The 121896-nt window shown below is 46.2% G+C and overlaps 2 protein-coding genes across 4 annotated transcripts; one reads left to right on the forward strand and one right to left on the reverse strand.

Annotated features, from left to right (window-relative positions):
- Nucleotides 1-15496: 15496 nt before the first annotated feature.
- YWHAE (tyrosine 3-monooxygenase/tryptophan 5-monooxygenase activation protein epsilon) lies at nt 15497-46445 on the forward strand. The gene is made up of 6 exons (XM_073565647.1): nt 15497-15803; nt 38184-38383; nt 39087-39193; nt 39358-39564; nt 40928-41064; nt 45416-46445. The coding sequence occupies exons 1-6, from the start codon at nt 15740-15742 to the stop codon at nt 45466-45468; spliced, it is 768 nt and encodes a 255-aa protein (XP_073421748.1). The 5' UTR covers nt 15497-15739; the 3' UTR covers nt 45469-46445.
- Nucleotides 46111-121338, reverse strand: LOC141080434 (uncharacterized). Of its 3 annotated transcripts, XR_012228906.1 has the most exons (9): nt 121265-121338; nt 74569-74626; nt 72672-72804; nt 71456-71539; nt 59807-59891; nt 57446-57564; nt 52207-52364; nt 49737-50095; nt 49007-49500 (listed from the first exon to the last, which is right to left on the reverse strand). XR_012228906.1 is itself a non-coding variant. In XM_073565645.1 (8 exons), the coding sequence occupies exons 2-8, from the start codon at nt 74616-74618 to the stop codon at nt 48706-48708; spliced, it is 777 nt and encodes a 258-aa protein (XP_073421746.1). In that variant the 5' UTR covers nt 74619-74626; nt 121265-121338; the 3' UTR covers nt 46111-48705. The 3 variants fall into 3 exon arrangements, 2 of the variants coding, with proteins under 2 accessions (XP_073421746.1, XP_073421747.1); XM_073565645.1 differs by lacking the exons at nt 49007-49500; nt 49737-50095 and adding an exon at nt 46111-48853; XM_073565646.1 differs by having other exon boundaries at nt 49007-50095.
- Nucleotides 121339-121896: the final 558 nt, after the last annotated feature.

Here is a 121896-nt window from a genome sequence, read left to right on the forward strand (position 1 = left end):
AGGACCATGACCCTTCCAATCCACCAAGTAAAACTTTTTACCTTGCATCCCACGATGGCATTGATCTCAAACTCGTCAGACGACAGGTCTGATGTCCCGGCAGATGGCTCAGAAAACCGGGACATGTGAACCGGCTTAAGGAGAGACACATGAAACGTGTCCGAGATAGCCAAGTGTGGTGGAAGGGCCAGACGGTAGACCACAGGGTTAATCTGCTCGAGGACCTTGAAAGGGCCAATATAGTGCGGTGCGAACTTAGCAGATTCCGCCCGCAGCCTGATGTTTCGAGCGGAGAGCTAAACCAAGTCGCCAGGGGCGAAGTTCAGAGCAGGGCGCCGGCGAGTATCAGCGGAGGACCTCATTCTCTCCTTGAAGGCCCGGATAGCATTCTGCGTGCGATCCCAAATGTCACGTGCCTCCACCGCCCAGTCTGCCACTCTAGGGTCGGTGGACGACACTGGCATGGGCACGGGGACGCGAGGATGCTGACCGTAATTTAGGAGGAATGGGGTCTGACCGGTGGAGTCGGCCACAGCATTGTTCGAGGCGAACTCCGCCCACGGCAGCAAAGATGCCCAATCATCCTGCCTGGCCGAGACAGAATGTCGCAGGTATGTCACCAGGGTCTGGTTGGCTCTCTCAACCAACCCATTCGTCTCGGGATGATAGGCCGAGGAGAGATTTAGCTCAATGCTGAGCAGAGAACAGAGCTCTCTCCAGAACTGAGACGCAAACTGAGGACCCCGGTCGCTGACAATCTTATCCAGCATGCCGTGTAGGCGGAAAACATGCTTAATAAACAACGCTGCCAGGCCCCGTGCCGAAGGTAGCCGAGAAAGTGGTACCACATGTACCATCTTGGAGAAATGATCGGTGACCACCCAAATGACGGTGCTGCCACTGGACTTGGGCAGACCCACCACAAACTCCATACCGACCATCTCCCAGGGCCTGTCCGCAACCGACAGGGGATAGAGTAACCCAGCGGGCCGCTGCCGACAGGACCGATTCTGGGTGCAAGAGACGCACGCCTGAATATAGTCCCTGACGCCATGAGCCATATACGGCCACCAGTACGTCCACGCCAGGAGATCAGAGGTTCGTTTGGTCCCAAAATGTCCCCCCACCCTGAACGAATGAGCCCAAGAGAGGACCTTCGGTCGCAGATGGGCAGGGACAAAAGTCTTGCCTGGAGGTACCGACTTGAGAGCAACCGGAGCCACGGTCCTCAGACTCTCCGATGGAACTATCAGCCGAGGCTCCTCCTCCTCTGATGACACCACGGAGCAAGAAAGAGCGTCGGCCCGGATGTTCTTCTCCCCGGAGAGAAAATGCAGGGTGAAATGGAATCGGGAGAAGAACAAGGACCATCTGGCCTGGCGAGAATTCAGCCGCTGGGCAGTCTGTAGATAGACCAAATTTTTGTGGTCGGTGAACACCTGGAAAGGATGGCGAGCCCCCTCCAAGGACGTGTCTCCACTCTGAGAAGGCCAGCTTCATTGCTAGCAACTCCCTGTCCCCGATGGAATAATTCCTCTCCGCCGGTGTGAAGGTCTTAGAGAAGAAGCATGGGTGCTTCCGACCTTGCGAGTCCTTCTGGAACAGGACCGCTCCAGCACCGACGGAAGAGGCATCCACCTCCAGAATGAAGGGCTTATTTACATCGGGGCAATGTAGAATGGGAGCGCTAGCGAAGTGGGATTTAATAGCGGCGAAGGCCTTGGAGACAGTCTCTGACCACAGTTTGGGAATTGCTCCCTTCTTGGTGAGGGCTACCAAGGGCGCTACCAAAGTTGAGAAATGGGGGATGAATTGGCGATAGTAATTTTGAACCCCATAAAGCGCTGCACCACTTTGAGAGAATGGGGCTCCTGCCAATCCATCACCGCTTGTAGTTTGGCAGGATCCATGGCCAACCCCTGGGCCGAGATTATATAGCCCAGGAAAGGCAAGGACTCCTGCTCAAACACACATTTCTCCAACTTGGCATAAAGGGAGTTTGCCCGCAGGAGATCGAAAACTTTGCGAACATCTCTCTGGTGGGAGTCAATATCTGGAGAGTAAATGAGAATATTGTCCAGATAGACTACTACCGAGGTGGTAAACATATCCCGGAAGATATCATTCACAAAGTCTTGGAAGACGGCTGGTGCATTACATAGCGCGAAGGACATCACCAGGTATTCATAGTGCCCATCTCTGGTGTTAAATGCCGTCTTCCATTCGTCCCCCTCACGGATGCGAATCAGGTTGTAGGCTCCTCGCAGATCAAGCTTAGTAAACACTCTCGCTCCCCGTAGCCTATCGAACAGTTTCGATATCAGGGGTAGAGAATACTTGTTCTTAACGGTTATGGCGTTAAGACCCCTGTAATCGATGCACGGATGTAAATCTCCATTCTTCTTTTGGACAAAGAAGAATCCCGCTCCCGCCGGAGACACCGACTTCCTAATGAATCCTCTTGCCAGATTCTCCCTGATATACTGAGACATGACTTCTGTCTCTGGGAGAGATAGGGGGTAGACTCGACCCCGGGGAGGCTCAGCACCGGGCAAGAGGTCAATAGGACAGTCGTAAGGGCGGTGCGGCGGAAGGGTCTCCGCCGCCTTCTTGGAGAAAACGTCTGCATACTGCTGGTAAGGCTTGGGAAGCGAGGAGCGATCTGCGGGAACCTCAGAGGTAGCAACCTGTACGCAGTCCCTCAAACACCTACCCTCGCAGGACTTGCTCCAACCTAAGATTTTTCCCGAGGACCACTCTATGTGAGGAGAGTGAGCTCATAACCAGGGAACTCCTAGGAGGACCTGGTCGATACCTTCGGGCATGACCAGAAGAGACAGCATCTCCTGATGGGAAGGAGACAGTGAGAGTCTCAGTGGAGCCGTCTGGTGGGTGATTTGGGACGGAAGTGTCGCACCATTCACCACTCTGTATAATAAACAGGTAAAAGACATAATATATGTGGGGGCAAGAAGTAACTAGCCTAAATAAGTACAAAAAATCATATTCCCACATACATATAAATATATTAGGACTAAACAGGAAAACTGCAGAATTTTGAAATAGCACCAATGAAAAAAAGCAGTAAAAAATCCATAAAATAAACCATTTTATTGAAATCACATATATAAAATAGGACACTACAGTACATGGAATGGGGAGGGGAAATATTTAAACGTGCACAGTGGTGCAAAGGATCAAACACACCGTATCTACCATCCCAGGATTAACCTAGAGTATACAAATGATCAATATATGTCCCTGATAAGGGGTTAAAGGCAGCTTGTCATGGGCACACCAGTGTATGGAATGTACAAATAATCAATATCTATCCCTAGTGAGGGGTTAAGGCAGCTCATCATAGACACACCAGTATGTAGGCAAAAAGCTCAACCATTGCTGTTGCCCCTAAATCCCTAGCAAGGCATAATAAAGAAAATTACAGAGCAAATGCTCAAAACAAGCGCCCTGTCAGCATCATCAATATTAGGGCAGCGTCAGTTGCCCAAGTCCATAATAAAGGACTCCTATAGAGCAGGTGCTAGAAATAAGCATCACAGCAACAACTCAGATGCTGCAATGGCGTCATTACCTGGGTGCAGTAAAGGCGATGTGGTAGATCCGATCCCCAACGCGCGTTTCGGAGCCGCAGCTCCTTCCTCAGGGGGCGTGGTAAGTGGGCGCAACCACCCAGTTTAAGTAGCGCGCCCACAGGAAGTCCCACCAGCGTGTACGCTGCCCGCCAATCAGAGGTCGAATCGTCACCACGGCGACGCTGAATACACTTGGGCCCACGTGATCAGACGCCGCCGGGTGGGAGGAGTCAACCAGCCGATCAACAGACAGCGCACACGCGCAATGGATATGACTGTAAAACCACCATTTTGAATGAGGACAAATTGAAGGGCAGGAATCAAAAAATATAGCACAACAAGATAAAAGCCATATGGAATATTGAAATAAAGCCGCATAGTGCCTAAGAGAGGAAACACAATATAGCTATTATACAGAGCAAGGATTGAAACAGAAAAAAAGACGCATACACAATTGGGTATAGACAATATTAAATCTACATTAAAAGGACATATAAGAATTTGAAAATACTAGAACCCATATATAATGGTACATGCAATCATATAATGCATACAAAAATTGTATTGGCAACAGAATTGTAAACAGATGCAACGTACATATGCCAGATATATACACCTATATACATATTAGTATACTAGAATGGTCTAGCATACAGAATATGCAGTAGCTATTACAGTAGCATGTTAAGGCAGAATATATATATATATATATATATATATATATATGTAGCTCCTCTTATACACACAGCAAGAAATATATAACACAAACAAAACAAACAATAATGATGCAGAATAAACATATATTGACATCAAACTATATCAGCAAAATATGTGGGTCAATTCAAGCCGATTATCTTCAATATCTTCGAACCAACTCCGGACTTCATCCACAGTCTCCAAGAAAATAGATGATGTATATAAGTTATTACAAAAATAAAAAGATAAAATAAATAAAACAACAGAAAACCACAGTGATCACGTGGACGTTCAACAGGACATGACTACAGGAATGGGACATATGAAATATTTTCGTTCAATCCATATGGTTGGATAGTACCTAATGTCCAGATCCACCTAGTTTCGGACCTGGCTAAGCGATTGAACAATTTTCCTCCCCTTATATTAATGTTAAGGGCATCAATGCCCCGAACACTAAGTAACGTGGCATTACACTCATGATATTCCTTAAAATGTCTAGGCAGAGTTTTCAAACTCGAGTTATCAGTGCAGGCAGAGGCGGCCTGTATACCCAAGACATGTTCTCTTGTGCGGACCTTCAATTGCCGTGTAGTCATAACCACATAGATTAAACCGCAGGGACAAGTAGCATAGTATATCACGTACCGAGTGGTACATGATATACGATGCTTAATATTAAATGTCTTAGTACCATCATAGTAAGTAAATGAGGTACTCCGTGCAATATTGGGGCAGGCCACACATTTGCCGCATGGAGCACATCCCTGCCTAGCCGGAATATCACCCAGAAAGGTGTGTGCTCGATGGTCAACATAGTGACTGGCTACCAATTGATCCCTCAAGTTTCTAGCCCTCCTAAAGGTGATGGATGGATATTCTGGGAGAAATTTACTTAAAACTGGATCAACCTTAAGGATGAGCCAAGCTCTTGCCATAGCATCACGCATCAACCCATGTTGCGAGTGAAAGGAAGTGACAAAGCGAACCGTGGCATTCCCTTCAAATCTGTTATGATTCCTGTAGAGCAGGTCATTGCGAACTGCATGTTTCGCACGTTGATAGGCCCTTTTGACACTCCGTCTACTATAGCCGTGCGTCAAGAAACGTGTTTTCAATTCGTTAGTTCTAAATTCGAAATCCGCATCGGTGGAACAAATGCGGCGGAGTTGCAAGAACTGCCCCACCGGAATGGCCTTAATGAGATGATGCGGATGGCAAGAGGAGGCGTGGAGTAGGGTATTAGTAGATGTTTCCTTACGGTAAATATCCGTTTGGATTATACCTCCCACATCCTTTCGAATAGACACATCCAAAAAGTTGATTTTAGTCGGATCCCATACCAGCGTAAGTTTGATATTGAGATCATTACTGTTCAAAGTGGACACAAATTGCTGAAGGTCGATGGAGCTGCCCTGAAAGATAAAGAACATATCGTCAATGTAGCGTGCCCATAACTGGACACGTTCAATCAACCCCTCTCCATCAGACAGGAAGAGGTCCCTCTCCCACAGCCCCAGGAAGAGGTTGGCATAGGACGGCGCAAAGGCCGCACCCATGGCAGTCCCCTGGAGCTGTAGGTAGAATGACCCCTTGAACACAAAAAAGTTGTGTGTGAGAGTGAACTCCAAAAGCTCCAGGATGAGGTCTCTAAGTCCTGTTGAAAGGGTAGATGTTGTAATAAAAAACCGGACGGCACTCAAACCATCCACGTACTTAATGCTGGTGTATAGAGACTCAACATCAACTGAAGCAAAAAGAGAATCACTCTCCATACAGAGTCCATCGACCTTCCTCAATAGATCTTCAGTGTCCTTAAGGAAAGAGGGGAGACTGGATAATAGCGGCTGAAGATGATGATCTATCCATTTGTTGATATTTTCAAGAAAATTCCCTCGTCCAGATATAATAGGTCTACCTGGTGGTGACCTGATGTCCTTATGGACTTTAGGCAAAAGATACAATGTTGCTATAGTGGGCTCTTTAACGATAAGTGCCGAAGCCAGCTGTCTGGTGACAATGCCATTGATCACGGCCTTATTTACAATCCGGTCTAACTTATCAGCAAATGCAGAGAGGGGGTTATATGTCAATTTTTTTATAACATTCCAAGTTGTTTAACTGGCGGAACGCTTCCCTCTCATACATTGCTGTAGGCCAGACCACCACATTGCCACCCTTGTCAGCTGGCTTCAATACCACATCTGGAAGATTTTGTAAGTATCTCAGCCTCATTCTCTCATTTTTGGTCAAATTATCCACCTTACTGAATCTCGGGATTTTCATAAATTCATCGGTCACCACATGCACAAATAGATCTGTATTCGGACATAAGGTAAAGGGAGGGAACTTCATTGACCGTGGACGGATAGACGGGGGAATCTTACCTCCCTCTTCATCATGTTCAGCCGCCAGTTCCTCCAGAGTTCTTATAGCCTCCTGTTCCTCCTCTGTGGGAAAAAGATGTTGGAGATCACTGTTGAAAAAATATCGTTTGAACAGTAATGATCTAGCAAACAAATTGAGATCCTGCACAGCAGTGAAGGTATCAAAACTGGAAGTGGGTGAAAAAGTAAGGCCTCTTCCCAATAAAGACAGGTCCACCTCGGTGAGGTTGTGGCTACTTAGATTAATCACCTTTTTATCTCTCTGATTCATGTCAGACTGGTTTATTAGATGTCTTTTATAAGGATGGAACGAGTGATCACGTAGCCTATGAGACCCGCCATTACCATGGGATGAGGCCGAAGTTTGAGATATATCCGACTGTCCACTCATGGAGGTAACTGAGGCACTGGAGATCGTACGGTGCAGATTGGAAGCATTCCTCCATAAATAGACCTTCTTGGTTTGATAATCTTTAAGATCCCTATTGAATTTGGTCAGCTGGTTGTTCTGTATTTTTTTAACCACCATGTCCATAGTTTTATCTAATTCAACTTCAAAGGATTGAATTCTGGTGGGTGGACATCCTTTACGCAGTTCATCTTGAACCAAATCAATAAACTTATCTAGTGTCTCAATGTTTGTAGAATAAAAGTTCACAAGGAGCTGTAGGAACGTTAAAGAGCATTGGTTAGATGCTTCCTCCCACTTTGAAATAAACGTATCATCCTCAATCAGCAATGTGGGGATGACTCTCACTCTCAGCTCCCTGGGAATCATTTTATTAGATATATATTTCTCCAGGAATAGCCTGTTCCACCATACTCTGGATCTTTTAAGGAGTAATGTTTTAATATGTTGTAGCTTCATATCCCAACTAGAGTCACCCGTCTGCGGAACATCACTCCCCCCGAACCAAAAACCTGGTCCACTTGATCGAGCCAAACTTTATCTTTGTGGGTATGAATACACGGCAATTGAAGGTCCGCACAAGAGAACATGTCTTGGGTATAGAGGCCGCCTCTGCCTGCACTGATAACTCGAGTTTGAAAACTCTGCCTAGACATTTTAAGGAATATCATGAGTGTAATGCCACGTTACTTAGTGTTCGGGGCATTGATGCCCTTACCATTAATATAAGGGGAGGAAAATTGTTCAATCGCTTAGCCAGGTCCGAAACTAGGTGGATCTGGACATTAGGTACTATCCAACCATATGGATTGAACGAAAATATTTCATATGTCCCATTCCTGTAGTCATGTCCTGTTGAACGTCCACGTGATCACTGTGGTTTTCTGTTGTTTTATTTATTTTATCTTTTTATTTTTGTAGTAACTTATATACATCATCTATTTTCTTGGAGATTGTGGATGAAGTCCGGAGTTGGTTCGAAGATATTGAAGATAATCGGCTTGAATTGACCCACATATTTTGCTGATATAGTTTGATGTCAATATATGTTTATTCTGCATCATTATTGTCTGTTGATCGGCTGGTTGACTCCTCCCACCCGGCGGCGTCTGATCACGTGGGCCCGCGTGTATTCAGCGTCGCCGTGGTGACGATTCGACCTCTGATTGGCGGGCAGCGTACACGCTGGTGGGACTTCCTGTGGGCGCGCTACTTAAACTGGGTGGTTGCGCCCACTTACCACGCCCCCTGAGGAAGGAGCTACGGCTCCGAAACGGGCGTTGGGAATCGGATCTACCACATCGCCTTTACTGCACCCAGGTAATGACGCCATTGCAGCATCTGAGGTGTTGCTGTGATGCTTATTTTTAGCACCTGCTCTATAGGAGTCCTTTATTATGGACTTGGGCAACTGACGCTGCCCTAATATTGATGATGCTGACAGGGCGCTTGTTTTGAGCATTTGCTCTGTAATTTTCTTTATTATGCCTTGCTAGGGATTTAGGGGCAACAGCAATGGTTGAGCTTTTTGCCTACATACTGGTGTGTCTATGATGAGCTGCCTTAACCCCTCACTAGGGATAGATATTGATTATTTGTACATTCCATACACTGGTGTGCCCATGACAAGCTGCCTTTAACCCCTTATCTGGGACATATATTGATAATTTGTATATTCTAGGTTAATCCTGGGATGGTAGATACGGTGTGTTTGATCCTTTGCACCACTGTGCATGTTTAAATATTTCCCCTCCCCATTCCATGTACTGTAGTGTCCTATTTTATATATGTGATTTCAATAAAATGGTTTATTTTATGGATTTTTGACTGTTTTTTTTCATTGGTGCTATTTAATTCACCACTCTGATAGTGACTGGCTGAGGTAGCAGGACCAGGGGGATTGCGTGTTGTAAGGCGAAGGCAGATGACATGAAATTGCCCTCCGCTCCATCCAGAGTCCACACAAACCTCCACCACCAGAGTGGAAGAATTAAATTCTAACTCCCCTTTAAACAGGAGCTTGGAGGAGAAAGTCGCTGTGTCTAGTAGGCCCCCTCCGATCACCACTAGACAGGAGCGTTTCCCGGGCGCTGTGGGCACTGGTTAGCTAGGTGCCCAGTCTGCCGACAACGGAAGCAAACTGAAGGTACCCGTGCGGACCGGGCCCTGGACCCCGTGCGAGACACCTCCATGGCCTCTGGAGGCTCAGGCGGCTGACTGAGGGGTTCCAGCGGCCTAACAAAGTTTGGAGCCAATCTATATTGTTGGCGGGACTTGGAGCGCTCCAGCCCTCGCTCAGTGAAGCGAATATTAATCCGGGTGGAGACCATAATGAGATCCTCCAAGGTGGTGGGCACCTCACTGGTGGCCAGGGTGTCTTTGACATGATCAGCCAGGCCTCTCCAGAAAATGGGTATGAGAACCTTATCCGGCCACTCAAGCTCTGAGGCCAGAGTTCTGAAGAGGATGGCATACTGACTGACCAGAGACGAACCCTGGGTTAGGGCCAGCAACTGCAGTGCGGTGTTGTGCGTGACCCGAGGCCCCAGGAACACCTGCTTCAAAGTGACCAGAAAATGGGTGTCACTCTGTCCCATCGGATCCCCACACTCCCACAGCGGGGTAGCCCACTCCAAGGCCCTGCCCGACAGAAGGGAGATGATAGATCCCAGCTTGGCCCGCTCAGAGGGAAATCGTTTTGCCAGCAACTCCAGGTGAATGGAGCACTGACTCACGAAACCCCTGCATGAAGCACTATCACCCGCAAACTTTTCGGGCAGCGGGAGGCGAGACAAGGTCGGGGCAGGACTAGCTGTGGAGACACGGGCGACAGCCTCTGTAGCTGCTTGAACAGCGACCGAAGTAACATCCACAGTTGAGGTGGAACGCTCTAGCGCTGCCAACCTACCCTCCAGCTGCTGGCTGTATCTATGCAGTCGTTGTTCGTCCGCCATTATTAGCCAGACCCTGGCGCTAGGATAATGTTAGGGCTGGCGGAACGTACCAAATTATAAAATAATAGGTGCAATCGCAGCCCGGGGTCCACAGTGCAGAGGTGATACACTGCTGCTAAGTAATGGCGGAAGAATTAAGCGGTGTGAAACCAGTCACACGTGGGTTACGTCACCCAATGTGAACAGGTGCGAACTCTTAATGCACAGTCGCACAACCGCTGAACGTAGATGCCGGAGCCTGTTAAGCTCACAGAGCCCTGCCAAAAGAGCGCAGTGTACGGCCACAGAACTCTACTCCAAGGACACGGGGTTAGAGTCCTTCTAGGCCCTCTGAACGCGAGGCGTCACTGCCGCGAACGCCGCTATAGACGCTGGCTATGGATCACGTGCACTGAGGCATGCCGAATCCCTGGTGAGGACAGATGCCTGACTCAATCTCTGTCCTACCTACGCCTAAGCCTGGGCGCTAGCAGGCTAGGCTGCACAACACATGCGTACCAAGGGTAGGGGTTTCTTAATGAGTCATTCACCAGAGACATTCATGCGGCGTACGTACATCACTCACTCCACATAGTCTGTAAATACAGTCTTATCCTAGCGCATGGCCGAGCGGCCATGCGAACCTTTAATAGCCGCGAGCGTCCGGGACCTTCCTGGCTTCTCGGATGGGCCAATCCGAACAGGAGCAGGACCTGAGCACGTGACCTTCGATCTCCAATGGGAGATCACTCCACGGGCATGCTCAGTGGCCTGACATGGGGACTTAGTCCCTGGAGAATCTCGCTGCTGAGCAGCATGTATTGTCATAGCTGCGCCAGCGGTGGCAGCAGCAATCAAACCCACGGAGCTGGTCTGGGCAGAGCGCCTGGACCGACGAGTTTGCTGAGCAACCTCCTCTGCGGCTGGAGAGGAATGGAAGACCGCTGGAAGGCTTGGGATTCTCACTGTGCAGCGACAGAAATCCGACGCCTAACACCTGGGTGTGGGAACACCGGCATTGGTTGCAGATGCTGGACAAAGATTCCAGGAGATGAGCCATCCTGATGTGACCCTGGTGCAGGAGGCACCATTACAATTCGGAGATCGAGTTTTGATATTGAGTTCTGATACGGGCAAAGCCCGTAGGGGTGAGTTGGATTACAGATGGGAGGCGACTCCTAACCGAATGATGAAGAAAGAACACTCAGAGAATCCAGTATATGAGGACTGAAATGAGGGAGATTATGCACCAGGAAGAGTGCTACACCACAATATGCTTCATTCTTGTGTGTCTGATGGGGAGAGAGTAATGGTGTCTCCACAAGAAAAGAGGAACCCTGCACCACCAGTACTTGCGGATGATGAAGGACAGAGGTGGGTAATACCTGCTGTGCCATAAAGGGTGACACTACCACCTAACAACCGCAAAACATGTAGCTGCAGGGATTTGAACATATTATTCGAGCCCACCCAAGATACTCCTATAACATCTGAGCATACGGGATACCACGTTATCTGAGCACGTTTGCTCACTACTCCCTGCCTTCATTTCCGGGGCTCTATGTCCTCCTGCTCTGCAGCCAGTCTGCATAGATTGATATGTAGATCACAGTAATCAATGGCTGCTCTGCACATGAAGGCTCATATACCCGAATTTCAACCGATTTAGCTCAGTGCCATTTTCTACGACATTGTGCCCTGCGAATAGTACCCGCAGCCTCATTCAGTATGGTTTACAGTCCTCACTCTTAGCCCAAATCCATCAGGCGTGCACCTCTTCACGAATTTAGAACATCTTACAGCTGCCGTATTCCTCCAAATGTTACTCCTTTCAGGGGCTAGCGTACATTTCTGGCATAAAATATGATGAATTTGTCGGGAGGGCTTTGCCTCTCACTTCTGTGTAGCTGGCCAGTACTGATGTACAAATGTTGCAACGATTCAAGGTGTTTTACACCAGAATTCTGTCCAGATGATGTTGCGGCACAGAAGCAAGATATCCCGGGGTTAGGGGTCTCCTTCCCTATCCCTAAAGCTCAGGAGCACAATGACGACACTGTGTGGATGATGTACGATGTGGCATCCACATGAAACAGGGAAGGAGGACAGCGATCGCAAGTAGTAAGGGACAGGCCCTAGTTCTGACACAGGAAGCTGGCGGACATGCCCTTCTCCTGCCGCGTCTGTTGCCAGATGAAAATTACAGACGCCCATCGGACCAGACTGCGCCGTCGTAAGGATAATAAAAGTTTTTTGGGGGGGATCTGCAGACCAGATTGAGGACTATTATTTAAAGCATCCCAGTATGTTGTAAAAGAGGCCCTAATGGTGGTGGCCGCACTTTACATGGAAAAAACCTGGTGACAGCTACTTTCACACTTGCGTTAGGAGGCGCAGCGTCAAAAGGGTGCATGTGCAGGCAAAAGCATACCAGCGCACGGCCTGCGTACCCAGTGGCGTATCTGGGGGGGGCAGCCGGGGCAGTTGCCCCGGGCGCAGCCAGCAGGGGGGCGCAGTCGGGCCGCCTAATGCAGCGGTCCGCAGTGTCCTCCCTGGCGGCTGCGTTCTGCCGCCCCCCGGCCTGAGAGTCGGCGGTTCTCTGTGTCAGCTGTCAAGCTAACAGCCGGCGCAGAGGAGGCCGCGCCTGCTCCCAGGGAACAATTGTACTGGCGTCTATACAGACGCCAGTACAATTGAAGCTCTGACCGCCGGGCCAGAGCGACGTCAGCAGCGTGATCAGGTCATGTGATCACGCTGCTGACGTCACTCCCCGGCGCCCAGAGCAAACGCTGGTGGTAAGTGTGCTCCACTGTGGAGCTGAAGAACCACCTAAGATGGGAGATGGGGGGTGTTAATGAGTGGAGATGGGGGGGATTTGTAGAGGGGATGGCGGTTAATGTGTGGGGGTATTTAGAGTGGGGATGGGGGTTAATGTGTGTGGGGGTTAATGAGTGGGGATGCCATGGGGTTAATGTGTGGGGGGATTTGGAGTGGAGATGGGGGTTATTTAATGTGATGGGGGTTAATGAGTGGGGATTGGGTTAATGTGTGTGGGGGTTAATGAATGGGGATGGGGGTTAATGTGTGTGGGGGTTAATGAATGGGAATGGGGGTTAATGTGTGGGGGGTATTTGGAGTGCAGATGGTTATTTAATGTGTGGGGGGATTTGTAGAGGGGATGGCGGTTAATGTGTGGGGGGTTAATGAGTGGGGATGCAATGGGGTTAATGTGTGGGGGAATTTGTAGAGGGGATGGCGGTTAATGTGTGGGGGTATTTAGAGTGGGGATGGGGGTTAATGTGTGGGGGGTTAATGAGTGGGGTTGGGGTTAATGTGTGGGGGTATTTGGAGTGCTGATGGGGGTTAAGGAGTGGGGATTGGGTTAATGTGTGGGGGGATTTGGAATGGGGATGGGGGTACTTAATGTATGTGGGGGATTGGGGATGGGGGGATTTAATGTGTGGGGAGATTTGAGGACACAAAATAAAGACTATGTATGAGGAAACAGTATGGGGGATTGGTGCAGACAGTATGGGGAGCGAATGCGTTAATGTATGTGGATGGACACAGTATGGGGAGTCAGGGATATGTGTGAGCAGACAGTACAGAGAGTGAGGGGGTAAATATATGAGGAGACAGTATGGTGAACAGGTGGGATGCTAGAGGGGAATAGTGTGAGGCGACAGTATATTGCAGATATTTTTATTCAGGAGCATTATAATGACACTTCTATCTTTAAGGACGTCGTGTGGAGATTTGCTGCAGAAGACCGGAGAAGATGGACGTCTACAGAGACGAGATGTGGATGAGAAAACTCATCATGGGGTCTAGAAGAAAAGGTGACTGACTGCAGAGACGACGTCATCTATAAGGTACCTGGATGTAAAGGTTATTTGTGATACTGACTTGTTCTCATGTTTTTATTTGTTAGGAACATTAAAGGGGTTGTCCAGGTTTGTGCTGAGTCTGCTGTCATTCTATGTGACTGCAGACGTCTGAATTCTCACAGTGCTCACTGAACGCTGTCAGGATTCTCTCGTGCCGGTAATTTACATACATGCGGTCACATGCTGACTAGACGTGTGTGGCCTCACTCAATGAAAATGAACAGAGCGAGGCCGGGCACGTCTAGTCGGAATGTGGCCAGAAGTATATAAATCACATACTTGTGCTGACATGACTGTACATCAGCAAGGGAGAATCCTAAAAGTGTGCAGTGCATTCGTTGTGAGAATTCAGAAGCTGCAATGTCAGGATTCAGCTCTGCAGGTTCCAGTAGTCATCACACGGACACTTCACTCATATGAGATTTTCATACTTATAGTCCTGTGAGAACGAGCTTCTCTTCCTGCTTCTCTCAGTTTTTTACTGAACATTGAGAGCATTAGGAGGTGCAGCTCGCAGGTACATGACTAAGTGTGCAAGTCGCATATGTACTTGGGCGGGGGGGGGGGCGCCGAACCGAATTCTTGCCCCGGGTGCCAGAAAGCCTAGATACGCCTCTGTGCGTACCCAACGCTAACGATAGGGTGCGCAGGTCGCATGCATCATGCACCCATAGGAGGAGCTGACCGGAGGGGGCGGAGCTGCACAGCGGCCGTGAGCTGCGCCTCCTAACGCAAGTGTGAAAGTAGCCTTACTGGAGCAGAGGCCACAGAGGTGAAATGGAGGTATATTTGCCCTGCCGCCATTCGTTTTCAGTCATTGGGACGACATAGAAGCGGCTAGTCACTGCTCGGTGAACGCACTGTCACTCCCTGGCACTGTGATTGGCAGGCTGCTCCGCACACACACGTGGGGTGATTAAATACTAGATCTCTGCAGGGTAATAGCGATAGGAGACATGGCAGGTCCCTTCCTACACTCAGTCCTCTTTGTACTGAGGAAATAAGTCATCTGATGTGAGGGACAGCTTTCACTTTTTGCCCAATGAAAATACATGAGCGGTCGGCTGAGCGGGGTCTTAATATGTAAGGCGGACGCGGCCAACTGCGGCTTCATGTGTATGAGGACTTAGCCTCTTCCCATCACTCCTGTTACAGAAGTGGAGATCATATTAGAGGGACTCCCACAATAAGAAGCTATCCCCACAGCCCGTCCTGTATGGACGGAGGAGCACATGCTGGTCCTCTGCTCCATTCATGGTCCATGGGAAGGAGGGAACAGCAGGTCCGACAGTGCCATAGAGAATGAATGGACTGGAGGGCGAGCATGCGCACTTCCGCCAGACTCTGGTTCATGACTGTGGGGTCTCAGAGGTCAGACCCCCGCGACCAGCACACGATCCCCTCTCCTGTGACAACAGAACATCATGCTGATCGGTGTCAGCTCATTAGCCCACAACCCTCACACACCGCAGCCTTCGCTGTGCGCGCCGCCATCTTTCTCACACAGCTCACTACTCCCAGTTTTAACGGAGGCACAGGCCCCGCCCCTCTGCTGCCTTATAAGGAGCGTCATTTAAAGACCACGCCCTTATCTTGCTGACGCAGGAAGCTAGCGGGCACGCCCTTCTCCTGCCGCGCCTGCTGCTGTTGCTAGGGAGCCGTTACTATAGTGCCGAGCGATTGTCCGCGTGCGCAGGCGGAAGTTCCCGGATCAAGGAGCCGCCATCTTTCCCGGGCTCGGCTGCAGAGAGACAGAAGCGCTGGGAGACGGAGAGAGACACAATCGGCTTCCATCCGCCCAGTAGATCACCTCTAATCCCCGCTAGCTACAGCCATGGGAGAGCGAGAGGATCTAGTGTACCAGGCTAAGCTGGCCGAGCAAGCTGAGCGATATGACGGTGAGAGGAATGTGCGGCTTTTCCCATACGTCGGCGGGCGGAGAGAATGGAGACGCGACAAAATGGCGGCTGGGCTGGAGACGAGAGGACGGGACAAAGGCGAGGCGCCCAGGGCTCCGGGGTGCGGGAGCGGGGCTGACACTGCGGAGGCGCCCGTGGTCGGAGGAGCGGGGGCTGGGGCCGGAGGGAGATGGGCGAGGTGGGAGGGCGGCGGGCAGGAAGGGAGACGACTGCAAAATGGCGACCGCCGAGCAGGGCGAGCCCCGGAAGGCGGAGGGGCGGGTGGCGGGCTCCCGTCACCGGGGGCGGCAGGTCGTGCTGGCGGGGGCTCCGCGCACACACCCCGGGCACCGGCGCCCGCACTGCCGCGGCCCGCACGGCTCCTGCCCGGGACTCTCATTCATTGTCGGGGCGGCGCTCACGTCGTACTGCGGGCCGCGGCCATTACTGGGAGTTGTCAGACCGGCCGTGATGGCGCCGGACGTGTCCCGGGCACAGGGCGCGGCCTCCATTGTTGGGCGGAGGCGCCGGGAGCCGTCATCACCGGATCGGTCTACACTGCCGCCGTTCCCGGTTATCAGGAGTCCCTGTGACCACAGCGCCGGGAGGAGACGGCCAGAGGATGGCGCTGCAGATGTGGGCGTCCTGGTCTGTCATCATGGCTTCCAGTGCAGACTGATCATTCATAGCCTGGGCCACGCGCAATGGAGGAGGAGAGGGCTGTATGGCACCAGTCACCCTGAGGACTCTGGCTGTGCCCCTGGAGGGGGTAGCGGGAAGCTGGGGGTGATCACTATATTGGCACACACCTTGTTGGGGGAGGGTGGCCTGAATATGCTGGCTGCCACACCTTGTTAGGGGTAGTGGGGTGAACCCTGGGTCACTAGCTGACACCCATTGGTGGAGGGTGGGTAGAATGAGCCCGTGGAAGGAGAAGGGGCGAGCCCCCCCCTGGGGACGCTGGCTGCCGCCTCTTGTGGGGCGAGCCCCCCCCTGGGGACGCTGGCTGCCGCTTCTTGTGGGGCGAGCCCCCCCTGGGGACGCTGGCTGCCGCTTCTTGTGGGGCGAGCCCCCCCTGGGGACGCTGGCTGCCGCTTCTTGTGGGGCGAGCCCCCCCTGGGGACGCTGGCTGCCGCTTCTTGTGGGGCGAGCCCCCCCTGGGGACGCTGGCTGCCGCTTCTTGTGGGGCGAGCCCCCCCTGGGGACGCTGGCTGCCGCTTCTTGTGGGGCGAGCCCCCCCTGGGGACGCTGGCTGCCGCTTCTTGTGGGGCGAGCCCCCCCTGGGGACGCTGGCTGCCGCTTCTTGTGGGGCGAGCCCCCCCTGGGGACGCTGGCTGCCGCTTCTTGTGGGGCGAGCCCCCCCCGGGGACGCTGGCTGCCGCTTCTTGTGGGGCGAGCCCCCCCCCCCCCCCGGGGACGCTGGCTGCCGCTTCTTGTGGGGCGAGCCCCCCCCCCCCCCGGGGACGCTGGCTGCCGCTTCTTGTGGGGCGAGCCCCCCCCCCCCCCCGGGGACGCTGGCTGCCGCTTCTTGTGGGGCGAGCCCCCCCCCCCCCCGGGGACGCTGGCTGCCGCTTCTTGTGGGGCGAGCCCCCCCCCCCCGGGGACGCTGGCTGCCGCTTCTTGTGGGGCGAGCCCCCCCCCCCCCCCCGGGGACGCTGGCTGCCGCTTCTTGTGGGGCGAGCCCCCCCCCCGGGACGCTGGCTGCCGCTTCTTGTGGGGCGAGCCCCCCCCCCGGGACGCTGGCTGCCGCTTCTTGTGGGGCGAGCCCCCCCCCCGGGACGCTGGCTGCCGCTTCTTGTGGGGCGAGCCCCCCCCCGGGGACGCTGGCTGCCGCTTCTTGTGGGGCGAGCCCCCCCCCCGGGGACGCTGGCTGCCGCTTCTTGTGGGGCGAGCCCCCCCCCCCGGGGACGCTGGCTGCCGCTTCTTGTGGGGCGAGCCCCCCCCCCGGGGACGCTGGCTGCCGCTTCTTGTGGGGCGAGCCCCCCCCCCCGGGGACGCTGGCTGCCGCTTCTTGTGGGGCGAGCCCCCCCGGGGACGCTGGCTGCCGCTTCTTGTGGGGCGAGCCCCCCCGGGGACGCTGGCTGCCGCTTCTTGTGGGGCGAGCCCCCCCGGGGACGCTGGCTGCCGCTTCTTGTGGGGCGAGCCCCCCCGGGGACGCTGGCTGCCGCTTCTTGTGGGGCGAGCCCCCCCCCCCCCGGGGGCGCTGGCTGCCGCCTCTTGTGGGGCAAGCCCCAGCATTTCCTGTTTATTTTTTTAGAAACCTTTTTTTGTCAGTTTTCTGTACAGCTATTCGTACTTGGTGATTGTTTCTGTAGAGCAGGGTTCCCCAACTCCAGAGCCCCCAATGATTCATGTTGTCAGGGTTTCCTTAGTATGGCCCAGCTGATTGCAGTACCTGCACAGGCAGTAATTCCATCGGCTGGGCCATACTAGGGAAACCCTGAACCGTTGGTGTCTCCTGGGGACTGGAGTTGGGGACCCTGCTGTAGAGCATCGTGGTGTCAACCTGCACATGGACGGGGGGTTGTCACAATTGGTCAAGAGAACCGAGGGTCCTGTGCCCCCCCCCCCCCCATCTCACAGGTTCTGCAGTCAGTCATGACGCTGCTGCTTCATTCTCTGGGACTGAGGGGATAGTGGACCACTGCACATAGAGCAGCACTGTGACCACCTTGCCATTCCAATGGCTGACATGGGGACCCTTCTATTATGGTCAGTGGGGACTCTGCGATCAGCTACTCGTCACATATTCCATGGATGACTAATGAACACACTGTAGACTTTAAAAGGTAATCCTATAGACATTGAATGTGTTGTCCACTACTGCGATAACCTCTTCTTGATCAAAATGTTTGGCCCCCATAAAACAATAAAGCTTATACTCGGCTCCCACATTGGCGCCATTCGTGTGGTGTCGGCAGTCGCTCTCCCTGGTGCTCTTCTGTGGTGACACATGGAGCCTGGCGTCCGTCTCCTCCTTCAGGCTAATGATCATGAAGCAGTCCGGGCTGCAGCTGATGGATGTGGGAAAAGCTCTTTAAATAGACCGATCAGGAGGCGCGGCGCAGATCAGTATACACTGCTGTAGGAAAGTTTCTATAAAACTTGTATTTTACTCATTGAATTCCCTGCAGTCTATTAAAGTCTTGGGTCCAGTGGGTGAGCCTAGTCTTCCCTGTATGACTGCATGCAGTGATAGCTGTCAATCACCAGCAGCACCGCCCACTGGACTCATGTAACTACAAACACCAGGGTTTTCAATGGACACAATAAAAATCCTGCCATTTCCCCCTCATCTATTTATTATCCTGCTTTGCTTCCCTGTCTTACTGGAACTTGGCAGGTTCCCTATAAAGTGTTTTTTTTTTTTTTTTTTTTTTTTTTTTTTTTTTACAAATGACACCATTGATCTGATTAGATTGTGGTGAATCTGTTTAGAGGCCTCGCTAATTATTCAGACGGTCCCGGATTCTGTTTTATGTGCACATATGGAGCGGCCAGGTCTTGTACATTGCCTCTTCATTGGTGGTGGAGGTGGCCTGGTCAGCCCATGGATGGTCCCTGCAGCTGGATCATGCGCATATTACCATCCTGCTCCATTCATTCTCCAGTGAGGAAGAATGGGGTGGTGGGATTTTTGAGCTTTTGATGTTCCCGTGATGACTGGGCGGCCCACAGACCAGACATGTGCCTATCTTGTAGCGAAATGCCTTCAAGTGGCCCCATTCTAGAGCATCAGTGGCCTGACAACTGGAAATGCAATGGATAAACTTACAATGGTTTGTAATGTCGGCTTGCACAGTATGCTGGTATTTGTTGTCCTCGCTGAGCTGCCTCCGTCCTCCTCCGGAGACCAGGCAACACTCCGCCCCGGGGGGGGCATAGATCAGTTGTTTGAGCCCCGGAGGTATTTGTCTTTTCATTTGTTTTTTGCTCCCCTTCTTCCCAGAGCCATAACTTTAATTTTCCGTCAGTATGGCCATGTGAGGGCTTGTTTTTTGCAGGATTGGTTGTACTTTCGAACTACATTATTGGTTTTGCCATGTCGTGTAACAGAAAACGGAAAAAAATTCCAAGTGCCATGAAATTGCTAAAAGTGCAATCCCACACTTGTGTTTTGTGTTGGCTTTTTTAACTGTTTATTAAATGCTAAAACTGACCTGCCATTATGATTCTCCAGGTCATTACAAGTTCATAGACCCCAAACATGTCTAGGTTCTCTTTTATCTAAGTGGTGAAAAAAATTCAAAACTTTGTTTAAAAAAAAAAAAAAAAAAAAAGCGCCACTTTCCAATACCTGTACCATCTCCATTTTCCATGATTTCGGGTTCGGTTGAGCTTATTTTTTGCGTGCCGAGCTGTTGTCTTTAATACCGTTTTGGTGCAGATATAAGCTTTTGATCGCCCGTTATTGCATTTTAATGCAATGCTGTGGTGACCAAAAAAAGTTATTCTGGCTTTTTTCGCGCTACGCAGTCTAGCAATCGGGCTAATCCGTTTTTTAATGGATAGGGCAATTCTGAACACGGTGATACCAAATGTGTGATCAATTTTTAATTTTTTTTAAACTTTTGGCTTACTTCAATAGTCTCCATGGCAGACTAGTAGCTGCCGTAACTAGAGTTGAGCGACTTTGGTCGGATCGGGTTTCGTGAAACCCGAATGAAACAAAATTTGAGTCTGATGAAACTGGTCCGACTAGGGCAAAAAGTCTGCGTTTCGTCCAAAACCCGACCCCATTGCAAGTCGATGGGAAATAAAAGTCGGCATTGAGCGGATGACATCCACTCAATGCCGACTTTTATTCCCCATTGACTTGCATTGGGGTTGGGTTTCGGACGAAACTCCGACTTTTTTTTGCCCTAGTCGGACCAGTTTCATTCGGGTTTCACGAAACCCGATCTGACCAAAGTCGCTCAACTCTAGCCGTAACCTAGTTGGCTCTGCTACATACAGGCGATGATCAGATCACCTGTATGTAACTGAACTACTCACTTGCTATGAGCGCTGACCACTGGGTGGTACTCGCTGCAAGCCAGCGGTGACAGCCATAGAGGTCTCCAGGAGATCTGATTGTCATGCCAACCCGCCGGTGAAATGGATCACGACAGGGGTCACTACCAATGGGTGGATTTGCGGCACGATTGCTGGAAGCACATTTTTAAATGCTGATGTCAGCATTTGACAGTGGCATTTAACAGGTTAATAGCCGCAGGTGAATCGCGATTCCACGCCTGATGTCGGATAGGGGTTAAATACTAGAAGCCACTTGGTTACAGTAGGAGGAATCTCGATGTCAGCAGAGCTGTTGGTGAAAGCCACTATCGAGACACTATTCTCAGGGTGGGTTCACGGTCTGTGCTGTCTCTTGTTATTTGTAGTGGGGTGTTTTTGTTTTTATAATTTTCTGGACTTGCAGGGAAAGACTGCATGTTTGTAATGATTTAAAATAAAAGTGGCAGTAACTGCACATGTTCTTATCATGTGACACGGGGGTATTTCATAAATAGCAATTTTGTAAAACTTTGTAGAAAATTTGCTTTGTGCTGCTCCTTGTTACGTTAATTCTCCATGGGAATGTATCGGGATTTGACACCTAGTAATTACCGGGGGAGAGGTGCTGACAGTATCACTAAAGTACATGGCCACTAACCAAGAGAATGGTGACACCCAATTGCCAATTTATTCATACACTTCTAATAAGGGCAATGGGTACAGCAGTTGAGATGTTCCATAGGAATAGTTTTGAGGGATACAAGTATTTACTAGAACAAGGGAGCCGACAGGTCATCTATTTTGTATAAAAAGCCACCCTCGCTCCTTCCCAACTACCATAAGTCCTTCATGTGATTGCTGCCATCAATCACTGACTGTAGTGGGTATTGTTTGTCCCCTAGGAATTGGGGGAAGCTATTAAGGGGTTCAGTTTTGGCTTACAAATAAATACTGACCAAATGGTGAACGTGGCCGAAGTGTCCAGAAATCGGGCTGTTAGGTGGGGTCTTCTGTAGGGGCGGCCATCTGGTTCTGCACTTCTCCTGGCTTCATGTGGGTGTTCCATCTTTGCATTACAGATGTGCAGAGATCATTGTAGGAGGAACAGTGGTAGTGAGTTTGTTTTATGGACACTGATCACTTGATGAATAACAATTCACTTATTATTCTCCTCTTAGTAATTAGCATAAAGAGCGTTTCTGCTTTCTTGGATGGTGCCGGATGGCTCATCACTCTGACCCTGTTATAAGTCAGCGGGAGCCTTCAGGTGCTGTTAGTACCGGACACGTGACGGATCAGCACGTCATCGGTCTCGTATCTCTGATCCTGTTGGAAATGCTGATGTGATCCTTACATTGGGTACAGGCATGGAGGATGATGAGCAGATCGCCAGGTCTGACTGCTAAATAAGACGAGTGCTCGCTTCACATCCTCATCACTGTTCCCCATCGACACTGAAGCAGCAGTGCTCCGCCAGATCCGCCGTGTGTGATGGACCTTATTGACTTGCAGTGCTGTCTGTTGGGGTTTCATTCTTAATAGCCTGAGTTCTGTGACATGCTGCATCTTTTTTTTTTTTTTTTTTTTATTTTTATTTTGCTATCAGATTAACTCCAAAAAGTCTCCCAAGTACTGTGAACATAGTCTAAGCAGTAACCTCAGTCTCGCTTGAGGCCTCATACTGTTTGGGTCTGAATTTCCCTCTACATTTCTACCAGTTCTTGAAGGCAAAATATGGCGTAACCTGCAGAGCTTCACTTGGTGTTATGAGTCAGTGGGGCTCTGCATTGTGCCGAGGCTCCAGCTATGAGCCATGCCTCGCACCCACCTTTTAACCATATGGCCCGCCGTAGATCTCAGTGACAGTCCTGCTATTGTAGCACACTAGAAGGAAGTGCTTCCCCCCCCCCCCCCCCCCCCCACCACCACCTTGGTGGACCCAGATGGAGTTGGTCTGACTCAACTGCTCCACAGTGGTTTCCTGTAGCCCCCTACAGGGGTCGGTCTGCTTCCTAAATAAATAGTACATCTACCCACACAGTGATTGTTTGCTGGTTTGGGTTTTTTCTTGAGTATCTTCAAAGAATTTTTCTTTGATTCAGTCATAATTTTCTAAATCGGTCATAAAACAACCGGCTACATTTGGTTTTTACATGGCAACTAAGGCTAAAAGTTGTCAACTGCAGGAAGACCTCATCTGCACTGGTTTCTGGATATGCTTTATATTACATTTTAATGATTTGTTTTTTTTCTTTATACAAAAGTGTACTTTTTCCAGTTTTACCCCTTAGACGTCAGTCAAAGCATTTCTAGGGGTATTTCCTGGAAATGTTTGTTTTAAAAGGGCTGTTTCCATACTATGATCTGATCAGTTGGCTCAATCATTGGGACCCCAGAAATGAGGTGCCTGGTGAATGAACACAGTCTGGAATACTGGTGGGGTCTAGCATGTTAGCTCACCGATCAGTAACTGTTGCATGTCCTTGGCTTCACAAATACATTAGTACACATTGGTAATATAGATTTGCATTATGGTGCATTTACACATGCTGATCATGGCTGCTAAACCACCACCAATCGGCTATATACAAAGCGGTCATTTAATGGCCTTTTTACACAGCGTAACCAGAAATCTACAATTAGTCTTTTCATACTGTCTTTATATCCCTGATATTGCCAAACTTTCCTGCATGTACCTTTCTGTGGTCGTGATGGTATTTGTGGTGAACACCGCCTTTCTAGGGTTCTGGGGGATCGAGATACTTGATAGATTTACTACATTCTTGAAGTGGTTGTTCCATTTTATAATTTGTCCCTAGCTGCACTTTCAAAGCAAACACAGAACTACGCTGTCCTTGCCCTCCCCAGGCTCGCTACCCCCAGTATATAGCATTGCTTGCGTCACCCCGACAGCCAGGGCAGTCTAGGGTGGACGGAACTCCTGGCTCCGAGCCGCTGATCTAACGCCAGTCAGTGCCGGACACCAGGGAGGGGGAATACTGATCAGTGTGTTTCTTTAACAAAATGCAGCAAGGGCTGAATATTATATGAAGGGGAACTGAGGGGTAACATTTCTCTGTGGGAAGTTACACACCTAGCATGCCAGTGTGCGGAGGCTTGTAAGCCCTGCAATGCTCTTATGGGAAATTAAATATGCAAATTGCCTCTTCAGGGAAAGAGGACTTAAAGTCTAGTGCCACCGATATTGACTTTTTTGTAATTTAAATAATCAAAAAACATTTATTGAGCAAATTTTACAACTTGTAAAATTGATAAAAGATTTTATAAAATCACAAGAAATTCCAAGACCTGTATCAGTGTTCATGACAAGAAAACAATGCCCAATCTTTCCCTCCAACCTATCTGAGCTCGCATCTTGCTATATTAAGTACAATAATTTAAACAGGAGGGTCATACATACAGTAAGGTGTTTCATATCTGAAATGGTGGGTCACTATTTGACATGTTTTGTCAGTACCTCCGATACCTCGCTGAACATTCAATCCAATCCCCCCACTGTGAACCAAGTTTCACCATAGTCGCCCCCTTTTTGATGTTTACTGAGCAAAAATATAAATAAATGCATAGTGTAAAGAACTCTAAAAGTGCTCCATAGGATGGGCCTCAGGTCAAATGACTGTTGCCCATGTTGTAGGGCAGGTGGTGCAGACTTGGTCCATATGTTCATCAACTATATCACCCATTGTCTGTGCGGCGGGCAGCATTTCTGGTGTCAGGTAAATCTCTCCCTATTCCATTTTTTGGGGCATGTTTATTTACAGCCTGTATCCATTGGGGGTTTACTCCTGTCACTATGTAGGCACACTTGCTTTATAGGGGAAATTGGTTGGACCAAAAACTGGTACTGCATATTTTGCAAAAATAACTATGGTTTTAGGTTAAGTGCACATGTACCGGAACTCTTGCGGAAATTACCGCGAGAATTCCGGAATTCCAGTCCGCTGGAAAATAGCATTTTAAATTCCTGCGATTTTCCCGCGGAAAAACTAGCATTTTGCAAGCGTATTTAGCTTGCAAAATGCTAGCGATCTGTAGCATCGCTTGGAGAACTGATTGACAGGTTGGTCACACTCGTCAAACATAGTGTTTGACAAGTGTGACCAACTTTTTACTACTGAGGCCGCCTATGCGGCATCAATAGTAAAAGATAGAATGTAAAAAAAAAATAATGGTGTTATTCTTACCCTCCGACGTCCCGCGCATCCGTTCCCAGTAATCCTTTGCGAAAATGCCCGCGATGACGTCAGTTCTCGCGGGATCGCGACGTCTCGCGGTGATTCGCGATGACCGCGAGACTTCGCGATCCCGCGAGAACGGACGCCATCGCGGGCATTTTCGCAAAGGACTACTGGGAAAGAGAGCGTGAAGAGAAGCAGGAAGACTGCGCGGGACGTCGGAGGGTGAGAATAACAATATTTTTTTATTTTTAAATTCTATTTTTTTACAGGGATATGGTACCCAAAGCCCGGAGGACAGTCTCCTCCGGACCGTGGGTACCATCCGCAAATGTTCTGCTTACTTTCCGCATGGTGTGCACAGCCACATGCGGAAAGTAAGCAGAACACTGCATTCCTATGGGTGCGGGATCGCCGCGATTCCGCAAATTAATGAGCATGCTGCGGTTTTTACCGCAAAGCGATTCCGCCGCGGTAAAAACCGCAGCATTAGTACAGCATTGCGGAATCCCATAGGAATGCATGGGATGCTTATTTTTCGCGGCAAAATCGCGCGGTTAAAACCGCCGCGGAAACGCGAAAAAAACACCTAAACCTTGTCCTTTTGCATAGCCTTTATGGTATTTGGTATGTGCTTTTGATATAGTTATGCTGTCCCCATATTAGTTTTAGCACAGCTTGGATTGTTGGGTCCCTCTTTTTAAATGCATCCCTCTTTGTGTATATTGTAATTATTGGTTAATAATTATATATTTTATATAAATTATGAGATGCTTCTTGGTGTTTCCATGTCAACATCATGGGTGACGTAGTTGATGAATTATCGTTTTGAGAAGTAACACATTGTTTATCGTTAGACGAATTTTGGGTAATTAAATTGGTCCATATGTTATGGTCTTGCTTGTTCAAGTTTCTACCAGTATTGAGCAATTTTGCAAAGCCATTGAAAAGTGAGTGGACCAGCACCCCACAGGCCGCCATCAACAAACTGATTAATTCTGCAAAGGAGATGTTACACTGCGTGAGGCAACTGGTGGTCACTAGTGGTAAGTGAGCGTTCTTGGATAACGTCTTACTTGAGCATGTTTGGGTGTTATCCATGCTTCTGGGAGTGCTTGTATATTCGAATCCTTGCGTGGCTGCATGATTTGCGTCTGTTAGGGAATCGCCCACATGTGTTCAGGCTCTTAACAGCCGCAAATCATGCAGCCGCAGGGGCTCAAACATGCTATACGAGCACGCCCAAGATACTCGGATAACATTGAAGCATGCTCGAGTAAAGGCCCTTTTACATTTAGCGATGCACGAGCGATCCGACCCAGTCAGGATCGCTGGTGCATCGCTAAAGGATCGCTGGTGCATCGCTAAATGATCGCTAGTGAGCTTTCATACAGAAAGATGTCACAGCGATGCAGCAGCGACGCAGCGGACGATACTTACCTTTCACACACAGCGATGAAGATGTCCTCCTGCCCGCCTCCACGCGTCGCTCGTCTCACACAGCAGGAAGCAGACGACGAGAAATGGAGCAACCCGATCTCGCGCGATCAGCGATGGACAGCGGGGGAGCCGGTCGGAGGCAAGTATCACACATAGCGATATCGCTATAACGTCACAAAATTAGTGACGTTATAGCGATATCGCTATGTGTAAAACCCCCTTAAGACATTCATCAATAGTGGTCACACAAGGCACATACTGGTTTTCTGACCCAACCATTCCCACCCGGACCCTATCAAATACTGTAACAGCACATTTTAGAGTGGCCTTTTATTGTGACCACCTTAAGGCTCATCTGTGCAATAATCCTGCTGTCTAATGGGCATCTGGATATACCGAAACACTGAGGTGGATGGATTAGCTCAGCAAAGTGTTCACTAATGCTAGTTTCACACTAGCGTATGGAGGAGCTGACTTCCTCAGTGAAGCTTTGCCCACTGCCATGCCTCCTCCGTGAAGCTCCGCCTCCATCGGCACACTGCCTGTGTACCCTATCTTTAGCATTGGGTATGCAGGCCGTGCTGATGTATGCGGATGCCTCCACATGTGTCGTTTTGACGGTGTGGCGACCTGCGCTGAACGTAATGCATTGCATTTTGGTGCGGTTGCCGCACCGTCAAAAAGACTGCATACATCGGCACGGCCTGCATACCCAATGCTAAAGAGAGGGTACGCAGGCCGCGTTCCGACGGAGGCGAAGCTTCACGGTGGAGGCGCGACAATGGGCGGAGCTTCACTGAGGAAGTCCGCAGCTCCTCCATACGCTAGTGTGAAACTAGCTTAACACAGATTTGGACTTATTATTTATTTATGTAGCACCATTGATTCCATGGTGCTGTACATGAGAAGGGGTTACATACAAATTACAGACATCACTTACAGTAAACAAACTAACAATCACAGACTGATACAGAGGGGAGAGAGGACCCTGCCCTTTCGGGCTTACATTCTACAGGATGGTGGGGAAGGAGACTGTAGGTTGGTGGGTTGCAGCAGTTCCGGTGTTGGTTGAGGTGATATCACCGGTAGTGGTGAGAGAGGAGGTGGTAGCGGGGTCATTGCAGGCTGTATGCTTTCCTGACGAGGTGGGTTTTCAGGTTCCATCTGAAGGATCCAAATGTGGTTGATAGTTGGATTTGTTGGGGCAAAGAATTCCATAGAATAGGGGCTATTCGGGAGAAGTCTTGGAGGCGGTTGGGTGAGGAGAAAAGGAGGTCTTTGGAGGATCGGAGATTACGTGAGGGAAGGTATCGGGAGATTAGTTCAGAGACATATGGAGGAGACAGGTTATAGATGGGCTTGTAGGTCAGTATTAGTAATATGAATAGGATACACTGAGGGAATGGGAGCCAGTGAAGAAATTTGCGGAGGAGTAGCGAGGAGAGAGATGAATTAGTCGGGCGACAGAGTTAAGGATGGACTGGAGAGGTGCGAGGGTGTTGGCAGGGATTCGAATAGTATTTGAACTAAAAAGGCCTTTTGTGTACATGGGAAAAGTCCTAGATCTTTGAGTTCAGCTCATGAAAATTGGGAGTAAAAACAAATGGTGTTCTACATTTTTGTTCAGTATAACTTGTGTTTTTTATTACTTAAACCTCTGGAATTCTAGGACCACCTACTGGACCAATCAGTGATTGACAGCTATGTCAGTATGCATACTTATACTATGCAAGCTGTCAGTCACTGATGGGACGGCCTACTGGACCCCAAATCCCATAAAGAGCCGAGGGTTAAATGATTTAAACACAAATGATGCTTAATCTGTTCTCGCCACAATATATCAATGTGCTCTATAACATGGTGCCTGCAGGTTGGTCTGCATTTTCAGTGACAGGTTCTCTTTAAGCTGCTCACAGCCTCTTCACTGACGGAGCAGTTCTTGCCAACCAGTATTTAGCTAAGGACTCAGGTTAAATACAGTATTTTAGCTATAGCCAGTTGTAGTGGGGATGATTTTCCAATGTCTCCCACATAGCCCTAAAGGGTATGTTGGGCTAAGAGAAATTTGAATCTTTAAAGACCTCAAAAATCAATCTACCCTCCTTCTTCCACAGCCCAACCAAATGGGAGCAGGACCAGAACATATGGACCAAGTCAGCACCATCTTCCTTACAACATGGGCAACAATCGCTTGTCCTGAGGCCCATCCTCTTTTGGAGCTCTTTATACTGTGTATGAGAAATATTTGGGATCTTTGAGCTGTATATATCGATGCGTTCCCTGGTGAATCTAAAATGTCATCCCATATCCCTCTGCCCATCTGGATTTGGCTGCAGCCATGGTGTCTCCAAGGAATTATACATGGAGGATATAAGACCTTAAGGGTGTGTGCACGTTGCAGTTTTCGCTATGAATCCGCAGCGGTTTTGGTCCTGCGGATACGCAGCAGTTTCCATGCGGCTTACAGTATCATGTAAACCTATGGAAAACCAAATCCGCTGTGCACATGCTGCGGAAAATTCCACGCAGATTCGCTGCGGTTTATTTTCTGCAGCATGTCACTACTTTTTTTGCTGCACCGCAGCTGCATTCCGGTCCGGGACAAACAAAAAATATCTCTATTCTATCTCTATCGTCCAATACATGTTGGAATTCCCTAACAAACAGGCATTCCTCACATGTATTCAGCTGTCTGGCAGCCACAAATCATGCAGCTACGGCGACAAACACTAAATCTCCGAGCACGCCAAAATACTCGGGACACTCGAGCATGTTTGGAAATCTTGAGTAATGAGTATACTCGCTCATCACTAGTTCCTAGCACAATCTATAGCTGTGTATATTTTTTGTTTTCATTTAGCAATTGGCCTGTAGAGTTAATATAAAATGGACCGGATCATCAAATGCATAATACACTGGGTACAAGTGGTACAATGCAGAATGTGCTGTTTTTGTAATTTGGGATAGTTCTGACATGTCCGTCTGTTTTGTTCCTGATCTAAAGATCTCCGCTTTTAGCTGAGATGAATCTGTGCTGCACTTGGTCCATGCTCAGTAGTGACCAGTGCTGTGGAGTCATAGATGAGATGAATCTGTGCTGCACTTTATGTACATGCTCAGCAGTGACCAATGCTGTGGGGTCATAGATGAGATGAATCTGTGCTGCACTTTATGTACAGGCTCAGTAGTGACCAGTGCTGTGGAGTCGTAGATGAGATGAATCTGTGCTGCACTATACAGTCATATGTAAAAGTTTGGGCACCCCTATTAATGTTAACCTTTTTTCTTTATAACAATTTTGGTTTTTGCAACAGGTATTTCAGTTTCATATATCTAATAACTGATGGACTCAGTTATATTTCTGGATTCAAATGAGGTTTATTGTACTAACAGAAAATGTGCAATCTGCAGTTAAACAAAATTTGACCGGTGCAAAAGTATGGGCACCCTTATCATTTTCTTGATTTGAACACTCCTAACTACTTTTTACTGACTTCCTGAAGCACTAAATTGGTTTTGTAACCTCATTGAGCTTTGAACTTCATAGCCAGGTGTATCAAATCATGAGAAAAGGTATTTAAAGTGGCCACTTGCAAGTAGTTCTCCTATTTGATTCTCCTATGAAGAGTGGCATCATGGGCTCCTCAAAACAACTCTCAAATGATCTGAAAACAAAGATTATTCAACATAGCTTTTCAGGGGAAGGATACAAAAAGTTGTCTCAGAGATTTAACCAGTCAGTTTCCACTGTGAGGAACATAGTAAGGAAATGGAAGAACACAGGTACAGTTCTTGTTAAGCCCAGAAGCGGCAGGCCAAGAAAAATATCAGAAAGGCAGAGAAGAAGAATGGTGAGAACAGTCAAGGACAATCCACAGACCACCTCCAAAGACCTGCAGCATCATCTTGCTGCAGATGGTGTCACTGTGCATCGGTCAACAATACAGCGCATGCATAACGCCTTTTTGTATGACCAAACAACTCAATCTTTGTTTCATCAGTTCACAGGACCTTCTTCCAAAATGTAACTGGCTTGTCCAAATGTGCTTTTGCATACCTCAGGCGACTGTTTGTGGCGTGCTTGCAGAAACGGCTTCTTTCGCATCACTCTCCCATACAGCTTCTCCTTGTGCAAAGTGCGCTGTATTGTTGACCGATGCACAGTGACACCATCTGCAGCAAGATGATGCTGCAGGTCTTTGGAGGTGGTCTGTGGATTGTCCTTGACTGTTCTCACCATTCTTCTCTGCCTTTCTGATATTTTTCTTGGCCTGCCACTTCTGGGCTTAACAAGAACTGTACCTGTGTTCTTCCATTTCCTTACTATGTTCCTCACAGTGGAAACTGACTGGTTAAATCTCTGAGACAACTTTTTGTATCCTTCCCCTGAAAAGCCATGTTGAATAATCTTTGTTTTCAGATCATTTGAGAGTTGTTTTGAGGAGCCCATGATGCCACTCTTCATAGGAGAATCAAATAGGAGAACTACTTGCAAGTGGCCACTTTAAATACCTTTTCTCATGATTTGATACACCTGGCTATGAAGTTCAAAGCTCAATGAGGTTACAAAACCAATTTAGTGCTTCAGGAAGTCAGTAAAAAGTAGTTAGGAGTGTTCAAATCAAGAAAATGATAAGGGTGCCCATACTTTTGCACCGGTCAAATATTGTTTAAATGCAGATTGCACATTTTCTGTTAGTACAATAAACCTCATTTGAATCCAGAAATATAACTGAGTCCATCAGTTATTAGATATATGAAACTGAAATACCTGTTGCAAAAACCAAAATTGTTATAAAGAAAAAAGGTTAACATTAATAGGGGTGCCCAAACTTTTACATATGACTGTATGTCCATGCTCAGTAGTGATCAGTGCTGTGGGGTCATAGATGAGATGAATCTGTGCTGCACTTTATGTACATGCTCAGTAGTGACCAGTGCTGTGGGGTCATAGATGAGATGAATCTGTGCTGCACTTTATGTCCATGCTCAGTAGTGACCAGTGCTGTGGGGTCATAGATGAGATGAATCTGTGCTGCACTTTATGTACATGCTCGGTAGTGACCAGTGCTGTGGAGTCTGGGAGTTGGGGAAGATGAGGAGTTGGAGGTTTGACTTACTGACTCCACTCCCTGGTTTAAACAGGCTGACATGTCTCCTGTCCACTTTTTTTTTTTTTTTTTTTTTTTTTTCTCTCCCAAACCGTTTTTGTCATAGGTAAGAGTCCAATGACGGGTAACATCGCTAACATAGGATCCACCAATCACAATAGGTGATGTCACAGCCGCCCCTCCCCACATGCTGCATAGTTAAAGGTTCAGTCTGTTCATTGGCGCTAATGTGCATAGTTTTTCTGATACTGGAAATTAGTCTAAAAAAAAAAAGCCCCAATGGCCAGTGTGCATTTTTAATGCAGATTGTGATGTGGGGTCAAAATGTCACCAACATTTTTAAAATGTACCAAACAATTTTAAACAGTTAATTTTCTGTTGACACATTCCCTTTAATTTTGTTGAGACCGCAACAATGCAGACAGTCATCTTCTACACAGAAGTAATTGTTTGCCTCTCAGAGGGCATTACAGGAGATGTCTCGCCCATTGCCTGCATTAGTGGGATTGCGCTGCTCATCCCATAACATTAGTTCTGCGCTGCTGACAATTTCTACATTGTATTTTACCCTGCAATATTGAGGATTTGTAGCTAGAAATATACATTCAGGGAACGCCTCGTGCTATAATGTGTGCTGGTGGCTGCTGGCTTCTAATGTTTTGTTCTTGCCCCTCGTGAAATTTTAAAGTGAATATCAAGTTTTGTTTTGCTATAATCTCCTTTTGTCACACATGAGCTGCTCTTCCCCATCACTCCAACTCCTCCATGCTGTGGAATATGGTGGTGCTATAGAAGTAGGCATAATAAAATCCATCTTTCTTTCAGGGCTTGGCCACTACCTGGACACCCTTTATATATGTAGTCCCCCTTGTAAAATAAGATGTTCCTCTCCAGCTGTGGCCTCATAGAGGCTGATGAGCATAAGCTTCCATGTGAACCCTGGCACCGACATCACCAGAACGGCCCTGGATTGGGAGGGCGGTATAGGGTATTAGCTGCCTCCTAAAGTGTATGGAGGGAGGAGATGAGTGAGAAGTGCAGAGAAGGTGCAGCTGCTTATTTACCTTCCTGGCGTCTTGTTGCGCACAGTGCTGGATTCACAGCTACAGACCTCAGTTCTGATGTATAATGTCCTCCATGTGGCTGCCGCTTCTAAACGTGTGCTAGAGGCAGGAGAGGAGCAGGAATCCCTCATGTTTGTGTCTGGGAGATGGGAAATTGGTTAAAAATGTACTGTTTTGTATAGGCCAGAAATGTTGCTGCCAAGGCTAGTTTCACACTAGCGTATTTTACATGCAGCTTACGGCGCCTCTAAGCCCCGCTCCATTCCTGCCCCGTCCGGTCATCTCCTCCTACTATCGCACACGGCCGCATGCGATCTGTGCACCCTATCTTTAGCATAGGGTGCGCAGACCGTCCGCTAGTAGGATTTTTGCGTGCGCTGCGCACTCTTGAAGGTGCACCAGTGTGCGCCGAACGCACCATGTTGCATTTTGGCGCGCTCGGCGCACCTTCAAAAGTGCGCAGCACACACAAAAATCCTACTAGCGCACGGTCTGCGCACCCTATGCTAAAGATAGGGTGCGCAGATCACATGCGGCCGTGTGCGATAGTAGGAGGAGATGATGGAGAGGGACTTAGCGGCGCCGTGCGCTGCATGTAAAATACGCTAGTGTGAAACTAGCCTTAGATGGGGCAATTCTGTCTGACAAGTGTACTTTTAAAGGGTTGGCCACTTTATCCTGTAGGTGCAGCTTTCCTCACAAATTGACAAGAAAAAGTGACAAATCAAGAGATGTCCTTATTGTATGTATCACTCAATGTAAATCCTTTGGCTATGTTTTCCTGTAGATCAGAGCTGTATTCATAATTCTGCTGGATGCTTATGGAAACCAGACCGATCAGTTTGGCTATTGATGTCCAATAGTGTATTAAAGGGAGTCTGTCATCAGGTTTTTGGCACCTAATTCTAGAGCTGCATAATGTAGTGACAAGACTATCAGATGTGTCACTTACTAGGCTGCTTCCTGTAGTTTTTTTTTTTTTTAATTATAAAATCTGTTTTATCAGCAGATTATCACTAGAGGACTAGTAAACCTGCTGCCATGTAGTTCTCCCTAATGAGCTATATATAACCCTGTCCCCACCACCACAGCCAGCTTTCTGCCTATGCACACTGTACACTTAAAGCTGTCAATCACTGGTGTGCAGGATCATACAGAGCTCTGCAGCAGAAAAGTGATTTATCAAAACTGCAGCAAGCAGCCCAGTAAGTGACACATGACTGGATTCATGGTCTCTGTTCCTACATCGTGTTGCACCGATGGAGTAGCAGAACCCTGGTCAGATTACTTTTTAAAGGATTATTCCTAACTAAGCAAAGTTTCTGTCCTTGGAACCCCCCAATAATCCAGAGAATGGGGCTCTAAAAAGCACTGTTAGACTGGAGCTGTACTTGGCAATCTCTGCCAGTCCTATAATCAGTGATTGGAGCTGTAGTACACATACAATGCTGTGTTGTGAGTATTGCCCAGCCTCCTTTTTGGAATAGTGGGGTCCAGCAAATTGAGCCCTAACTTGTGGAGATGAGAATGACCCTTTAACCTAGCCTTACGCAACCGCGTACATGGTGCCCCACCAGCCTTCTTATTGCACTGCCTGTATATTTAAAAGGGCATCCTAGAATCCAGTTAGGAGGAGGAAGACATCACAACATGTACTGCGTGTGCTTGGCAGGACTTCAGGCTGTCGCAGACGTCTGAGTGCCTACACTAATGGAATATTAGAGCGCTGTCACTGGCATTCAGCCGGCCGGTTTCCCAAGAGATTGAGATGTAATGTGAGATTAAGTCCCTGAAATATCAACGTCTTCACCAAGTGGTTACTTGAGAGATTCACACCATTTTTGATCAGTACTTGTATGCCAAAACCAAGAGTGGTGAACAGGTTGCAGTTTTTTCATTATCGTTTTTCTCCGCTTCTGGTTTTGACATATAAACACTGTTGCAAAATAGTCAGTATTTGTTGTGCCCACCATGCAAGTGGACCTAGAAGAATTGTTGCTGCTCTGAAGACCAGCTTTTGAAGAAACTCTGTGTGGAAAGGGAGGATTATTCTAAACCTCTTTCAGAACTAACCACGGATCTGTGGATGGAGTCTGCACAAATACGTTTCTCCTTGTAATCCCTGACCAGGGTCAAATAATTTCTTGAACGTGATGTTCTTCACTCTAAAAGTGGTTCTTAATGACTTTGGTTGTATTTTTTGAGTCCTTGTTCTGTTGCCAATAAATTTGGTGCTAATCCGTTGCCTCCCTGATGGTATTGTATGATGGGATACCTTTCTGCCTGTATTTCTCGACATTGGGAGCATTAATAACCGCCCACTCATTTTGCTGAAATACTGCCCTAAACTTGTAAGGAACTTCAGCTATGCATTACTGTTCCCTGCAGACTCTCATTGCCGTTTATTGAGCCAATTCCCTTCTGTTACAGCCAGTTATTTCATATTTTGACTCCTGCTGCCATTTTTTATTGTATCCTAGTTTTCGTGCATAATTGAGTCACTTGGCATGGTTTCCATGGCTGTTTTGGCTGTCTGGCTCTCGTCATGTCAGTAATGACTAACATTATTTCTTCCGTGGAGACTACTTGCCATACTTCTCTTAATGGTAGCGTAGAGCTGGGTCCCACTGGTTACTGCCTGTTCTGAACTGCTGGTCATCTTTCAAATTCAAAGGAAAATAATCATGATGGTGTCCATCTGCAGAACCGAACTTCCTCGACTGCATCTCCCATTCTCAACGTTGTCCATTTCTTGGTTCTTCTTGGACAGCACTACAGTAATTGAAACCCTGTCTGCTTTGAGATCTTTTCCTTGGAGAGAACTGGTCTTACGACTTTGTTTTGCCATGATGAATGACTTGGAAAATGAAACTTGTCTTCCACAACCTGACCTTCATAGCAGAGTTGGGATGTTCCTCACCCAGTTTTAAGCCTTCTGCACAACTGTTAATAACTTTAAGCCTACGTATGAAAATGGCGATCACGATCTTGTGCTTGATGTAATGGATTGCTCATACACCCAGCTATAATCCTACAAAATCCCTGACTTTGTACAAGTGTACCTAGAAAAATTGATGCTGTTTTGAACGCTAAGGCTTTGTGCCCACGTAGCGATTCTCATGCAGAATTGCACACCCTGCTCCCGGGAAAACGCATGCGGTTTTTGACGTTCCTTTTTTCAAGTGTTTGTCAAGCGTTTTTGCATGCGTTTTCCCATGCGGTTTTGCCCATATAATTGATGGTATGCGGAATCGCGGGCGATTCCGCAAAATTAATGAACATGCTGCGTTTTTTACCGCTAAGTGATTCCGCAGCGGTAAAAAACGCACCATTGGCACAACACGTGCGTTTTCTATTAAAAATGCATGGAATGCTTTTTTTAAGCGTTTCTGCGGCAGAATCACGTGTTTAAAAGCTAATGTGGGCACACCGCCTAAAGGTGGTCACACCAAATATTGATGTGGTTTAGATTTCTTCGTTCACTTTACATTTTGTTGATATTACTGCTTCTGTTTTTGAAAGCATTCTTATTACGCAGCATCTTCTTCTTTTTTTTTTTTTTTTTTTTTTTCCATCTTTATGTAATTTTTTTTACATACTACTGCACATTGTGTAAATGTGATGGGTTTTGGATATAATGGGACAGATTTTGCTAAAAATGTCTAACTTTTATACAGGGGTTTTTCCCAACTTTATTAAAACCATGGCTGCACTTTGTATTTGTGTTTTTTTTTTTTGTTTTTTTTTTTGTTTTTTTTTTTGTTTAAATCTATTTTGTTCAGTCCCCTGAGTCCAGCACTGACATGGTGGGGGCGAGGCACAAATTTCAACAATGTCGCTTAATGAAGTTTTATCACCAGGACATTATTACTGGCAGGACTGATGCTCTTGTGAGCAGTTGTCTGACCGTGCCCCTGCCACTATTTAGCCCATTACTGTCAATAGACAATGTATGTAGAAAGCTACGCGTGGGCTACATCTAAAGCCACTGTAACTGCTGCACCCTGCAAACTAAGTGATTGCTGGAATCGGGGTCTCTCTCCCAACATTATGCTGCACTCGGATGCGGTAGCAAAAACCTGGTGACACATTCCCTTTAAACAACCGCCAGATGGCTTGCATGTGGCAAATTGGTGGAAAGTTTGGCTGATGTTTACACCAGGCCTGTGGAGACTGTAAGTCAAACCTCCGACTCCTCAATTTCCATGACACCAACTCCACCAAAATGGGCTCCGACTCCACATCCCTGGTTTGCACCATTTATTATTCGTTGTCATATCTTTGTCCACAAAGTTCAGGCAATCTTTGCACGCAAGACGGGCCATACCCCTACCCCTCCTGCTTTCTGGTAGACCATGACCCTCGTTTAGCATGGCTATAAAGCGCAACGTGGCTCAAACATAGCACAGATCACACGTAAATCGCCCCCAATGCTCTTGATTGGTCACTGTCACACGTGTCGGCTGCTGGCCGAGTTGCGGCACCTTGCCTCATCATGTGCTGTTTCTAAAGTGTTTTCCAGGTGACATAATCGGTGTATAAAGTTTTATATAAAGTCGTGTAAATGTGGGTACTGACCTACTGTTAAACTGCAATTTAGCTCAATCTTCAGATTCATGTTGGTGCCCATGTACGGTACTTAATCTGTGAAGAATATGTACCAACTTCTAACAATTATTTGCGTACTGCTGCATTATGCGGCACTGGCCGCTCGCTGCAGGGATCAGTATGTTGGAAAGCTGTATACCTAAGAGTGCTTGTTGCCTGTGGGATCCGTTTCAGCCATGCTGCGAGCTGCTCATCTCCAGCTTGCTCGTTCTTTGTGTGCGAGTATAGAGAAGCCGCCATTCATTATTTGTGCTACAAGTGTAGATAATCTGTTTCTGAATGGGAGATGCTAAACTGAAAGCCGGTTCATGGCCCACAATGATGCCCCATCTGTCAAGTGCGCAGGAGCGGACAGTCCTTTTTAAGGTGGAGTTCACATGTTCGGTAAAGATGGATCCGTTTAGAATCTATTCATTTACATTGGCAACGATGCTTTAACATAAAGCAGTAATTAGATTTTTTTTTTTTTTTTCGGTTATGTAGACCTTGCTGTTCAGTCAGAGCTATAGTCACCGTGGATCAGTACTATAGATCCACCCAATATACATTTGAATAGGCGGCTGGATCTGTGGTACCCGGCCACTAGAAGACTGCGCTGCTATCTATCTTCTTACAGTATTAGAGACATTTCAGCTGCCGCCAGTAACAGCTGATCGACGAGAGTGATGGCGATCGCACCACCACCGATCAGATGAGCGCCTAGCCTAAGGAAATGTTACCAAAGTTGTGGCCAACACCTTTTAGTCACTCAAGTCAATGTAAACTAATGAATTTACAAATGATTCAGTTTTCTTTATTCGGTCAGTTTCATACTAGTGATTACTGGGCATGTGAGCGTGGCCTAAGATTGTGTTGGTAAGAAAATGTAGAGTTTTCTATGTGTGCAGGTCATCTGAATACACACACACTATAAGACTGAATGTTAAGCTGCTGATTCTTAATGAAATCTTGTTCCTGCCCTTCTAGAAATGGTTGAGTCAATGAAGAAAGTGGCCGGGATGGACGTGGAATTGACGGTAGAAGAAAGGAACTTGCTGTCTGTTGCATATAAGAATGTGATTGGAGCTAGAAGAGCGTCCTGGAGGATAATCAGCAGCATTGAACAGAAGGAAGAGAACAAAGGTGGCGAAGATAAACTTAAAATGATCAAGGATTATCGGACAACGGTAAGACGTCTCCTAATTGTGAAATCTGTGCTTGCTGCAGAATCGTATTTGCATGCATAGAGAAGATTTTCAGAGGTTCACAGATGCAGAAACTTAGTAGATTGTGAAAGATTCGCTGTGAAGCTCCTTCCTGCAGGGATCCCCGGTGCCTTTGCTGATAGACCCAACCAGACGCCATGTGTCACATCTCTGATTAAGGCACGCTGAGCCTAAAAGGGTATTCTGCCCTGGCCCAGAAGAGTCTTGGGGTCCCGTGAATCTTTTTGCTTCTACTGTAAATACACCCTTCTGACTTCTGTAAGACCCTCCTTCCTACCTGGCAGCACACCGTGAATCTTAATCTGACTTTAGTCTTTATTACTTTATCCTGCTTGCCGTCCCTAGATTACTTACAAGGATTATGTATGTTTGTCCCTTTCTGGCTGCAGCCCTTGCTCTAGGTTCTGGTGTATGCTACTGTTTTTGAGAGGGGGTGTCCCATCATGAATGACTAAGCATGGAAGGAATGGGGTACCGAAAAGGGAATAGTCTTACAGGAAATGAATGACAGATGTGCCTGTAGTCGTGCACACAGAATCTGGCGTTCAGCAGTAACTCTCCAGCGTTTTCAGCAGTTAATCACCTGTTATGTGAATGGATGCGGCAGGAAAGTGGCCCCTGTTTCGTGATGGCTGACGCGTTATGTGAATATTTTGTCTTGTAGGTTGAGACAGAACTGAAATCTATCTGTAATGACATTCTGGATGTACTGGACAAGCACCTCATTCCAGCTGCAAGCAGTGGAGAGTCTAAGGTTTTTTATTATAAAATGTAAGTAACTGCAGTGTTGGCAGGTATTGAGCCCCCTGCTCCTGCTAATAGAGAATGGCTAAGTTATACCCCTGATGGGGAAGGGCCTAAACCGTTGAGTACAATAACTCGTCTGGGGATGGTCTTTACATATAAAACAATAACCTGTTTGTTTTTTTGTTTAGGAAAGGAGACTACCACCGATATCTGGCAGAGTTTGCCATAGGCAATGACCGAAAAGAGGCTGCAGAGAACAGCTTGGTAGCCTATAAAGCTGCAAGCGATATCGCAATGACAGAACTTCCTCCAACACATCCCATTCGTTTAGGTCTCGCTCTCAATTTCTCTGTGTTCTATTATGAAATTCTTAATTCCCCTGATCGTGCATGCAGGTACGTTATAGGGAAATTCTTTGCGTCAAAGGTGGATATTTTAATGAGTTAATGGCTATAGGTATATTTTGACATTTATAATAAAAATACATGTTGGTGGTTTACCTATTTAATTACTATTTTGGTATGCACTTTTTATTCATTCACTTTAAAACTCCCTTATATTATAGGCAGTTTACAGCCTCATACAGATTTGAGATTTTCCTTATGGGAGTGTCCCTCTCTGTAATACAGGCTGAATGTAAAGTCTGTGTATCCAGCCTACCGCTGTCCCTATTAGCTCCTACATCAGCTCAGCTTCTATCCTGCACTTATTTTCTGTTCATGCACATTCCTCTTGATCTGTATCTTTTCTACCCTGTATTGGATACATCTCTGCCCTCCACGCTGTGGGGGAAAAAAACCCTCCCTGCGTCTGTCACATACCAAATGGAGTGGGAGAGCGGAGAAAATGGTCGGATGCGTGAGCTCTGATGGAGTTGTAATTTATGTAAAGGCGCTCGGCTAGATAAAGGACGGCCATATATTCTGCAGCAGGGAAGTGTTTGAACATTTCTAATGAAGGCTGCAGTAATTTGATTAACATTACATTTTGGGCTCCTGTGATTTTATCTGTCTTGGTTGAGAAGGGTCATAGTTGCTTATTGCTTCCCCTAAAGCAGGGGTCCCCAACCACCGAGCCGTTGGGTTTCTTGCGGCGGTGGCGGCGGCGACCAGCACTATACACACACATTGTTCTCTGCGGTGGCTCACGCCCTGCGGTGGCTCACTGCAGGTGCCTATCACCAGGGCAGGGCGTGCGTACACACAGCGTTCATCATCTGAATGCTACGACGCATGTGTGGCTGCAGCCGGGAACGCGCTAACCCCATTATAACGGCGTTGTCAGCTCTGTCTGTGGGCAGAGAGCGTGCACTCTGTTCTCCCACCCGTGGCCCTAGTAACACTGCAGCCGCAGCCCAACTGGAGCAGCAGTGGATGAAGAGAGGTATTTTTGTGGGGCCATCATACTTTATATGGGGATTACATGTTTGGGGCGCATTATATTTATTTTACACACACACACCTACAACCCCTTCCATAGCTCTGCCACTTATGACTAAAGCCCCGCCCTACCGGGCCATGGAAGAATGGTCTTGCTTGAAGCTGGTCCCTGGTGCAAAAAAGGTTGGGGACCACTGCCCTACAGGATAGCTTTGCATCTTAATGCTTGTGGTATACCGGAAGAAAGTTGTCTAGAACTATGCCATAAACCCAGTGTCAAGTAGAAGAAACTGTTTAGGACCTCTTATAATTGATAAAATGGCTATTGTAATGTAGCCTAATGGCAACCTCCTGGATGACGACGGTCTGCTTCTTTCAGGTTGGCAAAAGCAGCATTCGATGATGCTATTGCAGAACTGGATACACTGAGCGAAGAAAGTTACAAGGACTCCACGCTTATCATGCAATTGTTACGTGATAATCTGACACTATGGACATCAGATATGCAAGGTGATGGTAAGTAGAAGCTTTCAGGACCCTTTACTGCAAGTGTAGCCTATTAGATTCCCACCTCAAGTGGACTATTTCTACAAGTAGCTGTAGGCAATGGACGGTCCTTTTATCCTTAACCTTGCAACGGTTGCCACTCTGGCTGATACTTTAGCAAGGGCTGTGGGCCCCATGTACTTGAGTTATATAAAACTTCAGATTTATTTTTATTTAAAGCAGTGTCTACTACATTAATCACTTGGCGGATTCCTCCCCCTCATGCTTTTAACATCACTCTCACTTCATTATCCTGTTCTCCCCTTTCTTGTGTAGATTCCTAAAGGAAACCAAAGTGTCCCTATCCTAAATATTCTTTGTAAGTTGCTGTCATGATTGCCTGACCTAGCAGGCTGGTGTTTGATTCATCATAACCCTTACAACTGATTGCTCAGTGTGGCATTAGATGGTTTTTCAACTCGTGTGGACCCCGCAGTAGCAGATCTCAATTGTACTAATATTTTGGCATGGTCTCGCCTCTAATGTTGTGTTAATGCTGTTTCTTGTACATGCTAAGAAATATGATGTCCAAAAGTTGCTTTGATTGGGCTAACTCTCCATCAGCATTATAGGACGTGAGCATGCACTTATCTGATGTGGAACCCACTTAGCCAACATTGCCACAACTTTAAGGACCCAAACTGTTTGAGAGCAGCTCCATCCATATGTCCAAGAATATGCAGCAGAAATCGGTCATAAAGGTGGAAGCTGGGTTTTTAACTAGAGCAGGAAAAATGTCTGTGCTGTCAATGTCAGACAAACTTGCAGAACCAGCTGACCATCTAATATATATTGGGGTACCCACATCTATGAACTTCACGGCAGTTGGAGGAAGGAGTGATCAGCCTGTTGGATAATGGACCGGGCACATTCAGGAGCACTTTTTATTACTTTTGGCAATTGGGTATCATTAAAAATTGTGTACAGATTTTTACCTTTTATTGCCTCTTTTTGCAAAATTTTGATTGAAACCCATCTGCAAAATTTATTTTTAACTAAAATGCATGCATTTAAAGAGTACAATTTAATTTTTTTAAATCTCTGGTACAAAAAGTGAAGTGATCATTAGAAAATCACCTACTTAAATCAGATTGAATGAATATTATATATAAAATAATCAAACTGTCCACTTAAAAAGCAGCACTGACAATCCGTTTCACATGCTGTTGTGTAAATGGAATAGACAACAGAAATTATTGCCAATTATCAAGACACCCTCAATAAAGGAGCGGTTCTGCAGGTGGGGACAACAGACCACATCTCAGTATCAATGCTTTCTGGCTGATGTTTTGGTCACTTTTGAATGTTGGTTGTGCTTTCACACTCGTGGAAGCATGAGAAGGACTCTACAACCCAAACAAGTGGCTCAGGTAGTGCAGCTTATGCAGGATGGCACATCAATGCGAGCTGTGGCAAGGTTTGCTGTGTCTGTCCATGTAGTGTCCAGAGGCTGGAGGCCTCTCCACTCCTTTATTGAGCGTGTCTTGATAATTGCCAATAACTTCCATCTGTTTGTTCCATTTTCACAACGGCATGTGAAATTGATTACTTCCTAAGTGGACAGTTTGATTTCACAGAAGTTTGATTAACTTGGAGATATATTCAGTTGTTTAAGTGTTCCCTTTATTTTTTTTTAAACAATCACTGACCTCAGGGAGACCAGTCAAAGAAAACACTGTGGCAGCCGGCAAAGGCGCTCAATCAGTGAAATCCTAGGTGCAATGCTCCCTGGGAAATACAAATATGCAAATAAAGTCCGTGGAGCCTCATTTAAGAGTCTCAAACACGGGACTAGCCAGATCTTCGTCCAGGGAAGGACCCAGCCAAGGAGTGGCTCCTTTCGGAAACCACCATTACCACCATATTAAGTGGCCCAGCTCTTTACGAGTTTACAGATATGACAAGGGAAATACCAAGGCCAGGTATCCATCCACAGACATCTGTTTCGGGGTGTTGCCCTTCATCCGTGTGGAGTAGGATTCTGGCTAGGAGGGAGCAATGCCTAGTAGACCAACATCACGAAACAATCACTGACCTCAGGGAGACTAGTCCCGTGTTTGAGACTCTTAAATGAGGCTCCACGGACTTTATTTGCATCTTTATTTTTTTTGAGCAGTGTTTATAGCCCCAGGAATGTGAGTACTGGAACATTGATGGGAGGGGGGAGTATAAGCTTTTCTTTCACGGGCTTAAACATTCAGATCAAAAAGCCGATGTCCTAGTATAGGGCGACCCCCTTTAAATAGCCCCAGTATCTACTGTGAAAACTGCAATGTAATCACTTTGTTAAAAAAGCAAAATTCCCATCACCAGGTTTTTGCTAAGAGCCGTGAGTGTAGCACCGTGAGCAGAGCTGCCGGTCAGATGGTCATTTGAGCCATTGTAGCAAACTACTATCTTTTCTGTGCGAGGCCCCTTGGTGCCTTAACTTCTATTATCTTGTGAGATAAACCTGATCTCTAGCATTGGTTTGTCTACCAGTTCATCTGCTGAGATGGGTGTGTGCATGGTTGGCTGGTGCCTTTCTGCCAGATGAGCCTTTATTGGACACGTTCAGTGTGTGGTCACCTTATATAACAGACTGGCTCATAGTATTGTGGAACCAAACACTGGGTACATGAACTGTGTGATGGATTGGCTTTTTATTCTTTTCAATGATTATAACATTTACACTTCTATAAAGCTCTCACTAGACCTTAACTGTTTCCCTTTTTAATTTACTAACCTTTAAGTTGGAATTTGTCTACTAACCCTGGCCAGAAATAACTGCATGTTGTGCACCAAGATGATTGAGATTTGTAATCTGTAGCTTTGTTTTCTACAAGTATAGTTTTATTTAAAGGTCTGGACCTAGATAAGGATTTCCTAGAATCAAAGTCAGCATGTGTAACAACGATCGTATCGCAGGGAGATATTTATGTCTGCCTGAGATCTACCTTTATAAGGTGTGGTTTAAAACGATCGCTCAGCAGTTTGTTTGTTTTTTTCCAATTGAAGGAAAACCTGGGATCTGGCGCTGTCACTTGCTGTAGTTGTGGCTTAGTTTTTCACCCTGCAGGTTTTCTAGTGCTCTCATTGAGCTCCTGTTCCCCATCCTTAAGTATTCCTTGATATTCATAAGTTCTTGTTATAATCACCACTGACCCTGTTCTTCTGCACTGGCTCTTTTCTGCCTATGCTCATGGTGGGAGAGGCACTACCCAGGGCTCATGAATATTGATGGCAAGCGTGCTCTGATGGGCGAGCATGCTCGGGTGCTGAGTGACTTCAGCGTGCTTGAATAATATGTCCCCACGCCTGCACGTCTCGCAGCTATTTGACAGCCACAACGCCTGTAGGGATTGCCTGACAGACAATCCCTGCAGCTGTTGAGCAGCCCAAGACATGCAGCTGTGGGGACCCAATCATGGTATTGGAGCACTCCAAAGATGCTCTGTTAGCTCTCGAGCATGCGGGGAGAAGACTATCCAAGTACTCTCTTGCATCACTTATTTATAGGGATAATCCCATCTAGTGATGGCATATTGCTAGGACACTCATCGCTTGTTGGGATCTGCAACTGGCCTTGTGATTGGGAGTATGAGGTGATCCTGGTCACTTGCTGCACAGAGGATCTGTGGGGCTGGCTGGCCCAGGTGTGCCCCTATGCAATGGTGAAATTTGGGTTGGTATATCCTTATTTCATGAGATGAGGGAAAAACATACTTAATGGCTGTGTGCAGTTGTAAATAAGAACTCCTTTGGGGCCTGTGTGTAAATTTTATGCCTGGGCCTTTTATCTAGACTTTAACTTTGCAATTGGGTTTTGTTTTAAAGAAAAAAAGAATAAAAACCTGGTATAGTTTGCCTTTGTTGAACTATATTGCTGGCTGCAGAATGAGTACACTGAGAATCCTCAGTGAGCTTGTTCTCAACTGATTTATGACCACATAGTTCTGTAAGAAGAGCTCAGACGTACATGATGCTTGGGCGGCATGAGTGGAATAACTATTGGTTTATTCCGTAGAAATATAATGATGCGTTCTCATTGCCTTTACACTTGTCTTGTGTGCCGGGAAGGCCCCTGGTGTATGTATCATCTGTATTTATACACCCCCATTTACGTGATGGAAGAAAGGTCCTTTAAAGTCCATTTACTACAACATTGTGATTGTGTCTTCATGACATTGTGGTGGAATCAGGCTGACAGTCACTTGAATGAGAAAAATGCTCCTTTGATTTTTGGGAGTAAACGCCTGTACATCCCAGGCATAAATCAGAAAATCCTTTGGTTTCCCAGCCAAGCAACGATTTTATATATTTTCTTTTTAATCTTTTCCAGGTGATGAACAGAATAAAGAAGCACTGCAGGATGTGGAAGATGAAACTCAGTGAGACCTTAAAAGCCAAGAAGAGACCCTCTCTAACCAACTGCCCCTTCCCTCCAAATATCCCGTCTCACTCTGAGGACCATCAAAATTTGACTTTTACACTGGTTCTCAGGATTTAGGTTCCTGCCCAATTGGGTGTATCATTTTTACACAGTTTAAGATTTCTTAAAGGCAAGAGTGAATGACTGTGGATTTTGCTGCTGCCAGCCATCCTAGGTTCTTTAAGACACTAACAGGACTGCATAGAGGCTTTTTTCAGCATTAGATTGTCTCCGTGCCATCCAGCACTATACCCTCTTAGAAACCCGTAGAATGAAGAAGTTACTCTTTAGGGCAGACCATAGTCAATCGCACCGTAGAATTTGTGTGGTGGCTATTCTATTTTCTTTTTTTTAATCTCCCCCCCCCCCCCCCCCCCCCTTTTTTTTTTTTTTTTTTTTTTCTATTTGTTTTTAATTTTTAAATGTTTTGAAACTGAATTTAATTCAATTGTTTAACTGTGGTTAGAGCTTGACGTCGCAGATCGCTTCAGAATGTCCTTGTAGTGGTTTTGCTGTAAAAGTGTTTTCAAACTGTGCAAAAAATGTTGCTGAAAACTCTGGTGCTGGTATCGCGTCACAATCCGTGTTTATTCATTCTTGCCTCCTTTTTACACTTTTTTTTTTTTTTTTTTCCCCTCCCCTCTTCGGAGCAGGTTAGCATTGGAGCCGGTGTTGGAATAGCCTGCATGCGTGTTAAAAAAAAAAAAAAAAATTGTTTTTCTCTTCACCCCACCCCCTCTTTCCCTCCTCCGCTCGTTTTTTCTCTTGCTCAACCTATCTTTCGTTCAGTATGTGTAACTTGAAGCTAATTTGTACTACTGGATATCTGACTGGAGCCACAGATACAGAATCTGTCATTGTTCTTACTGAAACACAGCATGGAATTAACATTAAACTTAAATAAACAAAACCTAAATTAAAAAAAAAATGCCAAATATTACTCACTTGACCTCTTCTTGTCTGTGTAAGGATATTCTATTGGTAGTCCAAGTAGCCTTTAAGGACCAGCTTTCTCTCCATAAGTAGGATCCAAAAATTGCCATTAAATTGGCCCTGTCACCTGAATATATGGAGGCAGCAATTTTGTCTGAAGCTGTTGCTCCCAATGATACGGTGACATCTGTGAGGCTGACATGGTGCATTGATGTCACTAGCACTTTTGCACAAGATTGCAGTGTTATAATGGTCCATCCTCCACCATTGCAGGAGCTGGGTCTACGTCCACATTACTCTTCAGAAGACTCGTCTTGTGTGTGACTGTGTCATTAGCTAGACATAAACTGGAGGTACATACTCTGCTTGCTTTATGGGTATTTAAAGTTTCATGAGGATTTGCCAAAACCTGTAATTTTATTGAAGTTTTGAGTTTGTCGCATTGGGGTACTATTGGTCAGTATAATGGTTTAGCTTTTAGTCTCAATGGTGTTTTTTTGTTTTTTGTTTTGTTTTTTTCCTTTGCAAGAGAAAATGTTGCCCAAGTGTAATTGGCTTCATTAAAATAAAGGCATCCGTATAAAGCGATCATTTTACCTTTTTATTTTGTTGGAACGCCACATGATTTGGTCCGTACACCTTGAATGTGTCACTGAACACTGCACAGATACCGGTTCATCTAGGTTACACATTGAATGTACGTACAGCTGCAAATATCTAAAACTATTGTCAAAATTAACAGGAGGGGTGACTTTAAAATCTTGGTTTTCAACATTTAAATGGGTTTGCCTGTTAAACTTTAACTATTTTGTCATGGCTATGATTTACCAAAAAATCAAAACCTAATTACTAGTGATGAGCGAACATTCTTAGATCAGGTGTTACGCGAGCATGCTCGGGTGCTACAATCTAGTATCTTCGGCGTGCTCAAATATGTTCAAGTCCTTGCACCTTCATATTTCGCAGCTGTTCCGACAGCAGCAACACGTGCATTGATTACCTCTGTTAAGCAATCCACGCATAGGTTGTGGCTGTCGAAAAGCCGAGATCTGCAGCTGCAGGGACTCGGGACATATCTATCGAGCATGCTTGGATAACACCTAGCTAAGTGCGTTCGCTCATCACTAGTAATTGCCCTCGGTTCAGTGTTGCGTCGCCGCTGCTGCTTTGGAAGTTGTGTATAGGTTGCAACGATAAGGTTATGCCAACAGCACTGCAGACAATCACTAGGCTTGTTGGTAAACCACCAAAGCAGTTGAGCTCAGTGATTGTGTTCAGTCTACAGCTGCAGTCACACCAATCTCCGAAGCAGAGACTGAGACCATTGCTCGGGGTCGTCCTTTGTATGACTTAGCACTTTCAAACAATGCATGTTGCCAGATCTCTAAAGCATATGTGGTACTGTGTGTCAAGGTCTAGCTTGTGCTCTGATCAGAGGTGCCAGGTTCGGTCAAGTGAACGCCTTGCGGAATTGAGAGTTGCGTGATTCGCTCATGGCCTCAGACACCACCTTTATATATGAGACGATGGACTTGGCCCACTATTTTGTTTTGGCTTTAAATCTAGTTACTGACTAGGTGGCTGCAATCATTGTGAACTTCAACAGAATTGGCCATTTCAGATATGGTACTTTTGTTTGTATTTTGAGAAGCCATATCATGCTTGGAAATTAGATTGAGAAACTTATTCCACAATGGCTACAAAAAGGTGATCAAACTTTCGACATGAGTGTGCTGATATTCAGCACTGTGGTTAGCATAAATTGATCTTTTTTAATGGGTTGTCTAAGTTTGGTACAAGCTTGCAGTCACTCGTGAATTCTCACTTGGTGCACTGCCATGATTCTCCACTGCTAGTGGTGAGATCGGGCAGACAAGTGACCGACCAACTATGCGATGCACATACTTCTGAGCATCATTCCAACTAGATGTGTGTGTGACTTCGGTCAATTCAGTTGTATTGAGCAATGCTACGTGTGTCTAGTTGGAATGTTGCCACGTGTATGCGTATCTTGTTGGCCCTTACATCATGCACAGTGACTGCAGACTTTAGGGTGAAATCTGGACACTGCCTCTTAAGTTTTTGGGTTGACTTTCGACAACCACTATACAGTAGTTATGACTGGCTGCAAATGTTTTTAAATGTTCTCTTCTATGGCCCATCCTTGGCACCTTCTAATAAAATTTTCCTTAAACAAGTATATTGAAATATAAAGGCAAAATCTTGTCATTATTCAAACCTAGTGTGACAATCTATGTATCCTCATTTTAGATTCCCAAGTCTGGATACAGGACACTGAACAGTCTTTTTAAAGATTTGTTAATGCTGCATCCTTTGAATTTCCAACGGAGTGTGGTGAAATCTGCAGTTTCCACCCACTGTTTTTCAGAGTTTATTTCATTCATATCTTCTGTGCTGTTCAAGAAAAATAGAATAGTCATTAAACACAGATGCATGATTCAAACTCCTTAGTCCTTTTCTGATTACATATTCTGCTTTAAAGCACCACTTAAGAAGTTTTTTTTTTTTTTTTTTTTTTTTCTTTTTCTCTTAAACTCCACTCCCATGGTGCCATCTTGTGAAGTTCTGTAAGAAAGTCTTTGGGAGCCAGAACAAGGCTTTCATAGATTTTATATGGAGTTGTGACCTCTGGCTCGCTCCATGAAATACAGGTGCTTCTCACAAAATTAGAATATCAAAGTTTAGTTTAAGTTCTTCAATACAAAAAGTGAAACTCATATTATATAGTCATTACAAACAGTGATCTTTCAAGTGTTTATTTCTATAACTGCTGATGATTATGGCTTACAGCCAATGAAAACCCAAAAGTGATTATCTCAGAATAATAGGTAATTAAAATACACCTGCAAAGGCATCCTAAGTGTTTTAAAAGGTCCCATAGTCTGGTTCAGTAGGCTCCACAATCATGGGGAAGACTGCTGACTTGACAGATGTCCAGAAGGCAGTCACTGACAGACTCCACAAGGAGGGTAAGCCCCAAAAGGTCATTACTAAAGAAGCTGGCTGTTCAGAGTGCTGTATCCAAGCATGTTAATGGAAAGCTGAGGGGAAGAAAAAAGTGTGGTAGTAAAAGGTGCAAAAGCAACTGGGAAACCGCAGCCTTGAAAGGATTAAGAAAAATCCATTCAAAAATTTGGGGGGAGATTCACAAGGAGTGGACTGCAGCTGGAGTAATTGCTTCAAGAGCCACCACACACACGTATCCAGGACATGGGCTAAAGTGTCACATTCCTTCCAAGCCACTCATGACCAATAGACAACGCCAGAAGCGTCTTACCTGGGCCAAGGAGAAAAAGAACTGGACTGTTGCACAGTGGTCCAAGGTGTCTTCAGATGAAAGTAAATTTTGCATTTTGTTTGGAAATCAAGGTCCCAGAGTCTGGAGGAAGAGTGGAGAGGCCACAATCCAAGCTGCTTGAGGTCTGTTGTGATGTTCCCACCATCAGTGATGGTTTGAGGAGCCATGTCATCTGGTGTAAGTCCACTGTGTTTTATCAAGACCAAAGTCAGCGCAGCATTCTACCAGGAAATTTTAGAGCACTTCATGCTTCCCTCTGCTGACAAGCTTTTTGGAGATGGAAACTTCATTCTCCAGCAGGACTTGGTACTTTTGGCAGTGTAGACAGGTGCCAATACCTGGTTTAAAAACAACAGTATCATTGTGCTTGATTAGCCAGCAAACTCATCTGACCTTAAGGCCCCGTCATGCATAGCGACTCACCAGCGATCCCGACAATGATAGCTTGTCAGGATCGTTGGTGAGTTGCTACATGATCGCTGGTGAGCTGTCAAACAGCTTCACCAGCGACGCCGAGCGCACGGCATCTGTGTACGTTAGTTACCAGCGGTGCTGATGCAGGGAGCTGATAACTAAGGTACACACTGGGTTTCCTAGGGGCGTGCGTCACTTAGAAACCCGATGTGTACCTTGGTTACCAACTCTGCATCAGTGCGCTGGTAACTAAGGTACACATCGGGTTTCTAAGCACCACCCAGTGCTTAGAAACTCTGCATTTACCTTAGTTACCAGCGCGCTGATCACTGGTCTCCTGTCTTTCACACGCAGCGATGCGTGCTGACCAGCGATCAAAAAAATGTCCTGGCCATTCCAGGACGATCAGCGATAACCGGCAGGGGGGCCGGCTGCTGGTCAGTGTCACACACAGCGATCTCGCTGGTGAGATCGCTGTTGCGTCACTAAACTTGTGACTCAGCAGCGACCCCACTAGCGAGATCGCTGCTGTGTGTGAAGGGGGCTTAAATCCTGTAGAGAATCTATGGGGTATTGTCCAAGAGGAAGATGAGACACCAGACCCAACAATGCAGATGAGCTGAAGGCTGCTATCAAAGCAACCTGGGCTTCCATAACTCCTCAGCAGTGCCACAGGCTGATCGCCTCCCTGCCTTGCCGCATTGATGCAAAAGAAACCCAGACCAAATATTCAGTGCATTTACTGAACATACATTTCAGTAGGCCAACATTTCAGATTTTAAAATCACTTTCCAAGCTGGTGTTATAGGGTATGTGCACACGCTGCGGATTTGGCTGCGCGGATTTTGTAAAATCCGCTGGTAAATCTGCAGGTCAAAAGAGCTGCGGTTTTACCTGCAGATTAGCCCTGCAGTTTTTCATCTCCACAATGGAGGAGATGGCAAACCGCGCGGAAAAATCTGCACTGCGGTTTTTAATATCCATAAGATATTATGGTACTGTACACCGCAGTAAAAACTGCTGCGGATCCGCAGCGGCCAAATCCGCTGCAGAACCGTAGTGTGTGCACACACCCATAAAGTATTCTAACTTACTGAGATAACGATTATGGCTTGCAGCCAATGAAAACCCAAAAGTCATCAACATTCACAGAAATAAACACTAGAAATAGATCACTCTGTAATGACTATATAATATTTCACTTTTTGTATTGTATTGCAGAATTCTAATTTTGTGAGAAGCACCTGTATGTTAGAAGGTATGGACAAATGGAAGTTTACTGTCAAAAAGCAAGATGAAGATATAATCAGTGATTAAGTCTGATTTATTGCTGCTCAATGGGATCATTGGTGTTTTACACTACTTTGGACAACATACAGTCCAACTTGGCTGTTTGAACATAGAAAACACGGCCCACCAAGCCAAACAAGCTGTAAATGGAGGGGATTCTCCCTGGCAGGAAGCAAATATATTAATAATCTCAACAATCTGGTATGGAGTAGAATCAAATTGTGATTGTGACCTGCCTAAATGTGACGTCTGGTGCTGTTTATTGAGGCCTAGAAGCTTCATGCAATAAATATCAGTTGTTGGAGAATAAGGGTGTGTGCACACGTTGCAGATTTTTTCTGCCTAAAAATCCACATCACTTGGCAGAAACGGCAGGGTAAAACGCATGCAGTTTTCCTATATTTTTTCCCAGTGGAATTGATGCGGAATCTTGTGCGGATGAGAGAGATTTTGGCCCAAACGTAAACTGCAGCAGCGGATCCGCAAAAAAGTGACATGCTGTGGAAAATAAACTGCAGCAAGTCTGCGTGGAATTTTCTGCAGCATGTGCACAGCGGTTTTGGTTTTCCATAGGTTTACATGGTACTGTACACTGCATGGAAACTGCTGCGTATCCGCAGGACCAAATCCACTGCGGAACCGCAGCAAAAACCGCAATGTGTGCACATACCCTAACTGATCACCCGCCAAACTACAGGATGTGAAAACTGACGGTGTCGTGATTTCATCACTTGGAAGTACTTACACGAGTCTTGAATAAAACATACGTTCCGACAGTGCACACACGGAGAAGAAGATCTTGGGATCAAACGCTTTCCCTTCACTTGTCAAAGCCATGAGCTCTTCCATAAGGCCGGGATCAATTTCATTGAAGTAAACGTCATTCAAAGCTCTTTCCATTTCCTAAACTCATAATAAGATTTATTTTTACATGCACATAATGGGTATAATGCCTAAAATAAATAGAAACTGCCCTAAACATATGAAGCGCTCTCATCACAGACCATTTATGCTTTATTTAAAATGGGGATCAACGGTTCTCACTTATTAAGATATTCGATGAAGATCAGATTTGTTGGGGGCAAAGCTGTACCACGGCTGCGCTTTCCTACACCCCCTTCCTATGAAGCAGCCCCACTTTAAAAAAAAAAAAGTTGACGGGTCTAAGAACGGCAAATCCACCAAAAAAATTTCAAACGTTTTTACACTAGAACTCTGATGATAACTGTTTAATGAGTCGGGGCCAATGTGAGTATGACGAGAGACCTGTCGGGTGGGAAGATGGTGGGGCCAGCCCCCCGTGACTAGTCCGCTCAGGCTCCAGCTTCATGTACAAAGCATGAAACACCGCAGGATTTCACAATAAGAGCTTATTTACGTGTGGTTTTACCACGGAACAGTTTTTTACAGCCCCTGCAAAGGGAATAAGATTTCTATGATCTGAACCAACAAAGTGTTTTTATATATATATATATATATATTTTTTTTTTAATCTGCAGCTCTTTCAGAGGTTTTTGATCATTTTTCACCCGAATGAATGTGAAAAGCACATAGTTTATGCAGTGTTTTTTCTGCCATCGCTCTGGCTGGTTTTTGCTGCAGAAAAATATGCAGCAAATACTTAACATATGCGCACAGTGCATACCATAAAACATGGATATCTGTCATGATGGAGCCGATCTCTTATTCTTATGTCTGACACAGCCATGTGTGCTGGAACCTTGAGGTTCCCTTATTATTTTTTATTCTATATAGGATCTGATGCATGTATGACATTTTCTGTGCCTGATTGCCTATATATGCACAGGCACTCATGACGCCATACAAATGACAAGTGTCTGTACCAGCACCTTGACGTAATATACAGGGTGGTCCAAAAGTAGGTGGACAGAAAATAATATTTATTTTGATTTATATATAAAATTATATTTACTAACACAAGCATAACATTGACAATTACATTTTATTCTGAACAATAATACAAAAGCCCTTACATTTTATCACGCAGGCGCTCAAACTGTTTTCCATCACAATTTGCACAGCTTTGAAGTCTGCCTCTTACGCTTCGACAAACATTTTTGCACAAGTCTCTTTGGGTATTAATTTCTTGAAATGCATCTCTTATGTAATTTTCAAATCACTGACACTTTTTAGTTTTCGACAATAAACTTTGTCCTTGAGTACTCCCCAAAAGAAGAAAACCATTGGGGTCAAGTCTGGTGAACGTGCCGGCCAATCTATTTATTAGGAAATGTTTCATCAAGATACTCGCAGACTACTTTTGAATAATGTGGGGGGGCCCCATTTTGTTGGAAATAAAGGTAATTTGAATTAGGCTGTGGCTGTAACGGGGGAACAACTTGATTCATTAGAATTTCGAGATACTTATCTCCTGTGACTGTTCCATCAAAAGAAATGGTCCAAAAACATCAAAACTTGAAATACCACCCCAAACATTGACACCAGGCTCATTTAGTTGTTGCTCTAATGTTAAATGCATGTTCTCCTAATACCAGTAAATACAATTATGTCTGTTAATATGGCCAGATAATTTGAAAGAAGCTTCATCACTCCACATAATGTTATCTAAAATTACTGGATTTTCTTCAATTTCGTTAAGCATAATCTAAATTGCAGCTGCCTGTCTGGATCATCCTCCAATAAACCAGGAATTAGACGTGGACGATAAGCTTTCCACCCAATAGATTTCAGGATTCGCATGATGGAAGCTCGTGAAATTCCCAATTCTATTTTCTGTACAGGTTTGGGTCAACCAGTTTTTGGAGCATTAAGGATTGAGCCAGTGGCATCGAATTTGTCACGAATGCGGTACATGGTTTGTCTCTTTGGGGCTTGAGTACCAAATGTTTCAACCCAATTTGCTCTGTTTCGGCATTTTGAGATTTCCAATACTCTAAGGCTAGTTTCACACTAGCGCTTTTGAGCGCAGTGACAGCCTGCGCACGGCTGCCACTAAGCGGCGCATGACGCTGCATGCGTCCTGCGTCCCCTATCTTTATCACTGGGGGCACAGGCCGTGCGCAGTATGCATTTGGCAGCGCATGCGTTGTTTTGATGGTGCGCCGACCTGCGCCAAACGCAACCTGCTGCAGTTTGGTTGCGCTCTGCGCACCGTCAAAAAGGTGCATGCGCCGCCAAACGCATATTGCGCACGGCCTGCGCCCCCAGTGATAAAGATAGGGGACGCAGGACGCATGCAACGTCATGCGCCGGTAGGCGGAGCTACCGGCGGAGGCGCGGCAGGGGGCGGGACTTAGCGGCGGCCGTGCGCAGGCCGTCGCTGCGCTCAAAAGCGCTAGTGTGAAACTAGCCTTAGAATCCATTTTCTTTGATCTGTATTTAAATTATTTAGGTTAACTGAAAAAGAAAACAGATTTGGGGGAGATTTATCTGTGAAAACTGGATCTGAGAAACTGACTCAGTTGCCCTTAGCAACCAATGAGATTCCACCTTTCAATTTCCAAAGAGTCTGTGAAGAATGAAAAGTGGAATCTGATTGGTTGCTAAGGGCAACTGAGTCAGTTTCACTTTACACCATGTTTGATAAATCTCCCCCTTCATAACCCTATTACACATACTGTCAACCTACTTTTGGACCACCCTGTACTATTGCTATTTTTGGGGTAACTTGAATCTGACAAAAGTAACAATAAATCAAAAATCTATGAAAATGAAAGTCAGACATTGCGTTTCAACCATGCGTCCACAGAATTAAAAAAAATAATAAAACTCATGAAAGGGGTCTGGAAGTTGGATATGTTGGGTTGTCATTATGATTTAAAAAGACAAAACACCGTAGTTTGACAATAAATGGCTTCACCCAACCACTAACCATGAGAGGAGAAAAAGTTTTGGGGTTAAAAAGGCCAAAAATTCTACCGGGATATGTAATCTTTTAATCACAACTGTATGTGCATATATAGCAGTAAACTCCATGAAAACTAACCCAATCCAATAAAAATAAAACAAAAAAAGCAATGTTTCCACCCACCACTAGAAAAAGTGAATAATTTTTTTCAATTTATTAGATGAACCCCAAGATCATGCCACAAGGCTAACAATGAGAAGGGTCTGGTACCAGCATCGTCTCCCATAAAAACAAAAGGTTCCAGAATTGAAATTCCAACAGCCCGATCCTTCATCATCTGTCAAAGAAGAGACCCCCCCCCCCCCCAATCCGCAGGAGATCGATGACCATTCTCTCCAAAAACGACAGGTCCGGCAGACTTTTATCTAATGTGTATGGGGGCCTGTTTCCTATGGCTGCAGCCAGTGGTCTTACAACTACAGGCAGAAGGGGCTCAGTGCTGTTCCCCTGGGGCACCTAGTGAAGCATATTTTTCCAGTAAAGAAAATCAATCAATTTGCGAAAAATCTTCTTCTCCTTTAACAAAAATAACCCACAAGCATTTCTTGCTGGATTGCCTTTCTGAAATACTTTGGCATGCATCTGTTTGCTGAACGTAGCATAAATAGACATCTATGTTGGAGCAGAATAGTCAAATCTTTGAGACCAGCTTTAAATAAACTTAACTGTATCCTTAAATATCTCAGATTTACTTTTCCTCTCATGGGAAAGTGCCCAGTAGGCCAGAAGTGACGCATTCCAGACCATCTAGTTATTCTGTTTATATCACATTTTATGCTATTTAATTATCGAAAATGTGGGAAATTTACAACCAAAGCCAAACCTGTTCACGGAAAGAACTCGACAGCAAGTAAGGTGAGGCGTATTTGATTTAAATGACAACTACAAGGAATACTCCTTTCCTTTAACTGTGTGTATTTACAGAATTATGGCGCATATATTTTTGCATATAGCTACTATTATTTTACTGTGCTTTAGATATTTGCAAGTATAGTTTATATATTTAGAAAGTAGAAATATCATTGCCAATGGAGCGACAAGCTTACCGACCGTAGTATCCAATATTGGAATAAATTCTACAATTAGAAAATAGAGTCATGGAAAAGTGTTGGCACCCTTGAAACTCAGAAAATTATTGGAATTATACATGTTTTGTTATTATTTAGATCATTTATAAAAATGCTGAACAACACTGGGACAAAGACAGAGCCTTGTGGTACTCCACTTGAAACACTTCTCCAACTGGATGTGCAACCATTTATCACCCCTCTTTCAGTACGATCACTGAGCCCGTTATGAATCCACCTAACCGTAGCCTTGTCATTTTTTTCAATAAGGATACTTTGAGGCGTGGAGCGGGGCCATGTAATCGCTCGGCACAGACAGAGCTGCTGGAAGCTGGAACCACCGAGATTCAGGGCGCGCAGGGAGGGGAGTAGGATGTTTGGGTTTTTTTAATAGGAGCCATGCATACAAGGACTGGAGGGTGGAGCCATGCATACCAGGACAGCGACGGGGAGCCACGCATACCAGGACAGCGACGGGGAGCCACGCATACCATGACAGGGATGAGGGGACAATGCATACCCGGCTTATGCTCGAGTCAATAAGCTTACCCAGTTTTCAGTGGCAAAATTAGGTGCCTCAGCTTATACTCATGTGGCTTATACTCGAGTATATACGGTAGTTTGGCATGACTTGTTTGATACAAACCCATGTTGGCTCTGGTTAATTACTGTATTCTTATCCAAGTACTTGCTGGTTAATAATTTGTTTGAACATTTTACCTGCTATAGAAGTAAGGCTCACTGGTCTGTCATTTCCTGGCTCTGTCTTTTTCCTTTTTTGAAGATAGGGACTACATTTGCCCTTCTCCAATCTTCTGGGACCTCTCCTGTTCTCCAGCATTTTTCAAAGATTCTGGCTAGTGGTTCTGCAATTTGACTTCTTACAGTGGTGTCTGCTGTTTACCAGATGTTAGAGGAAGCAAACCTACATTGATCTCCCATGAGTTGGGACCTTGAGTCTAATTTAAAAAGGAGTGGTCTTTGTGAGACAATTCCTTTACACAGTAATGCAGAACTATTAAACGTACCATAATGGAAAGAAGACCATCTTTATCTTTATCAAATTTATCAAAGAATTTCTTATAGTAAATCTGCCTCCGCTTACAGACCCTGCAGTAGCTTCTCAGATATTCATGGACAGTCATGTCTAATGGTAGGGGGGAAAAAAACATAGCAAATTAAACTAAAAACACTTCACATCACAGAATTAATAGATCATTCACTCATCAGTGATTTTCCTTGCATGCAATAAATGGTCCAAGTTTCATCAGTGTTTTGATCAGAGAGTCATCAGAGTTTGGTCAGTGGTTCTGTTTTTACCATCTGACTTTCATCAAGTTTTCTTGGATAAAAAAAAAAAACTGACGGCGGTATTTGGTCAGTATTTTGCATCAGTACCTGTATGCCAAAACCAGAATTGGAACTAACAAAGAAAAACTATGGCTAAATGAATGACACCTGGTCTGTGTTCTGGAGACGCCCCTGGTTTGGGCATAGAAATACTGATGAAATACTGATGTGTTCATAAATCCTAAAATGGAATTCACCCAGCACACTGAACCATGGCGTTTCATGGATACCCATGTACATCAGTATTAAAAATAGATCCGTGTGTCCAATCTATGAGACTCAGATCATTTCTTGTTGTCTCCTCATCCAATTTGCAGATCAAACTTGGCTCTTAAAGTCCATGGAGATCAGTATAAAACAGATGACACACAGAAAACAGACTGTATGCTGCAGAGTTACATCGGTAACTGATCCATTGCTGACAGTTAATGGATAGGGTGTCATAGCTGACACCCTGCTATAATGGCTGCTAACTGATGCTGGCACTTATCTTTGCTGTTAAACCACTCAGATGCTGCTGTCAGTACTGAACATGGGAGAGTTTGTTATTTTCAGAGATTCCAAACCAGAGACATTTATCCCAGACAATCCCATTATCAGTAGTTCTTTACATCACTGCTCCACTGAGTTTAATAGCAGCTATAATCTGATACTTGAGTCAGTTGGCAGTGGATTTTAGCGGTTTCTTAAAGGGGTTTTCCCACGAACAAAGTTAGTTTTAATCTACATTTTAATGAATAGATCTGGTAACAATAATAAGTGGCACAATTGGATGTGTTAAAAAAAATGTTCCTGTGCAGAGATAATCTTAAAAATGTGCCCCTGCTGTGTACTGTGTAATGGCTGTGTCTGACGTAAAGGAACATGGTCTGATCATACCACAGCTCCTGGGCAGGAGAGGATGAAAAAGAGAGTATACAGACAGGACAGCAAAAGAGAGTATACAGACAGGACAGCAAAAGAGAGTATACAGACAGGACAGCACTGGACTGCAAAGAATTCTTTTTTAGCATAGTGCCTATGGCTTGGACAGCTTGCACATCTTAATAGTGTAGCACTGTCAAAGCTGAGCATTTCATAGAGGTTTAAAAACAACATACACTCCTATCAAGACAATGTCAATTTCAGGGATGGAATTGCATATATCAGCAAGACAATGCTACACCACATACTGCATCCATCACAGCAGCATGGCTTCCCTGAGGAAGCGTTCAGGTGATGATGTGTCCACCTCCAGTCCAGACCCTTCACCAATACAAAACATTTGGTGCATCATGAATTGAAAAATCTGTCAAAGAAGACCCAGGACTGTGAACAGCTAGGGTCCTCCATCAGACAAGAACGGGACAACATTCCTCTCCGAAAACTCTAGCAATTGTATCGCACTTCCCAGGTGTCTACAGAGTGATGTAAACTAAGAGAGGATCTACACAATGGTGGACATGCCCCTGCCCCAATTTTTTGGGGAAATGCCTTGCTGCCATCAGTTTCCAAATGAGTTAATTTTTTTCAAATAAAAAGGGAAAATGTCTAACTTTCAACTTCTGATCTGTCCTCTATGTTCTGTTGTGAACGAACTATGGCGGTATGAGATTTCTAAATCAACGCATTCTTGTTTTATTCTTACATTTCACACAGCATCCCAACCTTTTTGGAATTGGAGTTGTTCATCCAAACAACTCACGTGTAAAGATCAAAATAAAACTTGGACATTCACTGTTTTTTTTTAATGTGTTTTTGCATACCTGTGCCCATATGTAGCTGTAGACCATAGGTGTGTACAACATAATGGGGCCCTAAATACAGTAAACTATGAAGGAACAAGATATATGGACTTTTTTAAGATGACGACATGTAGATTGAATCAAAGCACCCAAGTGGGAATTTCTGTCAAGGAACATTTAAATCTTCCCATAAATGCTTACAGAGAACTAAAATCTGTTGTACCATTCGTTAGGCATACAGATTTGGAACTCTCTCTCTAGCTTTTCCACTTCTTTATCTGTCAGTAAACTTTACGTGATTTCCGCTTCACTCACCCTCGAGCTGTCTGATATCCATTGGTATTTCGAATCGACTAATATGATTGGAAACACCCATCCTGCTTATTCCATAGGTGGTCACCTGTGTGGGAGAGGGGGGTGACATGAGATTTATTACTTAGAATTTATTATATACATTATAATACATACATTCTGATAGGATATTACTGCTAATGTTTCACGTAGTCACTATTTAAAGACAAATCTAATTTAAAATTGATATTTTGGGCCTATTGACTTTAATGTGTTGTATTACAAATCTTTGCAACTCAGAACATGGATGCCTTAAGACTGCCATGACCTTGTTACTTTCAGCATATTGTTATTTTAAACAAAAAGCAACTTTAATAGCAAAAAATACAGGAAAGGGGCAGCCTGCAAGCAAGCCTAACTGTAAGGCCGGGGTCAGACTTGCGAGAAACTTGGACGAGTCTCGCACGTCAATACCCGGGCACTGCCGCCGACACTCGGATCGAGCGTTCAGCTGCATGTATTTCTAGGCAGTGCCGGGTATTGACGTCCGAGACTCGTCCGAGTTTCTCGCAAGTCTGACCCGGCCTTATAGGCACAATCTTTACTCGCTCGGATGCCTGTTACAATTTTGCCTGGTCCTGAGCCAACATCACTGCATTCACTCTATTGTCTAGAAATCTACCCATGGCAAGTTATTTTTCTACAGTCTATTGTGTACAGGAACAATAATAAGCCCCACTGATGTTGGACAACAATGGTGGGCTTGACCATACTTAAAGTGAACCTGTCAGCAAGATTGTGCACAGTAACCTACAGACAGTGTCAGGTTGGCGCCAGTATACTGATGATACCTAATGATACCTTGGTTGATGAAATCTGTCTTGTGGTGGTTGTTTCATCTGGATTTATAGTGTTGAGTTAGGCCGAAGTCACACTACCGTATGAAACGGCTGAGTGCTATGTGATCAAACATCGGATCGCTCGGCCCAGTGTTATACTGTGGGGCAGCTCAGATCTGAAATTATTTTCTCATGCCATTTCGGCATCGGAGAACAATGGCAGCATGCTTCGATTTGCAGCGAGACTCTGCTCACTTGCACCCATACAAGTCTATTCATGCAAGTAAAATATCGCACTGCACTCAGACATCACTTGAGTGCGATGCGATTCTCGACGATGCCGGCAGCAGAGGAGATGGAGAAATTACTTTCTCAGTCTCCTCCACAGCTATGCTCTCATTCTGTCATACGATAGCATTGACACTTCGCTCCTGGTTGCATCAGAGCTGGAGCTGAGGGTCATTAGCATATCGCATCCAATGTTATATGCTGGTGTGACTCTTAATGAGATTCTTGTGCTCCGGGGCAGCCTGTGGGTGGGGCTTTATGTAGTGCTCTGCTTACATATGCATCTGTATGGGCATATGACAGGTCACTGATCCGTCACTGATATGCCCCCTATTTTACATAATGCATAGAATATTGTGGGGTTACAAAAAAAAATTAACATTCATCAAATGGCGGCGGCGCCTGCGCTGTAACATGATACAATGCCTAATATGCATATAAGCATTTATGCTTTAGTCCCATAGTATTGTGGGGGAAAAAAATAGTTTTAGCAAAATGGCGTTGGCAGCAGCAGCGCCTGCGCAGTAGTATCTATTGAGTTCCGATAAATGCTACTGCGCAAGCACTGCCTCCTGTGCCATTTTACTGGAGAAAAAAAATGGCTCCATCAAGATGACGCCGGCGACGCCTGTGCAGTAGCATGTATCGGAACGCGATAGATGCTACTTTGCAGGCGCAGCCGCCATTTTGATGAAGATAATTTTATTTTTTTCCCCACAATACTATAGTACTTAAGCATACATACAGATAAGCATATTAGACATGTATCATGCTGAAGTGTAGGTGTCGCTGCTGGCGCCATTTTGAAAAATGTTAATTTTTTTTTTTAAACCACACAATAGTATATACAGTATGTAAAATGGGGGCAGGTCAGTGACCTGACAGAAGCCACAGAGATGAATATGTTAGCAGAGCACCACATAAAGCCCCGCCCATAGCCTTGCATCATAAGCATATCCTTAACTGAAAACTTAGAATAAAGATTAACCAACAACCACAAGACGGAATTCATCACCCAGGTATCATTTTAATCAGTATAACGGCGCCGACCTGACACTGTCTGTAGGTTACTGTGCACAGTCTTGCTGACAAGTTCATTTTAAAACAATGATTTGCAGGCCTTGTTAAAAATAACAATTTTAGCATATTTTGTTAAACACATTATGTGTAATGTAAACCTTGTTTCCTGAAACAACGGCAAGTTAGTCTAAAAAAGCCCAAGTGGCCAATGTGAAAATTGCAAGATCTCAAGTTCTTATTTTTAATACATTGTGCTGTGTAAAAAAAAATCAAAACATTGACAACATTTAAAAATAATATATTTAACACAAAAATCTGTTTAAAAAAAATTTGCAATTTCCTGATAGCAGGTGACAGATCAGGGAATAAACAAGAGTCAATGTCGTACCATGAGACCAGCAATCTGAATTGCTGGGTTTCTAAATCAAGCCATTCTATATCAAGCCAGGGGGTATCTAGAACTGCGTCTCTATATCTTTGTATTTTGAGGCCTGTTTGCACTTAGCGAGTTGAGCTACTAGAGAATGGACCATCCTAATTAGGTTTACCTTGTTGTAGCTGGTGGCTTTTACATTTTTTTGATAAAAAAAAAAAGTTAAGTACTCTGTTTCTTACATGCGCTACTATTTATTCACTTTTCTGTGTTTTTATGTATTGTTTATATTTCAGGTTATATTTGTCTGTTAATGGCCACATCGTATATAGGCACCTACAAATTAAACTTATACTAATGGGAACATTATAACAGCAAGGGGCCCAGGATGGGGAACATTATACTAGAAAGGGACACAGGAAGGGAGACATTACACTAGAAAGGGGCCCAAGATGGAGGTCATCATTAAATAAAGTGGGGGATATTATAAAAGAAAGGTCCCAAGATGGAGGACATTACTATAGGAAAGGGCCCAGAATGAAGGACTATTATAGGAAGGGACCCATGTTTGGTGACATTATTAAATAATGGGGCCAAGATGGGTGCACATTATTACAATAAGGGCCCATTATATGGGGGTCATTATTAAATAAAAGGTGCAGTATGGAGAACAATATTATAGATAGAGGCTAGGATACAGGTCATTATTATATGAAGGAGCCTAGGATTGAAGACGCTATTTTATAATAGCAACGGTACAGAGCCGCATCCTAAATATATTATATATCATTCCTCATAGGTGTCACTCTGTTTGGAAAATAAAAAAATAGAATCAATCGCTGATGTATACACCAAGAATTGTGGAAACCACAGTAAAACCACAGTAAAAATTGCGACCATAGATCCATTATAATAAAATTACTTCTCTTTATTGAATTATAAATAGGACAGGACAAAAAATGGGGAACTGTGCAAGGAACAAAAAAAAAGTGCAATAGTATAAGTGCTCATACAAGCAGAACCCGCCCCAGTCAGCCTGAACCATCATATACCAAGATAGATGCATATATTTCCTGTGTTAATGTGTTAATGTTCCATATGAGGAGCATTATATATCTTGCATAAAGAGGGAAACACTGCCCATCAACTATCACACAGGATAAATCTGTGCACTATCACAAAAGAAGGTAACTAGAGGGGTTAACAAATAAACAATACTACCCTCGGGCCATATAAACCATGTCTTACATCTATGGAAAGACGGAGGATGGTGCAGCAAACAATGCCCGAATTGCACCGGCAGGCAATCACCCGCCCTAAGAAAATAAGGACCCAAATCGTTACCTTAATGAGGCTCAAGGATGACCGGGCGGACCGCTCGTACCCCGACACGCGTTTCGGAGCGATAAGCTCCTTCCTCAGGGGGCAAGATGGGTGCACATTATTACAATAAGGGCCCATTATATGGGGGTCATTATTAAATAAAAGGTGCAGTATGGAGAACAATATTATAGATAGAGGCTAGGATACAGGTCATTATTATATGAAGGAGCCTAGGATTGAAGACGCTATTACAGGAATGGTTCAAGGATGGGGGACATTAGTAAATAAAGGGGCCATGGTGGGGAACATTATTAAACAAAGGGGCCAGGATAGGGGACATTCTTAAAGAAAAGGCTGAGGATGAGGGACGTTATTACAGTTTGCGGCCCAGGATGGGGAAAATTATTACAAGAAGGGCCTCATGATGGGGGCCATTATTATATAAAAAGCAAGGGGGAAAAATGCATATTTGCTCAGCACATCAGTTTTTTCATATAGTAATGGGATATCAGCCGCTCTATTGGCTTGTCCAGGCAAAGTATCGAAGAAAATAAAATTTGACAGCAAAATCCAGACTAAATTAAAAATAACCTTTTATTTAATATACTTTAAATTTCAATGGGCATTGTGGCAAATTTGCCTTGGCACAATGCTCATTGAATTGTATTGGATATTAAACAAAAGGATATTTTCATTTACATTGGATTTAATAATTGGGCCAGGATGGTGGGACATTATTACAGGAAGGGCTCAGGATGGGGGACATTATTACAGGAAGGGCTCAGGATGGGGGACATTATTACAGGAAGGGACCCAGGATGGTGGACATTATTACAGGAAGGGACCCAGGATGGTGGACATTATTACATGGGGGCAAACATATATGTCTTTAAAGGATTAAGAACGTGACAAGAGTCCATACACTTGATCAACATGCAGTTGGGGGCCTAGGTCCAAATTTTGCACAGGGTACACCTGACTCTAGTTACACCACTGGGTAAAAGTATTGGTTGGGTGAATAGAATCAAACAGTAGAAAAATGGTAGAGGAGGTCTACACTAAAAATGTCTCCCTAGAGTCGAACAGACACTTCTAAGGAATACAAATTGAAATTAGAAGCATTAGGGCTCCGTCACACACAGCGATCTCGCAAGCGAAATCGCTGGTTTTGTGACGCCACAGCGATCTCGCCAGTGAGATCGCTGTGTGTGACTTGGATCAGCGACTGGCCCCCCAGCCGGGTATCGCTGATCGCGCTCCATCGTCCTGTTACGTTTTTTGATCGTTGGTCTCCCACTGGCCAGTGCGCATCGCTGCGTGTGACAGCGAGAGACCAGTGATCAGCGACGCTGGACGCTGATTTCCAATGTAAACAGCGACTATCTAGGAGCCACGCGGCTCTTGGATAACCGTTGTTTACATTGGAAACCAGCTTGCTCGCTGGCCCTGATCGCTGGAGGGGCTGTCTATGTGACAGCTTACCAGTGATCAGCCTAACGATGTCCCAGGGATCCCATCCATGTCGGATCGTTGGTGGGATCGCTAGGACATCGTTATGTGTAACGGGGCCTTTAGTTGCAACTTGTATTTAGCAGACAGATTAGAGAGCTAAACTGTTATGCAATCGCTCATTGATTAGGCAAAGTATGCAATATGCCAGGGGGTCAGGGAAAAGGGAAAGAAGGGGACCTATAATAATAATAATAAATTTTATTTCTATAGCGCCGACATATTCCGCAGCACTTTACATTTCAGAGGGGATTTGTACAGACAATAGACATTACAGCATAACAATAATCACATACAGTAGATTATAACAAATACCAAGAGGAATGAGGGCCCTGCTCGCAAGCTTACAGTCTATGAGGAAAGAGGTAGACACGAAAGGTGGGTGGTAACAGTTGCCCTGATTGTATGGACCAGCCATAATGTTAAGTGTGTGACAGTACAGACAGAGGGCTAATGGATGCATAAAGCATGTGGGAACATGATGCGGGAAATCTGGTTGTGGTAAAACTTTTGGCTGTGCCACACAGGGATAGATTAGGTTAATGTGTTGAGGCGGTAGGCCAGTCTGAATAAATGCGTTTTCAGGGCACGCTTAAAATTGTGGGGATTGGGGACTAATCGTATTGACCTGGGAAGTGCATTCCAAAGAATTGGCGCCGCACGTGTAAAGTCTTGGAGACGGGAGTGGGAGGTTCTGACTATTGAGGATACTAACCTCAGGTCATCAGCAGAATGGAGGGCGCGGGTAGGGTGGTATACTGAAACAAGGGAGGAGATGTAGGGTGGTGCTGAGCTATGGAGGGCTTTTTGGGTGAGGGTAATAAGTTTATACTGAATTCTGGAGTGGATGGGTAGCCAGTGTAATGACTGGCACAAGGTAGAGGCATCGGTGTAACGATTGGTGAGGAATATGATCCTGGCTGCAGCATTCAAGACAGATTGGAAAGGGGAGAGTTTGGTAAGAGGGAGACCGATTAGAAGAGAGTTACAATAGTCGAGACGAGAATGAATAAGAGAAACAGTAAGAGTTTTTGCAGAGTCCAAAGTAAGAAAAGGTCGAATTCTAGAAATGTTTTTGAGGTGCAGATGACAAGAGCGAGCCAGTGATCGAATGTGGGGGGCAAAGGAAAGCTCAGAATCAAGTATGACCCCAAGACAGCGGGCCTGTTGCTGGGGAGTAATAGTGGAGCCACCCACAGAAATAGCAATGTCGGGTATAGGTACATTAGTAGAGGGAGGAAACACCAGGAGTTCAGTTTTTGACAGGTTCAGTTTCAGATATAGTGAGGACATGATGTTAGACACAGCGTTTAGACAATCGCCGGTATTCTCTAGAAAGGCTGGCGTGATGTCAGGAGAAGAAGCGTATAATTGGGTGTCATCAGCATCGAGATGGTACTGGAACCCAAATCTACTGATTGTTTGACCAATAGGGGCAGTGTACAAGGAGAAGAGGAGGGGGCCTAGAACCGATCCTTGGGGGACCCCAACAGTAAGGGGAAGGTGAGAGGAGGAGGAACCGGCAAAAGATACAGTAAAGGAGCGGTCAGAGAGATAGGAGGAGAACCAGGAGAGAACGGTGTCCTTGAGGCCAATGGAATGGAGCATAGTGAGGAGGAGCTGATGATCCACAGTGTCGAATGCTGCAGAGAGATCCAAGGGAATTAGCATGGAGTAATGATCATTTGATTTAGCTGTTAGCAGATCATTAGAGACTTTAGTGAGGGAAGTTTCAGTGGAGTGTAAAGAGCGGAAACCGGATTGGAGAGGATCGAGAACAGAGTTTTCTGAGAGATAGCGGATAAGACGGGAGTGGACCAGGCGTTCCAGGAGTTTAGAGATGAAGGGAAGATTAGAGACAGGTCTATAGTTAGCGGCAGAGTTTTGGTCGAGGGATGGTTTTTTAAGTAGTGGATGTATGATGGCATGCTTAAATGAGGAGGGAAAAATACCAGAAGAGAGAGAGAGGTTAAATATTTTAGTTAGGTGAGGGGTGACGGCAGGGGAAAGGGACTGGAGGAGATGTGACGGAAATGGGTCACTGGTGCAAGTAGTTGGGCGAGAAGATGCAAGGAGCCTGCTTACTTCTTCTGTGAATGGTTCAAAATCAGAGAGTGAGCTAGATGCAGTGGGGGAGGGAGGACAGTGCGTGGTATGAGGTGATTGGGAGATAATTTCCTGTCGAATCTGGTCAATTTTTTCTTTGAAGTAATTGGCCAGATCGTCAGCTCGGAGCTCCGTGGTTGGGGCCTGTACTCTTGGATTGAGTAGAGAATGAAAAGTGTCAAAGAGACGTTTTGGGTTATTTGACAATGAGGTGATGAGGGTGTTGAAATAGGTTTGTTTGGAGAGGTGAAGGGCAGTGTTGTATGTTCTAAGCATAAACTTAAAATGTATGAAATCTTCGTGTAGATTGGATTTTCTCCACAGACGTTCGGCGCACCTGGAGCACCGCTGCAGGAAACGTGTTTGCACCGTGTGCCAGGGTTGTCGCCGTCTGCGTTGTGGTGTTCCATTTATAGGGGGTGCAAATTCATCCAGGGCACTTTGAAGTGTTTCATTGTAATGCTTCAATGCAGAATCAGGACATGAGAGGGAGGAGATAGGGGCCAATGAAGACTGCAAGTTCTTCATAAGTTTCTGGGTGTTAATGGCCTGTATGTTTCTATAAGTATGGACAGTGGGGGTGACCTGAGCAGCCTGGCAGTTCTTGATAGAGAATGAAAGAAGATTGTGGTCAGAGAGCGGGAGAGGGGAGTTTGCAAAATCATCCACTGCACAAAGCCGAGAGAAGACCAAGTCGAGGGAGTTTCCGTCTTCATGCGTTGGAGAATTAGTAAGCTGCGAAAGGCCAAATGAGGAGGTTAGAGATAAAAGATGAGTAGCAGATGGTGAGAGGGGAAGAGCAATGGGGATGTTGAAATCTCCCATGATGAGGGTAGGGATGTCACAGGAGAGAAAATGTGGAAGCCAAGTGGCAAAATGATCCAGGAACTGATGGGAGGGGCCGGGAGGACGATACACCACCGCCACTCGCATGGAGAGGGGGGTGTAGAGTCTGACGGCATGGACCTCAAAAGAAGGGACGACAAGTGAGGGTACTTGAGGGATAACCTGAAAGGTACATTTTGATGATAGGAGCAGACCAACGCCTCCACCTGCTCTATTGTCTGATCTTGGGGTATGAGAGAAGTGTAGCCCCCCGTATGAAAGAGCAGCAGCAGCGGTAGTGTCTGACTGCTGGATCCAGGTTTCAGTAAGTGCCAGGAGGTTAAGAGAATTAGAAAGGAAGAAGTCATGGATGAAGGAGAGTTTGTTACACACTGAGCGAGAATTCCAAAGTGCACAATTAAGAGAGACAGATGGCAGGCAGGGAATATTAATCAGATTAGAGGGGTTTCTAAGTGTAGCAGTTGGGGGGTTTGACTTTCTATAACATGGGGGACCAGGATTGGGAGCAATGTCTCCTGCGACTAGGAGAAGGAGGATAGAAAGAGTGAGCAGATGGTTAAGTGATTTGTGAGAGCGTCTCTGATGTTGAATGGTGGGACTGACTGGATCTGTGCAATTTAACAACGTGAAAAGAGCGTGAGTGCTATACATAGGAGAGGAAAGAAGCGAGGGGCCGATATGGATGGAGTGTAGAGAGTTAATGCCAGGGCGGTGGATGTGTGTAAATGCAACGGCCAGGATATAAGTTACACAAATGCATATGGTATATATTTGTTGTACTCCAAATGTAGAGGGAGTAGATGGATATAAATGTCTTACCTGTCTCCTGCCCTGTCTAACTGCCATGTTATAACTGCCAATAGTACTTTAATACATGTACTTCGATTACACGTGCATAAATGCCCCCTGCATAAATGCTCCCCCTAGCTAGGTCTGAATATATAGGAGGTTAAGGCTAAGTTTTGTTTTTTTTTCTTTTTTGTTGGCTCTCTTCTCGTTAATCAATCACACTAAATTGAGACACCAGGACCCAATAAAATGTTGTGGTCAAATAAACACATGTCCAGCACTACATGGATCATAAAGCACTTTGAAAAGTTTCTTGACCTCACAACATAAGGGGACAAGCAGAGTATAGTATTTGTAAACTTGGAGACTACTCTGCAGGAAATAAATCTTTCCAAGTGTTAGGATTAGCATTCAAATACTATCATACATTAGATAGGAGACTCTGAAATGTCTTTCTCAAGTAGCCTGAAGGTACTGTCACACTAAGCGATATCGCTAGCAATATCGCTATAACTTGTGACGTTATAGCAATATTGCTAGCGACATCGCTGTGTCTGATACTTACCTACGACCCGCTCCCCCGCTGGTTATCGCTGATCGCGCGAGAGCGTCCAGGACTGTTTCTCGTCGTCAGCTTCCTGCGGCCCTTCCTGTGGAGAGACAAGCGACGAGCGTGGAGCCGGGCAGGAGGATGTCTTCATCGCCTCGTCTGACAGGTAAGTAGTGACCCCCGACCCCTGCAATGTCGCTGGTGAGATCTGCCTGTGTGGCAGCTCACTAACGACCACTTAGTGATGCACCAGCGATCCTGACCGTGTCATATCGCTGGTTGGGATCGCTGGTGCATCGCTAAGTGTGACAGTACCCTAAGGCCTGTTACACACATATGTTTTTTCATCAGTTGCAATCCGCGTAAATAGCGGGACACGGATCCGCAACTGTTTTGAAAACAACGTGTGCTATCGGACCGTTGCTTTGACGGATCCGGGGAAGGCAGAAATTTAAAGGAACCCGGGGGGGGAAGAGATAGAGAGAGATAATTTTTTTCCAGTCGCCAGACCTGACATGTAGAGTTAAATTTCTGCCAGAGGCAATTCTTCCAGGCATGCGCAGTGTACAAATGTGGATCCGGCCAGCAAAAAAACGTTGCACTGTCCGTCCTGTCATGTCTGCGGACGCCAAAATTTTGGCGGATCCGTAAAAAAACGGATCCAACGGATGACCATCCGTCAAGATCCGCCGATAATGCAAGTCAATGGGGAAAAAAACGGATCCGCCAAGAAAAATGGCGGATCCGTTTTTTTGCAAAACGGCGGATTTTGACTGATGGTGACAGATGGATGTGTGAAAGAGGCCTAAGCTGGAGAAGTAGCGAAAGAGAGCAAGATCATGGCTAGCTGTAACATTCTTAGAGGTAAATAACAATCCCGGGGCTATAATCTGAAACAGGGAGGAAGGGCTGCCTCACAGTTTACAAATACTGAACGTGTGACCGTGGCCTAATAGTTTTCCCGAGGACAGGAAAACCTGAGCTATGGATCTCTGCAGCTTCTCCAGAGTAACCATGGGCCTTTTTTCTGCATTTCTAATTAGTGCTCTCCTTGCTTCTGATGTCAGTTTAGATGGACATTCATGTCTTGGTAGGTTTACAGTTGTGCCATACGCCTTCCATTTTTTGGATTATGGATTGAACAGTGCTCCATAAGATGTTCAGAGCTTGGGCTATTTTTTTTATAACCTAACCCTGCTTTACTTTCCTACACAACTTTATCCCTGACCTGTCTGTTGTGTAACTTGGGTTTCATGATTCTGTTCTGTGTCAGGCTGAAGAACATTTGGATCACAGGAGGATTTAATTCTGAGGGCCCACCTTTCTCCCCCACTGAAGAGCCCTATAGCAACTGCAAGGTTTGCACTATGATCTCTCGTGAAGGAAAAGCCAGGGCCCACTGGAGGATTATCCTGTTCTCTGGTGGGCCAGTCCAACACTGATTCTGTTTGATCCCTAATGTTCTCAAACAAACCTTTGATGCTTTCACAGAGCAGCTGTAGTTATACTGAGAATAAATTACACACTGATAGGCTCAATTTACTAATTATGGCACTTCTGTTAGCAATTGGTCACTCAGAATTTTATTTAGGGGTATCAGACAACAGGGGGCTAACTACAAATGCATGTCACAATTTTCCAATTTACATTTTTAAAATAATTAGAAAACCATGCATCATTACCTTTACACTTCAGAAATACTTGCTGCTTTGTGTTGGTATAGCACATAAAATCCCAATAGAATACATTTAAGTTTGTGAGTGTGATGTGAAAAAAATGTGGAAAAGTTCACAGGGTATGGATACTTTTTAAGGCACTTTAAGTTACCACACATTTGCGTAGGTTATGCCTCTGGAAAGATTTCTTTAAAGCATGAAAATTAGGGCAAATCTTGAACATATTACACTGGTATGTGTATCAAAAGTAGGGTATGATCGCAGCAAGGCCATGTTTTTTATGGGTTTTATGTGGGGAAAAAAAAGTAACATTACTCGATGTTAAACTACTTGTATTTTTTTTTTTTTACTTACGTTATTCTCATATTCCTGGAGATCACTTATCTTATAAGTCATTGGTTGTTTTGGATATTTCTGCATTAGTTCTCGTAGACTCACCTGAGAATGGATAATTACCAGATGTAAAGATTAAGATTCCAGAAGATGTAACTTTGTATGTTATTTTACTATTTACTTAAATTAAAAATCATTTCTACTTCTTGTAGGCAATTTGCATTGTAATGAATGAAAGTCTATACTGTGGAGAATTAATCAGTATAATCCCACTGATATACAGGGCATACAGTCCCATTGAAAATGATTATATCAGTCTTTGAGCTATTGCTCTTAAATCAGTTATGGACAAGGCCAGAATGAATGAATGACCGTATTTTAGACTTCACCACCTTTGGAACCCAATAGTCATCAAGCATCCATCCTTTTTTATGACTATTTTATTGTTCTACCTGAAAAGAGGTGGCTGCAAGTGGAGACGAAGAAAGTCAGCGGCTTAGATGTCTCTTCAATTCACTGAGATATTATTAGAGAGGGCCATAAGCATGTGCAGCCAACTCTCCTATATGTGGTTGATGTGGTCCCAATTTAGAGCTAATATTTCATCAGAAAATGATCTACCACTTAAATCAGAATTTAATGTAAAATAAATAAATATAGCAATTTTAACTCTTGCCTCTGGGGTTATTCTTAGATCAATAGTTCTTGGTCTTTCAGGGAATCCACATGTATGTAGACTGACTCAGACCCTACCATTTATTTTGAAGCATCTAATGAGCATGTGCAAATATTCATGTGAAGGGAGGGGAAGGAAGGGGAACCAATACATCACCTATTGTGAATAGTGTCCTGTGTGTATAAAAGGGCTGCATTATACTGTGTGGGCGTTCTACATTATACTCTGAAGGGATTTCATTATAGTCTGAGGGGGCTGCATTATACGCTGTCATTGTAATTCTGAATGTGATGATAACGAGGCTGCGGAAAAGTCCTTTGTAATAAATCTAAAATAGCTACTGTAGAAATTTTGACATTTTCAGCTTTATTTTAATACAGATTGAAAAACAAAACCATTACCTGTAATGTACACAATAGGATATTTTTTGATGATACCCTTCCTTTATTCAGACATTGGTGGTAGACAGCTCTTAAAACTTTCAAAGACCCTCAATTAATTCATGCTTATATCAATATGATCACAGGCAGCGTTATGTGAAAGGTAAAATATCATCATTACCTCTGGATCGTAGACTAGAGGACTGTAGCAACGCAATGGTTCAGGCTCGTTGACTTTTTTCCCATGAGCACTTTTCTTTAACCTTTTCTTTTTCTTTTTGGTTTCGGAACTTGAGTTTTGTATTTCTGTTCTACTGTAATGGATGACATTTAATCTCACCATTTTGCAGGAGGAAGTCTGGTATATGCAACTATTTTAGAAGATGACAATCCTGACAGCAATAGAGTCAACAATTGAGTTTGAGTCTCTTAAAGGGTAAAGTATTCCATGTAATGCACTAATTTGCCAAAAATAGAATAGAATGCTCTTAGTAGCCACTCACTTGCCATGGTTGGAGGATGAAGGTCCAGATCTTGGAGACCCTCTTAACTCAGAGTATTTTTCAAAACCAGACTACTTTTTTTTGTTTGTTCTTTTTTTTTTTGTTCCTGATTTAGGCTATGGGCCCCCGTAGCGTTTTAAAACGCACAATGAAAACCGGACTCCTTCCCAGAAATCGCACGTTTTTTTTCCGCTCGATTTCACCGCGATTCTGTTTGCGATTTTGCCCCGATTTTCTCAAGCACTTTCCAAGCGATTTGAAGCAGCAAAAACGCTTAAAAATCGCATCGTGGGCACACAGCCTTAGTCCACAAAATAACTGATTGAGGCTGTGTGCCCACGATGCGATTTTTAAGCGTTTTTGCCGCGATTTTCTGCGCGAAAACGTTTAAAAATCGTGTACAGAACGCCCCCCATGCATTCCTATGGCATTCCGCACATGCTGTGCTAATGCTGCGCTTTTTTCCGCGGCGGAATCGCATCACGGAAAAAATCGCAGCATGCTCATTCTTTTGTGCGGAATCGCAAAGAATTGCCGCGATTCCGCACCCATAGGAATGCATGAGAATCGCTTACTTCCCGCATGTGGCTATGCCCACCATGCACGAAGTTAAGCGTCTCATGTGTGGTTGGTACCCACGGTGTGGAGGAGAGGAGACTGTCCTCCAGGCCCTGGGTACCATACCCCTGTAAAAAAAGAATAAAAAATAAAAAATCGGGGTTTATTTACCTTCCGACGTCCCGCGCTGCATTCCCGGGCCTCAACGTTCCCAGTAATGCCTTGCGGCACGGTCCTGTGATGACGTAGTCTCGCGAGATCGCTATAGTAACGCGAGACCAACTTCATCACAGGTCTCGCAAGGCATCGCTGGGAACGCTGAGGCCCGGGAATGCAGCGCGGGACGTCGAAAGGTAAATATACCCCGATTTTTTATTTTTTTTATCATTTTTAACATTCTATCTTTTACTATTGATGCCGCATAGGCGGCCTCAATAGTAAAAAGCTGGTCACACTTGTCAAACATTATGTTTGACGAGTGTGACCAACCTGTCAATCACTTTCCAAGAGATGCTTCAAATCGCTTGGAAAGTGCTTGAGAAAATCGCAGCAATAACGCGAACAGAATCGCGGTGAAATCGCGCTGAAAAAACAGCGCGATTTCTGGGAAGGAGTCCGGTTTTCATTGTGCGTTTTAAAACGGTACGTGGGCCCATAGCCTAAGGGACAATAGGTAATCCCTAAACATGTTAACAGTACACATACAGTATAGGAATATGGTACATTTATTGAAGTCACCGATGACTAATTACATTCCTTTACTGAAACATCATCATATGCTACCAGCTCTAGGTAACAACAAATGCATCGTGTAATTTCTACAATGTTCCCCCCCAATGTCATTGTATTATGGAGAATTCTCTTTTTACAGAGTTCACTTTATCTGTCTTGTCAAGGTAATTACAACCATCAAGAGCCAAGTTACCATGGTAGTTGCCTATTATAATGAACCACCATTGAAAGAGATGATTTTAGGGTCAATGTCACAAACACTTTTTTCTGTCATATTCTCCATACCTAGACAGAGAACTTGCAGCGAAGGTCTTAGCTTTGTTTCCAGGGGCCATTTTATGACCTAGAAGATATGCAAGTTTCTGTTAGTACAAAATGTAGAATTTAATGTATAGTAGGATCTAATACACCTAAAGGATTATTCTGTATGTCACTTTATCTTTTTAACCAAAACTAGAAATTAATTAAAACAAACTGGGGAGAGAATCCTCTTCAGGCTCCTGCTCTATGTGCTCCACTAGATTTGGTGCAACAGTATAACACATGGATGGGCCAAATGTTAAAAAAATATATTTGTTGCACTCGGCATTTTCCACCCTCCCCAAGATTTCTGTCCGAAGTCTACAGAATTGTGGGATCTTCACACTTAACCCTAAAAAGAACGTTTGGACTTTCTCTCAGGAAGAGAGAGGGAATGGAGTACCGCAGGGCTGTGTATCATTACAAACACCTCTGGATCTGCGGCTCTCATCCCATTACACTGTAAGCTCTGCTCTACTCTTTTTACCCCCACACTGACAGTGCTGTGAGATGAGAGCTGCAGATGTAGAGATGTATGTAATGATACACGGCTCTACTCTACTCCTCATGTCACTTATAACTGTAGGTACTCTGTTTTACATATATATTACCATTCAAAACATGCCCCCTCCAATCTCTATCTAATCTCCAGCTAAGATTGGAAATGTCCTGCTGTAGTTGGAGCGCTCCTGGTTTATCATCAAGTGCAGATGCTTTCATCTGGCTTCCTGCCAGCATAGCTCTGCATATTGAGTGCAAATTTACCTTTAGAACCTCTATGATTTTGTCTGCAATATGTTATAACAGACCAGCATTTACAGTTTCCAATCACTGACCTATTATTTTAGCCCCAATTTTTTTTTTATTTTCACAAGGATAACAGGAGAAATTGCGCCATACAATCTGTTGTGCAATTTCTCCTGAGTACGCCGATACCCTATATGTAGGGGAATACTGCTTTTGAGGCCCCGTGCAAAGCTCAGAAGGGAAGAGGCGCCATACTGGAGTTCAGATTTTGCTGGAATGGTTTGAGGGTACCTTGTCAGCTTGGCAGAGCCCCTGAGATGCCAGAACAACATAAACTCCCTATATGTGAACTCATTTTACAAACTACACTCCCCAATGAATTCATCTAGTGGTGCAGTGATCATATTGACACCACATGTGCCTCACAAAATTTTATAAAATTGAGCAGTGAAGAAAGAATAAATTACATTTTTACCACTAAAATGTTATTTTAGCCCCAAGTTTTAATTTTTCTAATCGCGAATAAGAATTTTTTTTGTACAATAAACTGAGGTCCATTTTTTCATGAGTGCGCCAATACCCTACATGTAAATCGGGAAATATTTTTCAGGCACAGTGCAAAGCTCATAAGGCAAGGAGCGACATATTTTACTGTTATAGTTTGCAGGTGCCATGACCCACTGGGAGAGCCCCTAAGTTGCCAGAACAGCAGAACACCCCATAAGTGACCCCATTTTACAAACGATTCCTCTCAACGAATTCATCTAGGGTGCAGTGATCATATTGACACACAAGGATGTGTCACTGAGTTTTATACCATTGGGCAGTGAAGACAAAATAACTACATTTTTACCACCAAAATATTGCTTTAGCCCGGATTTTACATTTTCACAAAAGAAGTGGGTAAAAATGGCACCAAAATTTGTCCCACAATTTCCTCTAAAGGTTGCAATACCCCATATGTGGCTGTAAGTACTGTTAAGCCATACAGAGAGACTTGGGAGGGTCGGAGCGCTATTTGCCGTGCTCCAGGAGGCAAATAAACAGAACCCATAATTGCTAGAAGAGCAGAATCGCCCCTCAAGTGACCCCATTTTCAAAATTATACCCCTTTGGGAATTTATCTACAGGGGTAGTGATAGTTTGGACTCCATGGGTGTTTTCCAAAAACAAGCAGCAATGAATGTTGCCCAGAGAAAAATTGCAAACTGCTGTTGTAGTGACCAGTACGTTGCAGTCACCAGTATGTTATGCCAGCTCATGCTTCTGGAAACATTCACCCGTAAGTTAGGTGGGTTCTCATCGCTTCAGAAATGCCAAACATGTGTACTCTATATATGGTTTAGGTACACTGTGAGGTTTAGAAGGGAGGAGCGCAGAATTTGCTGAATATCTTGTGAGGGATGAGGAGCCATCTCGCTTTTCCAGAGCCTTTGTACTATCAGTAATGTGGAAGCCCCTTATATTTCCATTAACAGATGACAGACATGAGTGGGGGCTTGCTGTATCTGGAAAGGATGTGCTGCGAAAACAAGTAAGTAAAGTTTTACATTTTAAGTTTGAAATGGGGTCTGTCTCTTTATATGCAACGACAGCAGCAGTAAAACTTCAGCAAGCCCAATGGGACCCTGACGGTGCAGAAGGTGAAGCAAAAGATATGCTGCAAAGGGGACATTATATTCATGTGACGGGAGACCAGGGCATGTTGAAGTACATAGACTCAGTCACGACAACGACCCTGGCGCTCCCTCTCACTATGACAAAGGAGTGGCTTCAGAACAACTCTGTGACCATTCTTGACCTAAACCAAATTGAGCATCTCTGGAGAGACATGAAATTGGCTGCCCACCAACATTCACCATCCAACTTGACGGAACTGGAGAGGATCTGCAAGGAAGAATGGCAGAGGATCCCCAGATCCAGGTGTGAAAAACTTGTTGCATCATTCCCAAGAAGATTCATGACTGTACTAGGTCAAAAGGTGCTTCTACTCAATACTGAGAAAAAGGTCTGAATACTTATGACCATGTGATATTTCAGTTTTTCTTTTTTAATAAATTTACAAAAATTTCTACATTTCTGTTTTTTCTTTTTCTTTCAGTCAAGATGGGGCGCAGAGTGTACATTAATGAGAAAATAATAAGCTTTTCTGAATTTACCAAATGGCTGCAATGAAACAAAGAGTGAAAAATTTAAAGGGGTCTGAATACTTTCCGTACCCACTGTATATACACTGTATGTGCAATATATATATATATATATATATATATATATATATATATATATATATATATATGTTAGCATTTGGTTCTGTTTGGTTCTGCAATCATACTTACAGTCAGGTGCCAACTAGTGTCAGGTGTCAGGGAATAGAACACTACAGATATGGCCGGCCCTCTCGTTGGCACATGACAGCAAGTGTGCAGAGCGCATCCTCTTGGTTATGTGATTACTGCTGGAACCGGCAGAGCTCGACCATGTATATATATATATAACACTAGAAGGAGGCCCAATGCTATCGCATCGGGAGGGCACAGTGCTCTGCACGCGGGATTTCCGTTACAAACAGAGAGATATACTCACCTTGTGACGGACCCCGATCTCCTCTCCACGCTCCCAGCATCTTCTGGTCCCAGTAATGCTTAGCACCAAGGACCGGTTGATGACGCCACTCTTGCGAGAGCGCGACATCATCAGCGGTCTTTCGCACAAACCATTACTGGGACCGGAAGATGCCAGGTGCGTGTTGAGAGGAGGGAAAGAGTCCGGGGGCCGTCGGAAGGTGAGTATATCACTATTTTTTTATTTTAATTCTATTTTTTACAGGTTTATGGTAACCAGGGCCTGGAGGAGAGTCGCCGCTGACCTCTGTGCGACAGGAGATGACCCGCGGCAACCGTCGGGAGATCAGCGGCTAGCGCCGCAGATCTCCCGACGGTAGCGGTGGCGTGCGTCGTTCGAATTCCATGCCAATTCGCAGCCGGACTGTGCCTGTCTCTGATTGGTTGCAGCCGGCCGGGCGTGACCAATCAGTGACGCGGGATTTCCGTTACAGACAGAATTAGACGATTATATAGTAGATTATATGTCTGCTCTCTGTATCATCTGGTATCTGCTCTATTCATTGTCTATGGAACTGATGGAAATAGTCGAGCGCAGCACTCAGCAGCTCTATAGATAATGAAGAGAGTAGAGGCCAAGCATGCACAACTCTGCTCTATCCAGGACTAGACTGCAGGCCCCTGTTCTCAGAATCTCTGATGGGCCCAGTGGTCGAATACCCAGTGATCAACAAATTATCCATGATCCGATGGATCGCACATACATCGTACATAGACCGTACATACATACACACACACATACACCGTAGATACATATACCATACATACACACACAGACACACACACATACCATACATATGTAAGGGGGTACGTAGGCTAGTTTATGCCCTGCTCACCTTGCACACTCCCCTATGTCTGTACAAGTTCTTCTGCCTCATATGTCTTATAGTGTCATTATATTGTGCAAAGCCTTGTATATATATATATATATATATATATATATATATATATATATATATATATATATTCTTGTATTGTATAAATGTAGGTAAAGCGTAGGATATAGATTTAGCCCACTGGGGGGGCACAATTGAGTAAAGATAGGAGTAGGTTAGGCCAATAGGGTTTAGGTAGTTAGGAGGGGCCAACAGGGAGTAAGTTAGGGAGCTTCCTGGAGTTAGTTAGTTGGGGCTGGGAGCCAGGACAGGACAGTTGTGTCCCGTAATGTTCAGAATGGGAGTTTAGCTAGTTTAGCTGTCGAGGGCCTATGGACTGATGGTGGTGGAGGAATACAGGGCAGCATCAATATGGTAGCGGCAAACTTCGTGGGAACAACCCTAAACATCCGGGGCGAAATGGACAAGGGACTTCTGAAGCGGGTTGGGCTGATCAAACAAGAAGCTGCGGTACCGAAGACGACGGTACGACCCTGCGATATTCCTAGAGAAGTGAGGAACAATACAGGGAACTGAATGGTGATGTTTTGTGAAGAACCTTGTGCTGTTTCAGTGACTAAACTGGACGAGCTGAGTAAACTTGTTGTGTTAAGGTACTGTCACACTTAGCGATGTACCAGCGATCCCGACCAGCGATATGACGCGGTCAGGATCGCTGGTACATCGCTAAGTGGTCGCTAGTGAGCTGCCACATAGGCAGATCTCACTAGCGACATCGCTGGGGACGGGGGTCGCTACTTACCTGTCACACCAGGCGATCCTGCGTCCTCCCGCCCAGCTCCACGCGTCGCTCGTCCTCACAGCAGGAAGCGCCACAGGAAGCTGACGACGATAAACAGTCCTGAACGTTCTCGCGCGATCAGCGATAACCAGCGGGGGAGCGGTCGGAGGTAAGTATCAGACACAGAGATATCGCTAGCAATATCGCTATAACGTCACTAGTTATAGCGATATTGCTAGCGATATCTCTTAGTGTGACATGCCCTTTAAAGTTGAACCTGGACTCTGATTGTCTTTGCGTACTGCTGAAGGAAAAAAGGCCCAGCAGTCCAGGGAGGACCCCTCCATACAAGTAAGTGCACTACAGAAGGAACAGTGTGTTTATGTGACAGAGGGCCAGGGTGCCACAGAACAGCCACCGTTAGCCACGGCTACAACCCCCTTGGCCCCCATTACACATACATACACACACACATACCATACATATATACACACACATTCATCATACATATACCATACATACACACACTTATATACACATATATTATACACATACCATACACACACATAGATACCCACATATACTGTACATAGATACACACACATATACATACACACACAGATACACACACACTCATAGATACACACACATACATATATTGTACATACACACTCATAGATACACACACATACATATATTGTACATACACACACATAGATGCACACACATACACAGAGATACACGCATACATATACCGTACATACATGCATACAGATGCGCACACACATACATATACACTCACTGGCCACTTTATTAGGTACACCATGCTAGTAAGGGGTTGGACCCCCTTTTGCCTTCAGAACTGCCTCAATTCTTCGTGGCAGAGATTCAACAAGGTGCTGGAAGCATTCCTCAGAGATTTTGGACCATATTGACATGATGGCATCACACAGTTGGCGCAGATTTGTCGGCTGCACATCCCTGATGCGAATCTCCCGTTCCACCACATCCCAAAGATGCTCTATTGGATTGAGATCTGGTGACTGAGGAGGCCATTTGAGTACAGTAAACTCATTGTCATGTTCAAGAAACCAATCTGAGATGATTCGAGCTTTATGACATGGCGCATTATCCTGCTGAAAGTAGCCATCAGATGTTGGGTACATTGTGGTCATAAAGGGATGGACATGGTCAGCAACAATACTCAGGTAGGCTGTGGCGTTGCAACGATGCTCAATTGGTACCAAGGGGCCCAAAGAGTGCCCAGAAAAAATTCCCCACACCATGACACCACCACCACCAGCCTGAACCGTTGATACAAGGCAGGATGGATCCATGCTTTCATGTTGTTTACGCCAAATTCTGACCCTACCATCCGAATGTCGCAGCAGAAATCGAGACTCATCAGACCAGGCAACGTTTTTCCAATCTTCTACTGTCCAATTTCGATGAGCTTGTGCAAATTGTAGCCTCAGTTTCCTGTTCTTAGCTGAGAGGAGTGGTACCCAGTGTGGTCTTCTGCTGCTGTAGCCCATCTGCCTCAAAGTTCGACGCACTGTGCGTTCAGAGATGCTCTTCTGCCTACCTTGGTTGTAACGGGTGGCAATTTGAGTCACTGTTGCCTTTCTATCAGCTCGAACCAGTCTGCCCATTCTCCTCTGACCTCTGGCATCAACATGGCATTTCCGGCCACAGAACTGCCGCTCACTGGATTTTTTTTCTTTTTCGGACCATTCTCTGTAAACCCTAGAGATGGTTGTGCGTGAAAATCCCAGTAGATCAGCAGTTTCTGAAATTCTCAGACCAGCCCTTCTGGCACCAACAATCATGCCACGTTCAAAGGCACTCAAATCACCTTTCTTCCCCATACTGATGCTCGGTTTGAACTGCAGGAGATTGTCTTGACCATGTCTACATGCCTAAATGCACTGAGTTGCCGCCATGTGATTGGCTGATTAGAAATTAAGTCTTAACACACAGTTGGACAGGTGTACCTAATAAAGTGGCCAGTGAGTGTATATATTGTGCAGACATACACACGTACATATACACATACACATACTAATACTAATTTATGATCTCAGGTGTTCAGATGAGCCGTGGAGGAGGTCGGCCACATAGTGCAAAGATCAGATAGAGAAGGCTGCAGAAACGACTGTGGGGATGGGGACACAGAGCAGAGGACTGATATCAGCCCCCTGCTGCTGCCATGCTGTCCCCTGCAGTGAGCCTCCTTACCCAGCCTCTTCTCTGAGATGCTGCTGGGATTAGAACAGTAGAGGGAGCAGAAGACCCCCTGTAAGTCCTGATCTTAAGGTACTGTCACACTTAACGATGTACCAGCGATCCCGACTAGCGATATGACGTGGTCAGATTTTTTTTGTTCCTATAAAACTACAAAAAATAATGAAAACCAGTTTCAAAAATGTCATTTTCTCTTGTGATCTGGTCTCCCAGGGAATGTCATTTTCTCTTGTAATTTGGTCTCCCAGGGAATCGAACCCACAACCTGCATCATTGCAGGCAGCAACTAAACCTATGCGCACAATGACCTTGAATCAAACATAAGCTCCACCATCAATACAAGTACAAAAATAAAAGTGAAACATTATAACACCTAATCAACAATCAAGAATCGTTTCCTATTTTATACTTTCGCTATTTTAATGACAATTATTGAAAAGAAAATTCTGCTGTTCAGCTTTGGTTCATGAGGATCACATCACAAAAATGATAAATTATCCCTAAACTGAAGATTTTTGGAATGACTTTTCCTGCAGAATTATGTTTGAGGTATCAGAATTGATGGATACCATTATATAAATAGGCTTTGATGACAAGATTTATGGTGACAGAAAATATAATAAATGTGGCGATTCTTCTATACCATCCCCCAGCTCAAGGCTTGTTTGTTGCATGATTCATACTGAGAGTGTTCAAGTAATGGAATGTGTAATCTGTCAATAAAGGTCAACGCGGCTAGCAACAATGGATCACCTTGTACAAAAGAGAAGGGTTTTCAACTGATCACAAGAATTTAATTTTCATATAATATTATGTCCTATAGAATTCCTTACATTATGTGAAACATCACTCTATAAGCTAGGATATGGGATGTAATTATCAACTCTATACATGGCATACATTAACTCTTTGTATTGCGATTGCCACAGTGTGAAATGCGGAAGTCATTGAACTTGAACTTCCTCATTATCTATTTGCACATAGATATTCTCAAAAAGCAATACGTGTGTAACATAGTAACATAGTAACATAGTTTTGAAGGCTGAAGGAAGACCTTATGTCCATCTAGTTCAGCCAAATTTTTAGTGCAGCTTTGCTGCATTGTTGATCCTGGGGAAGGCAAAAAACCCACAGAGTAGAAGCCAATTTTCTCCATAGGGAAAAAAATTCCTTCCTCTAAGCTGGGTCAACCATCTACCTATAATATTCTGTTATTCGTAACCTTTTATACTGTTACTCACAAGAAAAGCATCCATTCCTTTCTTAAATTCATTCAGTGAGTTGGCCATCACCACTTCCTCAGGAAGAGAATTCCAGAGCCTCACTGCTCTTACCGTGAAGAACCCTCTTCTATGTTGGTGCAGAAATTGTCTTTCCTCCAAACGAAGAGAATGCCCCCTTGTTCTTGTCACAGTCCTTGGTACAAACCGTTCATTGGAGAGATCTCTGTATTGCCCTCTGATATACTTGTACACATATATTAAGTCTCCCCTAAGTCTTCTCTTTTCTAGAGTAAATAGACCTAATTTTGATAACCTTTCTGGGTATTGTAGTGAACCAACTCCATTTATCATTTTAGCAGCCCACCTTTGAACCCTTTCAAGTTCAGTAATGTCTTTCTTGAGCACCGGTGTCCAAAATTGCACACAATACTCCAAGTGTGGTCTGACGAGTGATTTGTACAGAGGGAGAATTATGTTTTCATCTCGTGTCCCCAGACATCTTCTAATGCATCCCATTGTGTAATCCAAAACAAAAAAGTGTGTAAATTTATTTATAGAAAACCAGGGGCATATAGAGATTCAGTGGAGGACTCTTTCAGTCACAGGAAAGTACCATTATTGTTCTGCAGTTTCAACCTCCTCATTGCCTATATAATATTATAATATATTAATTATTACTCCACTGTATAAATAAGCGCATATTGTCCCCTTATACATTATGAACATTATGGTATCTCTTGAGGAAGCTACAGGTGAAACACACGTCGGGCTGCTGGGCAGTGTGCATCAAGTGATCTACTGATATGCCATGTGGTGGGTATAATGCTTGAGGTCCTCTTTTCTTTTGGACATGTGATCATAATTATATGCACAGTAGTAGAGTGGTTGGTTATAGCTGTTATAGTGTCTTATGTATTATTAAAGGGAATCTGTCAGTTGGATCTGCACTCCTAAGCCATCTACATGGGCACGCAGGTCATAGGAAACTGATTAAAATGATAACTTGATATCTGCTATTTGATGTCTTATTCCACATTTTCCTTATATTTAAATGAGCTGTTCAGAACTATGGACCGGGCACTGATCTGAATGTGAATCCGCCTTCAGAGATCATTTTAAATGATGATTGTGATTAATATATTCTTTATCCACCTTTTTGAGTTTTACCTTGACTTTGATGAATATGGCATTACAATTTCTGATGGACCTCATAATATGACCTCACTGCCCTACAAAGATTTTAACCCTTTCAAACCCAAAACCTGTTTTCTTCTTCCTGACCAGGCCAATTTTTTTCAATTCTGACCACTGTCACTTAATGTGGTAATAACTCTGGAACGCTTCAACGGATCCCACCGATTCTGAGACTGTTTTTTTGTGACATATTGTACTTCATGATAGTGGTAAAAATTTGTTTGTTTTCAAACTTTTCATTTTTATGCCCTTAAACCAGAGAGTTACAGTGGGAAAAATATTTAATACACTGTCGAGTGGGCCTACATCCGTGCTGCAATGTGTGCAAACTTGGTCAAGAATTACAGGAAACGTCTGACATCTGTAATTGCAAACAATGGTTTTTGTACCAAATATTAAGTTCTGTTTTTTTTTTATTGTATCAAATACTTATTTCATGCAATAAAATGCTAATTAATGATGTAAAAATCACAATGTGATTTTCTGGAATTTTTTGAAGAGTCTGTCTCTCACAATTGAAGCGTATCAATGATGGAGGAGAGAGCGTAAGCTGACACTCCCTCTCCCTTCATTCCCCGCTCTGCCTCTGACACAGCGGGTGTGCGATGATGTCATCGTGCTCTCACTGTGTGCCAGGCATAGCAGGGGACAGGAGTCGGGAACAGCGCGGGCACGAGGAGAAGGTGAGGAGTGTTTTTTTTTTCTTAATATATCATTGTGTGTGCTGGACTGTGGGGCCATTCTCGGGGTTGGGGGGTTATATGCTATGTGGCCTGGGCTATATGGTGCTGGACTGTATACCATGTGGTGCTGGGCTATATACCATGTGGTGCTGCTGGGCTGTATACCATGTGCGGCTGGGCTGTATTCCATGTAAGGCTAGGCTGTATACCATGTGGGGCTGGGCTATATACCATGTGTGTCTGGGCTATATACCACGTGGGGCTGTGCTATATACCATGTGGTGCTTGGCTATATACTATGCGACTGTGTTATATACCATGGGGGGTACATTTTACATTATATTCTATGGGGGAGGCTGTGTTATATAATATGAGGGGCTACATTATATTCTGTGGAGAGGTGGGCAGTATTATATTCTATTTGGGGCTACATTATATTATTTTCTATGGGGGTGATTGCACAATACTCTATGAGGGGGCTACATTATACTATATGAGGAGGCTACATTGTATTCTATGGGGGGCTGCATTATATTCTATGGCGGCTAGATTATATTGTATGGGGGCTTCATTATACTTTATGAAGGGGCTACATTATAGTCTATTGGGGCTGCATTATACTAAATGAGGAGGGCTACATTGTATTCTTTGGAGGGATTCAATGAAAAGATCCAGCTCACCAGAGACAGCATCCTGACATCGGAGCACAAGATCGCTGTGTCAAAGCGCTTGGTTAAAACAATGAAGAAAACAAGGCTTGCGTTCTCAACTCGTTTCTGGTGACTTCGCACCCTTAGTCATGATGGCATCATGACTAAGGGTGCTAAGTTACCAGAAACGCATTGAGAACGCAAGCCTTGTTTTTCTATGCTGGCTTTTTAACCTCACCTTTGAATGGACTAAGAGAATAAAGAGAATAAAAGGATTTATGTTTTCACTACATCGTGGAGCTGGACATTCCTTTCTTCATTCTTTGGAGGGGCTACATTATACTATAAGGGGCTGCATTATATTCTATGAGGGGGCTGTAATATTCTCTATGAGGGGCTGCATTATACTATATGAGGGGGCTGCATTATGTTCTATGGGGGTTACATTATATTCTGTGGAGTAGCTGCATTATGCTCTAAGGGGTGGCTGCATTATACTATAAGAGGGGGGGTGCATTATATTCTATGGGGGTAGCATTATATTGTATGGCGGGGCAGCATTATACTCTGTGGGGTGGCTGCATTATGCTCTATGGGGTGGCTGCATTATACTATATGTGGACTGCATTATACTGTATCGAGGACAATGGGGAATACATTATATGAAGAACTATGGGGTGCGTTATACTATGGGAAGTGAATTGTATTACATGGATGACTATGGTGGCGCATTATACTATATGAAGCACTGTGAGGAGTGTATTATTCTATATGGAGTACTGAGCAGTGTATTTTAATATATGGAGGGCTATGAGGAGTGTATTATACTATATGGCTTACTATGAAGAGTGTATTATACTATATGGAGGACTATGGGGCACATTATATTATATGGAGGACTATGGGGTATAAGCTGTAGATGTGCTGCTGATAACATGATACTGTATGGTGATCTGTTAGTGATCCATTAGTAATTGTTCTGTCCCCATCATTCTTTCTCAGACGGTGGAAAGAGGCAGGGAAACGAGTGTTGAACGACTTCAATATTGTTAATCACACTCATTCAGCGGCCTGAACTCAGCGCATGTAACTACAACCGAAATGCTTCTGTGTGATGTGCAATATGTTAGCATTTGGGGCCCCATTTTAAATTTTGCCTAGGGCCCCACTTTGCCTAAAACCGGCCCTGCAAACAGCGCTGGACGTGCTGACGAGAGGAGAGGGACCTTGTGTGCCCTGCAGGATTTAATCCATGATGGCAAAGTGTGTTACTTAAGGTAATGTTTGAGACTGTGGTCCCAGTTCTGTTCAGGTCATTGACCAGGTCCTCCCGAGTAGTTCTGGGCTGATTTCTGACCTTTCTCAGAACCATCTTTAGCCCACAAGACGAGACCTTGCATGGATCCCCAGACCGGGGAAGATTGACAGTCATTTTGTGTTTCTTCCATTTTCTAAAAATTGTGCCAACAGTTGTTGCCTTCTCACCAAGCTGCTTGCCTATTGTCCTGTAGTCCATCTCAGCCTTGTGCAGGTCTACAATTTTGTTCCTGGTGTCCTTAGACAGTTCTTTGGGCTTGGCCATAGTGGAGTGGTTGAAATGTTATTGATTGTGTGGGCAGGTATATTTTATACAGGTAACAAGCTCAAACAGGTTCAATAAATTAATACAGGTAATGAGTGCAGAGTAGGAGGGCTTCTTAAAGAAAAACTAACAGGTCTGCGAGAGCCAGAATTCTTGCTGGTTGGTAGGTGATCAAATACTTCTTTTATGCAATAAAATGCAATTTAATTATTTAAAAATCATACAATGTGATTTTTTTTAGATTCTGTCTCTCACAGTTAAAGTGTACCTACGATAAAAATTTCAGACCTGTCCATTCTTTGCAGGTGGGAAAACTTGCAAAATCGGCAGTGTATCAAATACTTATTTTTCCTACTGTATGTCACACAAAATAATTAATAAATAACATTTCCCACATGTCTACTTTACATCAGCACAGTTTTTGAAACTTTTTTTTTTTGTTAGGAAGTTACAGGTGTTAAAAGTTGACCACCAATTTCTCATTTCTTGAACAAAATTTCCAAGACCATTTTTTTAGGGCCCATATCACATTTGAAGTGACTTTGAGGGGTCTGTATGACAGAAAATAACCAAAAGTGACTCCATTCTAAAAAAAACTGTACCCCCCAAAGTCCTCAAAACCACATTCAAGAAGTTTATTAACCCATCAGGTGCTTTACAGGAACTAATGCAATGTGGAAGGCAAAAATGAACATTGTACTTTTTTTCACAAAAAATTTACATTAGTCCATTTTTTTTTTCATTTTCACAAGGGTAACAGGGGAAAATGGACCCTAAAATCTGTTGTGCAATTTCTTTTGAATATGCCAATACCCCATATGTGAGGGAAAGCTATTGTTAGTGCGCCCAGCAGGGTTCGGAAAGGAAGGAGCACTCTGAGTTTTTGAATGCAAAACTGGCTGGAATTGAGAGCGGATGCCATTTCGCGTTTGGAGAACCCTTGATGTTCCTTTTACAGTGGAAACCACCCATAAGTAATCCCATTTTGGAGACTAGATCCTCCAAGGAATTTACCTAGAGGTAGGGGCGTAACAACCATGGTCACAGCAGTCGCCACTGCAACCGGGCCCGGGGGGAGTCAGGGGCATATCTCCCAACCGTCCCGATTCTCGTGGGACAGTCCTGTTTTTGACCCCCCCACCCGCATCCCATCCAGGAGTCTATTTTTCCCGCACTGCACTGAGCCGCCACGTCCCCCCATTTACCGACCCCATCCTCGCCCTCCCACAAACACCCACCGCACTGACAACAGCCCCTCACAGCCTGAAACGACGTCGCTAGGCTGTTTTCTCTAATGTGCGCACAGGACCTGTGATAAGGTGACAGGAGGGGAGGAGTCAGGGATGACATGATCAGGGGCCTCGGTGTCTGCGGGACTCTGCTGTACTGGTTGTCATGGTGCTGGATGAAGTAAAGTTTATGTGTTGGGTCAGTAGGGGCTTACAGGGTGGATGTAGCCGAGCCGTGTGTGCAATTTTGGACGGAGCGGAGCCGCGCGTGTGCGAGGTGTACGGAGCGGAGCCGCGCGTGTGCGAGGTGTACGGAGCGGAGCCGCACGTGTACGAAGCGGAGCCGCGCGTGTACGAGGTGTATGAAGCGGAGCCGCTCGTGTACGAGGTGTACGGAGCGGAGCCGCGCGTGTACGAGGTGTATGAAGCGGAGCCGCGCGTGTACGAGGTGTACGGAGCGGAGCCGCGCGTGTACGAGGTGTACGGAGCGGAGCCGCGCGTGTACGAGGTGTACGGAGCGGAGCCGCGCGTGTACGAGGTGTACGGAGCGGAGCCGCGCGTGTACGAGGTGTACGGAGCGGAGATGTGCGTGTATTTTAGCATGGGGGGGCCCATTTGAAAGTTTGCACCGGGGCCCTTAACTTTGTAGTTACGCCACTGTCTAGAGGCATAGTTATAGTAATGATTATAATGGTTTTGGTTTTACTGGTGTATGAATTTATAATGTGGTGGTATGTGTAAAATGTGTGGAATACTTCAGGTTATAAAAGTGTGTTGTGTCAACTCAACAGGGTAAAGCCAAATTTTATGACTTTATGGACGTGTGGTACTCTTTGAAGCAAACCTGTAAAGGCCAGGTTTCACAATGGTAAATTGTGTCTTTTCAAATTTTCCTCTTGGACCATACTCTACATCTTTTTTTTGATATTCCCTTCTTCGCTGTTTGGGGAACCTCTCCAGGAAAATGTTGACCTGGTACGATACAGGCACCATCAGTTTCCGAAGTACTGGGAACCTCACCTTACTGAGTGCCAAACATTAGGGCTTTGACTACCTCCTGAAACTGAAGGAAGGTCTCCGCATTCCCTGCAGATAAAAACAGCACAAACACATTGTACAGTGCCATCTGCACAATGTGCATGGTCAATTTTTTACACCATACTCCTGCCACGGCACTATATGGTTTGAGGACCTGATTTGAGATATCTACACCCCCATGTACTTATTATTATCCAAGATACAATCCGGCTTTGGGAATTGTGTTGTAATACCTCGGACAGTGACAGGGGAGCTGTTGTCACGGTGTATGGTGGTTAAGATAATGACTTCCATCTTGACCTTATTTTTTACCACCAGCATGTTGTTGTGGCTTTGTGCCCTGCTTTCGCACTTTCTCAGCAGTTGCCCAATGTCACGGGTATGTCAAATGCAACAGAGAGTAGCTCTACATCTGGCTACAGATGGAGGAAAAAAAGGGAAAAAATTTAGAAAAAAAACACTAAGAAGAAAAAAAATAAAAAGAAAAATCAGTAGATGTAAAGAAAAAGTTTGTAAAAAAAACAACTAAAATAAAAACTTAGTGACATTCAATACACTAATGCCCTACCTATAAATACTCAGCCCTAACTATTCTTTTTTGTTACAAAAGAAAAAAAGAGGCCACTAACACTGCGACGTACGCTCCCCTAATGCACTGGCTAAGAAATTACCTGGCACTAACAATTTTTTTTCAGTGCGACGTCCGTTCCCCAAATGCGCTACCTCACTACTTGTGAAGTTACTCTGTACTAACTACTATTATTTTCTAAAAGAAAGTCGGACATCACTAGTGTTGAGCATTCCGATACCGCAAGTATCGGGTATTGGCCGATATTAGCTGTATCGGAATTCCGATACTTAGTTCCGATACTTTTTTCATATCGAATACCGGAATCGGAAGTTCCCATAATGCTAGGAGCCCGCTCGATTTGATTCAGCCAATGGGGATCCTCAGAAGTGTGGGCATATCCTGTTAGGCATGTAGGCATGTTAACTACTGGCATGGCTGTGATTGGCTGCTGAAATGATGTCATGATGCACTATAAAAAGCGCTGCAGCCGCCATTTCTGGTCACTCTGCTGTGAATTCAGTTAGGGACAGGCTGCTGTTGAAGACTGTGAGGGACAGTTAGAAATAGCGATTCCACAAAACATATAGTGCTTAACCCAGGCTACATAAACCACCACTGTAGCTTGCTTTTCCCTAGCAGCGCTGTTTTCACAGCTGTCTGCAAGGGCTGTGTGAGTGCAGACCCACGCTGTGTAGTGTGTCCTGCAGGCACGTCTGCTTGTAGGCCGCCCAGTGTGTGTCTCTGCCTCATACACATTTTTCTTTTATTGCTGCTTTTTTTTTCTCCTGTATAGTGTGCTTCCATACGTATCCATATACGTTGGTTGCAAACACTAAAGGAGTGGACAGCGGAGCCTTTCAGCAGCCTTTCAGTGCTATAGCCCATTTCTCTGCACTGTTTTTGGCTGTCTGATAGGTCTCTCTGTGTGTGAGTGCAGCTCACGTTGCAGTGTGTTCTACAGCCACCGCTAGCTGTAGTCTGCTCAGCGTGCGTCACTGCCTCATACATAGTCCTTTTTTTGCAGCTAATTTAGCCAGATTTTTGCTCCTATATTAGTGTGCTTCCAACCGCATCCATTGTCATTGGTTGGTTGCAAACACTATATAGGATTAGATAGAGGAGCCTTTTTGCTGGCTTGTGCCCTTCAGGGCCAGCCAGGCTAGTATCACCCTATTTTTTGGAGCCTCATCAATTGCATTGTAGGTTAGCTTCCTGCATTGTAATCGCTCCAAAAAGTTTGTGATACTATAGCTTTCAAACTTTGGTCACATCCTTTCCTTTCCCCCCCCCAAAAAAAAAAGGAAATAAAGTTCACCAAACACTCCACTTTACAGTTGTCTAGGCCACATTAGATCATATTAAAGTGTAGTACACACACTCTTAGCCAAATTAGTGTTTCTTATACTGGTTAGCAGGTGTTCAGGAATAAGAACACTAAGCCACCCCTTTTTTACTTTTCTGCCTATCTTTATCAGTCTACCAAGATGAAGAAGGCAGGGAGTAAGGCACGTGGTCGTGGCCGTGGAGTTTCAGCAGGGAGAGGACGGGGGGATTCAGCAGGGAGAGGACGTGGGGATTCGGTGTCTGCTGCGGCCACTAGTGACCCGGCATCCCCCACTTTTACCAGGCAACAGTCCTTCATGCGCAGCTTTGTAGGACCTCGCGGTACCCCACTGCTGCGTGACGAACAAATTGAAGCCGTTGTCGGATGGATGGCAGCTAACGCATCCACTTCAATGACTTCCGCATCCTCCCAAGGCCAGAGCACTGAAGAGCAACCATCTGTCTCTTCACCACCTGCCAAATTGCCCAGGCAGTCTGAGAGCCCTGGACAGGAGCCATCTCAATCTTTACTTCTGTTCTCAGAATCTGTTGGCTTGGAAAGAGGTGGCCAGCCAAGCAGCATTCTAGAGCGTGAAGAAGAGGGAGTATGCAGTGATGCGCAACTGCTTTGTCCCTCTGAATCTGAAGAGGCGGGTGGGCCAGTGCCTATTGTCAGCACACCTCAGTGCTCATCTGATGATGATGAGACTCAGTTGCCAATTTCTGGTGCGTACGGTGCTGGCGAGACAACCCAGGACCAGCCGGTGCTTGAAGAGGGGAGTGGAGATGATGAGGTCCTTGACCCATCATGGCGTCAGCCACAGGAAGGTGGTGGGAGCAGCTCTGAGGAAGAGATTCCCCGAACGGCCAAAAGAGGAGGGAGAGGGCGGGGGCAGACTTGGTTGCCTGTAGCCTCCACTTTGGCCCCCGTGAGGAGCAATCCTCTTCCAAAACACAAAACGGGCGCTCCCAGGACTTGCAGTGCATGGTCTTTTTTTGACACAGTTGCAGATGACATTTGCTTTGTCAAATGCAAGCTGTGTCATCAGAAAGTGAAACGAGGGAAAAATGTGACCAACCTCAATACCACAAATATGTGGAAACATGTGCGTACCAAGCACGAGGTGGAGTTACACAGACACACTGAAGGTGTAGGCCAACCTTCAGCAGCACCTACCACCTCTTCAGCTCGTGTTGGGGCCTCTTCCTCCAGCTCACACACAGCTGGTTCGCCTTCCTCACTGGAACGCCATGGAAGAACCACTGCCACTGTTGTCCAGAGACCCAGTGAAATTCCACCCACTGAACCACATTCGCAGTCATCAGCACACTCCCAGGCCACTCACCAGCAATCGGTAGCACAGGCATGGGAGAAAAAGCGGCCATACTCGGCAAACCATCCCCGAGCACTGGCTCTGAATGCCGGCATTGCCAAACTACTGGCCCTTGAGATGCTGTCATTCAGGCTGGTGGAGACTGACACCTTCCGGAACATTATGTCATTGGCAGTTCCACAATACAAATGTGCCCAGCCGCTTTTATTTCTGTAGGCAAGCTGTCCCTGCCCTGCAAAAGCATGTGGAGGGAAAAATTAAAAATGCGCTACTAAATGCCGTCAGTAGCAAGGTCCACCTGACCACCGATGCGTGGACCAGTAGCCATGGACAGGGACGATACCTTTCCCTCACTGCCCATTGGGTCAATGTTGTGGAGCCGGGTACAGATCTGGAGAGTGGCTCTGTACGTATTCTGCCAACTCCAAGGATTGCAGGAATGCAGTCTGTACATATTGAGTCCTCCTCCTACTCTAGTTCCTCGGAATCAGCACTGCGTGAGCCTGTTAGGCCAGATATGAGCACAGGTGTGGCCAAACGTCAACAGGCCGTCCTTAAATTAATTTCTTTGGGGAATCGGAGCCACACAGCACAGGAGCTCTGGAATGCCATCAAGCAGGAGAGCGATGTGTGGTTTGTGCCAGCGAATCTCCAGCCAGGTTTGGTAGTGAGTGACAATGGCCGAAATCTAGTGGCAGCTCTGGGCCTAGGCAACCTCACTCACATACCATGTCTGGCACACATGCTCAATTTGGTCGTGCAGAGCTTTCTGACGGACTATCCGGATCTTGATGCACTGCTGCACAAGGTTCGCCTAGGGGAACTTGTGGCGTTCCAGCATGGCAAGATCACGCATTGCATCTCTGCAACGCCGATTCCGCCTGCCAGAACATCGCATCATATGTGACCTCCCCACCAGGTGGAATTCAACATTACATATGTTGGAGCGGTTGTGTGAGCAGCAGGCAGCAGTAATGGAGTACCAGCTGCATCAGGCGCAAACAAGTCGCACTGTGCGCCGGACACACTTCACCACCACTGAGTGGGCCACTATGAGGGACATCTGCCAAGTTTTGCGTGCCTTCGATGACTCCACGCGGATGGCCAGTGCAGATGATGCACTAATCAGCATGACTGTCCCCCTCATCTGTCTGCTTCAAAAAACCTTACAAGCACTAAGTGAGGAGGTTTTTGAAGAGGTCGAGGATGAGCAGTCAGAAATGCCATCTGCTTCTGGCAAGTCTGCACAACGTGCTTCCACACAAAGGCCCAGGCAGGGGACACTTAGTGAGGAGGATGACGAGGAGTCAATGGAGGAGGAGGAACACATCTCTCCAGAGGAGGGAGGTACACAAGGCTCTAGTAGTCAGTGTGTACAGCGAGGGTGGGGTGATGCTGAGCAGGCAGAGATGCTGCCTCAAGCTGGGGACAGCGTTTCCGGTCCAGTTGGCAGTCTGCAGCACATGGTTGATTTCATGCTGCAGTGCTTGTTAAATGACCGCCGCATCGCCAACATTCTCCACACGGCTGATTATTGGGTGTACACCCTCCTAGATCCTCGCTACCGGGACAACTTACAAAGCCTCATACCACAGTTGAACCGGGAGCGAAAAATGCGGGAGTACCAAGAAACACTTGTGCAGGCCGTCATGTTCTCCATTCCCCCCACAAGTGTTGCTGGTAGTGCTTTTCAAAGCAGCCATGTGGGTAGAGGCAGTGGAGGAAGCTCTGCACAAAGAGGTAGCAGAGGCAGTGCCGCAGGACAAGGCAAGGCCAGTATGGCCCAAATGTGGAAAAGTTTTGTGGGACCGCCACAAACGGCTACACCATCACAGACGGCTCCAGTCAGCAGGAGGCAACGTTTCCGTCAGATGGTGACAGACTACTTGTCGTGCCCTGTTAGTGTTCTCCCAGACGGCTCTTCCCCGTTCAAGTATTGGGTCTCTAAGCTGGATACATGGCCAGAGCTTAGCCAGTATGCATTGGAGGTGCTGGCTTGCCCTGCTGCCAGTGTATTATCGGAACGTGTCTTTAGTGCTGCAGGTGGTGTGGTAACAGACCGTCGCACGCGACTATCCGCCGATAATGTTGACCGGCTTACTTTTGTTAAAATGAACAAGGCCTCGATCTCACCTGAATTTGCCAGTCCTCTTCCAGAATAAATAATTGGCTGGCAACAGGATCCAGGTCTCCTGTTGTGTTCATGTTTCTATGACCTGAACTTTATTTCCTGGGCTACAGCAACGCCCGTTGTTGCTCAGAAGTGCTGTCCACACAGACAAAACACTCGCTCATGTGTAAGTGGGGTTCGGTAACGTCAGCTGATCCCCTGCTGTGTGTATGGCAAAGTGTCCTGCTCCCTCCACAGTCAAACAACCTCAGATTTACACCTGGCTCCAAGTAGGCCTCGGCCTACTACCTGATTTTCCCTGGGCTCCGACACCGCCAGTTGGTGCTCAGAAGTGCTGTCCACACAGACAAAACACTCGCTCATGTGTAAGTGGGGTTCGGTAACGTCAGCTGATCCCCTGCTGTGTGTACGGCAAACTATCCTGCTGCCTACAACTTCTGACTACCTCTGATTTAATATGTTCTCTGATTTGCCCTCTGTCTCCACTCTGTTTTGAGTATTTCCTCCGGCCTACAACACCGCCTGTTTCTGCTCTCAAGTGCCGTCTGCACAATCCACACTTGTTCCTGTGGTACCTGGGTCCTGTAACATCTGCTCATCTCCAGAGTTGAGCACGGCAATGTCTCCTGCTTTGTCTACATTCCCACTACTTGTAGTGGAAATGTGGACAGAGCAGGAGACATTGCCTGACTCACCTCTAGGGAGAAGCTGCTGTTACAGAACCCCAGTAACACAGGAACAAGTGTGTGTTGTGCAGACGGCATTTCAGAGCAGCAACTGGCGTGGTTGGAAGCCAGAGGAAATACTCGAAACAGAGTGAAGACAGAGGCCTAATTGGAGTACGTTGACAGTTAGTAGTAGTCTAGAAACAATCGCAAACTGCCACCAAGTAGACCTCGGCCTACTACCTGATTTTCCCTGGGCTCCGACACCGCCAGTTGGTGCTCAGAAGTGCTGTCCGCACAGACAAAACAGTCGCTCATGTGTAAGTGGGGTTCGGTAACGTCAGCTGATCCCCTGCTCTGTGTATGGCAAAGTGTCCTGCTCCCTCCACAGTCAAACAACCTCAGATTTACACCTGGCTCCAAGTAGGCCTCGGCCTACTACCTGATTTTCCCTGGGCTCCGACACCGCCAGTTGGTGCTCAGAAGTGCTGTCCGCACAGACAAAACACTCGCTCATGTGTAAGTGGGGTTCGGTAACGTCAGCTGATCCCCTGCTGTGTGTATGGCAAAGTGTCCTGCTCCCTCCACAGTCAAACAACCTCAGATTTACACCTGGCTCCAAGTAGGCCTCGGCCTACTACCTGATTTTCCCTGGGCTCAGACACCGCCAGTTGGTGCTCGGAAGTGCTGTCCACACAGAAAAACACACTCGTTCATGTGCAAGTGGGGTTCGGTAACGTCAGCTGATCCCCTGCTGTGTGGAGGGCAAACTGCTGCTGCCTCCAAATTGTAACTACTTCAGATTTAAACATTCTCTGATTTGGCCTCTGTCTCCACTCTGTCTCTAGTATTTCCCCTGACCTCCAACACCGCCAGTTCCTGCTCACAGTTGCCGTCCACGCATTCCACACTTGTTCCTGTGTTCCTGGTGTTCTGTAACGTGAGCTGATCCCCCAATGTGTGTCCGGCACTGTCTCCTGCGCTGTCCACCTTCCCACTGCAAGTGGTGGGAATGTGGACAGAGCAGGAGACATTGGCAGACAAACATCAGGGGATCTGCTGACATTACAGAGCACCAGTAACACAGGAACACGTGTGGATTGGGCAGACGGCTACTGTACGCATAAACTGGCGGTGTTGGTGGTCACGTGAAATCCTGGAAACAGAGTGGAGACAGATGCCTAATTGGAGCACGTTGACAGTCTGTTGTAGCCTACAAACAATCTAAAACTGCCACCAAGTAGGCCTCGGCCTGCACCCTGGTTCTCCCTGGGCTCCCACAACGCTAGTTGGTGCTCGGAAGTGCTGTCCACACAGAAAAAGACACTCATTCATGTGAAAGTGGGGGTCGGTAACGTCGGCTGATCCCCTGCTGTGTGGAGGGCAAAGTGTCCTGCTCCCTCCAAAGTCAAAATACCTCAGCTTTACACCTTGCTCCTAGTAGGCCTCGGCCTGCACCATGATTGTCCCTGGGCTCCAACAACGCCAGTTGGTGCTCGGAAGTGCTGTCCACACAGAAAAACACACTCGTTCATGTGAAAGTGGGGTTCGGTAACGTCAGCTGATCCCCTGCTGTGTGGAGGGCAAACTGCTGCTGCCTCCAAATTGTAACTACTTCAGATTTAAACATTCTCTGATTTGGCCTCTGTCTCCACTCTGTCTCTAGTATTTCCCCTGACCTCCAACACCGCCAGTTCCTGCTCACAGTTGCCGTCCACGCATTCCACACGTGTTCCTGTGTTACTGGGGTTCTGTAACGTCAGCAGATCCCCCAATATGTGTCCGCCACTGTCTCCTGCGCTGTCCACCTTCCCACTGCAAGCGGTGGGAATGTGAACAGAGCAGGAGACAGTGGCAGACACACATCAGGGGATCTGCTGACATTACAGAATCCCAGTAACACAGGAACACGTGTGGATTGGGCAGACGGCTGCTGTACGCATAAACTGGCGGTGTTGGTGGTCACGTGAAATCCTGGAAACAGAGTGGAGACAGATGCCTAATTGGAGCACGTTGACAGTCTGTTGTGGCCTACAAACAATCTAAAACTACCACCAAGTAGGCCTCGGCCTACACCATGATTGTCCCTGGGCTCCAACAACGCCAGTTGGTGCTCGGCAGTGTCTTTGGCACGGGGACTCCCTGTTGCCCAGCCTGGTTCCAGCACGCCTGCTGTTTCCGGGTAGTGTCAAGGTCACTCTGCCACCAATCCGTTGTCCTGTCGTCTTGCGGCCGGGTTAGCCGACTCTACGGTGCCTGCAGTTTAGGTGACTCCTATGTGGGCTGCGGGAACTGGCACTGAAGGCTGGATCCGTAGTGCCAATGGGACATGGACCCCCTGTAGGACTGTGGGTTTCGGTAACTGCGGCCGGCTTGCGGCCTGGCTACTTTGCTTTGAATGGGTACCTTCTGCTACCCACCCGGGTTCCAGCACTGTCTGCTGGTTCTCGCCAGAGCCTTTGGCCTAGGTGCCTCCATCTCGGTATCCGAGGTCCAGCACCGTCAGCTGGTCCTTGGTAGTGCTTTCTAGCACAGGTACCTCCTGCCTAGTAACCGTGGTCCAGCACCGTCAGCTGTTCCTCGGTAGTGCCATTGGCTCTTGTAGCTTTTGCTACCCATCTGGGTTCCAGCACCGTCAGCTGGTTCTCGGCAGTGTCTTTGGCACGGGTACTCCCTGTTGCCCAGCCTGGTTCCAGCACGCCTGCTGTTTCCGGGTAGTGTCAAGGTCACTATGCCACCAATCCGTTGTCCTGTCGTCTTGCGGCCGGGTTAGCCGACTCTACGGTGCCTGCAGTTTAGGTGACTCCTATGTGGGCTGCGGGAACTGGCACTGAAGGCTGGATCCGTAGTGCCAATGGGACATGGACCCCCTGTAGGACTGTGGGTTTCGGTAACTGCGGCCGGCTTGCGGCCTGGCTACTTTGCTTTGAATGGGTACCTTCTGCTACCCACCTGGGTTCCAGCACTGTCTGTTGGTTCTCGCCAGAGCCTTTGGCCTAGGTGCCTCCATCTCGGTATCCGAGGTCCAGCACCGTCAGCTGGTCCTTGGTACTGCTTTCTAGCACAGGTACCTCCTGCCTAGTAACCGTGGTCCAGCACCGTCAGCTGTTCCTCGGTAGTGCCATTGGCTCTTGTAGCTTTTGCTACCCATCTGGGTTCCAGCACCGTCAGCTGGTTCTCGGCAGTGTCTTTGGCACGGGTACTCCCTGTTGCCCAGCCTGTTTTCAGCACGCCTGCTGTTTCCGGGTAGTGTCAAGGTCACTATGCCACCAATCCGTTGTCCTGTCGTCTTGCGGCCGGGTTAGCCGGCTCTACGGTGCCTGCAGTTTAGGTGACTCCTATGTGGGCTGCGGGAACTGGCACTGAAGGCTGGATCCGTAGTGCCAATGGGACATGGACCCCCTGTAGGACTGTGGGTTTCGGTAACTGCGGCCGGCTTGCGGCCTGGCTACTTTGCTTTGAGTGGGTACCTTCTGCTACCCACCCGGGTTCCAGCACTGTCTGTTGGTTCTCGCCAGAGCCTTTGGCCTAGGTGCCTCCATCTCGGTATCCGAAGTCCAGCACCGTCAGCTGGTCCTTGGTAGTGCTTTTTAGCACAGGTACCTTCTGCTTAGTAACCCTGGTCCAGCACCGTCAGTTGGTCCTCGGTAGTGCCAGTGGCTCTTGTTCCTTCTGCTACCCATCCGGGTGCCAGCACTGTCTGCTGGTTCTCGCCACAGCCTTTAGCCTAGGTGCCTCCATCTCGGTATCCGAGGTCCAGCACCGTCAGCTGTTCCTTGGTAGTGCTTTTTAGCACAGGTACCTTCTGCTTAGTAACCGTGGTCCAGCACCGTCAGTTGGTCCTCAGAAGTGCCATTGGCTCTTGTTCCTTCTGCTACCCATCCGGGTGCCAGCACTGTCTGCTGGTTCTCGCCACAGCCTTTGGCCTAGGTGCCTCCATCTCGGTATCCGAGGTCCAGCACCGTCAGCTGGTCCTTGGTAGTGCTTTTTAGCACAGGTACCTTCTGCTTAGTAACCGTGGTCCAGCACCGTCAGTTGGTCCTCGGTAGTGCCATTGGCTCTTGTTCCTTCTGCTACCCATCCGGGTGCCAGCACTGTCTGCTGGTTCTCGCCAGTTTCTCAGCCTTCTTGTACCTTCTGCTACATTTCCAAGATCAAGCTTTTTGAAATTGTCTTTGGTAATCCTTATTGATCTCCATGACGACGACCCTGATGACGACGACCCTGAAGACCACACCAAAGAAGACCAGAAATATGACCCTAAATAATAAGACCAAGAGGACAAAGAACATGAAGACAACCACCAAGATATAGAACAAAAGACAGAAGAACAAGAAGCAGAAGAAGCAAAAGCAGAAGAACAGAAAGCAGAAGAACATTAAGCATAAGACTAAAAATCAGAATAGAAGAAATCAAAATTATAAGCAGAAGAAGACTAAGCAGTAAATGGGGGTGAGTCCGTTCCTCCTCGTGGTGCCCCTGGAAAATGCCTGCTGCTGCAGGCCAAACTGAACGCGGACAAATCCTGTTGTAAATCTTTAGTGACAGGCAGAACGTAAGGTGTAATCTTATAACTTTTATAGATAAGTACTACAGGAATGCCTGTCACCATAAGAAAATGAAGACAAAGAAGAATAGGAAGAAGATGAAGAAATAGCATATTAAAATTGATAATAGCTGAATAAGAAGAATATGAAGAATGGAAAAAAAAATTAATGGGAAGAAGATGAAGAAGAAGAAGATGAATAAGGTGAAGAAAAAGTTGATGAAAAAAATGCTACTGCTGCGGATCATGAAGGAGAAAGTGTGGGAGAAGTACAAAAGAAGGTGAAGAGCATGGAAGTTGTGAAACATACATATCTGACAAAATATAAAAAAGGTTAACATAGTCAATATCTTTTTAACTCCGAACGTACTGAAAAAAAAAATTGGAATTAATGCTATGCCATGTGATTTGAATAAACCACTATGCTTTTAATGTCTCCTCCACCTCCCACAATACATTCTACATGATTCTTATTTGTTTTCAATTATGTAGAATTAGCCAACAAGGAAATAAAGGGCTTTTTTTAATTCCGATACCGGAAGTCCCATTGCCTTGAATGGGACTTCCGGTATCGGAATCGGCGATACCCGATATTTTTTTCGTATCGGGCGATACCATCCGATACGATATTTTTGGGTATCGAACGGTATCGCTCAACACTAGACATCACTTACACTGCGACTTCCATTACTCTGACTGCGACCAAGGGAAGATCACGAATGCTCAGCGCAGGATGCTGTGCACATGGAAAAAGCATCAAAGAAGTGCGCCAAAAAATACAATTAGGGTGTGGGGGGAGCTGGAACAGGGATTTAGGAACTGATGCTGCTATGATCACAGATTGGTCACCCAGGACACAGAGACACAGACAGCACAGATCGCAGGAGGATCGCACTGGTCACCAATGATTTTCTTACATTGAGGTAACACAGAGGGGGTCTGCAATCGCTCTGCACGGCAACTCTGAGGTAAACATGGCGTGCAGAGAGGTGATCGCTATTTTAGATGAACCCTTTTGGCACTGATTGGTCAGTAACTATTGTTCAGTCAATCAACACCAAAACGATTAATCAGCCAAGGTAACATCATGATCACCCCCATCCATTGTGACTGTTGTGATTGGTGCTGTCTCACATGTATTTTTTCAACTTTATTGTGACTTCTCTGTGATTGTCTAGTCAGAATTGATCAGCCAATCACAGCGATAGCTGACGCGGAAGGTGGAAGATTGGGAAAGGTACAGGCCACCAGGATGACATTATTAACGGAATAACAGCGTCCACAAATAAAAAGTCTGATTTCCCATTTAATTTCCCTGTCCTTTGATGTGATCGCACATCAGAAGAGATAGAAATGGGATCCCCCGATTCCGCCCCATACCTCCATTGCCCGTGCATCCCCTCTGTGAATTCCCCCTGCCACCAGCGTCTTCTTCTGGGTAGAAAACGGCAGGCACATGCGCAGTGTACCCGCCGAGATCTGCCGGCTGGCACCTGGCAACTATAGGAAATTTTTCTTATTGGTTCATTTTGGTCACTGTGATAGACCCTCAGTGATCAAAATTAAAAAAAAATAGTAAATCAAACCCCCTTTTAACAACCCCTTAGTTAGGTAAAAATAATAAACTGAAAAAAGCCTGGCAGAGCATCAAAAAGGAGGAAACACAGTGTCTGGTGATGTCCATGAGTTCAAGACTTTAGGCAGTCATTGCCAACAAAGGGTTTTCAACCAAGTACTAGAAATGAACATTTTATTTACAATTATTTAATCTGTCCAATTACTTTTGGTCCCTTTAAAAACAGGGTGGCACATGTTAAGGAGCTGAAACTCTTAAACCCTTCATCCAATTTTAATGTGGATACCCTCAAATGAAAGCTGAAAGTCTGAACTTCAACTGCATCTGAATTGTTTTGTTTAAAATTCATTGTGGTAATTAGTGTTGAGCGACTTTTGGTTTTTTAGGGTCGAGTTTCGTTTCATGAAACCCGACTTTTCCAAAAGTCGGGTCGAGCAAAATCGGCCAACTATAAGGAAAAGTCGGAGTCGTCCCGAAACACGAAACCCAATGTAAGTCAATGGAGAATTAAAGTCGGCAGTGAGAGGAGGACAGGAAACACACCAACACTGCCCATTTGAATGCCAAAAGCATAAATTCTTGTTACTGAAGCTTGTCAACCTTAATTAACTTCATAATACTAGTTACGCACTGAAAAATGGGGGTTATTTGGCTACAGTTGTGGGGGGGGGGGGAGGGCTGGCTCCAGGTTTTCGTGGGCCCAGGGCCAAAGAGCGCCCCTTTAACACATACCACAACTCATGATGCTCCGATACGGCAGAGAAATAGCAGTATAGTACAATGAAAAATACTTCACTTCTTACATCTCATGACTGATATCCATTTTAAATTCTCCAATACCTCCAAAAATGGACAGTATATAACTCCATACAGTATTATGGCCAGCGCTTAGTGCGCTATACAGAGTAATGAGGCCCATATATTTCTCCATACGGAATCATTATTCCCATATATTGTTTCAAACCGTATATGATGAGCTCCACATAATGCTACAGTATATGTTGGTCCCAATGGATGAAGCTCCACTGTCTTATGGGCCCAAATAATGCTCCATATATAATGGGCCCCATTTCTACTGCTCTAGTGTATAATGGGCCCTGTAAATGCTGCTCCAGTGTCTGATGTCCACCTTTGGAATGCTCCAGTGTATGGTGGGCCCCATATATCATTCACCAGAGTATAGTGCTCCCCAAAAATTGCTGTCCCAACATTGAAAACAATTACATAAGTCTCCTTGCTAGGGAATCCCTGCACTACTCTGAACTCCTTGTCGTCCCCATCTTCCATCTCACTGCACTTGGCTGTTTAGGCCCTCCCACCGGCAGAGACACTTTTGCGTACTATGCGATGCCCTGTGCCATCGCCCATGAGTATGCCCCCCCACCTGCTCAAGGAACCTGCACTTTCATCTGCACCTTCCTCTTTGTCACCGTGTAAGGTGGTATAGTATGCGGGAAGGGGAACCTGAGTTTCATCTGGGTCAGATTCTGGCTGTGTAGAGTGCGAGGGGAATGTAGTGGTCTGGGTCAATGTACCAGCAGCATCATCCAGCAGTGGCTGGGTCTCAGTGCACTTGTAGCGTTCCCAAGAGTACGGTCGCCACTGTGGCATTGCCTTCCTCCTAGGGAGTGTGTTGTCAAGCTTGGGAGCAACGAAGGATCTCTCTAGCAGTGAAACCAACACACAACACATTTCCCACTCCAGGCCAGCAGGGAGACCTCTGAACCTGACTGCTGAGGAGCTGCTCTCCGTGGTCTGGAGGAGGTAAGTTAGGGCACTCTGTGCAGGGAAGGGGAAGTGTGTGGACGTGAAAAGGGGATAGAGGCGTATCCAGGCTTCCTGGCACCCGGGGCAAGAATTTGGCTCGGCGCCCCCCCCCCCCCCAGTACATATGCGACTTGCACTCTTAGCCATGTACCCACGAGCTTCTCTCCCTAATGCTCTCAATGTTCAGTGAAAAACTGTAAGCAGGAAGAGAAGCTCGTTGTCAAGTATGAAAATCGCATATGAGTGAAGTGTCCGTGTGATGACACTGATGAACCTGCAGTGCTGAATCCTGACATTGCAGCTTCTGAATTCTCACAACTAATGCACTGCACACTTTTAGGATTCTCGCTTGCCGATGTACAGTCATGTCAGCACAAGTATGTGATTTATATACTACTGGCCACATTCCGATTAGATGTGCCCGGCCTCGCTCCGTTCATTTTCATTGAGTGAGGCTACACACATCTAGTCAGCACGTGACCACATGTACGTAAATTACCGGCACGAGAGAATCCTGACAGTGTTCAGTGAGCACTGTGAGAATTCAGAAGTCTGCAGTCACATAGAATGACTGCAGACTCCGTACAAACCTGGATAACCCCTTTAATGTTCCTAACAAATAAAAACATGAGAATAAGTCAGTAGCACAAATAACATTTACATCCAGGTACCTTATAGATGACGTCGTCTCTGGAGTCGTTCTCCTTTTCTTCTTCTTGTCCAAACCCCATGATGAGTTTTCTCACCCACATCTCGTCTCTGCAGACTTTCATCTTCTCCGGTCTTCTGCAGCAAATCTCCACACGATGCCCTTAAAGATAGAAGTGTCATTATAATGCTCCTGAATAAAAATGTCTGCAATATACTGTCGCCTCACACTATTCCCCTCCCTCCTCTAACATCCCTCTGTTCACCCTACTGTCTCATCATATATTTACCCCCTCACTCTCTATACTGTCTGCTCACACATACGCCTGACTCCCCATACTGTGTCCACATACATTAACCCGTTCGCTCCCCATACTGTCTGCACCCAACCCCCATACTGTTTGCTCATACATACTCTGTGTCCTCAAATCTCCCCACACACATTAAATCCCCCTCATCCCCACTCCAAATCCCTCACATACATTAAATAACCCCCCATCCACACTCCAAATCCCTCAGACACATTAAATACCCCCCATCCACACTCCAAATCCCTCACACACATTAAGTAACCCCCATCCACACTCCAAATCCCTCACACACATTAAATAACCCCTCATCCCCACTCCCAAATCCCCCCAACATATTATGCACCCCCCACTCCAAATCCCACACATTAACCCCATCCCCACTCCAAATCCCCCACACATTAAATAACCCCACATCCCCACTCCCAAATCCCCCCACACATTATGTACCCCCCACTCCAAATCCCCCACATATTAACCCCCCAAACAATAACCCCCATCCCCACTCCCAAATCCCCCCTACACATTATGTACCCACCACTCCAAATCCCCCACATATTAACCCCATCCCTACTCATTAACCCCCCAAACAATAACCCCCATCCCCACTCATTAATTCCATCCTCACTCATTAACCCCCCCGTCCATACTCCCAAATCCCCCAACACATTATGTACCCCCCCACTCCAAATCCTGCACACATTAACCCCCATCCCCACTCATTAACCCCCCAGACATTAATTCCATCCCCACTCATTAACCCTCCACAAATTAATTCCATCCCCACTCAATAACCCCCATCCCCACTCATTAACCCCCCTCAATAACCCCCATCCCCACTCATTAACCCCCCACACATTAACCCCCATCGCCACTCATTAACCCCCCACACATTAACCCCATCCCCACTCTTTAACCCCCCCACACAGTAACCCCCATCCCCACTCTTTAACCCCCCCACACAGTAACCCCCATCCCCACTCATTAACCCCCCACTCATTAACCCCCATCCCCACACATTAACCCCCATCCCCACTCTTTAACCCCCCACACACATTAATCCCCATCCCCACATTAACCTCATCTCCACTCATTAACCCCCCCACGCATTAACCCCATCCCCACTCATTAACCCAACTACACATTAACCCCATCGCCACACATTAACACCCCCCATCTTCGGTGATTTCTTCAGCTCCACATTGGAGCACACTTACCACCAGCGCTGAGCGTTCACTGAGCACTCTGGGCGCCGGGGAGTGACGTCAGCAGCGTGATCACATGACAGGTCACGCTGCTGACGTTGCTCTGGCCCGGCGGTCAGAGCTGCAATTGTACTGGCGTCTGTACAGACACCAGTACGATTGTTCCCTGGGAGCCGGCACGCGCACCCTCTCTGCGCCAGCTGTCAGCTTGACAGCTGATACAGAGAACCGCCGACTCTCAGGCCAGGGGGGGCGGCAGAACGCAGCCGCCAGGGAGGACACTGCGGACCGCTGCATTGCGGCCCGGATTCCCCCCCCCCCGCCGGCTGCCCCCCCTTAGATACGCCCCTGGAAGGGGAGCTGGAGGATGAGCAGAGTTAAGGCTCACTCCTAGCTGGAGCGCATGGTCCGGATTCCGGTCTCCGAGTTTGTAGGGACACTGACGTTCCTGCAGCAGAAACCGGGGGAAGAAGCAGCTATAAATGCTCTGTACCCAACTAAGGCTCGGAGGCCCCAGCATCGACGTGTGCGAGGCAGAAGGAAAAGGCTACAGCTGTCTGCCATACAAGTAAAGTCTGAGGAACATCTGTTAGACAGGAGGCATTTCAGTGAACCACGGTCCTGTGAGTGCTTCCCCCACAAGCGTTAGAAAGGAGACGTTCAGGAAGGTACATGTTGGCGGAGTGTTGGAAGGGAGCTTTCCATTCTGGTCCCGGAGGTTGGCAGAGGTCCTGACCCGGAGGACACAGCACGGAGGCAGGCATCTGTGTAACCTGCAGACTGTGAGTAAAGCTTTGGAACTGCACGCTCTGGTGTCCTACAGTTATTCCAGCACCGCTACATCTGGGTACCAGCACCTACACCGCCTGTGCCTTTCCCCCATCACTACATCTACACTTCCCTGGGACTCCAGCTCCACCTGTGGGGAGCTTCACCATCTTTGCTGCACAACACCATCAGTCCCAGAGGATCTGCATGCAGCGTCGGCCTAACATCTATGTTGCCGACCACCACAGGTGGCGTCAAACTATCTATATAAACTCTTTACCATTATACCACGCCATTTACATGGGCGCCCAGGGCCACCGTCTGGGTCACCGCTGCTGTGACACATCCCACTGACACCGGCCCGGTACCGAGTACCCCACAGCCCTGGGAGGGCGACCCATATGCCGACTGCTGATCGGGCGGCGTTATTCCCACGAACCGCCAAACAGTGTCCATGAAGGCAAAGTTTTTGGATTCCGGGGCCAGTATGATTGCAAAGCTGAACCTTAAAGGAATGTCCAAAAGGGCACCACCAGGAGTGGAGCTTGTGGCTTAATTGGACTGCACCCGGGAAACCACTACCATACAAGCTACAGAAAAGATGGACAGATTGCAATCTTTGTCGATTCTGTGTGTGGTGTGGTATGTCCGTTTGTAGTTGTGCTAGCGATTTCTCAGCTTTATTCCGTTAACGACCGAGACTCCGGCATGGCCCCGCGGTACGCGTCAAGCTTACTAGAGGGATACGCGAGGCTGTGGCACGTGAGATCGAGCAATAACAGGTCTAGCATTCCAGTACATGTCCGGGGCTGCATGCACGCTGCACTGAAAGGACCAGCTTTTGTCGCTTACAGGTGCAGATAACCTGCTGAACTCCGTTAGTGATGGGGATCTGGGATTCAGATTATTCCCCGCGAATGATGATTTCCCAGTAAGTCAACCGCAATTCCGGAGTTAGGCCTAACCGTCATTCCTGAAAAAATTACGTGTCCAAACCACAGGTGCTGTAGCTTGCTTAACAGCTCGGCAGCCGTTCTCAGGCCCAGTATGGATTCAACAACATTGTAGAAAGTTGATAAAGGGTACAGTTTCACCGGATAACACATATATGTAGCCTAGTTTACACATTAAAAATATATGTCTATAGATCAGGAGGCAGACTCAGATGTTCTCAGGCCCAGTATGGATTTGACCAGATTGTACAAAGTTGAGAAAGGGTACTTTATCACTGGATTGCAGGTATATATAGCATAGTTTAAACATGTAAAATCTCCGTGTTCTCAGTATGGATTACACAGCAATCTAAAAAGTGGAAAAAAGGAATTGCATTTGAGGCGTACACAACTATATACTTTTGGTGTTATTTTTAAATCTTCATATATATTTCTGTCTCAGTAATACAGTCCAGCCTCTCCGCAATAGGAAATGAGATGCATACAATTAGTGACATAAAGGCTATTGATTGCAGAAATCTAGGAATTATTATTCACGGGAAAAACTTCCGTCACAATTCTCATAGGCGATGCTGACCCTCAATTAATTTGTGTGTTGAGACAGTGAAAACATTTTTTTGTGAATAAAGTCTTGCTGTATCGCACTTCCGTTGATTCCATCACTGTTACTCATCTCAATCCAATTTTTATCACAGGGAGCGATGTAAACATGGTGCTCACTGGCTATCATGATCTGTCACGTAACTTTGGAGTGCAAAAGACAGAAGCCACAGGCCATAGGCGTTTCTATTTGATTGGCATGAGAGGGCACATTTTGAAATGTGCGCCGGAATGTCACACGTTTGTGAGTAGGAAAACTGTGAAAGCTGATGATAAACCACCACTGCATGTAATTGTGAGTCGACGTCCATAAGAAATGGAAGCCACTGATCATCTGGAGCTAGAGCCCGGCCAGCAGGACAGGGCATAGCTACATCTTAACCATCATCTTTCAGTTCAATCAATTTGTAGTGGCAGTCCCAGTGAAGGATTTGACAGCCCAGAATACACAGCGGAGGAGCAGGGAGAGGTAAACATTGCAAATGCTGGGGCCCTGCCCAAGCAAGGGGGGCACACTCGTGGGCGTCGGTGCTGACACTGGGCCCCTCATAGTACGGCGGTGTGTCTGACGGCGGGTGTGCACCACCACCACTGTCAGAGACACTTGATTGCACTATGAGGGACCCTATGCCAGTGCCCGCGCCCAAGAGTCGGCCTACCCACCTGTCCAGGGCAACGGCACTCGCACGGTTTTGTGCGCTAGGTGGTGACCCCGGCCATGGGGGGGCCGCCCACTTAGGGAGGTTTACAAAGTGGCATATGTAGATGTGGGTCATTCAGCTGCTGCAAAAGGCGAAATAGGTCAAGTTTGCGGAATAGGAGGAGGACCAAAGCAAGCCATTTTTCTGGCAACCTATGTGTCATCAAGGGAAGGTGGGACAAAATCCTTGGAAACCCATGAATGGTTCATTTTAATGAAAGTTAGATCATCCACATTTTGGGTTGACAGACGGGTCCTTTTTTCTGTCAGGATTGATCCAGCTGCACTGAAGACTCTTTCCGATAGCACACTTGCAGCTGGGCAAGCGAGCTCCTGTAAGGCATATTGTGCCAATTCAGGTCAGGTGTCCAGTTTAGCGGCCCAATAGTCAAAGGGGAATGACCTGTGCGGGAGAACATCGATATGGGAGGAAAAGTAGTTGTTAACCATAGTTGACAACTGCTGACTCCTGTCACTTTCCATCGATGCAGTATTACCAGTCGTGTGAGCGGTCCGTGAAAAATCAGTCCACAACATTGTCATGAAACCCCTGTCTCCAACGCCACTTCTGCTGTGTGCACCACGAACACCTCTGCCAAGCTGCCCCCGGCCCGTACGGCTCGTGTGAGAACCATCACCGCTGCTGTGTGCTGGGAATGCCTCAACCAACCGGTTAACCAGAGGTGCTTGTTTAGTAGCCAATATTAGGTCAAGGTTCTCCTGTGGCATGATGTTTTGTATTTTGCCTTTATAGCGTGGATCCAGGATGCTGGCCAACCAGTAGTCGTCATCGTTCATCATTTTGGCAATGCGTGGGTCCCTTTTTAGGATCTGCAAGGCATAATCTGACATGTGGGCCAATGTTCCCGGTATCAATGATGCACTGTGAGTGCTGGGTGGAGGAGCACTTTCTGGCAAATCCACATCCCTCCAGTCACGCACAAACCCTGTACCAGACCTTGCCACGCTAACATTTTCACTTGCCCCACGAGATGCATCCTCCTCCCCTAAATAATCATCCTCATCATCATCCTTCTCCTCCACTTCTTCCTCCACCTCGTCCAGGAGAGGTCCCTGAGCAGACAATGGCTGAATGTCATCAAGGATTCCCTCCACCTCTTGCTCCTCGTCAACATTGGCTGCAGACGCCTGCTCCTTAAGGTGCGTCAAAGTTTGCATGAGCAGACGCATAAGTGCAGGCTCGGTCTGGCCTGGCGAGGTACCGAGTAAATGCACGGTGGGCCCCGAGGGTCGCTGGGGGCCCTTTAAAAATGCTGCCCCTTTAAGTGTGTGGGCCCTTTAAAAGCGTGTCCCATGATTTGAAGGGACGCGCGCGTGCACATACCATAGCGCGAGGCGGCGCGGGCCCAGCATACCCCCGTCTGAGGCGCAGATGCGGCGTCGGGCGACCCCCTTGCTGGCTCTGGGTCTCTCTGATGATTCACCCAGCCCCAGGACCTTGCCACGTGACATCAGCGCTGTTCTTGATGGGCGGTGAAACGCCACGCGCTCTGCTTTCTGGCTCTGTAGCTGGCTGACTAATAGCATAGCAGCCAGCGTGTGCGAGAAGAGGACGCCGCTGAGCTCCGCTCTCCCTGCTGCTGCTCCCGCTCCTACTCTGCGCAGGTCCGGTGAGTAGAGTCTAGAGTGAGTGGGTGACGGGTGGTCTGTGTCCCTGGAGAGGAGGGGAAACAAAGTCTCCATGGTAGAGGCCAGAGGGGTCCGGAGGAGGAAGAGGAGGGAAGAGGGGTCTGGAGGAGAAATAGGAGGCCAGAGGGGTCCGGAGGAGGAAGAGGAGGCCAGAGGGGTCCAGAGGAGAAAGAGGAGGCCAGAGGGGTCCGGAGGAGGAAGAGGCCAGAGGGGTCCAGAGGAGGAAGAGGAGGCCAGAGGGGTCCAGAGGAGGAAGAGGAGGCCAGAGGGGTCTGGAGGAGGAAGAGGAGGGAAGAGGAAGAGGAGGCCAGAGGGGTCCAGAGGAGGAAGAGGAGGCCAGAGGGGTCCAGAGGAGGAAGAGGAGGGAAGTGGGGTCCGGAGGAGGAAGAGGAGGCCAGAGGGGTCAGGAGGAGGGAAGAGGGGTCCGGAGGAGGCCAGAGGGGTCCGTAGGAGGAAGAGGAGGCCAGAGGGGTCCAGAGGAGGAAGAGGAGGCCAGAGGGGTCCAGAGGAGGAAGAGGAGGCCAGAGGGGTCTGGAGGAGGAAGAGGAGGGAAGAGGAAGAGGAGGCCAGAGGGGTCCAGAGGAGGAAGAGGAAGCCAGAGGGGTCCAGAGGAGGAAGAGGAGGGAAGAGGGGTCCGGAGGAGGAAGAGGAGGCCAGAGAGGTCAGGAGGAGGGAAGAGGGGTCCGGAGGAGGCCAGAGGGGTCCAGAAGAGGGGTGCGGAAGAGGCCAGAGGGGTCCGGAAGAGGAAGAGGAGGCCAGAGGGGTCCAGAGGAGGAAGAGGAGGCCAGAGGGGTCCAGAGGAGTAAGAGGAGGCCAGAGGGGTCTGGAGGAGGAAGAGGAGGGAAGAGGAAGAGGAGGCCAGAGGGGTACAGAGGAGGAAGAGGAGGCCAGAGGGGTCCAGAGGAGGAAGAGGAGGCCAGAGGGGTCTGGAGCAGGAAGAGGAGGGAAGAGGGGTCCGGAGGAGGAAGAGGAGGCCAGAGGGGTCCAGAGGAGTAAGAGGAGTCCAGAGGGGTCTGGAGGAGGAAGAGGAGGGAAGAGGAAGAGGAGGCCAGAGGGGTACAGAGGAGGAAGAGGAGGCCAGAGGGGTCCAGAGGAGGAAGAGGAGGCCAGAGGGGTCTGGAGCAGGAAGAGGAGGGAAGAGGGGTCCAGAGCAGGAAGAGGAGGGAAGAGGGGTCCGGAGGAGGAAGAGGAGGCCAGAGGGGTCCGGAGGAGGGAAGAGGAGGCCAGAGGGGTCCGGAGGAGGGAAGAGGGGTCCGGAGGAGGCCAGAGGGGTCCGGAGGAGGAAGAGGAGGCCATAGGGGTCCGGAGGAGGAAGAGGAGGCCAGAGGGGTCCGGAGGAGGAAGAGGAGGCCAGAGGGGTCCGGAGGAGGAAGAGGAGGCCAGAGGGGTCCGGAGGAGGAAGAGGAGGCCAGAGGGGTCCGGAGGAGGAAGAGGAGGCCAGAGGGGTCCGGAGGAGGAAGAGGCCTGTGCTGTATATCATGTGGGGCTGTGCTGTATACCATGGTGCTGTATACCATGTGCTGCTGTGCTGCATACCATGTGATGCTGTGCTTTATATCATGTGGGCCTGTGCTTTATACCATGTGGAGCTGTGCTGTATACCAATGGGGGGCTGTGCTGTATACCAATGGGGGGCTGTGCTGTAAACCATGTGATGATGTGATATATACCATGTGGGGCCGTGCTTTATACCATGTGGGCCTGTGCTTTATAACATGTGGGGCTGTGCTGTATACCAATGGGGGGCTGTGCTGTTTACCAATGGGGGTCTGTGCTTTATACCATGTGGGGCTGTGCTTAATACCATGTGGGCTGTGCTGTATACCATGGCGCTGTGCTGTATACCAATGAGGGGCTGTGCTGTATACCAATGGGGGGCTGTGCTGTATGCCATGGTGCTGTGCTATATACCATGTGGGGCTGTGCTATATACCATGTGGAGCTGTGTTATATACTATGAGGCTATGTTATATACCATGGGGGGTACATTATACATTATATTCTATGGGGTAGGCTGTGTTATATAATATGGGGGGCTACATTATATTCTATGGGGAGGTGGGCTGTATTATATTCTATTCGGGGCTACATTATATTCTATGGGGGGGCTGTATTATCTTTACTATATTCTATGGTGGTGATCGCATCATTCTATGAAGGGGTTACATTATACTATATGAGGAGGCTACATTGTATTCTACGGGGGGCTGCATTATATTTTATGGGGGGCTAGATTATATTGTAGGGGGGCATTATTATGCTTCATGAGGAGGCTACATTATATTCTATTGGGGCTGCATTATACTATATGAGGAGGGCTACATTGTACTCTATGGAGGGGCTACATTACACTATATAAGGGGCTGCCATATATTCTATGGAGGGGCTGCATTATACTATACGAGGGGGGCTGCATTATATTCTATGCGGGGTTACATTGTATTCTGTGGGGTGGCTACATTATGCTCTAAGGGGTGGCTGCATTATACTATAAGAGGGGGGCTGCATTATATTCTATGAGGGTTACATTATATTGTATGGCAGGGCTGCATTATACTCTGTGGGGTGGCTGCATTATGTTCTATGGTGTGGCTGCATTATGTTATATGTGGGCTGCATTATACTGTATCGAGGACTATGGGGAATACATTATACTATATGAAGAACTATGGGGTGCATTATACTATGGGAAGTGAATTGTACTACATGGATGACTGGCGGTCTATTATACTATATGGAGCACTATGAGGAGTGTATTAAACTATATGGAGGACTGAGCAGTGTATTTTAATATATGAAGGACTGAGGAGTGTATTATACTATATGGAGGACTATGGGGCAGAATATATTATATGGAGGACTAAGGGGACATTATATTATATGGAAACTGTAGATGTGCTGCTGATAACATGATACTGTATGGGGACAGATTAATCCATTAGTGATTGTTCTGTCCCCATCATTCTTTCTCAGACGGTGGAAAGAGGCCGGGAAACAAGTGTTGAACGACTTCAATATTGTCGACCACACTGATTCAGCGTCCTGAACTCAGCGCATGTAACTACAACCGAAATGCTTCTGTGTGATGTGCAATATGTTAGCATTTGGGGCCCCATTTTAAAATTGGGCTAGGGCCCCACTTTGCCTAAATCTGGCGGTTTTAGGAAGTTTCGTCCCCAGCAGTTCGCCCCCAGCAATTTGCCCCCAGCAGTTCGCCCCAGGTACATCCCCCCCCTGCCCATTTCGCCCCCAGCAGTTCGCCCCCGGATTTTTCGCCCCCAGCAGTTTGCCCCTGGGTGTTTCACCCCCCAGCAGTTCGCCCCGGATGTTTCGCCCCTGGATTTTTCACCCCAGCAGTTCGCCCCCGGATATTTCGCAATATAGGCAAAACATGGCAAAACAGGGTACACACATCCGGGGGTGAACTGCTGGGGTGAAAAATCCAGGGGTGAACTGCCAGTGGTTAAAAATCTGGGGGCGAAATATCCGGGGTGAACTGCTGGGGGCGAAAAATCCAGGGGTGAAACATCCGGGGGCCAACTGCTGGGGGCGAAATATCCGGGGGCGAACTGCTGGGGGCAAACATCCGGGGGCGAACTGCTGGGGGCAAACATCCGGGGGCGAACTGCTGGGGGCAAACTGCTGGGGGCGAAACATCCAAATCCCAAATCTGGCCCTGGTCATACACATGACATGATGCAGCATCACAGATCACAGTCTCTGTCAGTGCCTCCTAGATAAGATACACACGCACCACACTCTTATATGGCCTAATATGTCATATGAGGCCAGTATACTGACCGTACAGACCGCACTATCATCCTCCTGTATGCCGTACATAGGCAGAGAGTGCGGTCTGTACAGAGGCAACACTCTTTATGTCTTATAGGGGGCCTAATAGGAGGCCGACACTCAGTATGTCTTATAGGGGGCCTAATAGGAGGCCAACAGTCTGTAAGTCTTATAGGGGGCCTAATAGGAGGCCAACAGTTTGTAAGTCTTATAGGGGGCCTATTAGGAGGCCAACAGTCTGTAAGTCTTATAGGGGGCCTAATAGGAGGCCAACACTCAGTATGTCTTATAGGGGGCCTAACAGGAGGCTGACACTCAGTATGTTTTATAGGGGGCCTAGTAGGAGGCCGATAGTCTGTATGTCTTATAGGGGGCCTAATAGGAGACTAACAGTCAGCATGTCTCATAGGAGGCTTAATAGGAGGCTGACAGTCTGTATGTCTTATAGGGGGCCTAATAGGAGGACGACACTGTCTTATAGGGGGCGTAATAGGAGGCCGACAGTCTGCATGTCATATACGAGGCCAATATGCCGTACATACCGCAATATCGGCATCCTATATACTGTACATACTACACTCTCAGCCTCTAATAGAAAGAATCTGTTATAGGAGACAGAGAGTGCGGTCTGTATGTGATATAGGATGCCAAGAGTACAGTGTGTACGATATATAGGAGGCTGAGAGCGTTCTCTTTTGCACACTGTACAGCTTGCTAAAAGGCACACGTTTTAGTGGGAGAGGCCAAAAAATGAACACATAATAAAACCATTTATGGTAGCCATGGGGTGGGCCCCTAGAGTCAATTCCCCTGGTGGGCCCTAGGCACCCCAGTCCGACCCTTCATAAGTGGGATGCTCATGCTTAGGATGGTGTCGTCTGCGCTTACCAGCTGTGTGCATTCCTCAAAACACTGAAGGACTTTACAGAGGTCTTTCAGCTTCGACCACTGCACACCTGTCAACTCCATGTCTGCTCTCAAAGTGCCTGGCCATGTATCCTCCCACAAATGCATTATGGCCTGCCTCTGCTCGCACAGCCACTCAACCATGTGCAGGGTGGAGTTCCACCTTGTTGCAATGTCGATAATGAGGCGGTGGTTGGGAAGGTGGAGCAATCGCTGCAGCTTCTGCATACGAACGGAGTGTACAGGCGACCGGCGGATGTGCGCGCACAGTCTTCGCACCTTCTGGAGCAGGGCTGTTAACTCCGGATAATTATTGAGGAAGCACTGCACCACCAGGTTCAAGGTGTGAGCCAAGCAAGGTATGTGGCTGAGTTTTGAAAGGGCTATGGCTGCCACAAAATTACGGCCGTTATCACTAACTACCTTGCCTGCCTCAAGATGTACACTGCCCAGCCATGACTCAGTTTGTCGCTGAAAGTACTCGGCCAGCACCTCGGCGGTGTGTCTGTCACCCAAACACATCATCTGCAACACAGCCTGCTGACGCTTTCCACTAGCTGCTCGATAGGGGGACACCTCGTGTGCAACAGTGGCAGCTGCAAATGGAGTGCTCGTACGACTGCGCTCTGTGGACGAGCTTTCGCTTCTGGAGGAGGAGGAGGAGGGTCGAACGCCTACAGCCAACTGTTTCCTATACCGTGGGCTAGGCAGCACTGTCCCATCACCGCTGTCCCCTGTGGACCCTGCATCCACCACATTAACCCAGTGCGCAGTGATGGACACGTAACGGCCCTGGCCATGCCGACTGGACCATGCATCAGTTGTGAGGTGCACCTTTCCACTCACTGACTGCTTGAGTGCATGGACAATGCGGTCTTTCACATGATGGTGGAGGGCTGGGATGGCTTTGCGAGGGAAGATGTGGCGACTGGGTAGGTCATAGCGTGGTACTGCATAGGCCATGAGTTCGCGGAAAGCTGCGCTTTCCACCAACCGATAGGGCATCATCTCTAACGAGATTAGTTTGGCAATGTGGGCGTTCAAACCCAGTGTACGCGGATGAGAGACTGAGTACTTTCTTGACCTACTCATAGTGTCTGGGAGGGTGAGCTGGACTTGAGAGCTGCATATGGTGGAAGTAGCGGTGGACAGGGCGGACTGAGAGAGGGTTGATGATGGTGATGGAGTTGGTGTTCTTTCTGATGGCCTAGATTCAGTCTTTCGTTGATATAACAGTGGGATTCCCTGACTGCTGTGGCCTTGCAACGACACCTCAACATTTGCTGCTGTGCTAACTGGTGGGCTTACAGTGGGGGAAACAATGTAGCGTTGCTGACTACCTTCTTTGTGATCAGTTGCACATGTGGTACTTGAGGTTTGGTGTTGTGTCCACGCTTGAAAGTGCATGCTGGTTAAATGTCTAAGCATGCAACTGGTATTCAAATTTTTCAGATTTTTCCCTCGGCTAAAGGTCTTTGCGCACTTCTTACAGATAACCTTGGCCTGATCATGAGGATTTTGTTCAAAAAAGTGCCACACTGCACTCTTCCTACTTTGGCAGACATTTTGCGGCCTAGCACGCTGTGATATTTTGACCCTCTGGACAAGCTGTCCAGCAACTCTTGATTTTTGGAACCTGTCTTTGGAGTGCTCCGGGCCTGCCAGATATCAGCTGTTGCGATGTCGATGTTTGCTGTGGATACTCCTCCTCCTCATCTGAGCTATTGGAAGCAGCACCCTCTTCCCCCAATGGATGCCAATCTGGGTCAACAACTGGGTCATCCATCACCTCCTCTTCAATGTCATGTGCACCTTCCTCTGTGTCACCGTGCATGGTGGTATAGTATGCGGGAAGGGGCACCTGAGTCTCATCAGGGTCAGAATCTGGCTCTGTACACTGCAAGGACAATGTAGTGCTCTGAGTGAATGTACCAGCAGAATCATCTATCAGTGGCTGTGCATCAGTGCACTCCATGTCAGATTCATCTTGGCCTGGGTAATTCACCATTTCACTTGATAATCCAGGCATGGTATGTGAAAACAGCTCCATGGAGTAATCAGTAGTATGGCCTGCGTCATCCTTCAATCTTGGTTGGGGTGAAGGACACAAGGAAAGGTGTGGTTCATGAACATGAGCCTCCAATGACGACTCAGTGCTTTTATTTTTTACAACTTCAGAAGAGGAGGCGATAGAGCTGGAGGCCGAGTCAGCAATGTAAGCCAAAACTTGTTCCTGAAGCTCTGGCTTTAAAAGCGGTTTGCCAACTCCTAGAAAACTAAGCCTTCGAGGCCTTGTGGAGCCAGACGATGACGCAGGCTCAACACCTCCTGCATTCGGTCCTATTTTGCTTTTGCCACTACCATCAGATCCACCACCAACACCATCATTACCAGCTGCCATCCCCCGCCCAATTCCACGGCCTCTTCCACCAGCCTTCCTCATTTTTGGTAGAAATGTAGACAAAATCCAACAAACTATATAGTAATGTAAAACAAGGTACAAGGTGTCTATAGGACAGGGGAGATTTTGAATTTCTGCACACACTTGTGGACACTGGACACTTTTGGATTGTGTGAGGCCCACTGAATATCACAGCGCTATGTCACAGGCTCGATGTCGCAGGTGTGAAAAATGTCACTAGAGGATAACGGAGATTTTGAATTTCTGCACACACTTGTTGACTCTGGAAACTTTTGGATTGTGTGAGGCCCACTGAATATCACAGCGCTATGTCACAGGCTCGATGTCGCAGGTGTGAAAAATGTCACTAGAGGATAATGGAGATTTTGAATTTCTGCACACACTTGTGGACACTGGACACTTTTGGATTGTGTGAGGCCCACTGAATATCACAGCGCTATGTCACAGGCTCGATGTCGCAGGTGTGAAAAATGTCACTAGAGGATAACGGAGATTTTGAATTTCTGCACACACTTGTGGACACTGGACACTTTTGGATTGTGTGAGGCCCACTGAATATCACAGCGCTATGTCACAGGCTCGATGTCGCAGGTATGAAAAATGTCACTAGAGGATAACGGAGATTTTGAATTTCTGCACACACTTGTGGACACTGGACACTTTTGGATTGTGTGAGGCCCACTGAATATCACAGCGCTATGTCACAGGCTCGATGTCGCAGGTGTGAAAAATGTCACTAGAGGATAACGGAGATTTTGAATTTCTGCACACACTTGTGGACACTGGACACATTTGGATTGTGTGAGGCCCACTGAATATCACAGCGCTATGTCACAGGCTCGATGTCGCAGGTGTGAAAAATGTCACTAGAGGATAATGGAGATTTTGAATTTCTGCACACACTTGTGGACACTGGACACTTTTGGATTGTGTGAGACCCACTGAATATGACAGCGCTATGTCACAGGCTCGATGTCGCAGGTGTGAAAAATGTCACTAGAGGATAATGGGGATTTTGAATTTCTGCACACACTTGTGGACACCGGACACTTTTGGATTGTGTGAGGCCCACTGAATATCACAGCGCTATGTCACAGGCTCGATGTCGCAGGTGTGAAAATTGTCACTAGAGGATAACGGAGATTTTGAATTTCTGCACACACTTGTGGACACTGGACACTTTTGGATTGTGTGAGGCCCACTGAATATCACAGCGCTATGTCACAGGCTCGATGTCGCAGGTGTGAAAAATGTCACTAGAGGATAACGGAGATTTTGAATTTCTGCACACACTTGTGGACACTGGACACTTTTGGATTGTGTGAGGCCCACTGAATATCACAGCGCTATGTCACAGGCTCGATGTCGCAGGTGTGAAAAATGTCACTAGAGGATAACGGAGATTTTGAATTTCTGCACACACTTGTGGACACTGGACACTTTTGGATTGTGTGAGGCCCACAGAATATCACTTCGCTATGTCACAGGCTCGATGTCGCAGGTGTGAAAAATGTCACTAGAGGATAACAGAGATTTTGAATTTCTGCACACACTTGTGGACACTGGACACTTTTGGATTGTGTGAGGCCCACTGAATATCACAGCGCTATGTCACAGGCTCGATGTCACAGGTGTGAAAAATGTCACTAGAGGATAACGGAGATTTTGAATTTCTGCACACACTTGTGTGGACACTGGACACTTTTGGATTGTATGAGGCCCACTGAATATCACAGCGCTATGTCACAGGCTCGATGTCGCAGGTGTGAAAAATGTCACTAGAGGATAACGGAGATTTTGAATTTCTGCACACACTCGTGGACACTGGACACTTTTGGATTGTGTGAGGCCCACTGAATATCACAGCACTATGTCACATGCTTGATGTCACAGGTGTGAAAAATGTGACTAGAGGATAACGGAGATTTTGAATTTCAGCACACACTTGTGGACACTGGACACTTTTGGATTGTGTGAGGCCCAGTGAATATCACAGCGCTATGTCACAGGCAGAAATTGGCTAGTGTATGACAAACTACAAGGTGTATATAGAATTGGGCAGAATAGGAATCTCCCTAGAATTTAGGTCTGTAAGAACGGAACAAGTCCTCAACTTATCCTTACAGAGCGACACACAGATAGCTTCACTGTGGCCGTGATAACAGCCGTTACACGGTACTGAGAGAGGAGCGTGCACGTACACGGCTGTCCGGTGTGCGTAAAATTGTCAAGCTCCGTGTTTTTTAAGTATACGGACTGACACACGCTGTCTCTCTATAGTTTTGAATGTGATCAAACAGCAAATATATTTAACTGTTTGAAAACTAGACAAAACTAGAAGGTGCAGGTCTGTAAGAACGGAACATGTCCTCGACTTATCCTTACAGAGCGACACACAGATTGCTTCACTGTGGCCGTGTTAACAGCCGTTACACGGTACTGAGAGAGGAGCGTGCACGTACACGGCTGTCCGGTGTACGTAAAATTGTCAAGCTCCGTGTTTTTTAAGTATACGGACTGACACACGCTGTCTCTCTATACTTTTGAATGTGATCAAACAGCAAAGATATTTAACTGTTTGAAAACTAGACAAAACTAGAAGGTGCAGGTCTGTAATAACGGAACATGTCCTCGACTGTGGCCGTGATAACAGCCGCTACACGGTACTGAGAGAGGAGTGTGCACGTACACGGCTGTCCGGTGTACGTAAAATTGTCAAGCCCCGTGTTTTTTAAGTGCCCCGTGTTTTTTAAGTATACGGACTGACACACGCTGTCTCTCTATAGTTTTGAATGTGATCAAACAGCAAATATATTTAACTGTTTGAAAACTAGACAAAACTAGAAGGTGCAGGTCTGTAAGAACGGAACATGTCCTTGACTTATCCTTACAGAGTGACGCACAGATAGCTTCACTGTGGCTGTGATAACAGCCGTTACACGGTACTGTGTGAGGAGTGTGCATCGCTGTATGGTGTGAAAAAATGCACGCTCAGTACCTCACCAGGACAAAAAAAAAATTGGGATTGCTTTTAAAAATGCAGTTTGCAGAGCAGTGGGTAAACAGCAATGCAGCCGTCAGGAAGCCTTAGAAGGCAGCCTACCAACCAACACCGCTAATCCAGCAAAATATAGCCTCCACTTGCACTGCACACACAGTGACTGGTGTGTTGTACAAGCAAAATCGCTAGCAGCAGAAGCAGTTTTTGGTGTCTTCTTCCCTGCCTAACGCTCTCCCTACAAAATCAACAGCAGCTCTCCCTATTCTGAGATCAGCATGAGCAACATGGCGGTCGGCGTGCACGCCCTTTTATACCCCCTGTGACGCCCACCAAAGCAAGCCAATCACTTGCATGCCCTTCTGAAAGATGGTGGTGACCCCTGCCTATGTCATCATGTTGCCCACAGTGTCCGTGGATCCTGATTGGCTGAAAAAGAGCGCAAAACAAACTTTTGAAACGCGACTTTGGCGCTTAAGTCGCCGACCTCGTGGCCGACCTCATCCTAGGCTCGGGTTTTGTTTCATGAAACCCGACTTTGCCAAAAGTCGGCGACTTTTGAAATTTTTCGACCCGTTTCGCTCAACTCTAGTAGTAATGTCTAGAACCAAAATTAGAAAAATGTTGTCTGTGTCCAAATATATATGGACCTAGCTGTATATGGTTAGGAAATTGCATGAACAACAACTCACACCTCATTAAAAAAATAATAACTTTGATCGTTTTTTAATCGTTACATTGAAAGATTTTCAGCCAGCAGCTTCTACTCTGTAGTGATCTATATCTAAAACAAAGCTGAAAAGAAACTGGAAATGTGACATTATGCACAGTAGTGTTACTAATACATACCGTATATTTATAACATAATGAGTCAAACCACATTTATTCCAAACTGCGGCTGCGACTATTACATGATCTCACAGCATATAACCAACTGAGAATTTACACAGGATGATTCCTATAAACTCCACTAATTTTCTTGGTTCTTACCTGATTCTTTTAGTGGACACAGAAGTCACCAGGAAATCGGCGCCTTCCTTCTCATTACCACTAGGTGTCTCCCTCCAACTGTAAACACAATCGTCTTAGCAACAGGATTAACCCCTTAGTGACCGAGACAATTTTGACCTTAATGTTGACCTTAATGACCAAGCCAAATTTTATACTTTATGAGGTAATAACTCTGGAACGCTTCAACGGATCCCACTGATTCTAAGATTGTTTTCTCGTGACATATTGTACTTCATGACAGTGGTAACATTTCTTCGCTATGACTTGCGTTTACTTGTGAAAAAAATGTAAATTTGTCAAAAATTTGGCAATTTTCAATCTTTTAATTCTAATGCCCTTAAATCAGAGTCACGTCACACAAAAAATAGTTAATATAATATTTCCCACATGTCGACTTTACATCAGCACAATTTTTGAAACAAATTTTTTTTTCGTTAGGGAGTTACAACGGTTAAAATTTGACCAGCGATTTCTCATTTTTCCCAAAAAATTTCACCTCACAATAGAAGTCACTTTGAGGGGCCTATAGGACAGAAAATGCCCAAAAGTGACACCATTCTAAAAACGGCACCCCTCAAGGTGCTCAAAACCACATTCAACAAGTTTATTAA

The sequence above is a fragment of the Dendrobates tinctorius genome, unplaced genomic scaffold (genome assembly GCF_039654945.1).
Source record: "Dendrobates tinctorius isolate UK_male_01 unplaced genomic scaffold, ASM3965494v1 ptg000016l, whole genome shotgun sequence".
NCBI classification, from domain to species: Eukaryota; Metazoa; Chordata; class Amphibia; order Anura; family Dendrobatidae; genus Dendrobates; species Dendrobates tinctorius.

Coding starts and splice junctions, on each gene's coding strand:
- YWHAE (XM_073565647.1), top strand. CDS start 15,740: ATGGGAGAGCGAGAGGATCTAGTGTACCAGGCTAAGCTGGCCGAGCAA. Junction 15,804..38,183: donor GCAAGCTGAGCGATATGACG/GTGAGAGGAATG, acceptor CTGCCCTTCTAG/AAATGGTTGAGTCAATGAAG. Junction 39,565..40,927: donor TCCCCTGATCGTGCATGCAG/GTACGTTATAGG, acceptor TGCTTCTTTCAG/GTTGGCAAAAGCAGCATTCG.
- LOC141080434 (XM_073565645.1), bottom strand. CDS start 74,618: ATGGCCCCTGGAAACAAAGCTAAGACCTTCGCTGCAAGTTCTCTGTCT. Junction 57,565..59,806: donor GGATATCAGACAGCTCGAGG/GTGAGTGAAGCG, acceptor CCCTACCATTAG/ACATGACTGTCCATGAATAT. Junction 52,365..57,445: donor ATGGTCTTCTTTCCATTATG/GTACGTTTAATA, acceptor TTATGAGTTTAG/GAAATGGAAAGAGCTTTGAA.